This window comes from Hemibagrus wyckioides, linkage group LG01 (genome assembly GCF_019097595.1).
Source record: "Hemibagrus wyckioides isolate EC202008001 linkage group LG01, SWU_Hwy_1.0, whole genome shotgun sequence".
NCBI classification, from domain to species: domain Eukaryota; kingdom Metazoa; phylum Chordata; class Actinopteri; order Siluriformes; family Bagridae; genus Hemibagrus; species Hemibagrus wyckioides.
Genome location: NC_080710.1, coordinates 14,147,336 through 14,282,122, shown reverse-complemented (window position 1 = coordinate 14,282,122; position 134,787 = coordinate 14,147,336). Strand labels below are relative to the sequence as shown.

General features: G+C 38.0%; 8 protein-coding genes across 15 annotated transcripts; 3 read left to right on the top strand and 5 right to left on the bottom strand.

Annotated features, from left to right (window-relative positions):
* The first annotated feature begins 21,571 nt into the window (after positions 1-21,571).
* scxb (scleraxis bHLH transcription factor b) lies at positions 21,572-24,488 on the top strand. Its single transcript, XM_058398228.1, has 2 exons — positions 21,572-22,485; positions 24,069-24,488. The coding sequence occupies exons 1-2, from the start codon at positions 21,931-21,933 to the stop codon at positions 24,105-24,107; spliced, it is 594 nt and encodes a 197-aa protein (XP_058254211.1). The 5' UTR covers positions 21,572-21,930; the 3' UTR covers positions 24,108-24,488.
* A 7,548-nt stretch (positions 24,489-32,036) lies between these two features.
* zgc:194210 (uncharacterized protein LOC794982 homolog) lies at positions 32,037-37,114 on the bottom strand. Of its 2 annotated transcripts, XM_058396849.1 has the most exons (11): positions 37,053-37,114; positions 36,842-36,874; positions 36,578-36,619; positions 35,199-35,243; positions 35,024-35,059; positions 34,869-34,913; positions 34,725-34,775; positions 34,373-34,417; positions 34,237-34,266; positions 34,041-34,118; positions 32,037-33,822 (listed from the first exon to the last, which is right to left on the bottom strand). In XM_058396849.1, the coding sequence occupies exons 1-11, from the start codon at positions 37,093-37,095 to the stop codon at positions 33,323-33,325; spliced, it is 948 nt and encodes a 315-aa protein (XP_058252832.1). In that variant the 5' UTR covers positions 37,096-37,114; the 3' UTR covers positions 32,037-33,322. The 2 variants fall into 2 exon arrangements, with proteins under 2 accessions (XP_058252832.1, XP_058252841.1); XM_058396858.1 differs by lacking the exons at positions 34,237-34,266; positions 34,373-34,417.
* Positions 37,115-43,671: 6,557 nt separating this feature from the next.
* csnk2a1 (casein kinase 2, alpha 1 polypeptide) lies at positions 43,672-52,512 on the bottom strand. Its single transcript, XM_058397039.1, has 15 exons — positions 52,358-52,512; positions 51,099-51,196; positions 50,563-50,641; positions 50,036-50,164; positions 48,843-48,954; positions 48,621-48,722; positions 48,340-48,390; positions 47,890-47,949; positions 47,643-47,726; positions 47,391-47,501; positions 47,179-47,280; positions 46,401-46,501; positions 46,139-46,287; positions 44,430-44,519; positions 43,672-44,132 (listed from the first exon to the last, which is right to left on the bottom strand). The coding sequence occupies exons 4-15, from the start codon at positions 50,134-50,136 to the stop codon at positions 44,011-44,013; spliced, it is 1,185 nt and encodes a 394-aa protein (XP_058253022.1). The 5' UTR covers positions 50,137-50,164; positions 50,563-50,641; positions 51,099-51,196; positions 52,358-52,512; the 3' UTR covers positions 43,672-44,010.
* A 2,998-nt stretch (positions 52,513-55,510) lies between these two features.
* On the bottom strand, positions 55,511-79,228 carry ptp4a3b (protein tyrosine phosphatase 4A3b). 6 transcript variants are annotated; one of them, XM_058397944.1, is made up of 6 exons: positions 79,075-79,227; positions 62,975-63,524; positions 62,591-62,683; positions 57,770-57,900; positions 56,346-56,420; positions 55,511-56,190 (listed from the first exon to the last, which is right to left on the bottom strand). In XM_058397944.1, the coding sequence occupies exons 2-6, from the start codon at positions 63,077-63,079 to the stop codon at positions 56,073-56,075; spliced, it is 522 nt and encodes a 173-aa protein (XP_058253927.1). In that variant the 5' UTR covers positions 63,080-63,524; positions 79,075-79,227; the 3' UTR covers positions 55,511-56,072. The 6 variants fall into 6 exon arrangements, with proteins under 6 accessions (XP_058253927.1, XP_058253945.1, XP_058253954.1 ...); XM_058397962.1 differs by lacking the exon at positions 79,075-79,227 and adding an exon at positions 78,443-78,592; XM_058397971.1 differs by lacking the exon at positions 79,075-79,227 and adding an exon at positions 74,775-74,882.
* A 999-nt stretch (positions 79,229-80,227) lies between these two features.
* On the top strand, positions 80,228-85,487 carry ndrg1b (N-myc downstream regulated 1b). Its single transcript, XM_058399965.1, has 14 exons — positions 80,228-80,873; positions 81,681-81,786; positions 81,943-82,063; positions 82,465-82,527; positions 82,617-82,677; positions 82,931-83,017; positions 83,315-83,371; positions 83,536-83,639; positions 83,772-83,834; positions 83,934-83,985; positions 84,087-84,134; positions 84,394-84,429; positions 84,514-84,565; positions 84,808-85,487. Exons 1-14 carry the CDS (start codon positions 80,823-80,825, stop codon positions 85,014-85,016), a joined length of 1,110 nt encoding a protein of 369 aa, XP_058255948.1. The 5' UTR covers positions 80,228-80,822; the 3' UTR covers positions 85,017-85,487.
* Positions 85,488-86,255: 768 nt separating this feature from the next.
* ccn4b (cellular communication network factor 4b) lies at positions 86,256-90,950 on the bottom strand. The gene is made up of 5 exons (XM_058399952.1): positions 90,667-90,950; positions 88,488-88,764; positions 87,927-88,181; positions 87,557-87,750; positions 86,256-87,321 (listed from the first exon to the last, which is right to left on the bottom strand). Exons 1-5 carry the CDS (start codon positions 90,748-90,750, stop codon positions 87,022-87,024), a joined length of 1,110 nt encoding a protein of 369 aa, XP_058255935.1. The 5' UTR covers positions 90,751-90,950; the 3' UTR covers positions 86,256-87,021.
* Positions 90,951-94,111: 3,161 nt separating this feature from the next.
* Positions 94,112-133,796, bottom strand: tg (thyroglobulin). Of its 2 annotated transcripts, none has more exons than XM_058401964.1 (44): positions 133,663-133,796; positions 132,974-133,133; positions 131,693-131,799; positions 131,312-131,455; positions 130,987-131,169; positions 129,524-130,570; positions 124,426-125,022; positions 124,099-124,332; positions 123,707-123,844; positions 122,197-122,274; positions 121,901-121,998; positions 121,649-121,757; positions 120,297-120,497; positions 119,992-120,198; positions 119,746-119,891; positions 119,506-119,653; positions 118,747-118,911; positions 118,371-118,520; positions 118,069-118,233; positions 117,743-117,865; positions 117,287-117,402; positions 116,781-116,889; positions 116,296-116,493; positions 115,187-115,357; positions 114,904-114,990; positions 114,676-114,759; positions 114,376-114,513; positions 113,869-114,042; positions 111,782-111,893; positions 111,573-111,652; positions 111,310-111,447; positions 111,036-111,101; positions 108,872-109,006; positions 108,618-108,782; positions 108,186-108,390; positions 107,332-107,419; positions 106,983-107,121; positions 106,505-106,683; positions 101,734-101,898; positions 101,393-101,560; positions 101,080-101,267; positions 94,991-95,131; positions 94,683-94,876; positions 94,112-94,546 (listed from the first exon to the last, which is right to left on the bottom strand). In XM_058401964.1, the coding sequence occupies exons 1-44, from the start codon at positions 133,778-133,780 to the stop codon at positions 94,416-94,418; spliced, it is 7,689 nt and encodes a 2,562-aa protein (XP_058257947.1). In that variant the 5' UTR covers positions 133,781-133,796; the 3' UTR covers positions 94,112-94,415. The 2 variants fall into 2 exon arrangements, with proteins under 2 accessions (XP_058257947.1, XP_058257956.1); XM_058401973.1 differs by lacking the exon at positions 101,734-101,898 and adding an exon at positions 96,944-97,051 and having other exon boundaries at positions 94,113-94,546.
* On the top strand, positions 102,261-106,511 carry LOC131361088 (src-like-adapter). Its single transcript, XM_058401986.1, has 7 exons — positions 102,261-102,526; positions 102,859-102,958; positions 104,213-104,299; positions 105,244-105,341; positions 105,425-105,556; positions 105,649-105,775; positions 106,033-106,511. Exons 1-7 carry the CDS (start codon positions 102,457-102,459, stop codon positions 106,247-106,249), a joined length of 831 nt encoding a protein of 276 aa, XP_058257969.1. The 5' UTR covers positions 102,261-102,456; the 3' UTR covers positions 106,250-106,511.
* Positions 133,797-134,787: the final 991 nt, after the last annotated feature.

Genomic DNA, 134,787 nt, shown 5'->3' with positions numbered 1-134,787 from the left:
GTTGCTGTCGTTCCCAAACACTTCCACGTTCTTATAATACAGCTGACAGTTGACTGTGGAATATTTAGGAGCGAGGAAATTTCACGACTGGATTTGTTGCACAGGTGGCATCCTGCAATTCACTGAGCTCCTGAGAGCGACCCATTCTTTTACAAATGTTTGTAAAAACAGTCTGCATGCCTAGGTGCTTGATTTTATACACCTGTGGCCATGGAAGTGATTGGAACACCAGATTCTGATTATTTGGATGGGTGAGCGAATACTTTTGGCAATATAGTGTATATATATATATATATATATATATATATATATATATATATATATATATATATATATATATATATATATACACTGCTCACAAAAAGTTAAGGATATTTGGTTTTGGGTGAAGTTTATGGAAAATGTAAAAAGTTCACGCTACAGTGATATTATATCATGAAAGTAGGGCATTTAAGTAGAAGCATGCAATGGTGATTTCCTCATCTCAAACAATTTATTAATATATTTATATATATATATATATATATATATATATATATATATATATATATATATATATATATATATATATATATATACACTATATTGCCAAAAGTATTCACTCACCCATCCAAATAATCAGAATCAGGTGTTCCAATCACTTCCATGGCCACAGGTGTATAAAATCAAGCACCTAGGCATGCAGACTGTTTTTACAAACATTTGTGAAAGAATGGGTTGCTCTCAGGAGCTCAGTGAATTCCAGCGTGGAACTGTGATAGGATGCCACCTGTGCAACAAATCCAGTCGTGAAATTTCCTCGCTCCTAAATATTCCACAGTCAACTGTCAGCTGTATTATAAGAATGTGGAAGTGTTTGGGAACGACAGCAACTCAGCCACGAAGTGGTAGGCCACGTAAACTGACGGAGCGGGGTCAGCGGATGCTGAGGCGCATAGTGCGAAGAGGTCGCCAACTTTCTGCAGAGTCAATCGCTACAGACCTCCAAACTTCATGTGGCCTTCAGATGAGCTCAAGAACAGTGCGCAGAGAGCTTCATGGAATGGGTTTCCATGGCCGAGCAGCTGCATCCAAGCCATACATCACCAAGTGCAATGCAAAGCGTCGGATGCAGTGGTGTAAAGCACACCGCCACTGGACTCTAGAGCAGTGGAGACGCGTTCTCTGGAGTGACGAATCGCGCTTCTCCATCTGTTGACTCAGACTCAATCTGATGGACGAGTCTGGGTTTGGCGGTTGCCAGGAGAACGGTACTTGTCTGACTGCATTGTGCCAAGTGTAAAGTTTGGTGGAGGGGGGATTATGGTGTGGGGTTGTTTTTCAGGAGCTGGGCTTGGCCCCTTAGTTCCAGTGAAAGGAACTCTGAATGCTTCAGCATACCAAGACATTTTGGACAATTCCATGCTCCCAACTTTGTGGGAACAGTTTGGCGCTGGCCCCTTCCTCTTCCAACATGACTGTGCACCAGTGACCAAAGCAAGGTCCATAAAGACATGGATGACAGAGTCTGGTGTGGATGAACTTGACTGGCCTGCAAAGAGTCCTGACCTCAACCCGATAGAACACCTTTGGGATGAATTAGAGTCCAACATCAGTGTGTGACCTCACAAATGCGCTTCTGGAAGAATGGTCAAAAATTCCCATAAACACACTCCTAAACCTTGTGGACAGCCTTCCCAGAAGAGTTGAAGCTGTTATAGCTGCAAAGGGTGGACCGACGTCATATTGAACCCTATGGATTAGGAATGGGATGTCACTTAAGTTCATATGCGAGTCAAGGCAGGTGAGCGAATACTTTTGGCAATATAGTGTGTATATATATATATATATATATATATATATATATATATATATATATATATATATATATATATATATATATATATATATATATATATATATATATATAATCACTTACTTCAACTACCCCTCAAATATGCATATCGCCCCATAGAACCACCACTTATCTTGGTAAAATTGCTATATTACTTATGCTCTATACTGAGTTGAAACAGTTGCAAAAATATTCTATTTGTATTTATTTATTTACTTATTTATTTATTTATTTATTTATTTATTTTTAATTTGTAAACCATATTTTTGCACCTTGATCTTGATGGAATATAATTCAATAGTGGTCCCTTGGCACTAAATTTTGCTTCAGTCACATCACTTAGCTCAATCACTTTAGTTATGCCTTGAAGCAATAGGCAGATTTATATGATGTGGAGTGGAGAACTGGGGGGAAAATAGTAGACTTCACTTGAGAAGGAGCAAGTGACTAGTCTGATTCTAGTGTTTCGTGAATGGGTTTAAGTCAAAGATCCTGATGATTAAACACAGCGATCCAAACTGATAAAGTATTTGAGACAGAAATTTGAAGATCAGCAACTATCTTTCAGCTTCAGCTTGTTTGAGCAGTACACCTGGCTTAAATATTCCAGATCACTTATATAATCACAGTTATATATAGTTGTTCCCATACCAGTCTCTCTGTTTTCTCTCTTAAGGTTAACAGGACAAAAAACACTTGCTTGTCATGTTACAGAGAAACCAGATAAGGCAAGTCTTGTGGATGTTCCTATGAAACATAATTATAAATACATGAAAAAGTTTTATTGTTGTCGAATTGTTGTGGTGTTCGACTAATATTCTTTCTGACATACAGACTCAAAACACTGAGCATTAAGGTTCATTTATTCTATTATCTGTATTTGTTTATCTATATATTATTACCTCAGCATTTGTAGCTGCTTATGCAGTTAAAGGAAAAGCCAAGGGTGCTGCAGCATCCCCAGTACCCCTACTTCATCCATCCTTGGTTCTTAGACACATAAGATTGGTAGCGTTGGTTTGACTGACAGGAGAGAGAGTATGCAGTATGCCATCCCTTCCAGCATGGCTAATTTTGCTCCCTTTGTTCCTGGTAAAAGGTGAGTGTGTTCAGATTCGAACTGTCAGTCACATGCTCACTCAGGAGCAGAAAGGGCAATCTTATTATGCAGTAGATTATCAGCTCTTGCAGTTGATTGCAATTTATCCTGAAATGCTATATTGAAACACAACTTGAAACTTTAAGATCTTTATATAAAAGAACACACCCCAAAAAAGTTAAAATCCAAAACTAACAGTGTTAACTGAGGTACACTGAATTCCAAATTAGCCAGGGGTTCTCAAACCTTTTGCAGCCAGAGTCACTTTTGACAGTAAAATAAATGTCATGGATCCCGTCTGAACATAATCCAACTATTCAGATATTAGGCCTGTTATTGAAATGCGTACAATAATATATTGACATACGAAAAGCACAATTTATAGGAGCCAGAGAGGTTTTATTCCTGAGCTTTCCAGCATCCACGCTGACATTATTTATAGTCGTATGTGGTTTTTTTTTTCGTTATTAGGGTTTAATCTGAACCTATTCAGGTCAAGTAAAATAAACTATCAGACCTCAATAATACATACGACTTTGATGATTGTGGGATGTGATTTCCACAAATGGAACAAAATAACAAAAAATCAAGGCCCTCCGGGGATCTCCAGGTACCACTTTGAGAACCAGTGATATATACAAAATTCAGTACAAATTGTTGTTGCTGTTATTTGCTGTTGCTGCTATTTTAGAATTCAGCTGCATTTTGTTTGCAGTTCTCTACAATCTTATTGACAACCTAGAAAAGATGTTCCTCACAATGTAGTCAACTACTAAGCTCCTAACAGTAATACATAAGACCTATTCTCTGTATCTATATTACCCCAGAGGTTCAGATTTTCTGGTTTTGCTCACCAGTCCCGTCCCCCCCTCCCCCCAACCCGCCAACCCCCATCTACCCCAACAAACAATCATGGAACAATTGGAGTTAATTACACTAGAGGGAGCTAGAATGGCTCGGGTTTCGTCTACATGCACGTGAATCGTTAGAAAAACGATTTTTGTCTGTGTAGTAAAACCTTGGCTTGTACAGCGGTATAGAGTGTGCATGCCTTTATCACATAATGCACACAACCACATCATAAATAAACACGTCTTCTCCATGCTTCTTATTTCATACAGTTTGAGCCTACCCCACTGTCTTAGGTAGCTTTAGTGGCACTTAACAAGGCATGTTTTATTCTAGATAGGCAGCAGGACTGCAGTTTTTAAGGTTTATTTCCAGTGATGACATGAGTTAAGATCTAAAGCCAGACACTATTTATTCCTTTTTCCTCAACTAAACTTTTACTATGATGGATTGATGTGCAGTGCTGTTCTTCTTTCTGAAGTTATTTCTGAATTCACATTGAATAGTCATAGTGTTTGAATCAGATGCAAACTAAAATCTTTAACTGAATATTTAATTACATTTAAACAGATTTGTCTGTCTGGCAATTTACAGTATGTGATATTCTGTTCCAGAAAGTTTTATATATGTGAGCCTATAAGATCTCTTAGCCAGAGTCTTTGTATAGTCTATATCAAGGGCCTGTGACGCATAGCCTGAGGGTCAGTGATTTTTTATTTTTTATTTTTTACAGTGGCGGAAATCACAATCCACCATTATCACATTTGTTATATTTAATGGTGATTTTTTTTAGCCTGTTGAATTCCATGTGTTTAATCCAAACAGAAATAACTCAAAAACAAGTAGATCTATAAACAAGTTAAACCTGGAGCTAATTTGATTTGCTAGTGGAAAGTTCAGTAATAAAAAGTTCTATGGCTCCAATAAATAATCAAAATACTAGTGTACACATTTAACTAATATTCATGAAATAAATCTGTACTGAGTGGGCCTGTGGAATTTATTTTACAGTTGCAGTTCCTGGCTGAAGAAATTTAAGAATCCTTGCTCAATATAGCTCAATTTTATGAATATAATACACAATTTTAAACTGACATTTTAAAAGGTCTCACAGCGTAGTGAATAAACAAACAAGTAAAGCTTGAAGGCAAGTGATTTGAAATTTGTGCTTCACAGATGGTTATTTGGAATGGAGATTTTGTGAGACTGCATGAAATAACTCTGTAATAACAGGGCAAAGTGAGACATAGGAGAGGTGTGTGTGTGTGTGCATGTGTGTATGTGTGTGTTTCAGCATAACATAGCATTATGTGGTAGAGTAAAAGCAGAAATACTGAGACAAATGAAAACAGGAAACTTTGCTTCAGGGCAGGTTTGTGTTATTCTTTTTTTCTTTTTTTTCCCCTACTCTGCCACTTACTGTGGACAATTTGCTTTCTATTCATAGAACCGGGCATATTTTCAGAACATTGCCTAAATATATAGTGTATAACTTTTTTTCATTTAAAGCTGCAATAGGTAACTTGTGTTGTTTTAAATGTAAAAATAGTGCTGTGTGTGTGTATCTTGGGGGGTGGGGGAGGGCATACTCTGCTGTGACTCAGTGTGGAAAGCTTAAAAATGGTCAACCACAACATTAGGCATGAGAAAACGTGTACCTGCTATAACCTATGGCAAGTGTTATTGCTGTGATTGTAACGTATATAGATGTATATAGATGATGCTGGCACAGAGACAGAGCCATGTCTGAATTGGAGAGCAGCTACCTTGATGCCTTGATGTCTATGTTCACTAATGAGTCATAATGTTAAAGGGCAGCTCTCGAATTGTATGAAGCTACCCATGACATAATTGATTTGAGATGCAATTCAAAGACAGTCATGATGCTAATGACCCATAGCACATCTGTTTGGTTGGAGATAATAAAGCACATGGTGTCACTACAGAATTCTCTATCTATCCACCACCACTCATATTGAAAATGTTTCCTTTCCTATACAACCTGAGTAGCATTTTGTATTCTTCAGACAAAGAACTGGCTATTAAGTCAAAATGAAAATGAAAAACAAATGAGAAAAAAATGTAAGGAGAATAAAATATTGTTAAGAAAATGTTAAGATAAATAGTGATTTTTTTTTAGCATTTTGTTCTTTCTTCATAGGTCACACACCTTCCCCTAGCTAACTGGCCAGATTAATTACACTATCATCTGTCCGATTGACTTACCTTCTATAATCTTGGTTTTTTTCACTTGGTAAAGGGCAGCTATGACATATCTTTTGATGTACTTAAGCTTACCTTTTCATAATATATTGAAGAAAGGATAACAGGTAATTCTATCCAGTGTCTTGGATACTTAAAATCCAAAACACTAAATCTGAGTTCACCTAATAATCATCAGAAAAGAGCATCTCTACCAAATAAGTTTCATACTGTTTCGTTAATGAAATGTAAATGACAAAGTTTTAAAAAATCAAACAAATAAACAGACAAACAAAAAAAAAACTAAATGGGGGGAAAAAAATTAAACATGTTATGAAAATTCATTCTGGTGCTTTCAGGGTCCATTGGAATCCTGCATCAGAAAAGAAAATACTATCTCTAAATACTGTATATATCTTTGGTAGTCTGGGGAGGTCACAGAGGTTTGGGGTTAGGGGTTCAATTCCTGTTCTTCCTGTGCTTCAGGGGTTTCCTCCAGGTACTCCGGTTTCCTCCTCCAGCTCAAAGGCATGTGCAGTAGGCTGACTATCTTTCAATTTTCTGTAGTGCAATTGCTCCCTTTGATGGGTTGGCAAACAGTCCAGGGTTTCTTTGTTTCCTGGGATAGTCTCCAGGCTCCCTGTGACTCTCTGAAGATAAGCAGTACAGAAAATGGATAGATGGATATAGAATGGATAGATCTGGAACAGTTTGGGCAATGCTAGAATTTCCACTAAATATTTTACAAGGCAATAGAAACAAGTTTCATCTTCCATGTTGCTTTACATGGTTGTTTTACACTCTGTCCCAGGCATGACTTCAAGCTTAACTGCAAGGAGTGAGACAAAAACATTCCAGTTTTATTAAACAAAGATTAACTCACCAGCCTGAGCAGCACCTCAAACCATTTTAATACAGAAATTCAACGTCGCTAATACTGTGTCTTGGCTTGTGCTTTCACGTGTGTAAATGTGAAGGATTGGCAACCATAAAAGGCAGTCAGTTAGCAATGTTTTCAGGTCGAATTTTCAACTGGAAAGTCATTTTTAAAACAGACAAGTTAAACTGAAACTAAATAATTATGCCCCATAAAATGTAGTCACTCAGACAGTGAGTCAGTGGAAGCTTACACTCACTTGAATCTTTTTAATGGCATGACAAATCGTTCGCTCCAGCACAAACCTCAACCACATTTAACAAAACACGTTTTGAGTTGGAGTAATAAAAAGCTAGTGCTGAGATGATGGGAATAAGGAAAACAGGGGCCACATACAACATAGTACAGCTCTGTATGCGGATCAATTTTGTTAATCATAACAAAAAATAATGCACACAGAGGAAGTAGCTGACCCCGGATCAGTGCCTAATCTGCACATACAGGCTTGTGTCTGTTTGTACAGCTGAATGAGCTGAGACATTCTTCACACAGACACCTTGTCCCTATGGACCAGCGCGCGACTGTCTGAGGTACAGCTGATATCTAAGGGGAACTGTTCCGTTTGTTTTTGTTACATGCCTTGGATGGGATCGCTGAAAGTATCAGATCACAAAGTTGATTATATTTCTAATGTTTGAAAATAAAGCATGGGAGGCAGGTATTGATCACAAGAGACAGAGGATTATTTACTACTGTCTCTGTTGGAAACCAGAGTACTCTGAATGGTTGAACGTTCACTATCTCAGTGAGATTAAAATATCAAGGTTCGGTTCTGGCTGAGTTTAAACCCAAGCCATGAAAAAAAGGTTCTGTCTAAAGTGTGCATGTGTGTACAAGAGGGTATGGCTTTGAACGCAAACAAAGAAAATTGAAATAATAAATTATAAAGGCAATTTTTTTGCTATTTCATTATTTTGTCACACAGCTGCAATTTTATGATTCTAAGACCTACAACAAGATCTCTGTCCAAGAAAAGATAAGCCATAATGGCAAACTGAAAATATGACTATAGAGCTGCCCGTAATGTCCCATTGTGTATTTCCCTAGTCTCATAAGAAAAAAAATGAGATCAGAAGGTGATGTCATACTGAACATGTGAGCCCCTATTATACAAACTCTCTCTCTCTCTCTCTCTCTCTCTCTCTCTAATGATAGTAAAACTCGGTAGTCTAAAAACAACTATATCACCTTCTGAAAAAGATACTACATTTGTATTATGAATCAAACTCATATTTAATGTTTAGTACATCAGCAAACGCTGAACATTAAATTATGTGTTAAGTACATGCAGCTTCATGCAATATAAAAATACACATACTTATAAAACAAAATATTAAACCTTGTCTGTTATTTCTGTTCCTGCATTTAGCACTGTGCTCCATGTTTATAACAGATGTTTAATAAATCATTACATTCTGTGATTTAAGATTGACATTATTGCTATTTTCATGTCCACAAATACCATTATCATTTAGAAAGGAATAATTCATGATGGGAAGCACTGTTATAGGATACATTTTCAACAATCAATGTTCTATTCTTTTTCGCATTTTTAACTGTGTTAATTTTACTAAAGAGTGAAGCAATTTATTCACATATAGTTACGATTAACTTTGTGGGAACTTCCACAAAACAAAGTAGATCTTTTTCTATCTTGTCTTGCATTGCAACAGTTATAAACAGTTTCCTCACAAGATTTCGTTTTTTCTTTATCCTGAAATGAATATGCAAACAAAAATGCCTCATGACGTGTGACAAAGAAACTGTAAAGCTTTAAGTTTTGAAGACATTACAGCATTACCTCTGATGCTAACAAGGAGAGTCCTTCCAAAAATGATAAATAAACAATAAATAAATGTTCCAATGCTTTTGATCCTGGGCTCAGGTGTACTGTCTCTCTGGGGTTTCCATGCATGTGCATCACCATGTACATGTGGGTTTCCTTCAAGCTTTCTGGTTTCCTCCTGCCTAAAAACATGACAGTTGGTGGATTGCCTATTCCAGGTTTGGATGTGTGTGCATGGTGTATGTATAATAATTATTCATAAAAATTAATATAAAAATATTAACAATGAACACCGTTCGAAGGAATTTCAATACAATACTGGGATTTTGGAAGGTGTTGATTCATACAGTTTTGATCTTTAGTAAATTAAAACACACACAACTTTCATATATGTTTGTGTATGCATGTGAGTAATTTATTTATTTATTTATTTTGAGGTATCAAACATTTAAGATATATTTAGTGCCGTGTAAATAATATATGTATAACGCAAACTGATTAAAGACAGATAGAACACTAAAGTTTTTTTCAGACATTCAGAAATCTAACCAGATGTCATCGGTCCATAGCTGACTTCTACATCCATGTGGAAGTACATTTGACTGGGTACTCTGATTGATTATGTGGCAATGGGAAACACGGGTAGAGCTCAAATAAACATTTGTGGAGTTTTTCACCACATTCCCATAAACAAACTCATTGCACAGTCATTTTTCCTCTTTAGTTTGACAGGAATCACTTCAAATGTAAAGGTATATGCTGGACAAATCACATGATATACAATATGCTACTGTTGTACAATGGAATATATAATCATGGATGGATTACAGCTGCTATGGGGAGCCCTGTGGGCTTTCTGGGGCCTGATGTGTGACTGCATTTAGAGCTATAGTTCCCATGTAGCATCCAGAGAACATATATATAAGGACTATAGCAAAATAATACCTGCATTTGTATCCATTTAGAGCTCCAAACATCCGCATGCATCTGTTTTCAGATTAAATCCTGAAATACGGTATGCATGGCAAACTGGAAGAGGTGTTAATTTTTATATTACCTGTGAACACTAACACTATCCCTCTAAATTAAACTCAGCACTGTTAGTATGGTTTCTGATCCTGACAGTTCATCAACCTCAGCTACTTCACTTGAGTTCATAATTAGGCTCAACTAGAGATGTCCATGAGACGTTTTTTCAATTACAATTACACAGTTATTACATTTGTTTGTATCTGGTTGTGTTTTCTAACAAATTAGTTTGTTCTATTTTACAAAATAATGTGGGAACTTCTTCACTAATGTAAACATCTGTGACCCGGACCAGGCAGTTACAAATGCATCAGGCAATTTATGTTAAGGTTATAGTCAAAAAAATGTTATGCTTTATTTAAAGTAGCCAATCCACCATTTTGGACAAAAACTAAACACCTCAGAGGAAGCCCATGCTAAAATAGGGAGGGGGAGAACATACAAAATTCCACACAAACAGTAACCCAAGCTCAGGATCGAACCCTGAATCCTAGAGCTATGAGGCAGCAAACACATCCCTTTGCATCACCATCCTACCCTGTATGAATGACCATTATTCATCAGTATGTGTGTCTTGATCTTTTAAGGTTATTGTCTGTCCATTTCTGTTTAGAAACCTGTTTAAAATTCTGTTTTTATTTATTATGGTGAAAGATTTTGTATTTTCAACATTGATCTAATCTTGCTGTACACAAATGAACCACTTTTTTTTGTTTGTTTTGTTTTTTATTATAGGATACTGATATAATTAAAAATAAAATATGACCATTGTGTCCCTATTCTTATTATCCACACTAAAATGGTTTGTATTTGAACAGCTGTTCCCTACTACTATTAGACCTCTCCTGAGGACACTTAGCACTTGCAAAATATGAGCCCACCCCTTCTTTCTCAGCTTCTAGCCAAATTTCTCAGTTAGTAAATTTTAAATATATGCAATTGTTAAAAATTTAGTCCATGAGCGATCATCCACCACTTGGGTTGCACACCATTATGAGATTGTGTTTTTTCCAGGTTTTAGGTTACCTGATTCATATGTATTAGTTCTACATATCACATTCTTTCTTTATTGTGTTCTTAGCTACACAGCCGTACATAAATATCATCACTTACCCACTGCTATAAATTCTTTAAAAGTAGCATCGTTTATACAATTCTCACGTTCCCATGTAGTAATGAATATGGGAATTATAACCCTAGTGGACTCTACGGAATGTGTGGCTTTGGTTCATTGTTTTCTGTAAGATATATGTTTCCCGCCTGGATTCACAATAATGTGTGTACAGTACAGGAAACACAGGAGAGGGGGATTGACTTTTCTCTGTCATGAAATGATATTAACCGATATGTCATTCACAGGATGAGGTAAAAGCTAGTGTACATGAGAGAATGTGCATTAGCATAAATCTCATCACTTCTTCCCAAAAACTGCTTGCTGTATTGCGCAATAGTCATAAAATATCTGGGTTTACTACAGAACTCTGAGCAAACCAGTAAGGAAATTGGGAAGACTTTTCACATGGTCTCTTATCACATGGATCAAATCACAGAAAAGGGGAATTGTTTAATGGTCTATGCTATGAAAAGCAGACAGTTTAAATAGTATCCTCCATCAGGTGTTTGATGAAGTGTTTAACTGCTTTTGTGAGTGCATTTTTGGTTTATAAAACTGCCATAATTTACGGTGCCACAGAGTTTATGAGAATAAAAAGTCAACAAATGAGAGGACTTTATGGAAACACAGTATACCATAAGATTCAGAATCCAGCTTTGATGACCATGCACACCATATGATCCATAAGACAGCTTGCCTTTGGAGCATTTCATCTTGCTCATAACTTTTCTCCAGAGCCCAATGCGTTGCTAACAATAACTTGGAGCAGAAATGAAACCTCAGGGTTTGTGTTTTGAGGTAATGAACACATTTTTGCTGTTTAGTGCTCTATAAATGAACCTGAAATCCATGTAGTGTATTCAAAATCCGACATTTCCCTATAGACTCAATATTACAATTTTTTTTGTCCAATTTGGAATGGAGGAAGACTAATACATTTCGTGTGACCCTATCCATCTCAAGGCACTCTCAATTCGTATTATAACCACTGTGCATGAATGAAGGGAAGAGAATACTGCAATGTTAAATCTTGAAACCCATTCAGGTTCTTTAGTTGGTCCTCAGGGGGATCTCCTACTGCATCCTCCTACTGGAATAAACAATGCAAAACACTACAGCAATACAACTACTGTATAAACAGCTGACCTGTACAAATGCAAATTCATGCAGTTGTTATATCAGCAAATCATATGCAGCAACATAGCACATAAAATGATAGACACAGGTCAAGAGTTTCATTTAATTTTCAAACCAAACAGGAAAAATCTGCTTGGTTGTTGGTTACACCTGGTCTTTTACAAAAGATTCAGTTTCAGCCAACTGGAGTCTCAGATTCATGATCTGAACTGAGATAAGTGGAACTAGATGTTCGATGTAGCCTCCACTGAAAAATTTGCATTCAAAAATGCTTTTCTGCTCACCATGGAGTTGTTATTTAAGTTAAATAACAACTCCTTAAATAGTTAGCTTTTAGAATTCCCTAGCTTGAATCAGTCTGGCTGTTCTCGTCTGACCTCCCTCATCAATAACTTCTGCTCAAAGAATGTTTATTTTTTTTCTTTAACCATTTTGTGTAAATTCTAGGAACTGTTTTGTATGAAAATCCCTTGAGATCAGCAACAACCCAGCCACTGAGATCAAATTTTTCCTTTTCTTCCCCACTTATTTATATATTATGATGTGATGGTTTTGAACACTTTTAACAGTAGACACATTCGCTTTGATAATTGTCTGGTAGCAATCCAGTTGTATTTGAGTTACCAAATAACTGACCCATAAGGATTTGGATTTGGAAATAAATCAAAAAAGAAATGTGATAGAAGGAAACCACAGCAGGATAGAAGTAGATATAAATGAAGATAGAAGTAAATGTTAAAGCTATAGCTGTAGTTCTTAATCAGCTTGCAGATTCTGTACATTAGACACAGAGGTCAATTGGTAGGATATAAGAATATAATTAATGTAAAATGTAAATACTTTCATTGTAAACAATACATCTAGAGTTAAGTAGTGTGTGCTGCAATAAAAGTGAATTAAATGTACTTTTCTAAATCATTGTGACTATATGTGGTGTCATTTAAATATTTTATGAGAGGACACTGCATACCAAATTATTTCAGTTCATGTGAGCAGGACTCATGATTTTATTATATTGGCCTTTTTAACTTTGTTCATACATGAGCTACTAAAGTGGTTCTCATATTCCATTGACAGTTTTGGCAAGGAGGACAGGCAGTATTTTATTTCATAGTTATTGGGCTCTACTAAACAATAAAGGTCATGGATGAGTTGTACAATAGTCCTTTGGAAACCATTTTAAATATTTTTTTTAAGTTCAGTACTCCATCTGTAGCCTAAGAACCCTCAAATGATAGTTACGTTTTATCTGGAAAAAATCTTTTCTGTGCTTTGGATGCAAATTCAGAAACTCATCAACAAAAGGCAGTAACATCTTTGAACCAGGTGGCATATGCCATTATAGGTAAGTGAACTGTGGTCTGTGAGTACGTGACTTTAGTGGACATGACACTTTGGTTGTCATGTTTAAACTTAAAATAATCAATAGGTGTAAACTGAAATATAACCTATTACATTTATTGAAATAAACAATATAAACACCTAAACACCTAAAATTAAAATATTACAGTTAATCTTTTTTAGGCATGTAAAAGATTATTATTTCAGTTCATTGTACTACAAAAATCATTCGTAATGATTTCAAATAATTTGTTTAAATTGACTGCAAGTCTTCAGTTCTTGTACTATTCTTTTCAGATTTTTCTTTTTTACTCAATGCCTTAGAACAATTGTTGCGTTTGAGTTTTGGTTTGAGTCCATTATTTCAACAAGCTCTGCAGAAGGGCAAAGAGCATGAATCTTATCTGCTAACAAGTGGTGTACATCAAGGATCTGTGCTTGGCATTCTTGTCTTGTCATTCCAACTTATTAAGATCATCAATTTCTGTTTTCTCTTAGCATGCCTCATAAATGTCTTAATTGGAAGGAAACTTCAAACTTTAATGAGCTTTTAATCACAGAATTACCAACAACCCCAGCATGCCATTGTTATTACCACCATTATTATCCTGATCATGGATCAGTTTCACCAGATAACATTGAGAAGTTCAAATTATTCATATCTTAAAGGCCAACTCCTCATCTAGGCACCTTTCATGTAAAGAACAAAAGACTCCAGTATCTCTCAGCTAGTTAAAATAGCAGTATGCACCATTACACCCACCAAGCACTTTATTAGGAACACCTGTACACCTACACTTGAATGCAATTATATTACCAGCAAACTGCATGGCAGCAGTGCAATGCAAAAAATAGGTAATGTTCACATCATAAATCTAAACCTATAATAATGAAGTGGAAGGAAAAAGTTCAGAATGATGCTACCAGCACCATGCTTCACTGTAGGGATGGTGTTCTCAGGGTGATGACCAGTGTTGTGTCTCAGTTTGATATTACTGTTTGGGCCAAAGCATTCAAATCAGACCGTAGAGATTATTTCATGTGTTTGCTGAGTCTCCAGTATGTCCAAAGAGGATTTTATATGACTCTCCACTCTTCCATGAAGCCCTATGAAGTCACTGATTTTCATTTATGAATCGCCTCCTCTCTGTTGCTGTTATGTTATATTTAAAGTGGAATTTTTTTTTTTTAATTAAACCCTGACTCCAGAACTGATTCCAGAATATTCAGGATATATTTTGATAATTCCTGTGTTTTCATAATGCTGTTTTTTAGATATGTTCCTTACCAAACTCTGGAGTCTTTCATGAAAGTTGTGATCAAATGACACTTTAATTTTAAAATGGTGGACTCCATTCAACAATAATATGACTTCTGAAGTGAACTGCTTGCACTAGACTTAATTTACGGATGTGACTGAACCATATACAATTACAATTATTAAGTCGTTTTTCCCTTTCCACATCAATATTATCATCTATTTAGCATAAAGTCATCATTTAAGGTCCCAATTAATTCTATTTGAGTTCCAGGTTGCAACATTACAAAATGTGGAAATATTCAAGGGGGGGTGGATACTTATGCAAGCCAAATACAGGTTTTTGTAACCGGTATGTAAATAGAATCGTTATTGATGATGCTAAAACCATACACATGAGTTTTGCCAGACAAGCACCATATCAAGTGGGTAGAAAAAGACCATATCGAGTTTTGAGACAGGGGAAAAGGTTAAACAAATTTCCAAAACTCCAAAGCATTATCATATGCCATAATACATTGTTGACACAACCCATGTAGAACTCAGTAAATGATGGATTTGCCATGAACAGAAGAATGGCTTCCAGACTCACTCTTGGTTTTCTGTCTACTTATGTTTCCATTGGCAAGACTCTGTATGAACATCTTACTTTTCACAAGGAGCCTCATTGTCCATGCATGTGTGGTTGCACTTTATGAGCGCTGTAGACAAAAGAGGCAGTAGCACATTTCATGTGCTGGAATGGCCCCCATCTCCTCCTACTTCACGGTGTACAAAACTAGGCATCTCACATACCAAATGCACTGAGCTCTTCAACCACTTAGTTCATGACTCCTTAGTAAAACTGATTGTAGGAAATGAACACCAATCACTCAGTCGTTGTGTTGATCTTTTCTCTTGAATGGGGATGAATTTTTCTCTCACTACAGTGGTTTAATAACTAAGTGGCTCAGTAGCTAAAGTTCTGGTCCTCTGTTTTCAGCAGCACAACTGTACAACAATAAACTTGAACACGGCGTGTAGGAAAAGAAAATCTGATATATCCAAGTGACCAAAAATTGTAGAAAAAATCCGGTTCCGTTTTGGAAAGAAATGCAGAAATACAGGATAAGCTGTTTAGTCATCTCTACAATCTGCCATAACTGGAATATTGCATTGTAGTACATGTTACCCAACAAAGAAAGCAACAATAATATATGGAACATTCCTTATTCTGCCAAGTGATCCTTCCTTTGGGTAACATTTTAAAACTTGGATCCATGTGAACATATCAGTACAAATACAGATGGGAGGAAAATCATAGTATCATGCCACTTAGATATTTTTGAACTACATATCTATAAGCTATGTGATTTTTTTTTTAATCATACAGTTTCATAGAGTTCATATGGTCATTGTATGCTAGCCTTAAAGCTGTATCCCACTCCACTTAGAACTTGACAGTCACATAGAATACAATATAAATCTCAAGTCTCACCTCTGGAAAGAATAAAAATATTTCTCAAGTTCCAGTGAAGGAAAAAAAAAAATCCAGTTTTTTTGGAGAGTAATTTATTGCATTTCATCAAGCGTGCAAAGGATTTGAGCTGTAAACTGTTCATTCTGTGTGTTTATTTTCAGTTTTACAGCCATTACAAGCAGAATTGTATGATTTGTAGTGTCTGCAAGTTAACGTGAGGACGTTTCAGCCAGGATCATTCTCAATCCACTTGGAAGACAGAAAGAGAGTGAAGGTCAAAATAACATGATGTCACTCTATGTCATTTTTTATCAAGAAAATACCCTACTGATTAAGTAAAACTTCAATGCTACAATTTAGTAAGACAAGTCAAATGTGAAACATATTGTCAGGGTCTATTAATAGGTGTTTTTAAATGGCTCTTAGGGCTATATTAACATTTGGAGATTTAGTGTACCCACAACGCACAAGGTTTTTCCAGGTCGAAACTGGAAGACAACCCAGTGAGGGAATTCTTGTGAATCTGGAATCTGTTTAGCAAATAAAGATAACAAAATGACAAGCATGAGAACATGAAATCACATTATTTGCAAATAAATTGGAGACTTCAGGGGAATATACTTTACCTATAGAAATAACTGATTCAGCTAACGATTTATATAGGCTCTGCTTGTTGGATTTCTTCAGCACTCAGTCAAACATCTTGCTCTACTTTTAATGACAATCATATGCACCCAATCTGCTACCTCATTGCTACCCCCCCACACACACCCACACACATATATATGTGCATACACACCACCACCAATCCATCCACCCACACACACACATGCGTTCTCTCTCTCTCTCTCTCTCTCTCTCTCTCTCACACACTCTCTCTCTCTCTCACACACACACACACACACACACACACATTATTTGCTTTAAAGACAAAAAACAAATTGTGAATTTAACTAGTGACAATTCATTGTAATTCCACAATTCAAATTCACTTCAAACTCTTTTCAAAACCATTTGAACACTTTATAGCTTGCATTAAGGATTTTCATTTTATTTCAAGGCCTGGCAACCTGGCAATAAACTGTTTGCCAAAACCCATAAAGAAAATCAACTATAAAGCCAAAGCTTAAGCGGGACAGTCACAACTGCACATTGTATGGCTGAATGGTGGAAAGTGCCAGCAAATATTTGTCCTAAAACTACATGTACATGCACAACCCCCACACACAAAATGGATGACTGATTTCTGGGTCCTAATCTCTACTAACAGCCTCACAGCCAAAAACATGAGCTCATAGGTCTTGCTGTGGAGATGATATAAGCCACCAGTTAGCTACTGCTTACATTATAAATGACCACAAGTAGCAAACAGCAAAGCTTTAGTAGATAAATCAGCGCCGCTAAGAGGGAGGGACACAGTCATTATTTATATCTATTTACATTGTTCTATGATTTGAAAGCTAATGCAATTTTTGTGTTTGACCTGGGATAATGTTTGACCTACAGCTATTATTAGTGTTCCTTACCTAAGATAAAGTGCACTGTGATCTTTGTGCAAGGTTTCTTTAAAGGATTAGTATTGCACTTTATTCTAATGATAAAGCTCTAAAAGACCTGCTAAGGGATAAGTAGATATAGCCAAGCAGTTTTATTAAACTCACTCATAGCCATGTGCTTCCCAGAGCATTGAATTAATCACAATGCTTCACTCATCACAAAGCAAGATTTTTACTACAGGCAGTTAATATATTCCAAACCATGCGGCTGAATGTAATAAGGAACACTTATGTGACCCCCTGCCCTCTCCCTTTCGGCCTAAATGGAAACCGGGTAAGCCTGCTAATATCCATTAATAACAACAATCACTACAAATTTGAAATTTCCTGTCGCCTAGCAATACCACTGACAAGGAAATCTGACCCTAAATATGCCATATATGTCATTTCTTCTGGAGGTTTATTCAATTTAGTGCCCCTGTTTTTTCATACAAAATCCCCACAATGACCACACTCAACCTTAAAGAAGTTATAACTAAAGCATGCTATCAGGAAATAAGCACTGATATATATGTGTGAATGACGAAAAAAATATCAATGTGATATACAAATATAAACCAGATGCCTTTCTGAGAAGTGCTGATTTTAATTTTGATTTGTGTTACATTTGCAAATAAGAAAAATGTATCTGGAAAATATATTTGATGCTTTGGGTAGATTAGGTTTAAGTCATTAAAGTAATCTAAAAAAAAAAAAACCCTAGTTAATTTTAGTGGCTCTACTTCCCCTAGTGTTGGAGAGCTTTGACTTGATCTGGTGTTATGCAGCACAGCACCTGGTGCAGAAATACATAAGGAAGTTCTCATAAGGGAGAGTGGATAGAGAGAAGAATGCTTTGAATTTAAAGATCTGTTAAATTAGCAGAGAGGCATTGTTAGCAGAGCAGCAGGCTGGTCCCAAAGCTCTGCTTAAGAAGGCTTGAAATGGACTTTACAAGGCCAGGCTGAAAGGCCCCGTTGGTTTTGCCCTCACCAGCTGCCTCCTTTACAAGGCACACTTCAAAGATGAGGTCCTGACTCAGACCACACCTAGCATGGGTTATGGAGTTTCAGCAAAGCAGCAAGGTTCATGGGTCAGTAGTGATGACTTCTTTTGTATGGTATGAGGAAGAAAATAGAGGTTTAATAGTTTATAGTATTCAGGCTTTTCAAAATAAAATCCTTTAGTGCTTCTAAACCCTGATCACAGTGGCTAGCCTTAAGCATCCCTAACCAAAATGAATTTAAAATAGATTTAATTTTACAAAGTTGTAGATATAAATGAATTAGAACAAACTAATTTTGTTTAAACCTATTTTAAACGTATGAACCAAAGTCTAAACATTTTCATTTATTCTTCTTAATGATAAGTATGTTTTTTTTCAAAGGATCTTCACTGTTTTTTAAGAGGTTTGTTGTATAGACATATGTTATGCTTTTGAAGGGATTATAGGTTAGAACTTGAACATGACAGGAAAACATACTGCTGTATGGCACCAGGAGTTGAAGGATTCCAACAGAGGGGCAAGTCAACAAACCTTACTGGATGTACATTTCACCTTTTTCTAAGAGTGTACTGTGAAAATAATAGGAAAGTTAAGTAGATATGAGAGTGAGGAATATAAATCTTGACCTGGCAAAGGGCCCTGAGAATTTAAAGGGTTAACAATTTCTCTTAACTCATTTGCTGCCATTAGGTAGATCTGTCATCTGGAAGTTCTGAAAGTTCCATAAAGCTGAGAACCTGAATAACTAAAGAACTGAGATCCTGAGTATATTAAAATGTGGTCCATCTGGTTGTCTTTTCTTTTTTATATAATATAGACAGTATCAGAATCACAGCATTTGTTTAACTAAAGAGTAATATAAAGCTATGAGGACTGTCAGAGTGACTTTGATGGGCACTGGATTCCACAAGGTTCTGAGCGGTTCACTTTTTCCATCTTTCAGGCCCACTGACCTGCTTACTGTCTGAATTCTTTGGCTTCTGAGTAACGGGACAATTACAGCATGGAATTTCAGGGAGGACTGACTTCATTTGTGCTCCTGAAATAGAGGGACTGGTAGTCAAAAAACACGGCCACAGATAGGCAATTACCAGAAGGCATCAAAGCAGTGAGGTTTGGGTTGCCAAATTATTCCTAGTTACAAAGTTGACCTTATAAGTGCTTATTTCTGCTCCATTGCTCTATTCAAATTGCTTTGGTCTATTCATATATCTAATGAGATATAACATTTCACAACTATTTATGCCATTTTTGTGACATGTGAAATACGCTTACTCTCAGTCCCACTTCTCTGGTTTTAAATGGGCCAGATGCAGAGACTGTGTCCCATTAGGGTCGGGTGCTTGTGAGCTTGGCATATCCCCAGCACGGGCTAGACAACCCTGTCCCTCAGCATTCTGGCCGTCCACCCGTCCATTCGGCCGACTCCGTAATGAGCCAGTCGGTCTGTCTGCGGTGCTGTGCAAAGGATTAGTTCCGAGTTTTGACAGCTCTCTAACCTGTGCCAAAAGCAAGAGGGAGGGGGGTTCTCGGTGCATAGTTTTTAGATTTTAACAGTGGAAGGAAAGGAGGAAGTTGGAGAGGCAGAGGGAGTAATAGCAATCAGATGCTGACAGCACGGCTCTGCTACTGAACTCATTCAGAGATATTAAATATCACTTGTGACACTGAGAAATGGATAATGAAGAAAATCGGGTTTAGAGTGACAAAATTCAGAGGGCAGGTGATGTCAGTTAAGATGTACAAAACCCTGTAGAGAAATGGAATACTCTAAACCAAATTCAACACTCCACCTCCATCATTATTTGTGATTTTAGATGCTGCTAAGACATTGCTATTGTCTTAAAGTCATTCACTGTCTTTCCATTCACTAACCATCAGTGAGGTATCACTGCCTTCAGTGATCGACTCATCACTTTGCATATTTCTGAAACTGGTTTAAGCTCAGATTAGTTTGAGATCATTGGCCTCTGCTCTCTGTCACCTTTCAGGACCTGCATGAAGCACTCACTCCCTTTCAGTAACCACCTACAACCTGGTCAGGTTGTTTTTTGGGATCACTGGACAGGAGGCAGGACTGCACTCTGGATGGGATGCCAGTCCAGTCCACACACCTTTACCTCACATAATCCAGAGAGGTGGACCTGGAGGAAACCCACATGAGCATGCACAGAAACACCACACAGACAGTAACTTGAGCTCAGGACGGAACCAGAGACCCTGGAGCTATGAGGCAGCAAACCTAGCTACTGCACCACTGTGCCATGCTTTCCTGAAGCACTTCCTTTTTAATCAGCACTATGCACAAAGTCTCCAGTCTTAGCACTTTTAGCTAATGTTATGAATATATAATAAGAATAATATAGGATTGCCTGTAGCATTGACATTCAGCAAAGCATTTGTTTGATTTAACCCTTGAACACACAGTGTGCTACTCCTTACAAATATTACTCAGTTATTACTATGAATTATTCAGTGACTGCAGTGAGACTAACAGGAATATAATGAATCTTTGTTTGGAATCATTTGCAGCTTGTGGGAGTTGAGGGGTTAACCCAAACTGTAATCATTTCTGTTTATTATAACTGTATGTCTTTTAGGTGAGAAAGACTCAAGTATTTTTTTAGCAGTATACACTATTTATGCGGTGAAGAGAAGGATTTTTTTTGTGTTTAGATTTTAAGCAGTGATACAGAACACAATTTGTAGAAGACCATCAGGTTTCAATTTCTCACCATGTCAATGAAGGAGACATGTTTGAATCAATAAATGTGTGTGAGCTCCATTGCATTTTCACCCTGGATTTTGCGTTTACAGTGAAAGAGGGGGAGCAGTCCCCAGCCACTCCCCCACCACTACTATACTCTCTCTCTCACACACACACACACACACACACACGCACACACGCACACACGCACCCTATAAAGCCAAGGCATAAGGAAACACTCAGCCATAATAACATGTGGAACTGTTGAGGGATGAACGCTAGTGCAACACACTATATACTTTTCCACTTATTCACCCACTCAGACTGGTGCTTGACACACTGGTTCTCTTTAAGAGAAATCTTCAGAAGGAATATGAACTCATAATGATTAAATCATCATGAAGCGACTGAGTCTATCATCAAAGGATTGGTGTAAGACAACGCTGGATTTCCGCAGACAGAGTGCTGCTGTTCACTAAGTGAGGGACAACGGTTTGTCTCGTGTTGGTGAATAAGATTGAGGGGCAACAAGTTGTGTGAAGGTTTGTCCCTGTTGCAGTGTGAGGACTGGTTTAAAAGAGGAAGACTACAGTCCCCCTTGGTGGAAGGCTGTGAGTGTGAGACACAGCAGGTGACGATGTCCTTCGCCATGGTACACCCGTCTCCTGCCCGTTTCCTTTACTCTGAGATTAGCGCTCTCTCAGAGGATGATGAGAACGGCAGCGAAAGCTCAGGATCCGATGACAAATCCTTTCATCTTTCAACTCCTGGGTACAACGCTATCAAAGCAGACTCTCGCAAACGGAAGTATGGCTGCAGGCCATCAGTTGAAGCCACAGAACTTCACTTGCCAATTTCTGAGACTCGACAGCGTAATGTGGCGAATGCTCGAGAGCGGGACCGGACAAACAGCGTGAACATGGCTTTTACAGCTCTGAGGACACTCATACCCACTGAACCGGCTGACAGGAAGCTGTCCAAGATCGAGACGTTACGGCTGGCTTCCAGCTACATCTCTCACCTGGAAAATGTACTATTGGTGGGAGAAGCATGTGGAGATGGGCAGCCCTGCCATAAAAGCACAGGGGCTCTACACAACCATCTCCATAAGACCATAGATGCAAGTCCAGACTCAGAGAACTCCCAGCCCCGACAGATCTGCACTTTCTGCCTCAGTAACCAGAGAAGACTGGTGAGTATCACAAAGTACAACAGAGAAATTTGTTGATATTATATGAAGTAGTTTAGATCAAGCCACCTTGGCTTTTTTAAAGCATAGTTTATTAATGGAAGTTCTCATCCTAAAATTATTTTTTCTTTAAATTCTTTATATTCCAAAGTCTCTTTGTTCCCTAAGTTTAGCCTAATTTGTGACTTTTGTAGATTTAGTGGATTTAGGCTGAGTAATGGTGTATACATTTAAAAATGTGTTGACACACCATATTACTTATTTATTATTTATAAAATAGAAATTGACCAAAGGTTTTTAGAGTCTCACTACATGCTACAACCAACTTGATCTAAATGAATGTCACTGCATATGAATTTCAAGGTAACTGTCTAGACTTCAAAACACTCCCCCAGTTCAATGTCATGTACAGTGCATCTATTACTTTACAGTACATGTATACAGATCATGCGTTTGGCTTACATTTTCATCATATTCAGTCTAAAAAAAAACGTGACTAATTTAGATTTTGAAACATCATAGTTTTGTTTATATGTGTGAAGCAATTCCTGTGTAACAGAATGAACATGATAAATAGCCAATAAAAGTCAGGAATATGCTAGTGAGTGTGTGTCAGCACACACAGAAGGCTGTAGACAAATGACTGTGCATCCCACATGACTGTGTGCAGCTCTGGAAACATCTGGCTCACAAAATTCCTACAATTCCAGTTAGATCACTGGTCTACGATCGGTGGATGTCCCTCGGATCCTAATTAATGCCAGCTTCCCTGCAGAAGCTCTTAAATCATCACTTTATCAGAAGACTGAACCATATGACCAAAGTCTAGTACCTGTTTCAACAACTCTAAAAGAAAGACATGCAAATGGCTCAATAAATAAAACATACATTTAATTCTCTGACATCATTCAATGTTTAAAATCAAACATAAAATGGAATTATGTCAATTGGGTTAATGCAATAACACTGATTTTTTTTCATGTACACAAACACTCAGAAAACATACTGGTCTTTTTCAGTTCAGCTTAAGGAAGCTTGGTAATCTAATCAGTTTCTGCTTAAAAGCATGGCTGCAATGATGTGGTATTACTACATAACACATTCAACCTTTAAGAGCAGTTAGTTCGACTAGATTAATCCACAGTTGTATATCATTATATATCAGTTTACATATCATGCATTACACATCAGAATTCAGATACAAACGAATGGTTTACGTGTAGCGATGGCACTAACCTCAGGTTACCAACAGTGTGAACCAGATTAATTAATGCCAGCTGCCTCTCACAGCACATAAGTGTAATTGGAAAAAGTGAGGCATGCTGCCCCCTCAGCTGACGTTATGGCCAGACACCCTGTACCTCAAGGAGATCATGTTCCCTAAAAGCGCTCACTTTCAGATAAACCTCTAATTACTTCTCACGGCACTGAAGAAAGGCTGGCGGCTTATTTATGGATAGTTACGCCATTCAGAGTTGAAAAGTATTTTACTGTCTGTATTTTATGTGTTCATATCAAGATCTATTACAACAGAATCTTGAAAATTGCTATACAACTGACCGATTGTTATTGCTTTGGTGTTTCAGAACAAAGACAGAGAAAGAAAAACAGCTATAAGAAGTTAATGATGAAGAGGAACATACTGTGCATTCACCTGAACTCAATCTGTATATTTTTTCCTAATGTATTGTAAGTATGCTACTGCAGTATACATGAACTTTTATTTATCCTGTAATTGTACATTTATTAATGGACTGCATCACTGTGGATTAAAAGCGATCACTTTGCAACAGTTGCTTCATGCGACAGAGCTTTGAGGACTTTACTTTCCATCACTAGCACACAATGTTTGTGCTGAACTGGGCACATTGAGACTCTTTATAAATTTGAGCATTGAGAAGACAAAGGACTGCATATAATATTCATGATATCAAAAGAAGAACTCAGCACTGATTTGCTAAATGCTATACTATAATGGAGATGAATCAGTTCATCTTTGACCTGCTCCAGCCTTAACAGCAAGAGTGGAATAAAGTTCTTTCAGATTTTTGAACATCAGCCCTTACCTGTGTCTGCTTTGCTTATAATGTGACATGTGGTGATGCCAGTTATTATGTGAAGTAAATAATCTTCTGTAGGTCTGTGCCGCTTATTATGTTTGTCATCAGATTTTGGTATCAAAATAGTTTTCTATACACTTAACACTAGTGCTTCATTTGCTATTAAATCAACTCATTAATGACAAGAAAAAGGAAAATGATAACTGCTTAATGACAGAGAAGTCAAGATGTGTGTGTGTGTGTGTGTGTGAGAGAGAGTGAGAGAGAGAGAGAGAGAGAGAAAGAGAGAGAGAGAGAGACCATTGGATGTTTGTTTTCACAGGAGATGAGATCTGCAGGTTGCGTTCTGGCAAATTATCAGTCACAAACTGTCCTCTACTTTACCTGTAGATTCTGTTACACAACCACCCTTCCCCCGACCACACACACACACACACACACACACACACAGGTATTTACTTCTATCAGTACACATACTTTCAGTCTCCATGCCGTCCTTTTCTCACTCCGGCTCAGCTGATCAGCTGATGAGACTGATTGTCATTTTATTGCCTTTTAATACTTATGATAAATCTATGTTAAAATTTCAGCATGGCACAATGATCATATTGTCTATCATACTGACTCAACATTTCAAGTAGACATTGAAAAAAAAAAGATCCATGCGTTATATGTACAAAAGAAGATATTTGTGCATGTATTTTATATTTAAGGTCATGTCGTATTTATGCTGAAAAATGGTTTATTCTTATCAGACAAACATCTCGGAAGGTTTACTTCCTGTGTTAAGCACTGGGCTGATTGTAATTTGATAACAGAGACACTGTTCTAAAATAGAGGTAGTACAGGGGCACAGCTTTGTCCCCTCACAGCTCCAGATCTCCAGTTCAATCCTGAGCTCAGGTCACTCTCTGTGCTGAGTTTTGCATGCTTTCCCTGTATCCATGTGGATTTTCTCTGGCTTCTCCCCAAAAACATACTGGTAGGCAGATTGGTGATTCTAAAGGTGTGAATGAGTCTGGGAATGTGTGTATGCATGGTGATGCACAGGCAGCTCATTCAGGTTTGCCTAGTGCCCCAGGGATCTCTGTGACCCTAACCACGATAAAGCAGTTGTTGAAGATGAATAAATGAGTGAATGAATGGATGCATATTACTTTCAAAATTGAAAACAAATATTGAACAAATATCTTAGTGATTCTTCAGCCAGCTTCAGGCTGGTGCTGACTGACCCACTGTGAACTCTGAACTTTGTGACCTGCGTAGTTTGTTCAGATCATTTACTCCAACTTCCCCTGTCTGAATCCATTATCCGGCAGCAGCACAATCGTATTCTCAGAGCTGCAGAGCCATCCTAACTTCCTGTTACTACAGAGAGCATGCACTGACTGCTGGAGTTAAATAGATGTTTGCAGCATTTTTGTTTTGTTCGAAATGTATATTGCTCTGCTGCAGGGAAGTACACTGCCTGCTCTCTGTCATCTATGTGTGAGGTTACTCCTCCTGATCATTACACTATGTGATTGAGAGGCTCAATATCAAATGCAAAGTCAAGGCAAGAAGCCATAAACCACTCCCATCAGTCGGTTAGTTGATTAGTTGATTTTGGTTCTGAAGCCTGCATGTGATTGTACATGCTGATTATTCAGACAGTGTGAATTTGAGTGAATTATCTCATCTTCTAAGGTATGTGTTGACTAAAGCAGCCATCAGTATGAGAATCTGTCTGATTAATACTTTGCATGATGTAGAATATATTCCTGTTTTCATGCAGGAACAGAAATTCCTACACAATCTATAAAGAAATGTTTTCTAGAACTAAAATTTCTAGCAGCACCAAAATAGTGCATTGAAGTTCAGTCTATGTTTATTAGTGCATTATCTGACCGCAACTCTGTAAAGGATTTTACTTATTGTTTGCTTTCCAGTTTCATGAGCACGTCATTACATTAAAATCAACTTATTCCACAAAACATTTGAAAACATATTTCATTAATCAACAGTCCTGAAATTTTGTCAGTGATAGAAATATAAAATGATAGAAATAGAACATCTTGGATATTCCAGGCATTAGACAGACACTGATTTCTGATCATTTTAATTGAAATCTTTTACTTGGAGTGTCATCTGTGTTTTTGCAAGTAGATACTATGATATTGTTGAAACAAATATAACAGCTTATCACTGAATTCCCTGGTGGTCCAGTGACAGGATCCTGCACTCTCACTGCTGTGGTCATGGAACCAACCTATCCACTGAGTGGTTAACTCTCAGTGCTAGTCCCGATCCTGGATAATATGAGAAGAATGTCAGAAAGTGCAAGTGGTATAAATCCTGTGCTGAACTGGATGAATATGCAGACCGGATAATCTGCAGTTGCAACCCCAAAAACAGGGAGCAGTAAAAAGACTGAACAACATCACTGGGGCAGTGAACTGCAACACATACATATTTTCGACATTCTTCGGTGTAGAACAAAAAGACATCTTCTAGACTTGCAGAGATGACACACAAAAAGAAGTAAATTAGTGGTTGGTCAGATTTAAGATAATATTACATATGCTTCACTCTATATAAAAATATTAAGTTCCTTTAGTTCTCTAAAAAGGAATCTTGCAAATATACTCATTGTGCACTTTATAAGGAACACATACTTATACTGAGTAAAGCCTTACTTTGCTTTCAAAACTGCCTCAGTTCTTTTCAGCATGGATTCCATAAGATGGCATGTTCGGTCCATGGATTCATGCTGGTGGCTCCAAATTCTGACTCTACCGTAAGTATGCCTCAGCAGAAATGGAGATTCATCAGACCAGGCTACATTTTTTTAATCTTAAACTGTCCAGTTTAAGTGAGCCGGTTCCCACTGCAGCCTCAGCTTTCAGTTCTTGGCTCACAGAAGTAGAAGTTGATGAGGTCTTCTGCTGTTGTATCTCAACCGCCACAAGGTGTTGGGCATTTTGAGATGCTTTTCTGCTTACCACAATAGTACAGAGAGGTTATCTGAGTTTCTGCAGCCCTTCTGTCGGTTAAAACTAGTCTGGACATTCTCCGCTGACTTCAATCATCAATAAAGTGTTTCTGTCAGCAGAACTGCTGCTCTGTGAATGTTATTTCTTCATTTCACCATTCTGGGTAATCTCTAGAGACCATTGTGTGTCTCACTAAAATCCCAGTAGATCAGTTATACCAGAAATACTCAAACCAACCTGTCTGGCAAAAACAATCAGGCCATGGTCAAAATCACATCTTTATGCTGATGGTTGATATGAACATTACCTGAAGCTGCTTGCCTGTGTCTGCATGCCTTTATGGATTGCATTGCTGCTACAAAATTGGCTGATTAGATAATGAATGAATATGTGCACAAGTGTTCCCAATAAAATTCTAAGTGAGTGGAGAGGAATAATAAATGAACTACAGGTGGCAAATTCACATTCACCACAGCTCCTTTTCTCTCTTACACACACACTCAACTCTCTGCAGTTGCATGATCCTCGTCTGGACCTTGAGTTCCTGCCAACTAATCCTGTCATCATCCCAGCGGGCAAAAAACAACACTTCTCCATCTTTACTGGCTTTTGGACTATTGGATTAATTGTTTCCTGCTGGTATAACTTCCCATTTTCCACACTGAATTTAACAGATAAATATTTGCAACACATTGCAACAATATATTATACAATAATTTGCACAATACCCCACCTGATTAGTAGATAACGTTTGAATGTGTTATTTTATTCTGTGTGTAAATCTAAACCTCCACTTGGGATTAGTATTGCAGTTATATACATTTTATGTGGAAAGAAATTGAACAAAAGAGATGACACATGTCTTGGTAGGGATTATAATCCTTTTAAAGTAAGAATCAGAAGAAGTTAAATGTCCCTGGGGAGTAGTTTCACTTACTCATCTTTTTAAAGCTGTTCCAGATCTCTCTGGCTTTGTCAGCAAACTGCTCTTCCAATTTATTCTTAATGAGTCCAGTACTGGCAGTGTCTAACCTTCCCTATCACTGCTTTTATAGGTTTTGACTCTCACTGTGCACAGGTCTCTCATTTTTTTTAATGAACCATGGTTTTACTATTGTCTCATTTCTGGAATATTTTGTATGGCAATACAGATGGACTTACAAAAACTTGTCCCAGTCTGGCGAGTCCAAACAGTCTTAGAGTTTTAAAGTTTTTATAGGCATCAATGTATATGGCTATGCAAATAGCTCGTATTCATGTATTATTGGATGATTTATTGGGTCATGTGGATTTTATAGTTGCCTAATTGGATGCAGATTAGACATGGGGAGTGTTTCTGTAGTTCCAGCTACATTGAGCCTTTAGACCTTTCACTCTCTATCTGTTGAATTCAGAGGCAAAGTTAACATTTTTTTGATTGTAAAAGAATTCTCTGAGTGCTTTTGGGGAAGTCTGTCAGATCCCAGGGTTTCAGATACAGACACATACATGAAGAGAGAGAGAGAGAGAGAGAGAGAGAGAGTGAGTGTCCTGAAGAACCAGGACCAGCAGCTGAGAGCCAGATCCCAGTGCACTCTATTCCATCCAATTGGGCCTGGGTTTTAATGCTGGAAAAATCTTCCTTAGCTGTCAATCATGTGCTTTAATAAAAACATAATATAACATTGCGGTCTCGCTCACTCTCCCTCTGCCTCTTGGAGAGGCCAAATACAAGGGGTATCTGCAAAAATCCAGGCTTTTATTAGCCACAGCTTGCACTGGAAAATTGGGATTGTGGCAGCACTCATCTGGTGGACATTAACTAAGCACCTGGAGCTTTAGTCAATCATGAAATTAAACTTGGGTATTAAAGACAAATGAAAAAGCTCCCCTCCCAGACAAATGTGGTCGCCATCACTTTGACGCATTTAATCAAATTTCCTACAGGCGGCACAGACTTAACACACAGGGTGTCAACCAACACCTCCCTGGCAGGATGTGTTTGTTTTCTTTTGTGATAGGGCACATGAGTGATGGTTTATTCATTTTACTCCCCGGCTTTATTTTCAGAACAGAAGGAGCTTTTAAAGAGGCTGAAGCAACAACTGAGTGCTGATCAAAACCACACTGCAGCGCTTAGCTGCTAACTTCAACCAGCCAGAACATATACACATGAAAAATAACCAAACTTGTATTGTCTTTTACATTGCTTTCTAATAATTAAAATATCTATATGAGTGGGGCACTTACTGTCTGTGGCATTTCATATTATTACATATACTATTCTGATGAACTCTCTTTCCTGATTGGTTGAGGTGATCATTTAGGATGGTTCAGTCTTAAATTCTGGATGAAAAGCCAATCTGAGGTTTAATGTATATTAAAGTGCTTATTTTAATACACTATCATTTATATAGGAACAACTTTCAAAGTGACTTGTATGATGGACACTCCAAAATGAAAAAATTTTATAAAAGCATGTGCATGATGTGGAGTCTTTCTCCAGTCTTTGTAACAGTCGAAAGTAAACATGTTCCTTTAGGTTTTCTAAGGAAGGTGGCATTCTTTTGTCTTGTTAACTGTAAGAGAGAGAGAAAAGAAAAGCTGATGAAGGAATAAATGTTCATAACATTATAATGCAAGTGATAGAAAGACCTAACTTGTTTCATTTCTCAACAAGAAATTGCTAGCACTGGCAAATTAGTGCTGTAAATAATCAACCTGTTCATGGCATGACAGGCATGTTTTATCCCTTACATGAGCTTTGGCAACTCTTGAGGTTCATAGCAATCAGTAACAAGGCAAACTGTAAACCTGAGGGCCCATAAAATCAAACAGCTCTAAGCAGTGACTTATAGTTATTAGGAAATATTTCATCCTTAGACATGAGTGACAAAATGTAGCTGCCTTTGCATCACAGAATAGAAAACACTGGCAAGAAAAATCATGTTGGAATGAGCAACAAAATCATCAGGCTATGTTTGAAAAATATCAGCCGTAATGAAAAGACTGAGGAAAAGTGGAACAGAGAGATTCTGGCTTAAGGTCTCAACACATTAGAGCTGTCTGCTCGCTGTCAGGAGGACTGCACAGTGACTAATCTCACATCACTCCATTACTGGGCCTCATTTAAACACAGGCACCTTCGTAGTGCCAAGATGAAGTTGGTCACTATTCAAAAACTCACAAAATTGGCCTGTGTTTCATGACATTTATAAATTAATCATACACACACATCCATGCACTCACCAGCTCCTGTTTTTAGGAGTGAAATTGACGTATGTGATGGCACATTGACGCAGCCCTCCATCAATGAAAGCACACATGCACAAACAACTTTTTCCTCCTGAATGAAGTTCTTATAAGGAGAGGGTGGAGGCCTGTTCATGTTGAGGAAGCTGGACTTCAACAGAAGCCAAAGCCACATTGCCCCTCCTTCTATCCATTTGATTTAACCCCCACACATGGAAAAGCTATCGGGGAGTGAAACCCTCTTCCACAATGACTCGACATAGACACAGAGTGGTCACACGTGTACGTTACCAGTACACCAACCTGGAAAAAACTCTTTAATATCAGACACAGGCAGCTCGGAGCACTGGCTGTTTGGTTCCTTGCATCACTGGGGCTTTCACATTCTGACAAAATGAATCCACGGCAAAACAGAAACGTAAATACTGAGAATTAGAGCAATCGCTTTTGTGGATATATCAACAACATGTAGAAGCAGGACTGAAGTATAAGAAGGTGTAAATCATGGTGAAAACTTTTACAAGGGTTCATTGGGATCACACAGTCCAGCTCATTTTTTTAAACCTCTCTGTGGATTTGCTTTTTGATGTTGATTTTATTTAACAGTGATCTCTTATTATTTCAGTGATCTTAGGTCAGCTGAATGAAAATTAACCGTACAGGGCGTTAGGGAGTGCAGCACAGGAAAAAGAATTAATACTACTCGATACTTGATACCTAAAGTGTCAACATGTGATACTTGATATTTCTCCTTTTAGATTCAGGGGTTATGGGTTAGGGTGTGTCTCTGTGTCAATCAAGCTGTATGAAAATCTTATATGAGGGAAAGAGGGAGAAAAGAAAAGTGCCTTGCCTAGTATCCTACAGGAGAAGCTGGATTTTATTGAGACCTGGTAGACTATGAAATTGCTCCAGATATTCCCAAGCTTTAAGGAAAAATGAAGTGTGACTGATGCTAGTCATGTTGCAGTGAAGCAGAAAAGCAATATCTTTATACACATTGTGAAGCAACTAACTCAAAATCACTCAAAAGCACTTAAATCACTTCACATTACTTTCGCAGATAATTTGTTAAGAATGTATTCTGCCTGTAGAACTTTAAATGTTATACATGTGGCCTATATATCTTATACATCTTACATAAATGTATGTTCATTAGAATGACAATCACAATTAAACATAGTTCAATAACTTCGACAATGTCAAAAGTTTATTGGATCACTGCTGTCATTGTAGACACATTGCTTTTATATATAGGAGATATTTGTTTTATTTAGATACTAGTTTGGTTATTGGTTTCCCAAAAAAAAAACAGCCAAGTCAATCAGAATCAATATTTCTAGCACCCTAGGTTTGTATCTTCTATCTTCAATCTTGTGTTATTACATGTATATATATATATATACACACATCGCATGTTTTTAAAGGGTAAACCCTTTGTCATTAGCAATTAAAAAATCTTTAAACATTAGAGCTGATTCCTTCATCATTATAACATCATCATAACATTATTATCTCTGTAAAAACAACAACATAGGCATTGTGCATGTTAGCTAGTAAACAAAAGCATTTATAAAAAATAGAGTAGTCAAACTTTTCTACAGGCATAAAAAAAAAATTGTCTGTGGACCTGAATTCAGCTACAGTGATGTCCAACATGTTTTTCTGCAAGTGGCAACACATTATTTAGCAAAGATCACCCATTTAGTTCTCTCTGGCTTAACAAAAATAGACATCAGATGAATATTTAATCAGATATTCAGGGGACCAACAAAGACTTTATAACCTTTGAAATGTTCATGTTTCCGGAATATTTGAACCATGTCTTTGACTTGCAAGATCTAACTCTTCAGCACTATAGTAACAAGCAACTAATACTAAAGACGTGGTGTTCTGAATTGGTCCATTATAATAAAATAACAGGCTTGCAGGGAATGTATGCATGTATGTATTTATTCGTGTGCTTTTAATAGTGAGTTATATATTTTTTTCTCTGGAGTGTTATTTTGATTACGTCATATAGTCCAGTCTCCCTACATGAGTTTCCTCTTTTACCCTGCAGCATCAGCGTGATCGGAATGATAATCACGCAGCACAGCTGCAAGTAGAGAGCACATTTCACAATCTCCACGAGTGAGAATCAGCTGTAAATCTTCTCTAACACGTTGACATCTCTGTCATGATTACGAGATGGCGAAAGACTCTCTGAGGTCCATTAGAGCACATGAATCCTGCAACAGACGTGCCGAGCTATGTAATTTATGGCCCCAAGCAGACATGGACGAGCCAGCTGTACCTGGAAGGTCTGCGTGATGCCGCTTTGCTTGTTGGATGACCCATAGACAAAATCTGATGATCAAAAAGTCATGATCAGGCAGCCACCATGAGGGCTGTCTGACTAAGAAGTTAGCAAGGGGTTAGGTATTCAGAGAAACTTGGTGTTATATCTGCAGAGAGAGCTGTCAGGGATAGATGCAAGAATAAGACACAAAGCAATCATAGGAAGAAAGGTTTGGACACTTTTTAACAAGGATCATAACAAGATAAAAATAAAACAGAGTTATAAAATGAAAATGCTCACAGGGTTTGAGCAGGAATACTCTCATTGCTGTTATCTCGGTCCAGAAGCTCACTATTCACTCTTTCTGTTTCCAGCTGCTCTCTCTGAGCTCTTGGTGTCCTCAGTCTCTTTCTAGCATCACACAATTTCCTTGGCTGGTGCTCATACTTTGCGACTCCCTCTTTACTCTGTGGCTCTACACCTGCACCACCTACACTAGTGTTTTCCCCATCTGGATATCCCATCATCCAGCTGGACACCTCCACACACTCCTGACTCTGATCAATAATATTCTGGCTATCACTCAGGGGGATAGAGTCTTTAGAAGATAGATAGACATTTCTGTTTCTCTCTTTAGCCTGGGGTTGATCAGGTACGTCCATTATAGTGGCCTCAGTCTCAGTGATTTGAGACAATCTCTGTTCCTCCCTTCCTCTCTCAGTGTCAATTCTCCTCTTCCTCTTTTGGTCTGTCACAGAATCCCAAGGTCCATACATCTCCTGGCTGCCACTGTTCTCTGTCATGGGACCATACAATAAAAAACCAGTTCATACTGTATATACATGTAATGATGCATTTATATTAGGAAGTAGATGAAGTATTGATTAAATCAGTTTAATGGCACTGTTCACAGTTGTCTAACAGAAAACACAACCTGTAGTCTTTCTGTTACCCTGAAATGAATTAAGCCATAACACCAGAGCCCTGAAAATTGCCACATCATTTAGAATATACCGCGTGTTTTGCTGGGTTGCTTCTCAGTCTCCGTCTTAACATGCTTGTCCATGTATGTCCTTTCTGCACTTTTACTGTCTGCAGCAAGAGGGAGCCACAAATGTATTTTAAATGACTATATGCATCATATCTATTTATTCATTTCATATAAATAAAAATATATGTAGAATCATATATTGTTTACAGAATGCCTTACCAGCAGAATCATTGTCTAATCCTAAGGTTTCTGACATAAAGCAAATAACCAAGACAGTTTTATTCTAATCACTCTTCAAATGTGAATTTTGCAGAAAAGATTTTTCACTGATTTTTTATGAAAAAATATGGCATACCAGGTAGTTTGTTTCTTTTCTTTGAACTGTGGTGGTCATAATCATCTGAAACAAATGTGTGTGTGTGTGTAATATTATATGGCATAGCTCAATTCTATAATAGTTGTCCTTTAATATAAAAGTGTGTGATTTCAGGCTGGATTATGGTTAATGGTGTGTTAGAAGACAATTTATCAACTAATCAGCTCACATCAAGATATCAGATATTATAATTTAATGAATGTCGATAAAACATGTATCTATTTCATGAATGGAACAAAAGCACATGCATCTATCTATTATTAATGCCGGTATTTGATAGTGTGTTCTACTGCACTGGAACAGTTAATAATACTATATCAATTTCATTTACCTGTTTGATCAGCAGATTTGCTGTTCTCTTTAGATTTTTCATCAGCAGTGTCTGAAAGAAGAGAGACGGGGAACGTGTATTTAATTTTATGTTTATTATAATACCTTAATTATTATGTATTATCTTTTATCTTCTGTGACTGACCTGGATATTCCACTGAATCAGACTCTGGAGTCGCATTGAATAATTCTAATGAGAAAATTGAATAATTACTGTATCACTAGGAACTCAACTAACATGGAACTTGGCATAACAATACATTATGGACATAATGTCTGGACATAATGATACAAACCCACCTGTAGGGTTATCCACTGGAGTGGAAGTCGAGCACACTGTAGAAAATGAGAGCATTAAACATTGCAGAGCATTCATTTAAACATCTAAACTAATAAAATGTAACGTCTCTCAGATTGGCCTGTATGTTTTATTCCTCTGCATGGCTTTAATCCACTCTACTGCCTTGAGACGCACCTCCTATAGGGTCTGGAACACCAACAGCATTTGATGGACCTGAGACTAAACAACAGAAACAGAACAACTCACTGTCAAACATTATGAAATGTGTGATTTGTAAACATTTCAGACATGCACCATATGTCAATAAGCATCAAAACGACTGTTTATCTAAACCAGAGCTGTCCAACATACGCCTCATGGATCTGGCCTGGTTCAGTAACGGTTGTAGTCTAACTGACCAAATGAATTTAGAATTCTGTTCTGAAATAAAATTTTGTGGACTGTAATTGAATTGGAAGTCTGTTATTTCTGTAGGAGGCAAAATAGACCAATAACCTCAGGGCCATAACCTATATATATAGCAATATATATATATACTGACCAGGCATAACATTATGACCACCTGCCTCATATTGTGTTGATCACCCTTTTGCTGCCAAGACAGCTCTGACCCTTCGGGACATGTACTTCATCTAGATCCTGGAAGGTGTGGAAGGTCTGCTTCTAACACATCAACTTTGAGGACAAAATGTTCACTTGCTGCCTAATAATCCTAATATATCCCACCCACTAACAGGTGCCATGATGAGGAGATAATCAGTGTTATTCACTTTACCTGTCAATGATCTGTATATATATATATATATATATATATATATATATAGAGAGAGAGAGAGAGAGAGAGAGAGAGAGAGAGAGAGAGAGAGCCATAACAGGCAGTACATGTCAAAGTAACAATTTGCTCAGAGCATCACACTGCCTCTACTGCTATACTGACAAGACTTCTACCCATAATGCATTCTCCTGCCACATTTCTTCCTCGGGTAAGCGACAAATAATATGCACCTGGCTGTCCACATAATGTAAAAGAAAATGTGATTGATTCAGACCAGGCCACCTCCTTCCACTGCTTCACAGTCCAGTTCTGATCTCACTGGCCATTGTAGTTGCTTTCAGCAACATTAATATATCATATCACATACTACCCCTTGATGGGTGCCACTGTACAAGATAATCACCTCTTAGAGGTTTTAATGGTATGGCTGGTGTGTGTGTGTGTGTGCGTGTGTGCGTGCGTGTGTGTGTGTGCGTGTGTGCGTGCGTGTGTGTGTGTGTGTGTGTGCGTGCGTGTGTGAATATATATAAATCTTGTAGGGTTTTATATATTTGCATCATTTTTTTGTACTGTAGGTGATATACTGCAGGTTCAGTCTGTTTCTATATTCAGAATGTACTTGTCAGATAAATGTGGTTACATAAAATCAGTCTAACACTCCTGGTCTCAACACTATAACAGGAACATTGTATTTGTAGCCATTTCTGTATAGCATGTGTTATATAAAAAAGTATATATTTTGTTCTGATCAGGGAAATTTCTGCATTAGTTTACATACCAGTTACCACTGCTGGCTCAGGGCTGTAACTATTAAAGGCTTCTGGAAAGAGATGAGAGTACATATACATACATACACACATAATGCATACACACACACAAAGACACAGACACACACACACACACACACACACACACATATATATATATATATATATATATATATAATTATATTATTAATATATAATTAAATAAAACTGTAAAAAAACTGCTATAATGTTTCATTCAGAGAGAGAGAGAGAGAGAGAGAGAGAAAGAGACCTACCATTTAAAAAATTTAGAAAGTCTTCATTCTGTCCTGGAGATAGCAGAAAAAGAAAATACTGACATGAGTACATTATTTACAGCAACAGCAGCCAAAATAAAGGATTACAACAATCATTAATAGGTATTGACTGATAACTGCATGCTGTAATGCAAGAAGTAAATTGAATCAAATACAAGTGAAAAATACTGAAACAGACAATAATGATTACCTTTCAGAGCTGCTGAATGCACAAATGCTATAAACAGCAGCATCGACAGAACAGGGCTGATACAAGAACTAAACCAGAGAAAGAGAGAAAATGAGAAATTCTAACATATAGTAAACTTATAATAACATATAATAAACTTAACAATGGCATGTGATAGAAGTACATCACACACACCGTCTATACGAAAAATATATAAAGCAGAGAAAATAATTTTTCAGAAATTACTCACAGTCTCATCTTGAGCAGTAGGCTCCATAAAGAACTCAGAACTCATCATTCCCGTCTGCTTATATACCTGCACAGATCACTGCACAGCTCACTGAGCTCTAAACAGCAATGAATGGGGCAGTGTTGCCACAGGTGACCTGCTCTGCAGTGGGGGCATTCATTCACCTGCAATTTACTATTTTTGTTTAGAACAAGAAAAGAAGTTGGATCAAGGCTCTAGTGTTAGCCACACAAAGGAAGGGGCCCCACACAAGGGGGAAGGTCTATAGATTTTACACTAGCTCTATTTAAACTTGAACATTTATAGCATGTGGTTATATAAATAGCTTGCACTGAATATTACACTATTTTAATATTTAGTAGTAACTATTCATTACCTGTTTAAGGCAAATATACTTTTCAGCATGTATATTATTATTATCATTATTAGTGTTATATATACACTGTTTTTGCACCCAATTACATTGCTGGGTGGGATTCTCAATTTATCACAAAAAATGTTTATGACTCAAACAGGAAACCAACCAATACAGTTGAACTTATTACATCTAATTTCAGTGTAATTTAAAATAAATAAATACATAAATTTCACCACCTGGAGTAATAAAACACCACAGGAAAGGTTTAGATCTTTTGATCTCTGGCCAGATTCGACCACCAGAACAGGAGATCCCCAGGAACAAAAGCCTGCATTTAGTCTAGTTTTAATGGTATTGTATTGGCTGTGGGGACTGATGCATGGGAACATTTACCCTGTAGCACTTCCTGCCTGGGTGGAAAATTTTATGCCATTTTGTTGCAGGAATCAGAAACAATGAGAGCACACAAATAGGCACCGAGTAACTGTGTGGATTAGTGCATGAATATGCCCATTGAATGCATCTAAAAAAAAATTACAAGCATATTAAAAGCAAGGGTGTAACAAAAGTAACATTACTACACTATTACACACTTTCTCATGATCATTAGGCCTTTTGGTACAGTGTCCTATAGATGCATGTCTCAACTGAATGATGCTTCTTGTCTTCTATTTCTCTACTATCGTATAGATATAAACGTGACGTTGGAGTCTATCTGATTCACATTATTTGGCAGACACCGTTATCCAGAGTGACTTACATTTATCTCATTCATACAACTGGGCAATTGAGAGTTAAGGGCCTTGCTTAGCGGAGCTAAGCTTTCAGATCAGTAGTCCTAACCAACCTAACCTAACCTAACTTGATGAGTCTATTTTAATGACTCTTATCAAATCAGTTCCTAATAAATACCAACAAATACCCTAAAAACTTATGAAACTACTGTTTTATGTACAGTTTTACTGATTTGAACAGCTATAAAGTTGCTGTACACTCACTTTATCATTTTTTGTACCTGTTGGTTGTGTTTCTATGTTTTAAAGACCTCTGCTGCTACAGAAATATATAGAAACAGTCAAAAGACTCTTTACTTTAGCCATTTTCCTTAAAATATATCAGTGCTCTTACATGTACAATGAACAAAGACTAGCTTTACTGAAATATTCTATTCAACCTAACTCATTCATCCATTAATATAGTTGCATGTGTCCATTGAGCCAATAGGTGGCAGTCAAGGACAATAAAGAAAGCGTATTTGTGTGGGGGTTTTTTTTTCCTTATAATGGAAAAGATTTTGAGTTTTGTGTATAGTTGTAGCTATTAAGGGACATTTCATAATCACCTCCTCACAGTTTACACTATTATTTTACCCTTATTGCAGCTACAATGAATTTATGTGGCTAAAAATGCTCACAAGTAATATGTATAATAATCAGGATAATAAACAGGATTTGCATGTGGTCAGTTTAAACAATTGCCAGGAACAAGAGTGAAAGGGATTTTTCTTAGTGTCCAGTGATTCCAAATTTCCCATCTGCTGTAACATAATGAAGTTAGATCTAATGAGCAGAAACCTCACTGATTAGATCAAGTAAATATGTAGCTGGTATCTGCAAAACCAGCAGCAACAGACATCATGGCTCACCTGATCAACAGAAACTGAGCCATGATAGCAACACCATACCCTGCTTGATCACACATACTTAAAAATCTCAATCTGCTGGCTAAATAGTTTGCTAATTCTCTTAAAAAAACTAGTGTATGCCAGGAGAAACCTTTCAAAAACCAAAATATGAGACAATAATCATGACCATAGCATTATAAGGATCTATCTCCTATTCATACATTCTAGATAGAGACTTGTTATACTGAAATCATGACATGACAAACATTTTTCTTTTTTCCCCCCTTTTTGCAGTTTCAAGTCCAAATTTTACATTTTTATAAATGCATATGTACGCTTTTACTTTGTTGTGAACCACAGAGTTGAATTTCACCCCTCCTAACCACCAGAGGTGGCTAGAATCATAGATGTGCCTGTGCACACATATGCTGAAAGCTTCCAACAAAATCACAAAATAACATATGAAGCAATATTTTACATTTAATCCACACTGCCATCTTTCTCTTTGTTGTTCTTGCCTTGTTAGACCACATGTACGCTGCATACTATGATAACAAGCCTGGTCTAACATTCTTAAAGCCACAAAGGCTGTCAGTTTCACATGAGCACTACACAGGGAGAGTCATCCCTTTAGATGGCTTTGCACCTCCACTCATCCAGAGGGTCTATCCAATGTACTTTCTTGTTCTGAAGGAGAACACTAGGTTCCAGATTAGAGGGCTGAATTTGTCCTTCCCTTTCATATAGTAATGGACGGGATTTATTATTATAAAATGTACTCTTTGGCCTCTCCTTAGTATTATGGTTGTTTTCGAGATGTAAGCAGATAGATTCTGCTGTATTTGAATAACAAATACATTAATGCACCAACCAATCAGATTCAGCCAGGCCACTGCTTGCAAAAGCAGCTCCTGCTGTGGATACAAGGATTGATGATGGCAGCCATAGCTGAAGTTTCCTTGAGGCTCTTGGAATTAAGGACATTTCAGAAATGGAAGACCTCAGAGAGAAGGCACAGGCTCTACTTTAATAGCGGCACAAAGCCATCCTAACAAAAGGGTCTGCGCTGTCAGCTGTGTCCCGTTAGAGACTATGGCACCTCACTCCCTGGTTGGGGGAAGTGTGGCCCCTCAGTGTAAGAACAGAACACATTAAATAGCTATAACTGAGGGCAGTTCATCATATGGCAATAAAATTATATTTACCAGTTCTGAAATTTCATCATCTGCTACTCTGCTTAGATGACACTGTGACAGTCAGATATCTGAATAATCATGTGGCTCTTTTTGCAGATGGGCTCAGCCATGGTTAGATATATGACACACCTATCAGCAGTGTGCTAAGGTATACCTCTGGGAGTGGAATTTTCCTCCAGAAATGGTGTCCTAATTCTGGGCCAAGTTGGAGCATTTCAACAATGCTCTTGCAAGTTGTAGTTAGTGAAGTAGGACAGCCCACTTGAACTGGATGCATTGGCAACCAAATGACACTGCCATATTCCAAATTTCTTCCCACACAACATTCAGCTACTAGGCCTACTTTCACTTTTGGGCAGAAGACACTGTCAAGTTCCTTCCCTAAGTGGGAATGCTATCACATAAGGGCTGAAACATTTGGCAGCCACAGCCAAGCCAACCATACTAGTGCTTTTAGCCCCTCAGGATGAAACACCTTACTGTCCAGGAAACACTGGACACACAAGCCCTTAATACACAGGCCTTTTAAGCTTCTTCTACACTAAACTTAATACTACCTTGAAAAGTGGCAGAGCAACTTCTGGATTTCACAAGAGCCCAGCATGGGTTCTCCCCTTATGCTGGGGCCCCTGAAGACCCTTTCATACAAGTTTAAGCAAGATGCTGAATTGAAATAGCTTATAAAAGAAGTGCTTTTTTGATACTGATCAAATAGATCATGCAGCTGAACCTGCAGAGTGGCCAGTGTGTGTCCTGTGGTAATACTTAACCAGCCACTAGGGTAGCTGTTGCCCAACTGTTAGTCATGGAGGACAGATACAAGGAGCTCCCTTGTCTAAACAGCACTGGCATTCAGACCCAGTACTGGCAAGAAAGTTCAAAGGAAAGCTGGCTCTATGACAGAAGTATTTGTAAATAATGTGTAAGAGGTCACTTTCTGGTCTTATGCAAGCACACATACAGAAGAAGGTATCCAGGTGACTCTCACAGAATTAGATTTAGCTATGCACCCCTCACTGTACTGCTGTTAATGCATAATGAATGAACGTTTTCCTATTTAGAGTTTAAATGAATGCTAAAATATGTATTTGTGTGTATATACATATATCTCAAAAGTTTGGGATCATTTGCATATTTCAGCTTGATTTCAGCTACAGAGGAAGACTCCATCTTGTGGGAGATGCTCCAGGAAGCATGGGGTGAAATCTCATCAGATTATCTTGAAAAATTGACAGCTAGAATGCCCAGGCTGTAATTGCTGCAAAAGGTGTTTTTTTGATGAAGGCAAAGTTTGAAGAAAACATTCATTTCCATCAAAATCAAAATCAAACTGTAACATGTCAGCATGTCCTGTTCTTTTGCTTTTTTTTCTATTCAGACTAATTTCATGTATGTTTCCTTGGAAAACAATACAATTTTTAAGTGATCCCAAACTTTTGAGTTACATTTGAGTTGAGTATATATATATATATATATATACACACACACACACATACAGTAGGAAATACTTATGTTAGCATTTATTTTATTCATATTTGTTAATTTCATTTAAATTTTATAATTTGGAAAACATATCACATTGTTTTTCTTTTCAGATTTAGTAAGGTATTTATGAATTGCTGTTTATCCTGCACTTTCCATTTATCTCATCTCACGACATGCCTGGGCTTGTGCAGCACATTGTCATGCGATGTAGCTGAAAGCATGCTTTTAATCTCAGCTCACGCATCAAAACTTCCCCAGTTTCTCACAAATATGTGCAAGGCTCAGAATGGCTGGGTTTGTTACCTGGTCCAATTTTACAATAAGCGTAAAGCCGTATTTCATAAGCGTAAAGCCGACTTAAACACTAGCATGTGTCTGTAAGTAAATGTAGCATGCAGATATTAATTGAAGTACTATAGGTTTTTACCTCTATCCTCTAAGGCACAGTGTGCTGGCTATACTGGTTTTTATTATGAGCATACACAACACATATAGCAGATCTACTAAATATTGGACTGTTTACAGCTACAAACAAGAGAAAAACTGGTGGAACTTTAACATGGTTAGTATTGGAACTGGTACCACTGAGGTCTGGTATGAATAGGTTAAGAAATATCAACAGCCTATACGTCAAACATATCAATATGCTTTAACATTGTAATTTTTATTTCAAAAATTCATGTTTATCATAAAAGTCATGCTTATCATAATAAGGGCATGGTAAAAATCCTTTTACCCAACCTGCACCAGTTTCTTCTTTTTTTAACAATATATCTTGCATAAATGAGCTTAAAAATAGCACAAAGGTTTGAGATTTAATTTACCATACACAATGCTACTTTAATAGATTTGAACTATCCACATTTAATACAGACAGTGGATGTTTTCAGTCTCGTCACACCTTTAACATAACAAGCACTTCACTAAGAAACAAGATCGGCCTGTCTAAGCAAACATTTGGGGGTTAATGGGAAACAAAAATGTAATGGTTTGTCCTTTTCAGACTCTTCAGTCAGCCATATCAAAGTAAAAACAACATGCATTGCTAAAGAGATCTTTAGCCTCTTTTAATTGGTTTAATCATGGAATTGAGACACATTTCACTGGATAATCAAGGGGGAGCAAAAAAAAAACTTACAAAATTCTTCATGGTATTAAACAAATGTGTCAGAAGCTTCATTTAAAAGAAAAAAAAGAGAAAAAAAAAAAGACAATTTCAGTTTTGTGAGCAACACACATTGGCATACTATTAAATCTGTGGTACTCAGCATTGGCCACTTGTCCTAAAAGTATCTACTGAGTATCTATTAAGTCCACGGCCAAATCCAATCAACCTGCTACCAAATCCCCAAGTAATCAATAAAGTAACATGTAACAATAGCATCTACATACTGATCAGTAAAATCTGTATACACACATTGACTGAATACACACCGCCAGTCATGTTTGTTTAAGCAGTTTTGATTGAATTTGGCTCCCGGTCTAAGAATGTAAAAGTCCACATGAACAGCACAACTGAAGCTCCAGCACGGTACAGCAGAACGGGTGCAACCATGAACCCAGCGAACACCGAACACGAGTCTGCATTCCGCTCAAGTTTGTAATCAAGTTTCACAGTGTAATAACACCCAAAGGTGAAGAAATAAAATGCTGTGTTGTCCCCACCCCACAGACGCACAACCAAATGGGACCACGGTCAAAGAACTGGTATTCAAAAACAAGAATACTTGAGGGACATATAAAATAAATTTTATTTTCCTTCTTCAGTTCTACATGTGTATTTGTGTTTCAAGACAGCCACGGTGAGAAGAGAGAAAACGCACCCGCATGCCTATCTTCACTTTCCCAGGCAGGTGCTAAAACATAATGTGAGTCCATATCCCTACAGAACGGAACTGAAGAGGAGAGGAAAAAGGGTAACTCTGTATTAGTTCTGTTACTTTTCAACATAATAACAACAAAAAGTCAATGGCTGTCACTGTCCACACTGCCAATAGAACAAATAGAGGATGGAGGGTAGGGAGGGTAGGAGAAAGAGAGAGAGAGAGTGAAAGAAAGGGAGGGCTTTATGGTTGGGCTCCCGTGGCGGCAGGTACTTGTGTAGCCAGCGTGTTGGGGGCAGAGATGACAGGAGAGCCAGCTGCAATGCTGCCTATGGGCTGTGTGCTGGTTACCATTGAGGTGATGCCTGCAGGAAAATGACAGAGTGGTCACATGCATTAACGCTAACGTCGTCTCACATTGGACTTGAGGCATTTCTATAGTTCACTGCAGCAGTTGCTGAAGCCCAACTTAGTCAGGGAGCCAGCTGCCACGTTCGTGACACTGACCAAGTCTACATAGGCAGTCAGTGATTAAGCATTTTCTATGAAAAAGCCGTTTTATTTATTTTGTTGCTGTACAAAGCATATGCAGGACAATACAGATTATTTCCTAAAACATGCTAATCAGCACTTCCAGAAATCTTGAATGCTGTAGATTTTACCTGCCATCATGCTAGAGGAGCTGACTGGAGTGGAGCTAGCAGTCATTCCAGTAGCAGTAGCTCCTCTACCCTGGTCCTTCACAATGGGGTCTGAAAAAACACACACAAAGCACGCATGCATTGATTAACCAAGGAACCAATTATTCAAAATATTAATGCCATTTGTATAAAATTGTACTGTCTGTAACTTTTAGATAATTATTGTGACACCTCAGGCCAACCATGAATCTTCTTTTTCATGTGGTACTATTAAACCTCTCTCTTTTTCAAACAAACAATTTTACAGCAAAAAGCCAAACACATAATGGAGAAGACAATTCCATGATAACAGTCAGCATAATGACAAAAAATGTTTGGTAAACTGCAATTTGCACAAATGTGTGTCCCACAGTGCTACAGGGAGGGGCAAAAATTGTAAAAGCTACAATCTTTAACAGTTTTAACTTTTACTTCATTAAAACAGTTTAATGCTAAATAAACAGCAGGAAAAATAAAAAAAAAAATCCATCAATGAGTTACAAGTTTAGAACGCCTGGGGTAACTGGGACTGACTCATTCCTCTTTAGTAACAGCTCCATCCTTATTGACTTATATTTTTGGAAATACAAAGTCTGTGAACAGGCAGATGTCCCATTCCATCCCTCCCCTCAAATTTAGAAGACAAATTAAAATGCATCCTCATTAGATTGGTACTGTGAAATACGCATTACACCAAACACTGTTCTGACCAGGTTTCACAAAGACAGTTTTAAAAAAATGTTACCTTTCATCATTTATTTCAAAATGCATGAAACTTACACACCCACCATCATCCATTTTAAAAGTTGAACTCTTGACAAAGTGTACTGTTACATAACTGCATCAGGCAATAGTAGGCTTCAGTCATGCATGTCAATTTTGAGCAAGATGTGGGAGAAACAGCTCATATCCAAAGCCGTTCAGTCCAACAGTAAAAGCATACAGCAAGCTTAGTCTTGGCACAGTCACTGTGTGCAACGAACACACAATCCAACTTCAGCAGAAGGAAACCTATTATCCTAGCTTGATAACAGGCCAACAATCAATGATAAACGACTTTTCACAATTTGCACTAGTATATTGTGTTAGCAAAAAATAGAGATTTAGATAAAGATAGGCCAGAATAAACTGCGGTAATGCAACAACATTCAAAGATCCATGGTTCTGAACTATTTTTCTTTTATGTAGACTCCAACCATTTGAGAACAAAAGATGGGCCATTAGAGGACAAATCAGTTTTTTTGTTTTGTTTTGCATATACATCATTAAGGTTTACTGAGCTGAAGAACCAGGTTCATTTTTATTTGTCATGTTTAAAGCAATTTTTCAGATTTAAAACAACAATTTCTCCACCTAACAACTTTCTTCTTGCCTTTAGGATCAATAAGTTAGGATCATATAATAGTCAGTGCTAGACCATTTACAAATTATTGTACGTTGTTTCATTCCCAGACTCTGAGGGACTTTGAGGAACCAGGACTCTCTGTGGTTCACATGTTGTTTGAGAAATTAAACAGGACACACATTACTGTCAGGAGCACTATAGTGTTCACAACGGCATAGTTGCAGATTTCTGAGTTGCTTCTGATGTGACTGAATAGTTTGGAATCTGTTTAGTACTGAACACTCACACCAGCTAGCTGTATTTACACACTAAATGAATGAATGAAGTCGTCTGAAATAATTCTTACAGAAGTAGGGGTGATCCATGGCTTCGCGTGCAGTCAGGCGAGCCTGGTGGTCATAACGCAGCAGCTTGTCCAGGAAGTCCAGAGCCTCGGTGCTCACGAGGTGCTGGTTCTCACTATGCACGAAACGCTCCCATCGCTTACGTGAATGCCTGCTCGCAAACACACAGCACTCATTAACAGACTACACAAATAGTACAAAACCCTCGTTAAACTTATTTTTTTATTATTTATTTTTAAACAAACATTTAATGGTCACAGTTACCTTCCCAGAATGTCATTAAAGCGTGGGTCCAGTTCAATGTTGTATTTGTCGATATAATCATACAGGTCTTCTGTGCCTAGGACTTTTGCGATCCGTACAAGCTGTTTAAGGACAAATGTCAAAATTTAGCATTAGCAAAACAAACAATGAAGCATTCTGTAGTGCATGATAATTATACAGCCAAGTCATATGGCACCAGCATAAGATTTTAATGATTAAATATTTATTTATCTTTTTTAAAAAAATTATTTGCTAATTAGCATACTCAAACTATTGGCAAAAAAACAGCAAGTCACTGTCAATGTGGTGTTCTTTCTGTGCATTTTACATATCTAGCAGCTGATGTTACTATTATGTACAAGATTGTCTGTCCAACACGTGCAAAAATTAATTTATCCTACTATAAATAAATCAATCGTCAAGCAGATTGCATGATATAGACAGTGGGGGTATTCAGTTTATGGTTACAGCAACAAAGCACATCACCACTGTATTATGTTTAAACAAATTTTGTCTGATGACTGCTTTATAAGCACCCAACTGAACTAATATTTATATATTTCCACAAAAACAAACAGCATGGATACTCATCACATGAACTTCTTTGCAGCACTTCCATTAGACTGCACTAAAAGATATTCAGGCTAGAATTCATGTTCATACGTGATCAGAAAAAATTTACTTCTACAGCCTGATACTTTTACTGGATATCAGATCGATCCCATCTCTAACGTAAATAAATAGATTTTTTCTTCAGTTTTATAAATAGAAGTAGTACCTGATCGTAGTTGTCATGTCCATGGAAAAAAGGTTCTTTTCTGAAGATCATACTGGCCAGCATGCAACCCAAACTCCACATGTCCAGACTGTAGTCATACATCTAAAAACGATCAAAACTCATTTGCTTAAAATAATGATCAATGAACGAAGCACCGTTATGCAAAGCATTCAAATAATGACATTTAACCCAGGTTCAAAAACTGTCTTTACCTGATAGTCAACAAGCAGCTCAGGACCTTTGAAGTACCTAGAAGCAACTCGCACATTGTATTCCTGGTTGGGATGGTAAAATTCAGCCAAGCCCCAGTCTATCAGACGAAGCTTTTTAAGACAAAGAACAGCTAATTATTAATGTATGAAGAACAATCTGTTTAAGAGCCACTGATTCCAAAATGAGAATAACATTACAATATCATGAATATATTGAAAGCTAACTGAAAATGACAAAAAGGTATTGCTTACCTTTCTGTGCTCATGGTCAATCATGACATTGTGTGGTTTGACATCCCTGTGCATAATTCCCATGCTGTGACAGTAGTCTAGAGCCTAGGAAAAATAAAGATGCACAGACAAAGCTTATGGCTTCAGGTCCATTTTCTTAAAATCCTCAGTTAACATTTCACCACTATTTTTGGGTTTCTGACTTGAGTTAACATTCTGTAGTTAAACATTTGTAAAATATTTAGCTTTTAAGAAATAAATCTCTTACCTTTAGAATTTCGTACATGTAGAAGCGAATGTCATAATCCGATAATGTCTGATACAATTGCTGTAGAGAGAGAGAGAGAGAGAGAGAGAGAGAGAGAGAAACATAACGTTAATCCAGGACTGATTATGGAGGGAGGTTTAACTGCTTCAAGAAACTATAGATGTCTACAAAAATTTTAATGAACAAGAACACAGCATGCAATCAGTCTTCCAATGATAAAGTTACTAATTTAAATCAAAGCTATGTACCAGAGACAAAAGCAACCAAAAGCCAAGAGCTGTCAAATTAACCTAGAGGTCAGATGCTATTTGGGATTATTTCACTGAATCTTGCATTTCAGGATATAAGAAATAAACGGTGTTCCACCCTGATGAAATACTTCCTCCAATGCACATCAAATGATCAGTAAATATCATCTTGTTTTTCTACCTTCAGCGGCCATTATCTTACCTTGAAATCTGTGTTGTTTACATGCTCAAAAACCAGGGCTGGTGTCCGAGACTGTAGGGAAACAGTAGGATTAGACAGATTTTAATGCTACAAAACACGCACATGGCACTATCCAAACTCGGGTGTCGGACTTCGTTCAAGCTAAGCCGAAATTAACCAGCTTGAGTCTGACTGTAAATACAAATATCAACGAAATGTACACTCATTACGTTAAACACTGGTGATTTTTTTTTTAACTACCAGCAGTATGAAACATGTTAAATCAGCACAAAAACACTTACCACAGGGTCCTTGACGATGTCTAAAAGGCTTATGATATTGGGGCCTCCTCTCAGGTTCTCAAGAATTTTAATTTCTCGCTTGATTTTCTTCTTTTTCACAGGCTGTTTTTAACACAACACAATTATAATGTGAAAAGCTTCTTTCAGGGAATAACACATTTTAACACAACATGCTGATGAACATACTAAAGTAAAAGCAGCATGCAAAAACTGAAAAAGTACCTTCAGTATTTTCACCACGACTTTCTCATTGTTTGTAATGTTTATGGCTTCAAATACTTCGCTGTACTTTCCTCGGCCCAGCTTTCGCACAAGCTGGTAGTCATCCTGATTTCTGAAGCACAAAAACAAAAAATTATTTCAATTTATCGTCACTCCAATACAACCAGAATTTAAGGATTTGTTATACATCTCTTTAAGCCTTAACAATGTGGACATTATATTAGGTGTGAATAAAACTAAATCATGAGTTGCATGCTAAATAAGGTAGCAACAAAGCATGCTTTCAGCAAGGAGAAGTGTAGTTGCCTACACATTATGAGCATGTTTGATGTTTGTGCTGCAACATCCTCATAGTGGATTAGCTGCATTTCGTTTTCTTTTTCTGCTTCTCGAACTCTTCTCAATTTAAGACAAAAGGTACAAGACCATACTCATAAGAATATCATGGCTGTCTATCTTACTATTCATAGTGTTGTCTGTGATCAAGCTATAAAAGATAAGCAGCAAATCTGAACCATCTGAGTTTGATTTAAATTGAATTACAGCTGCACAGCATAAATATCCAAAGAAGGACCGCTCGCTTACTCCATGTGAAAACAGTGGTTTAGCCAGGAAGAAGCAACTTCATCACTCAACTGTATGGAGACACCCAACTGTGGGGCACTACCTTAAACGATGGTTAATTTAGATAGATAAATACGCTACCTTGCCAGAACATTGTGAAAAAAGGCAATATTGATTTATCTTTATTTTATTTTTTTTATAGGCCTATTTAATATTTTAGGTCAAAATTATGTTTTTACATTTTTTTTATTGATTTAACCGATTTTAACAATATAATTTATAATACTTGCCAATACTGGAAATACTGAAAGATTGTATTTAACATTAACTTAACTCATGGTGCACATTCTATCCAGGTAAATCGAAAATGTTTTAAACAAAAGCACAAGATGGGGAGAAAGGGGCAGTAATTTTGTCCAGAATGCCTATCCCTGATACTAGTTGGTTTTCTTCTACATTAACAAAACACTTCAAGCTAGTTATCTATATAGCACTGACAAATAACTTTAGAACTAAACATATTTCATCATTATTAGAACACCACAGGTACAAAGTGCATTATACTCACTCAATTTTTTTTTAAAACTGCATTTCAATTTTGATGCTTATTATGTGAAGGCTGTACTCACCCCCACTCTACCACATGGGACTCATAATCCCAGTACTCTCTGGGTCTCTGTGTGTTTACATCAGGGTAAACTCGAGAGCGGCTTGAGACAGGACCGGACATATTCTACTCGGGATATTCCCAGAAGCACCTGGGAAACAGGAAAAGAAGCAGGTACAGGACAGCTGCTACGCAATTTCAACCAAAACACTAGCGTCAACAGTAGAGGTTGAACTAAAAGTCTTAGGCACAGAGAAATTCTTGACAATATGAAATTTTAGAGGAGCGGATTTAATTATGGCAGAAAACTACAAGGGTCAGAAGCAATCCTATTAAAAAACTGAATGAATGAACCAGGAGCTTTAAAATTCTACAAAATACAGTGCAAAAATCTAATTTAGCGTATGCGTTATGATAAAAACAATACGAGACCGATCGTTTGATTTCTGCCTGTCTCTTCAGAGTGGATTAACTTCCTAAACCCTGCAGGAAGCATAATCACTCTTCAAAAAAACTTCTATTACACTCATTTTTTTGTTGAAAAATTACCTTGGAGGTTTCCTCCAAGCAGTAGATGAGAGGTGGAGCTGATGAAAGCAGATGTGATTGCTTTATGGAGGAGCATAAGCTGCAAAAAAAACAAGCAATGATTTAAAAACAAACAATAGTACAAGAACAGCTATTCACCGGCAAATCGTCACTTTAAAAGGTTCGCCCTTTAAACTAAGATTATAAGAGCCAAAGCCTAAAACTATACCATGAGCTGATTGAGTATACTTCAACCTTTCTGATGTAAAAAATGTAGCTTCATAAATTCTTTTCAAATGTTAGAGAAAACCCCCATGATGTCCAAACAAAATACACATGCTGTTAGTAATAAACAAGTGAGTAATGGGTATGAAACAAACTTATAATTAATATATATTTTCAAATAGAGATCCATCAAGATTTTTATTAATATTTAAACTTCTAATATTTTAAGTCTCTTTATTAGCAAGGCCCTTTCCCCTCAAAATTAATTCCCCTCCTTCTAGTAAGGTTAAATTCAGGTGAATGGAGAGCTCAGTACAGTAGGTTTAACTCACCTGGTTGGAGCTGCTATGAGAGGACATCCAGCATTTTATTCAGGAGGCACAGCACTCCAAAATGTCATTCCTCAAGGCTTACTGAATACTGAAATGACCTGTGCAACACAATCAAATATTAAGCAACGCAGTGATATATTAACAGGACAGAGATTTTACTCAATGGAGCCTTTCGCACTGCGTCTCATTCAGTAATGACCGACACAACACAGCTAGTTACCACTAACTAGCCCAGTACCAGCTTTCAGCTAATATCTCACTGGGGGGAATCATCCTTAATTTTTATAGTTATAGTCTCCAGTTCATATCTTAGTATAATTTTTTTAATATGCATTCAAATCACCGAACTGATGAACGTCCCCCACTTCTCTCTCTCTCACACACACACAGGCCTGCCTGCTCAAACCTGCTAACCAGCCATGCTAGCTCTTCGCTTCGAAGCTGGATATTTTTTTTGTCTGATGAATTGTGTTTAAATATAATTACCCTGCTACTTAAAAATAAACGTTTCCCTTATAAAACTAACACCCTACATGAAGATAAAAAAAAACGATTATAAGCCATAGCCCATAAATAGCTCCGTAGAGTTGTTCCGAAGATAGACCGTGGACGGGTTACATAGCCAGCGAGCTAACACCAGCACTAATGTTGCCGTTAACATTTGCCACGCCTAAAATATATAGCCTGTTAGCTCCCTTTCAATCCCAGTGCATTAGCTTTATACTAAGCTTCATCGATTTATCCTAAACACAGCCTCGCATTTTAACAGCGTGTCGAATAAGGCGCCATCAAAGCTGTATAGCTAACAGATAAAATAGCTAGCGTTCGGTAAGAGTTCTGTCGCTAATCTGTCGCTAGCTAGCGAGGCACGCCACATCAAAGCCGGGTGGGTGATGGAGGAGAGCTAGCAAGCAAGCGGCAAATATTCTATCAAAGACCGCACTGCCTTACAAATCTCTTATAGTAAATAAAGAAATACACGTTTAATTATCAGTCCAGTCATATGGACACGGACGAAGGAACAATGCTATTTAGACCTATTAGACGAACAGCAATAAACACTGAAGCTACTAAAGAGAGGGTGAGCTAGTAAGCTAAGCTAGGTAACTTTGCCACCGATAATTAGCAGGATTGTGAGCTCAAGGCAAGTACAGATATTCGATTTTCAAAATGCGATATATTACAAGGCTGTGTATGGTTTAAGATTGTGACATAGTGCAATTCGTGGAGAATTACGTTTAAAAAACGTGTTATATTACCTCTCGGGGTCTCCTAGTGGAAAATATGGCGGATCCAGTAAAAGTAGAAATCGACGCTAGTAGTAGCAGCAGTCACGTTAGCTATAGCTAGACACAGAGAGAGAAGCGCCTCGGGGGGGACACTTCCGGTGTGGAGCCCAGCGCCGGGTACAGTCCGGGATCATACAACACCAATCACACTCACTGCTTCTTACACTCAGTTGTCTTATAGATATTTCCCACTACAGTACAATATCATAAATTTCACATTAAATACACGTAATGTGCATGTTTACTTGGGTAAAGTTTACCGCGGAAATTTCTTATCTATTTCTCAGCAAGTCCTGAAAACATGTTGCATTTTGTTCTTATCCTTATCCAACTTGTTTGCAAGATGATCTCCAAGGTGCTCTAATTAGATCTCTTTATTTATTCTTATACTCCTGAGATTTTCATTCATTCATTCATTCATTCATTCATTCATTCATTCATTCATTCATTCATCAGTAACCGCTTTATCCTGGTCAGTGTTGCAGTGGATCCAGTGCCAGTTCCAGTAACACTGGGGGGGAAAAAGGCAGGAGAATTCGCTCCTGGACTGGTCACAAGTCTATTCCATTCACATACCTATTCACACACTCACTCCCAATTACAGGCAATTATGTATAACCAGTCTGCCTGGGGAGAGCATGTAAAACTCTGTACAGACAATCAGATCCAGTAGATCTTGGAGCTGTGCAGCAGTAAAGCCACCTACTGTTCCAGCATGCCCCAGGAGAAATTTTAATATAGGTCTACTGCTGATGGATCCTGTGTAAATCATTCTTGTAGGTTGTTTATTCATTCTTTCCATTCATGTTTTGTAATCGGTGAATCTGGAGTCTATCACAAAAAGGGGATCGGTGTCTGGCATTTTCTGAGGCAATTTCAGTCTGTCAGCTATTTATGGTTATCCTCGTATACTACAGATTTTTTTTTTATTTGCATGCACCTCCATTTTAGTGAACCAAATATTATTTGGCAAATGCTCACATTTCTTGGTCACCTCTGTGTTGCTGCATCATACACCTGAGAGGTAACAAGAGTTCAAGGTCTCAGAGTTGATGTTTTTTGTGATATTTGCATCTGTAGTAGTATTTGAATCTCAGCAAAAAGACGAGCTTTGGCCACAGTGAGGCTAAATAGTAGCAGGAGCATAAACCATACAACCAAAACATCAATCCAGTCTAGGTCAAAAGTTTGGTACCCTGCTAGAAATATAAGAACATACTGTGTGAAAGTTGACAGAATTATTTCAAAAATCTTATAGACAAATGTTAGCCATTGCCAGAGTCAGAATGAGGACAGGGTCAAGTAAAAACCCAACTGTAACTTACCCATGGTGGTATGTATTGCTGCCAGTGGAAGTGACCATTGTATTCATCAATGTTCTGTTTATGGTAGCAACAAGATAAATGGTCTAAGGGTACAGAATCTGCTGAGAAACCCAGTATAAACACTTACTCCACTTTATTATATATTCACACAGTTATCTAATAAGCCAATCATGTGGCACCAGCACAATACAATGTTAAGAACTTCTGTTATTGTTTACAGCAAACATCACAACAGAGAAATGGCACGGATGGCTGGTTTGCGTATTTCAGAAACTGCTGATCTCCTGGGAATTTCAAAGGCAACAGTCTCTAGTTTACTCAGAATGCTGCAAATGAAATTCTGTGTACAGAGGGTTTGCAGGCTGAAACACCTTGTCTATGAGAGACATCAGAGGAAAATGACTAGAATATGTATATAGCAACTCAAATAAGCATTCTTCTATGCATGGTGAGCAGAAAAAGCATCTCAGAACACACAACACATCAAAACTTGAGGTGAATGGGTTACAACAGCAGAAGATCATATCAAGTTCCATTTCTGTCAGCCAAAAAGAAGAAGAACCTGAGACTACAGTGGGCTTAGGCTCACCAAACCAATACAATACTGAAAGGGAGGAAAAAAGTTATTTTGTTTTCTAAACTTTGATTGTGCATCTTGAGTGTGTTTGTGGTCATGATAGCCTCAGTCTCTTGTTCTAGACTGACAGAAGTGAAACCTGATGTGGTCTCCTACTACTGTAGCCTAACCGCCTCAAGTTCTGATTTTTTTGGTACATGCTGCAATGTTTTCAGTTCACTACAATTATAAAGAGTGATTATGCAAGTTACTATGTCCTCCCTGGCCATTCTTGCATACCATTCTGTGTGAACTCGAGAGACTGTTATGAATGTAATTCCCAGGAGATCAGCAAATTTCTGAAACACTCAAAACAGTCCATCTGGTGTCAACCTCCATGCCATGATCCAAGATCACACTTTTCCCCTAGACTGATGTTTGATATGAACATTAGCAGACGTTCTTACCCTGTATCTGCACGATTTTTCACATTGTTTTGCTGCAATACAACTGGCTGATTAGGTTGTATGAATGTTATTAAAGTGAACATCCTAGGCTTTGTCATAATACCACGTGTCTGTTTAAAGAATGTCAACAGAGTTCCTCCTTTCTAAACATATATAGCATGCAATGTGCATGTCTGCTTTAATTCCTTTCCTAAAACATTTCCCCACATCAAGACCCCAAAACAGTAAAAAGCAGAATAAATCACATTTTTAAAAAATTACTTTATTACTTCAATGTCATAGACCATGAACAAAATTGGATGTGCTTCTGGTTTAGATGACAGAAAAATGTATTAATTCATTTATTTTAAATCTTATATTCCAGAGCCTGACGTTTCAGTACCTGGATCATTCATATGTGTATATATATACACATATATATATACATATATATATATATTATATATATATATACACACACATATACATATATATATATATATATGCATGCATGCTTCCTATGTCCTTGGTAGCACAATTAATAAAGCAGTATGCTGAAAGAAAAAAAAAACACCATGGGAGGGTTGCATTGCAACCACAAGCAGGGTTGAATTGGAGGTTTTAACTGTTTGACAACCAGCTTTAATTGGTCTAATTTTAACAAAGGTGTGCTCATGTAAACAACCCAAAAAAGTGTGCTTCTTATCATCTATCCAGCTCACTCTCATACACAGTCCTAATGGTGCAGTGTTCTAATCCCAGAGAAGTTCACATCACATGTAAAATATAGCTATAGTTTAAAAAAAAAAAAAAAAAAAAAAAAAAGCCACCACCCACCACAACGAAATCATTCTCTGCCAAACCCATCTGTGATGTTCAGAAAAGTGGGACTAATAAGCAAAGCCTTGAAATAAAATTACATAAATGAAATCAAAAGAGGAGAAAACTGTACATGATTAATAAGATATAAACAAGCAATTTTGTTCAAAAAGTGAATTAATGTTTTCCTGCCAAAGGGAGCAGTAGATTATCTTTGGAGTGTGTGCTGCAGATCTTGCTGGTTGTTTATATACTGCATGTATTGTGTGTGTTAGTGAGTGTGTGTGTATTTGAAAATATACATGTAACACCATTTGTGAGACACTTAGGATCAAGACAAATAGCAAGAGGCTTGTCTTTCACAGCCCTGAGTTCACGAAGCCCTTACACTTAGGGGTCTCACACAGATTAAGGAAGGGTCAAGTCCTCCCATGTAGTAAAAGTTAAACAATCCAAATGCATTGGGTTTGTGGCATCAGTCCTGTTTAGTCCACACATTATAAATTCATTCCTTCAGTGGCAGATGGGCAGAGACTCGCTCACATGAGGCAGCACTTGTTCTTGTGGTTGTGTGGGTCTTTAAAGCGCAGTCTTTGCTTAGGCCTGTACTTCTCTAGATAGGTCAGCTGCTTGCTGTTTATGGCACCCCGACGTTTTCTGTTCAAAATATAAATAAAAGCCAAAAAAAAAATAAAAATTTTTTTTTTAAATAATTTAAACAATTCTGTACTTGGATTTTAGGTTTATCCATTTTAAAATGTTCTTCTAAGGTCAATTACAAATGTGGCATGCAATGCTTAATGTGCACTTACTGTCTGATGAATTGAATGGCATCTTCATACTTCATTCCACTTTCTATCAGTGCCAGCGCCACCAGAACTGGAGCTCTGCAACACAGAAATACATCACAAAAAGCTTGATGTCCTGCTAATGAGACACAAAATTTATAGTAAAAGAATCTCTCTTTCACCTAGTTGTTTAGAGGACAGTTATCACCTGGTGAATATCAAAAGAGGTTCTTCGGTCTGACAGCATTGCCAGTGATCAAGTAAGTGGACAGAAGTTATCAGAAAAACAACACATTCAATTTCAAAATAAAAATAAACCTGATAGTAAAAGAAAGTAAGATATTGGTGACAAATATGGTTAAAAAAAAAAAAAAAGTATGGACAGGGCAGAAGTCATCTTTAGTAGCTTTTTATAATATTTCTTCAAAAACATAGAATCGTTCTAGTCTGAGAACTCTACTTTTACCACTTGGCTCAAACCCCCTGATGATCCAGTGTATCCAGTGAATACCAACCCAAACAGGCCTCCTACAGATCAGCAGCATAACAAACTTGCCCGTGTAAAGCAAACATTGGCACTCTGTCAAGATGTGAAGAGGGCTCCCACAGGGCCATCAAACTACGTCAAAAAGCCTGGTGCCTCAGAGAGTGAGTGAGAGAGAGAATGAGGGGGGGGGAGAGAGAGAGAGAGAGGGAGAGACAGGGTGAGAGAGAGAGGGAGGAGAGGGGGATGCACAGGTTCTATGAGCTTTGATTATTTGAATGACCAAAGTCAACAGTCACTTATTCCCACTTAGTATTATTTGTTTTTCATTAATTAATTAATTTTATTATTATTTTTTAAATCACTAGGTCTACAGAAAAGCCTTTCACCAATTTAAAGAGATACTTAACAACTTCTTGTTTGATTAGATGATTAGATGTCAACCCCTGTGCCTCCAATAATAAACTAGACTTAATATCAGTTGAGTGAATTTCAGTGAGCGGTTGATTTTGTCAAGGTTTAATAAAGCTCACTGAATGAACTTGACCTGATCCTGAGCAGTATTGGTACTTGACAGGGCCTTGGACCTCTGCTTTGTGGTATCTGGTTAGAAACTATAAACTATATTATGAGAACAAGTCACAGTATACCACTGGAACTCTGGATCCCCACACACCAGGTTTTCTGCTAATGGAACTTTAGATCAAATGGCTTTTAGCTTTAAGCGACAAGAGATTTAAAGCTTAAGATTTACCTAGATAAAACCTCACATCGAATGTTGATGTTATTTATTTAAAACTAGAATTACACTCTCCTGCAAATGCTATGGATAAATTATTTCTAAAATCTATTTCTACAATCTAAAATATTCAGTCAAACATTCGTGTTTGATCAGTGAAGACTGGGTTTTTATACTTATTTTATACTTATAAAACAAAAGCTATGTTGACCAGAATCTACTAACCGACCAAGTCCAGCTACACAGTGCACAGCCACACAGCTCCCGGGGTCCTCACAAAACTTATGCTTCAGCAGTGAAAGCCAGTCGTCCACAATCTTTGTGGGAGGAGGGGCTCCATCATCAAATGGCCAGTCCTGCAGAAAAAAATGGCAGTGTCAAACAATCATTGCTTAGAATAGGCAACTGACAAGCTGTGGCTTTTGTTTAATGTGAATATACTGTATAGTATATATAAGATATTTCTGCAGGGAACAGAATGGCTGAATATGTGTCAGAGAACATAACTAGGCAGTATAGAAAAAAGCATAACAGCCAATATCACAGTCTATACTGTGGGAATATTATCTGCAGAAGGAGACCTATCTCATGTCTTTGACTGAACAGACTCTCTACTGTATCTAAATCACACCAACCAGTGAAAAGACTTTGATGACTCCAGTGCGATTCTCACAAGCTGTGCCATGGCAAACATGGCATGTACTGTACCACACATGCATGCTGCTGTCTCTCCCACTTCGGGCAGTACCAGCAGGAACAAGGACACCACAGTGTTTTGCAGCAAATCTGAGAACTGAATCAGATATGGCAGGATAATGCCATGCGAGCATGCTAAACAGAAAAATCTGACTGAAGTAGAACATTATAAAACCTGCATAAACCAATGAAATGAGCACAGATACATTACAAATGCACACTTGAGTCTATTACTGGGAGAGTTGTGTGTGTAATGTGAATGAAAAGGCAACACAAGTGGACACCAGAATTATTTCCATTTCTATGTCAATGCCTTCAACAGAATGGTAAACTGACTTGCATTCCTATTTAAGACCATTGCTATCATCTAGCTGTTAAAACACTTTAACACACAATTTAAAGCAATGAGGCATAGAAATATTTTGTTCAAAACAATAAAAACATGATTATTGAGTTAGGGGAGAAAAGAACACATTTTAATCTGATGTTTCTGAGCTGCTGAGTCACTCTGACAACCACGTAACAGTAATTCAGTCAGTGCTATGTCACAGGTATCGGCTCAAAGGTGGCAGGATAACTGTATATATCTAAACTCTGTATGGCAGTTTACATATGCCAAAATTCATCATGTCCAAACTCTAGGAAACAACAGCTATTTATGCTTTTATCGGTTTTAAAAAACGTATTTGTTCTAGGCAAGAGTGAAGGATTCAAGCTATCTGCCTACCTGATCTGAGTCTTCTTAACCTGCTAACAGTATCTCGTTTATGCCAAATGCCTTTGACAGGCTGAAGAACAAAATATATGAATGTCATTTGCAAGCGTAGTAACCAAACAATGATGCAGTAGGAAGATGCAATATAAAAAAAAAAATAAAAATGACTTCCTCTCATGTAACATGTACACTATTAAGTGTGAGGTCTGGGACACAGAATTGAATTCTTAAAGTGTGCACTTGCAGTTGTGAGATTAATGAATGTGGTTCTTCCATGAGTAGTTTCCAAAGGTATATTTCAGTAAGAGAACAATTACAAAATGGTACATGCTGCACCTTCAAAAGAAGTAGTATTTTAGACTTGTGGGAGAAAACCTCCTGTAACAAATGTAAACAGTTACCAGTAACTCCAACTCTGCTCTTGAGTTAAAAATAACAGTTAAATCCTGTAAGCAGTTAATAGCTCCCCGCACTTGTCTGGTTTGTCCACAGTAAGCTATTAATTCCAAGAGGCCATGTTGTGCTTGCTATATGCTCTGGGAAAGCAGGTTGGTCTCCAGTCCAAACCCTGCAGGCTAATTGTAGCAAATGCTTTGGCATTTTCCTTGAATCACATACCTGCTATTTCTCCAGCAACCAGATTCTCCTGTTACAAGAAAGGGAGAAGCCTTGGGCACCTGTTTCCCATCAGCAAACGTTTCCATTTTCAAACACTCCAAGTCTCACTGTTACACTTCCCTTCAAAAAGGACTCAAAGAAATGCTGACTGAAAGATCTAAGGAAATCGTTAGATGTTAACACTATTGCCTATTGCAGGCATAGTCATAAATTATAAAATAACTTACTTAAGAGTGGGAAGGGCGAGAAAAGCTAACATGCTGCCAAGAAAATGTGCACTTCAACACTAAGGGTCAAGTTCCATTTTTATCTTTACACTAAGAGATTAGCTCTGGTGTATTTTTAAGGGTTTCTCTATTTACTAAGGCTTGCTGTAGTGTTTTCCATTCTCCATTACCTGTCTGCAAATAGAAGCTGGCAGCCCGTCAGACACAAATCCACAGATCATAGGGCTATTCAGAGAACACTATGCCTCTTGTTAAACCAAAACAATCAGTATGCCAACACGTTTGACCCAGGTAACCTCAGTTTAGACACAACTACCAAAACACTGATGCGCTCTACAATATATAATGAGCAAAATGATACTTGTAACAGTGTAAATCCCAGGACTGATTTTTTTAATCAAAGCTGTTAGCTATAATGAATTGTGGAGAACTACTGCATTCGAAAGTAATATGTGAGAGGATACAAAGAGCAAGAGGAAGGCAGCATGAATGCTAGGTCACAGTGAACACAGTGAGTATTCTAAGATAATACAGCAGGACAGCATTCAAAGTAGTGAAATGCTCTAGTTTGTGCAACGTTATTTGATGAGGTGATTGGCCATAGGCTACATGATGATGAACCGCTAGAGATGCCAAAAAACCCTTAACAGGAGCGAAAACAAAATTTTAACCTTTAATCATATTTACATCTGTTTAGAAAGTTCATAACATTCAGCAACATTCAGTTCAGCTTTTCTAACAGTCCCTATGAAAAATATTTCTTGACTTTGTGTTCTACTAACAGCACTGAGGAGGAGGCAGTTTTATATAACTTTGCTGTGCCACACATGCACTGTTTTTATTTCCTTTTTTATGGGATAAAAGTAAAGCCTGGAGTATAGCCAAATGGGGAAAATCCATCCAGAATCAAGTTAACTGCAGTTGCGTAATTCTCATCCAGGAATGGGAGGGACTGAGAGCAAGAGATAAAGTAGATAGAGTAAGGGAGAAAAAAGGAGAGGGAGGAGCGAGTGAACGCTCTGACGTTACCGGGAAAAGCATGAAGGGAATCCCCTTTTAGACCAGCTGAGAAGTTACTTCTACTTCAGCTTTTAACTATACCCAAGATGGCTGCCGCTTGGGTTCTGTGTTCATTTATCACACTGACTGAGCATGTCAGAAAATGTCTGCATTGTGCAGTACCTGTGTAAATAGTGTGGGAAACGTACAGAGTGGGCGTAAAATTTACAACAAACTGAAGGTATGAGAGTTGGAATCTCAACAGTTTTTAAGAATTAATACTGGGGAAGTGGTAGCTCAGTGGTAAGACATTGGACTCTTGATCAGAATTCAAAACCCAGGACCACCAAGCTGCCACTGTTGGGCCCTTAGGCCCTTAACCCTCAAATGCTCAGTTGTATAAAAGCATGGGATAAAGTGTAACTCGCTCTGGATAAAGGCGTTGGCCAAATGGCATAATATGTAAATACTAATTGATTTCCCTTTTACAGTTAGTTGCGTCTCATGTAGCCCTCAAAGGGTTTGATTTGCACACTTTAGGATAATCTTTAGGATCATCTAGATTAATAAATACTAAAATGTAAGGTCACAGCTTGGTCAGCAACTACTGACAACATTCAGAATTACAGTGGAGAAACTATCAAAGCTCATTAGTGTGTTCGTTCTGCAGCAACATATGTTTCCTAGAATAATTGACAAGGAATAGCTAATCATTTTACAGCCTGATATAAAAACCTATAGAATAGGGATGTTTTGGATCTGATGTGCCATTTTAATGCATGTCACATTTAGTGCTCCAAACATACATAAAGTGGGAAGGCAAGGCTTTGAACAATGCTGCTGTTGTGTCCACTTATTTATAAGTTAAGAATAAAACCTTACTAAATGCACTTGTTTTGACAAAATAACTTGGGCTCATATCTGTGTAATCAACAGGGGAAATCTGGAACTGATTTGGGCATCTACAGCCTGACAGGCTTTTAATAAGGCTTATTTTACTGTTTAAGCTGCTGCCAAAACTATATACATATAGCAAAGCGCTCTGATGCAAACAAACTAAAAGGAAATAAGTAGTTCTCTGTCAGAGTAAGCAAAACAGTAAGCAGATGAAGCTATCCCAGGGTGCTACAGGAGACCAAAAAAGCAACAACCAGAAATAGTCTAGCAATAGTAGAAGTTTACTATATGGCCAAAGGTATGTGGACACCTGATCATCACATACATATGTGCTTATCAAAATTCCTTTCCAGATTTATTCCATCCTTAGCTGTTATAATATCCCCCACTCCCCTCAGAAAGGCTTCCTCTAGATTTTGGAGCATGGCTGTTTTTTTGTGTGGCTGAATGGGCTGAGAATTGCCTATTCAGACAACAGAGCATGGCTGAGATCAGATACCGAAGTCTGGGGTGCAATCGGTGTTCCAGTTCATTCTGAAGGTGTGGTGAGGGCTCTGTGCAGGACATTCAATTTCTTTCACTTTAACCTTGACAAACTGTCAAGCTGGAACACATTTGGTCTTTATATTTCCAGCAAGGGAAAACGATAATGTTAAAGCATACAAAACCTCCTATACAATTGTGCACTTCAACATTTGTGACCACAGTTTGTGGAAGAACCACATATGAGTGTGATGGTCAAGTGTCCACAAACTTTTGCCTTTAGTGCGTAGTTAGCCATTTTATCTGTGATGTTAATGGAGTAGATACAAAGGACATGCATCATGTTCAGGGTTAGTTTGCATAGGGCAGCTATCTACAGCACACAATTAGTAAGCCCAGCATAGTCCTTACCATGACCGTGATGCCATCTTTCTCCAGTGGTGTCTTGTCATATGTTACTTCACACACTCGCACCACTGTGGTCGCACCATACTTCTTCAGATCCTACAAAATTAAGACACAGTTACAGCAGGACACATTGTAAGGATTAAGGTAATGATATTTTTTTTCTTATATACAATTTGTATTGTAATTGATAATTAAACATAATTAGCATTATATTATTTATTCACTATGCATCAGCAGAAACCCTCTTCTGGGAAAGTCTTGATAAGAGACTTTTTAGAGCACTGTAACATAATAGTTAAACATTTCTTGGTACTTAAACATCCTCAGAATTGCCTTTATATGATTTTTCTTTTTCATATTCCAGCCCAATATTTACCAATCTCTCACCTCTATGAAGGAGCTCAGAGTGGCATTGGTGGGATTGTGTGTGATCAGAAAGCGCATGTTTTTGTAGCTGACTTCAACAGGGGCCGGTCGGTTCATCCTGGCCATGTCTGAGAGCCGGCCAAACTGTGGGCTAAGCCAGCGTCCTGTGGGTAAAACACACCCACTAGCAGCCGTACACTATCTGTTTGATTGACAGTGCTACTCTTCCTCTACTGTCACACAGGAACACCTCAGGAGGTTCCTGCTATCTATCAGTATAAATGAAAACAGTTGCCTGTTTCTCTGAAACGTTTCTAGAATCAGACATGGGCAGGAGCAGGGTGGAGCACTGTCCAAGAGCCCTGAGCCACAGCTCTCCTTAACCCATCTGGTGCTTGGTGAAATCAGGAGTCAGCAGGGCCAGAGTGAGCCAGGCAGTGAAGGAGTTTCTGTTCAGCAGGCAGAAGCAGGACCGTGTCACCTGGGTTCAGGCTTTATAATGTTGGGCGTGGCAGTAGTCACCGCTGCCCTGCAGGAACTCCATCAACATTTAATGGGACAAGGAAAAAAGCTGCAGGAAAAAAAAAAGAAAAAGAAAGGGATCCATGTCAGTGATCTGGATTTATACAATATATGATTCTGTATACAATTGTATGTGTATGCAAGTAAGTACATACATATATATATATATACATATATATATACATATATATACACATATATATATATACATATATATATATATATATATACATATATATATATATATATATACATATATATACATATATATATATACATATATACATATACATATATACATATACATACATATATACATATATATATACATATATACATATACATACATATATATACATATATATATATATATATATATATATATATATATATATATATATATATATATATATATATATACATATATATATATATATGAGTGTGTGTATATATATATATATATATATATATATATATACACACACATATATACATATATACACATACATACATATTATATATATGTACTTATATATACTTTATATATATATAAGTAATATAAATTATATAGACACATAAGGTATACAAAAACTTTATGTATATAATATAATATATATAAATATATAAAAACTCATAATAGCACTTCACATTATGTCCTTATGTCCAGCTCCAGAGTTGAAACATTTTCTCCATTCAATAACAATGCAAGACCTGGAGCACAAAAACCATCAACTTTTCAAAGGCATTTGAGTTTCTTTTCTACACAAATCGCATTATAGGACAGTGTCAGCAGTTTACAGATTGCACTGGTTTCTCCCATCTAAAACACTTTCTGTTGTATGCTTAGCATGCACTGTGCTGTTTATTTGTTGCCCTGTGTATTTATTCTAACATTTCTGCACAAGTCATTGAACTTGCTGTAGTCCCGTGCACTGTGCTGCTGTGTAAAGGCTTGCATCATGGTCCTGAAGAAACATTTCGTTACAATGCAATTGTGCACCCGATTTACAGAGTAACAGTTATATGTGACAATAAAAAAACTTGGCCTAACTTGTGGGAAATAAATCTTAATATTTCTCGTAAAGTAGCACTGGTACCTGCTGTTGAATGCTCTCAACAAAATAAGACCCACAGGTTGTAGATGTTTCGAAGAGCACAATGAAATGTGGGGAAATCCCACTCACCTGTATTAGCTTCTCGATACAGAAAACGGAGAAAACGCTCCAAAAGAGTGGCGATCCGAGTGGCGCCAGCACAGGTGTCTTTATAAGGAATTCCCACGTCAAAGGAAAGTGCTAAAGCGAAATGTCAGAGTAAAATCAGCTCGTGTTTCCCCTCAGCGCCAGCGCGTTTACCTTCTTGTCAGCTGCAGTGAGGAATGAGCGGGTGCGCGCGCGCGCTTCTGCCCTGAACCGGTCCGAGCTGCCCTATTCGCGCATATGACACTGACAGCGCGCGCTGCTAATGTCACCACCAAGTGCACTCTAATGCTCTTAGTCCGAGTGGCTGGTCTTCACCCCCCCCCCCTCCCTTTCTCTTCATCTCCGGCTATGACCGCCGATATAACTGATAAGCGCTGAAGAAGCGACAGGTGTTAAATCACAGCGTTTTTACACGCAAACTGTTCACAAAACATGCACGTGCTCACTCTCACCCCCTCCTCCCCCTATCTTCCACACTAAATATCTGGGGGTCTAAAACTTTCTTTTGTCAGAGACCTCTTCAGCACGCTCAACAAACAAGCTACACAATCTTTTGAATTAGAAATCGGCACACAAGTTAGATGTGTTTTTATTTTCAATCATAGAACCCATTTCCAGCTGTGCAATAAAATGAGAAAAATGCCAGATGCCCTGGTTATGCTTCACAGACCCCTGGGGATAATCACTGAGCCCTGTCTAAGGCTCTGTATATTCAGAAATAAAAAGGAGGAGATTGTCCATTTGAACGTTAAGCATTTTGAATGTCAGACATGCAGAAACGAATATAGTGTTAAAGTGCTGGAAAATGTCTCCAAGACCTCAATTTTTTTTTTATTATAAATTTATATTATTCAAGTACAGTTTCTGATAAAGGGTAACAGTATGTTAAGAGTAATATAATAGTCCGTGCCATTTTCCTTACTTCAACAGCAACACCTCTGCTGAAAGCAAAACATACTTTTGTAATCTTAACCCTAGTCCTGATTCCAGCTGTTGAGTTTCACAATGATGTTGGATGCGGGACAACTTGCTAGTAAATAGAATGACTGGGTGATTCCGTGTGACCTCGATATCGCCCGCTTTTCCTCAGTTTTGCACTTGCTCTTCCCTTGAAAGTATCTAAAGCATGCCTATCCTTCTCTTGATCCCAAGCTGAAGCTCCCATTCCCAATAGGGGAGAAAAGGAAAAAGCTCTTGGTACAGAGGACCCAGAGGACACACCTGCAAATCATGAAAACCTTCATTGTGAAATCATTTCACATCGTTAAACCAATCCTGCTGCTAAGCTCCCCTTGTTGTAAACAAGTTTATACACAAGATTACCTGCAATGCTTTTCCCAGAAGCCATGAATGGGGTTCAGGCAACAAATTTAAGTCTAGCATGCCAGTGGCATAATGAAGGGCAAGGAGGTTTACAAAAGTTATCAAAGAGAGAGCAACATGGCACATTCAAAACAGAATTATAAACATATAATGGAGAAAAATTTAGCTTTGGCATGAAGTGATAATTTTTTGGATTCAGATCAACCATCTGTCTCAGAAAAAAAAACTAAATTTGGCATTTTACAAGTGATACAACTCTGAATACCCCCCCCCACACACACAAATATTACATTTATATGATTGCTAGGCAGTAATGTTTAGAGACATACAAGTAAGGCAAAATATAATCCAAACACATTTGTACTGTTAAATATGCACCCAGATACAACTGGAAGAAGTCTAACATTAACAAAAGGCAAAAATAAACTCTACAAAGAGCTATGTGAGGCGTGGTGTGAAGAGGCTTTCAGAGTTAAGTGGGACAGGAAGACACGAGCTTGGAGAAGGTTTTAATCAGGAACGTGAGGCAGATAAGAAGCTCAATAAGCTTCCAGAGCCAAACCAATCCATGTACGCATTGAGATATGCTTCGAAATAAATGCATCATGCTCTGAATACTCACATAGCATACAGGCTAAGGTCTATATTTCAAAAGGCATTCAAATATAGACCGAACTCTCAGGTCAGTAGGTGACAGTTGTTTAGAATAGGGGTTCACAGAAGGAACACTTATAAACCAGCACGTATTCAGCATGACAAGAGTTTCCTTCACAACTTAGATCACATGACAATTATTCAAGTGGTCACTCATGCCATTTGAATATCATGGCCAGCAAATGCCATCAAATCACACTTAATAAATAGCACCTAATTGAAATGCATGCCAGCTCTTCCAAAAATACCAAAACCACACACTTCATTCCACACAGCATTAGAATATATCACAGCTTCCATTGGCAGCTGGCTACAGTCGAAGAAAAACAAAGAACCCTAACCACTACTTGAATACACTCAAAAAAAAAGAGAGCAAGCTGTTGAAGTGTTGAACAGGCCTGCAGGTGTGAACCTGCGTTTGACAGGATGAGAGCTGAGGCCTGGGCCTGCATTGTTCTTTCACATTTCTCCAGGCCACTTGATTGTAGAGCTGGTCTACAGGCCATCACGGCTTTCATGGCCACCTGTGTTCTAAATTTAACCCTACCAGCTGCCACCTAATAAATTTAGCCAGGGCTGAAATGAAGAAAGCATCTACGTTTTAGATAACCCAGGGACATGGGGACGACTTGTTTTGAAATAGGAGTATCCTTTAAGATGTAGAGGCTGCGCTGGATGACTGCCATTTTCATGACAGGATTAAATAATTGCCTGTGTGAAAATGTAGATGTAGTCTATGTCAGTGTAACTCAGTATGGTTTGGCATTTGAAAATGAATTCCCACAAAGTCCACAGAGAGTCGTTCCCTGAAAAATATGTCCTCAGTCTTGAAAGGCCCTTCTATGCTTGGAGGCATTTCAAATAACTTGCAAAGGTGTACATTTAAATCTAAGAGTTCGTACCATGCCTACCATGTACTTTATTTTAAAAAGCAGTTGTTTATGCACGAAACAAAAATATCTGCAATCAACAAGACCTTATACACCAGACGTTAAAGGGTTAACAGACATACCTGCTTTAATCTTCCTCTTCAACTCCTCCAGGCATGTGAAATTGACATTTTCATGTTTTATCTGGATGTTTTTATCTGCAAGTATTTTTTGTTTTGTTTTTTTTAAACTTGTTTAACACAAACGATAAGGATACCCTTTAAAAATATGCATATTGCTGAAGCACAAGCATAAAATAAGAAATCCAGAGCACAAGCAGTGAGATCACCACAATGTTAAATCTCTCGGTATGAGCACATGCAAATTTATGTACACAAAAAAGTCAGATCACGTTTATTCATAAAGCTTCAAATCAGTTCATAATGGGCTTTATATTTCTTAAGACCCTTCTAAACTGGCAAAAGCTTTGTTGAGACCCATCCAGCCTCAGAGACAAAACCAAGTCCAATGTTTTCAGTAACATGAATAACATTTAAAACCACACTAAAAATTCAGTTTTGCCACAAACACCAAAGCTGGTGCTGAATGACTTCCCACTGCTTCCCAGTAGAGTGATATCAAGGAAATGAAGAATACCAGCAGAATAATTTCATAGTTTTGTGACTGAATCATAATTGCCTGTCTGTTGGCTTGCCCTTAAATAGCTGTACGAGTCTGTAATGACACAATAGCTTTATCTTTACCCCTTTAAACCTGCTGTACCTGACAGAGCACAAAGAATGGAATCAATGAATGAATTAAGAATTGGATTAATGTAATCCATATGGAAACAGTGATATCATCCTGTCAGCTCTGTGATTGTCTGACGCAGCTAAACACCACTCACCACGTTCATTACTAAACACGATCGTCTTTGAGCAGCATAACATTAGAAGTATGACCAATAAGGTCAACCATCTCTAATGCAAATGGTACAAAGCAAGAAGAACTACAAAACTAGTGTGTAGGAATTAGTTAGAAACATATTTTTGTCAGTTTTACTATTCACATAGGCAAAATTTTATTTTGTTATGATCTGTAACTCATGCTGCATTCGACTAAAAATTCGACCTTATTTCCAACCTCCAGCTAGGAGAAAACAGCCCTTAACCTTGGAATTCCTACTCAGGAACTCCAGCATCAAATGAACATGGTTGCTCACAGTATGTACAGAAAACAAAGCAGCATTTCTTGAAATTTTCGAATGCTGACCTTTCGAATGCTGAACTTTAAGAAATCACAAATGTATATGTCACTGAAACAACAATGTAGAAATGTTTGTACTGTATTTGCTTTCTAACACTGCTTAGGTTATGTTCCTGTAATCATCATGTTGGGTAAGAAATCAGCTTAACACACATGGTGGTAAAACGTCACTCTGCCTACAGATGTCTAAACCTTTGCAAGTGTGATTTCCTCACAGTGTAAGTGCCAGATGTTTATGAAGTTGGAAAGTTACGTGGCACATCAAAATGGACAGTCATGAGCTCAATTCAGTTTATGATTAGATACCAGCCATCAAAGTGTCTGTGATGCTCCTGGGCCAATGTCAGAATGAAATTTTCTGTTGTTTTTTACACTTTTGGAGGTAACTGGATTTTGAAATGCTGTACCTTTATTTGACCTACATGCAAACTAGAATCGTATTTCAGCTCAGGAAAGTTTGTTAGCAGAACTGTATGTGGTTGGAAATGTCAAACTTTCACCATGTAAAGATTTGGAACAAATCTAAAGAATTAGGCTTTAACCTTGCTACTCATATCTACGTTTCCCTGTGTGTCTCGGCTCGTTTCAGTGTATTTCATTTTTTGTGTGGCTCACTGCAAAATCAATTCAATGAATATATACATGTTAATCACTCTCAGGTTTTGTGGGTTCTATTCAGACAAGGAGTCACTATGAGACACTGTAGAAGCTGTATCTGAACAATTTTTGGCTTCAGCAGCATTATATTCAAAACAGTGTAAACTATAATAACCCACAAGTGGCCCAAAGACTTAATATTATATTCATACTGATCAGCACAAGACTTAAACCACAAAAAGTGTTGAGAATTTGTGAGAAAGACGCTGCCAAAATTCATAGTTATGGACTACACAGTTATTATTCTAAACAAGAACTCACACCATCCTTAGCTTTTTCTATAGTTCATGCTGATGTTATAGTCCAGGCAAATAAGAGGCTGATCATTTCTAGCTCTGATAACCATGTGTTCAGTTGAGCCTACTCTAAAGGTGAAGGTCACAAACAGAGTCAGTTCACTACATAGAGCAGAAAGATTTTGCCTTGTAAAACAATATGAGGCAGATAGGCAAGAAGCAGAGCCGAATTTGCATGCTTCGTTTGGAGTCACAAAAGCAGTAAAGGCACTTCTATATAAAAGACAGAAGAGATATCTGATGGGTGAAATGAAAACACTGATCTCTAAATGAGTTTGAATTGTGAAGAGTTAGGGTGAAAGCCATGTAGTTCAAATGATCTATACGCATGATTCAGTTTGTATTTCAGGGAGCCATCAATTGAGATGAATGTCTCCTGTTGTCATTAATGATGCCTTCGAGGCAATATTGCACTTAGTAATTCCCCACCTACAATTTAACTAGTCAGCTTAGGGTAGTCTACTCGACTAAACATTTCTATCTGCATGTTAAAGGAAACCAGAGAACCCAAACAAGCAACAACACAGGGTGTACATGTAAAACTCAGCAAAGACTTTGCTAGGGTTATGAGCCAGCAATGCTACCTGTTGTGCTACTGTGCCACCCATTAACTCGTCAGTCAAAGGTATTTGTACTTTGTAAATCAAGCTCTATGTTTGAATAAATATTTTTTAATTTTATTTATTTTTTCAGAAATGAACTCTTTAAGAGAGTGTTTATATATGTTGGTATGTTGCTATTTTTCCGAAAACAGCTGAAAGTAAACCCAGTAGTACAAAACGGGAAGATATGAAACTGCTGCAGATATAGCGTATAGGTTCCTCAAACAGTATGAACAGCCTTGTCCGAATGAGCCAATTTAATTATAATTTTTAGATGGTAAATTAAAAATTCACAAACCACTGCAACCATTTCACGTCAACCCAGCTAAAAAAAACTTAAACTGATAAGTATGTTAGGCAGGATAATATATGAAAGGTTATTTTGCTATAAAATAAAATAATGTAAAATATTAAAACCCAATGGTGAGCACTTTAGTTGGGACCATTAAAGACCGACCTGTAATAATGCCGCTATGATAAATAACCTACAAATTCTAAATGTAACCAGAAAAAAAACATATTGCAGAACAAAATGATCATATAATAAATATATCCAAAACAAGTTCCTTTCTACTGCAAAAAATTACCAAAATTATCAACATTGTCATGCTCCTCATTGTCACCTGTATGAGGACTACACTCATGACTATGACTATTTTCTCCCGCTAGCAAACCAAGAATTAGAAGCATCCCAGAGTCGTTCATGAGAGAGGTCTACGTGCATGTGCACACACGAGCTGCGTAAAAATAAACAGCCTTTTTCAGGAGTCCCCCAGTGAGTCCTTTTTGGACCCTGCATTTGGTGTACAATCAAAGCTATTTGTTTTGACTTCAAACTGATTCATAAACTGTTTGGATATATATGCACGCTTCTAGAACGGCAGTCATTTTCTGCATATTAATCTGAAGTCAATTCTTCCCCACATAAATCCCAAAAGGACGACCTTATCCTGTCCCGGCATGACCCGAGATGAAAAACAACAAGGAATAAAACCACACACCTAATAAGATGTTTCAGCAGCTCCCTTTAGTTGTGAGAGATCTAATGTGAACTGGGGCTCTGGGGTTTCTCAATGCCCCTGTGAATCCCTGTGTTTATCTTTAGGACAGAGCTTGGAGTCCTGCTCTAAGATAAATGCAAATGATGCTTGGAGAACGCAATTCCCACAATAAGACTGGCTCGCTGGTGGCGGAACTTGGCAGAATCCCCACAGGAAGCATTTCCTTTCATTGTGTGTCTGTGTGCTGGCCAGTGGGATCGCTGAGGAGCGTGTGCACTGCACTTTCTCTCTCGCATGCCGGAACTATTTTCCCTATCTATCTAACTTTTGTCTATTAAAAAAAGAGCTAAAATGTCACTTGTTCGGACGTCTTTGGTCTCCTTTTAATACAGCGAACTACTTCTTTCAGTGTGATGTGATGTGTTTACGCTTAAGAATACTTGACAGATGCGAACTCTCATGCAAATAAATGCAAAGCCAGCTTTTACTGCTGTTGAAACATGACCTCAGTTACCTTTCCACAAGCAAAGTTTCCCATCCAAAGGACTGAAAACAACAACAAATGTTCTAAATGTTACTAAGCCTTTATTTTGTTATTATTTCTATATTATTGCTTCTTGCTCAGTACCTCCTGTCATGTGTTGTATGAACTACAATCCAATTCGCTTGTATTTCAGGATCAGAACATTGCAAGTGAAAGTGGAAAGACACAGAGTCCTCCAAGTATGCTCACAAGTACAAGAGTGATTCATCATAACATTCACAGATTATTATTATTCAATTATTTTTGTGACTCATTAGGAAACCCATTTTCGAGTCTACAATGTCAAGAATATTTCATTAAGAAGGCAAACTGTAGAATTTTTTCTAAGGCAATGCATTTACAATTTAATGGAAAGAAAGAAAGAAAGAAAGAAAGAAAGAAAGAAAGAAAGAAAGAAAGAAAGAAAGAAAGAAAGAAAGAAAGAAAGAAAGAAAGAAAGAAAGAAAGAAAGAAAGAAAGAAAGAAAGAAAGAAAGAAAGAAAGAAAGAAAGAACATATCCACGCCTTTCTATAAATAATTCAGTCACCAAGCTGTATGATTGTGCCCAAGCTCAAATACTAATCTGTAGACTTACCCTGTGTACCATCCATCAAAAAGACTCATCAGTGTTTATTCATGTACAGCATCAGAAGTTTTGGAATGCAGACAAGAGTACAGTGCAGCTCAATGAAGGCAACTAATGGATCAAATACCTCATCATACACCAGTAAAAAAAAAAAAAAAAAAAAAATAACCCTCCCATTCAATACAATATTCTTCCTGCCCCCTGTGTGTGTGTGTGTGTGTGTGTGTGTGTGTACACCAGCCTGGCTGTTTTTATACTGTAGCACATATGCTGTCTTAGGCAATTTTACACTTTCTAAACAGAGGGGTGCAAGAGCCAAAGGAAAAAGGGATCTGACGTAGCCTGGCCTACACACATCACTGTATAAACTAGCTATGTAAAGCACCTCAAAAGCACTGACAACACAACATACCACAGCCAATCTCATTAAGATCTCATTATCGGTGTACAGTAATAAAATAGTACAAGTCAATTTATGTACGACATAATTCAGGATGATTTTAATGATGTCAACCCGGGTTTAAAAAAATGAAAAGGCCCAATAAACAGCCTGCTTTTCCTTTTTAACTGTAGCCCACTAGGGAGCATCCTGTACAATAATCGACCAAATCTCAAACAAAAAAAACAGGAAAATGAAAACACATCCCCAAACAGATTTGGTGTTATCACGGAAACAGATTTTTTGCGTGCCTCAGCCATTAACTTGTGTGGAGCCAGTTTTCCCGAGCTGTTTCAGACAAGTGCACAAAGGATTTTGAAAGGCCAAATGAACCCCACGCTTTCCTTGAAACTTTCAGCGAATTCTATAACGATGAAAAGCCTACTAGTTTATAAATGCATGGACAACATGAAAGCAACATTTAAATGGTGAAAAAATTTTAATCCCAAAACGAGATTGAAAACTGTATATATATACTAGTAAGGACAACTGTATTTATCAGCTTTCTTCCGACCTAGCTTGAGAAAACAGTGAAAATGTTCTTTGGTATCTTTTATCACTAAGGTAAAAGTGTTTATCAGGATCCCACGAGACACAACAAAAAGTTGCAGGCATTCAAATATGATATTTGCAGGACAATGAAGGGTCACTTTGGTTAACATGGAAGCATACAGGAGGAAGCGCACTGCAGTGCATTGCTGTGTGAAATAGGGACTTGTTTTAAATGTTTTAACCTGATAGGGGAATCATGTGGTTTAAATGATATATTTCTTTATATTTTAGCTAAATGAAAACATTGTGATAATGGAAGTTCATTCAAAGACGGTTATCTGGCCAAAAGTATGTGGACTCCTTTCAATTACACATTAAAAAACCTTGTTGAACATCAACCTTCCTGTTTTAGTGCCCCATTTTTGTTACTTTCAAGTATAACTGTCCATGTGCAAGGGTGCTGTGTGTCCTGCATTAATTTGCTGTGGTCAACTGTACAAAAAAATGTAACTAGTAAACCATGTAATCATGGTGTAGTACTAAAATAATTAGAGGGACAGTTCAGCAACAGAACACACTAACACACTACAAAATCAACCAACAAACTGGAGCTGGGTCTAAAATTGCATTATAACATTCAAACCCACAGAAAAGTCTGTATCTTCTGGATTGTCCAGATTTTTAAGTACTTTTAAATGTCAGCCAGTTTTATATGTGAGACTGCCTCATGACAACAAGATGGAATCCTGTCAGACAGGGATGTTTTGTCTCTGACGTATGAATTAATGGATGCCGATTTTAATCCTCCAAAGTAAGTAATATATGCAGGCACGTTTGTAAACAATACCATTCATGTTTTCACTGCTCTACATGACCTAAACTATTCTCAATCTTCTCTTCTGTCCACAACCTTTCTATTTTTTCGTGGGAAACAAACAGAACCTGCCTGACGAGGTGAAATCTTACGAGACACCATGTGACTGACAGCTACAATTATAGTTTCTTACACCTGCTTCTGATATGAAGCTCATGTTATTATGTGGGACATAGTAGCAGGTTTACACCTTCGGAAATGACTCTGCTTTGTTATCATGAACCAGAAGTGTTTACAATACACAGTATTCAGGAGTATTCAACTATACTATATAATCCTTAACACAGCATAAAGTTAATCAAGGACCTTCAACGCACAATTTCTCTTACTCTTTGGTGGTTTCCAAACATACAAAGAATATTGTGTTATGTGATATACAGCGCATCGGAGGACAAGCAGGAAGTTTTTTAACAAATGATAAAATCAATTTCCACTTGCTTTAAAAGATTTCAAACAGCATTTGTTTTTTGTTTCAGCATTCTTAATTAGGTTAAACCTTCTCATCACAGCTCACCTTTCATATAGCCTACAGCACAGCAACAGCCTGTAATGGAAAAAGGTCCAGAACAATATTTTGTGCCAGCATTGCAATGCTACACCTCCTCCAATCCATATTCTACCTCTATTTACGTTAAAATGTTCAGCTGTCCAGCTCATATTTTCCTAATAAAGGCAGAGTTTTTTGCCTATCAATGGAGGAAGCCACCCCTTGCCCCATAGTGGCAGCTAACGTCATGGGTTATGCTTTACCGTCATGTGCCAAGACTAATGCTTTCCAACATTCCAATGCTCAGGGAGCACAAAGCGCTAGTGGCAGGTAGGAGGAAACCTGTCCTTTCCTGCTTCACACACCTTCCTGGCTTGCAGCTGAGAAGTAATCAGCTGGGGTGCTGCCATTAAAACAGAAACCAGGGCAAATATAACAACAAAGGTTGCACATATTCCACAGAAGGGAGGCTCATGAGCTAAATGCAGCATCATCGTCAACAGATTAAGGCTTGTGTCATGACATTGGCTGGACCTGCAGGATTTTCTTTTGACTGGTGTACATGCAGGCATGATCTTATTACATACACATCATGGCATTATATGACCTTAAAAAGGGCAAATGCTTCAACAAAGCACACAAAACTATTTTATGATTGTTTTTTTCTCCCTTACTAAAATACACTTAGTTCAGTTAAAGAAGACAGTGTTAACTGTATCATATAGTAACCGTAACATAAGGATTTTATTTATAACAAATGACCAAACTTTGTTTTTTCTTTTACTCAGGAATTAATCTACTGAAATCACTTCAAGTTTGTTCGTTTGTAAGTAACTTCTCTTGGCCGCTAAACCTTATTTCTACAATAAGAGAGAAGAATATAGACTAAATCAATACCATATACATTAAACGGGTTTTGGTTAGGAATTTAACCTGAAGCACGAATCGACCTTACACTATACATCAGGTCTGTAGTAGTGTGCTATAATTAACCTAATCCACAATGACAAGACAAAGCAAATACACAATAGTAAACACATGGGGAAAAAAAAATGCTAACCTGTTGTGTTTGACTCACACGGATGATGTTCACAAAAGTGAACAAAGATACATGAAGTGGATAAACTAGTTTTAATTAAACCAGTTCAACACAACTTTAAAATGTCCGAAACGTTGCCACCCTACAACACTTACATCCTTTCAAGTTTACCTAAACCATAACACTGTAATCTGGTGCTCTAATTTTGTCATGTTATTACAACCTTTACTGTTATCAGAGAACAGAAGTCAGAGTCAGTTAAATATCAGCTAATTATTACAGACTATTGGCCTAGTGCAGTTTCTTCATTTAAATTCTCCAATTTTTACACAGCGTAGAAAATGCGAGATGTACTTGTGTACTGAAAAGCTAAAGGCACCTCACATCCAACACTAACTTTTAACAAGCAGAAAGAGACCAGAAAAGTAGAATTCACTGGCTGATACTTTTATTTTTTTCCCCCAAAAGGCAAAAGTCTAAAATGAATGAGTAAAGTTTGTTTTTAGGCTTCCTCAAACTCCTTTTCTCAGCTGTCCACAGCGTATTTCTCTCAGGACAGTGATTAGAGTTAGACAATTTCCTTTCATTGAGTATGCTATTAGCTAGCTGATTTGCTACAGTAAGCTAACCTTACCTCATTGACTCTTAAGTACTACAATTGGATAATAATAATCATTTGATCATTTTGAACCTTTGGTCACCCTCACAGAGTTTCATGCTTCTTTTTTTAACTAATTTCTTCATTTTGCAACTCATATTTTATTACTTGAGTATGTCAGTTAATGAAAATTGAGGGTCTGCTTAGGATCCAGGCTAAGCGTTAATAGCTAGTGGGTGGGCTGCAGTGTAGTGAAAGGCATATTGCAACAATTTACTGAAAATAAATAGAGACATTATTTTAGTATTAAAATACATGAAGATGATTTATTTGACAAAACAAATTTTTGAAAGTAATATAATAAATAATATTTGTCAATATGGTTCCAGTTCTGTCAAGGGGTTCATCAAGCTTCATCAAGCATGCAGAACAAAATGAGGAAAACCCGAAACATTTCCATATAACTAGAGTTTTTTTTTGTTCTGTGTTTGGTTTCACTGCTTTGGGTAAATTTTTCTTTAATGGTAGGTTTCAGTACTGTCAGCTCTGATGTAGCCTACACCCTGTCATTTGTGCCATTTGTATTTTTCTTTCAGTGTTGATTCAGTGTGGATTGATAGCTGAATGTAGCTTACGCTCACTCATAATAGTATTATAATCTTTTTTTTATTTAAGCATAATCAAAGTAAGGTGATATATGATGCAATATAAACACCATACTTTAATTTCTTTTAAAATCTTTCTGAATCTAATAATAATAATAATAATAATAATAATAAGTACTTGTGTACACTTAACATGAAATATTTTTCTCTATATCTGCACTGATATATCTGTTTATGAATGTACAGAAGCAGTAAACAGTAGACTTAATAGCCTGAAATAGAACTGCATTACGCAAAATTCACAACAATAGCAACCACCAAATGTTACCCACAAAAAGCACCGAACTTTAACAAAACATCAACACAAAAAATTTGTACTTATGAAATCCTGTAAGCTTGAAAAATCATAGCTACCCTATTTGTGCCCAGAGCTTGTGTAAATTTATGCATAATAGGACTAACTATTATAGACCTCACCTTGATCAGCTTTAAATAATATAATTTGCATGGATTCCTGCACTTTTATATATGAGTTTTATTTATGGTATATACTGTTGAGTTTACACTGCTAATGTTATTATCCAGAGCGATTTACAGAAGTGCTTTGTAATCTATAAGAGAAATACGTCCTCATACGTGTTCACATTTACTAGGTTAAAAATACCATTAGGAACCTTCAGAAAACCAGTAGTTTAGTTTAAATGGCATTACTTAAATACTATAAGAGTGGGCCAGCACAAACTTACCACTTAAGAAAATAAAAGTAATAATGTGACAAAAGAAGTGCCACCAATGTAAAGAGAGGACGTGCCGGTCTGTCTGCACATAGCCATAAGCCGTAAACAAACGCTTCGGCTGATGGAACATTTAGTGCTTTCTTATTATTATTATTATCATTTACGTATATTACATATTATTAAACATTTTTATTGGCCGAGACCTGGGTCAAAATGACTTATGTTTTTCAGGCTTTACCCTGATGATTCATTTAATGCTCCAAGCTGTCTGTTCGCTTTAACTTTAATATAGTTTTGTAGGCTTTACTACATGCAAATGGCAGGAACACACTCCAGGTGATCAACACACGATTAACAAAGAATATCAACGTTTCCAAAAAACCTTTGTAAATCTCTCAGAAAAAATGTAGTTTGGTTCGGCTTATGCAAATATTTACACGCAACTTTACTAAACATTGATAAATGAGACCCATTGTGTATTTAGAAATAATTGCAGACTTGTATGTATGTATATATGACTCATACATGACCATTGGCATTTTACGCAAGTGTGTGCAAATACACTTGAATTATTTCCTAAATCTGATAAAACTTTACTTTTTGGTTCAGTGGACACTAAATTTATAACATTTAATTAGCTGCATAAACTGCAGCTAAAACAAAATCCACAACACATACAAATCAACAACACTTTCAAGTCCTAAGTGCAGTCTTACCAGCTCAGTGCAGGCAAAACCTCTCCTGAACACATTTTCAAGTTATTCAACACCCTAAGTGCAATATTTCCTGATTTCAGTATAGAAATCGAATCCTGAATTCACAGCAACGCAGTAGTACTGAATGCACCGTGTGTGTGTGTGTGTGTGTGTGTGTGTGTGTGTGTGTGTGTATGTGTGTGTGTGAGAGAGACTGAGGCACAGATTTAAAGCGGACACAAGCCGCCTGCTATCTTTACCCGCGGTGGTGACTTGGCGCTAGCTGCTCCGCCTGCTTTGTTTGCGACAACCGACCGCAGATCTACACCGTATTAAAGTAGAAACACAGTTCTGTCCCGCGTTCACCTGAACAAATATTTACACTCGTGTTGCAGTGATTAACATAGTCTACATACATTTAGGTTGAGATCAACATATAGGCTGATTTCATCAACCCGATTAGCGCCGAGAGTCGGCTAACGTGGAACTCTACTAAACTCCCATAGCCACACTGCAACAGCACCGACCGCCGACGTATTCTCATAAAGCGCGCTACAAAGAGTGCACACTTACTACTCCTGTTACACACTGTGTGATGTGAACATCCTGCAGTGTAATAAGTTAGTTAAAATACTTTTCCCCCTTATACTCACATCTCCAGCGTTACCGAACTTGTTCCATGTGATTCACGAGCGTTGTCATTTTCTTCCTCCTACTGTATCCATGGCGACGCAGCGTCACGCTGAGCTTCACCTCGAACGCAAGAGTGGGCGGGGCCGACGTGTACACTGTACAAAGTATACAAGACACAAAGTACTCAAGAGCATGGGGTTAGAATAGTGACATGCAAAAGAAGGACATTAATATGAAATCTCTGTAATTCTGGCCCCTTTTTTTAACAGGAAAGGTGTTGCACTAAATTTCCAACAGTGAGCTGGGATTCAGTCATTAACATTAACGCTGTTAAACTACTGTGTGAAACTAAATACCCTATATAGTGCACTGATTAGGATGTCTTCGTCATTTTCATGACTGTTATACTGCGTTTTATTCATTTTATTTTGGGAACGATGAAGGAAAAAGAGAAGAGCTACAGAGGGATAGAGTGTGTGTGTGTGTGTGTAAATGAGAGAGAGAGAGAGAGCGAGAGAGAGAGAGAGAGAGAGGTGGCTGCGACGCCATCTAGGGTGGAAAAGTTTTATTGTAATTAAACATGTCTGTCTTAACAGATGTACTTTAACTCTAAATTAAACAGGACTTGTATGGTATTTACACAGATGTTGTATTACATTGCATAATATTCTTTTTCAAAGATTTTTTGGCTTTTAGAATTTTTGGTGATTTTTCCTTAAAAAGTACCCTACTTCCATCCTCAAATATATCCTGTGTTTTGTCTGATTTTTCTTTGTTGTGTCTGAATGCATTTAGGCCTTATGGCTCGTGGGTTTGTGGTTAGGGATTCTGTAACAAGGCACATTGGGGTTTTTTTAGAATTACTGTAGAAACAGTGCATAGTTATTTAGAATGAGTGCATAGTAGTGAATCACGTTATTAAACGCGTACCAAGATTTTAAAAATCATTAAGAAATGTTGACAAATGCAGATTCACGCTTAATATTTGAGTTCGGGATATGTGAAATACATTTATTAAGTCACTTATACAGGAAATAAAACAAATTTCCAGGTTTTTTTTTAACAGACCAAATGAGTGAATCAAGGAGTCGAATGATTTTCAGAACGAATCGATTCTTTAAACAGACCGGTTTTGATCTGCACTGGTTTAAGGTTCTGCAGAAGTCTGACGTGAGGACTTGAGGAACGCCATTTGCTTTTCCTGCTTCTCCACATGCAGCACGTAGAGCTCGTCTTCCCTCCGATAAAAATCCGCCTACTGCCGCTTATCTTTAATGGAATCAAGCTGATCACAACTGATTACCACGATACTGTCGGCGTTTATACTGGGAACTTCAAAGCTCAGATCTCACCTTTCCAGTCACGTGTAAAATGCACGTTTCCGTTTTGCTTTAAAGGAAATATATATTTTTTTAATTTAATCAATAGTCACATCCTGGGAAAGTTGAGTACTGTATAAGTTTAGCATTGTATCTTTATTGACTAATTTTTGCACCAATTAGTGTTCTTGCTAATACAAAATGAAATCATTGAGCAATATTAACAATACTGAAAAAAAATTCCCAACTACTTTGTGTTAGTACTCCTAATTTGAATACATCTGCATGAGAATTACTCGTCTGTCTTCTGGTCCACATGCAAAGCATCCTGGGAGAAGGGACCACACTGTAAACAAAGGGGTTTAAAATCCAGCTCAATACACATTCCACCATTACAGCAGAGTGGACAATACTGAATTTATTCATTTACCATTACAACAGCAGCAAGCATGGTGCTAGAGAACTCTGAGCACGGCTCTGTCTTTGAGGCTAAAGTTTCTGTGAGTGCTAAGTATTTATTCAACTTTTACATTTTTTTTTTCATTTATTTCAACCATTTCATTCAGTTTTTTTTGTGTGTCTATCCAGTGCTTAAAATTTCTTACTAAGATCATTTCTTTATTTTTAGCTTTCTGTTTATATTCTTATCTTGAGTCTTAACATTTTGTTATAGTTTTGATTGATCTGTTTCTACGATCATAAATTTGTAATTTCTTACCATTTCTTGTAAGAGATACTAGGGAGTATCTGGAAATCTGTGTGAACTGAGGGAGGAACTTTCTAATTGTGATCTATTGCATTCATCTGAAAGTGAGAGCTAACAGTTTATAAAGCTCTTTTTTTTACCCCACAGCTCCGTATTAAATGCAGTAATATATTTATCTATGATTGATCAAACATTACAAAATAAAACGTAAATGTTTGTGTATAATTGAGTCAAAATGTATAATCATCTTATTATGAGAGATAGATAAGAGAACATCTTAGATTAATTCTTGAAACTAGACACATTGGTATTTGCAAGGTAGTTCAGTTACAACAAACCATTTAATTAGGAAATGACAATAGTCTTAATTTGTCAGTTGGTGTAGCATGCAAATTAGCTTAGCTTGTAGTCTGTGGCAGCCTGTTTCTTGCCCTTAACTTTTACAACCTCATATATGCCACATTCCACAATGTAAACCTGTGTAGCTAACCAGAATATGAAGAAGCCCTCCTTTTTATGTATTTATTAATTTTTTTTACAAGAGATTTATATCTAGCCTTAATACAATAGTATTGTTAAACACTAGCATTTGCTTCTATAGGAAGATAATGTGGAGACCCCATACGGCATAGTGCACTGCACTATGCAAGGTATTGCTAAGGGCAACCGACCTGTCATCCTGACTTACCATGACATCGGACTAAACCGTAAGATTCTCTCTTTCTCTCTCTCCCTCCAACCCCCACCCCCCCGCCCCCCACGCTCGTCTGTCATCTCTGACTTTTTCAGCATTGTGTAGCTCAATAAGGTCGTTAATGATATGTATATAAAATGATGTAATATCTCCGTGTGATCCTGTGCAGATAAGACCTGCTTCAGCAATCTGTTCACCCATGAGGACATGCAGGAAATCACACAATATTTCTCTGTGTGCCACATCAATGCACCTGGACAACAGCAAGATGCTAGCACTATCCCCACAGGGTGATTAAATGCTATGTTTAAGCTTAAACTTAACACATGTCACTAAACTACACTGCAAAATATGGCATCTTTGCAAGTGAAAATATTTTGAATAGACTTTATCGCATTCCTAGACATTTGCATTTTTAGTCTTGTTCTGTTGGCATTTATTCAACTACAAATAGTATACAAAGTATTAGAAGTTGAAATGAGTAAAAGCATGTGAACAGTGTGAATATTTTTTACAGCTCATGAACAAATTGGCTGATGTTTTAAGTCGGCTAAAATGAAGTTAAAAAATTAATTTAGAAAAATTATACACCTTTGTGACAACAATGCAAAAAAAACCCATATGGTATTCACTTGAGTCATCTTTATGAAAATGCAAACCTTTATTAACCTGTGCATTTATCCTTTTGTAGATCCACCTACCCTTCTATGGACCAGCTCTCTGAGACCATCCCTGTTGTGCTCCAACATTATAAGTGGGTTTTAAATAATATTAGATCCATTTTATAATATCTGACATTGTCACACCTAATGGTTAAAAGTGAGCTGCATTTTCTTTCTATAGTATTAAGAGCATTATTGGAATGGCGGTTGGAGCTGGAGCCTACATCCTTGCACAGTTTGCTGTAAGTTGCACCACTAAATTGTAACAGAATTGTAACCCAGTCAGATTCTTGATACATAACATAATCCTTTTCATTATGATAAGCATGCTGGCCATATATAAACAATAATGTTCCTCTTACTATAATACATTCTAAGTCAATCTATTATTTATTACATTTTATTGCATTACAAAGTAGTATGTAGAAAACCTCAGTTGAAATGATGATTGATGAAATGATTGATGTCTGGGGGTCCATTTACCATTTCTCACAGCTGAACCACCCTGAACTGGTTGAGGGTCTTGTTCTGATTAACATTGATGCTCAGGCAGAGGACTGGATGGACTGGGCAGCACATAAGGTACCACGGTTCATACAGGCTACAACCAGTCTTAAAACGCTAACATACAATCAGCACCTAAAACAATTTATTTAGACTAGTTTTACAGTTCTGGAACATCAATGAACTGTCAAAATATCTTGCAAAAAGAAATGCGTTTAAAAAGTGTTTGTGCCAAGCTATACAGACAATCTTTGCTAATGATGCTTATGGTGGCACACATTTAAAATAGATTTTCATTTCAAGGGTACAAGATATGTGTCTTTTTCAAACCTACATGTACTTCAGTGATTTATAGCAAGCTGATACTTTCCACAGATCTCTGGCTGGACACATAATGTTCCTAATATGATCATCTCCCACCTGTTCGGAAATGTAAGACAGAACACTCATGTCATTAAATAGTCGTTTTTATAAATATTCTTTTCAAAGTAGCCATTCAAACAATGGAAGAGAAGCAATAACTTCTTTTAAAAGCATGTTCACATATACAGTCATTTGAAGCATCTATATGACTATTCTATATGAAACTATGACAGGAGGAAATTCACAACAACCATGACCTGATTGCAACCTTTCGCCATCACATCCTGAACAACATTAACCAGAGAAACTTGGAGCTGTTTGTCAAGTCCTATAACAGGTACCACAGAAATCTGGTACATATTTGCCATTTGTTGACGTGTCCTGTTTTGTCCACTCTTTGAATCAGTTTACTGTGTAACAAAGGTTTACAGGAAACTTTGACTTCTCTTGATTCTGATCTGCTTCTTAGTCGAAGGAATCTGGATGTCGAGAGACCTCCTCCAGGTGGAAATCTCAATGTGAGGACCCTGAAGTAAGTCGAATGTTTTCAATGTTACTGTTTTAGCCACAATCGTATTTTATTATTTTCTTCTTTTTCCTGCTCTTTCACTAAAGTTCTTCGTTCATCTAGGTGCCCAACTCTTCTGGTTGTAGGAGATAGCTCTCCCGCTGTTGATGCTGTGGTATGTGCTTATTATGTCTTATATACACATTGTTAGGAATGAACATCATTCAGTAAATATATTTTCATATACACATAAATATTGGGCATCTTTCTCTGCAGGTTGACTTCAATTCAAGAATGAATCCAACAAAAACCACCCTACTTAAGGTCAGGGATTGCCTTTTATGACTTTCGTCTTTATGTGCAGCAAAAAATATACTACACATTTAACTTCTATCTTAATCCATTTGGATTTTAAATGTAACTGATCGTTTTCTTTTCTGTTCATTTGGTATTGCTGTATTATGTATATATATATGTATATATATATATATATATATATATATATATATATATATATATATATATAATATAATGTATTTATACATTTTTTTTCTTATTATATTTTTTGCTCTCACTGATGTAGATGGCTGACTGTGGAGGCCTTCCTCAGGTTGATCAGGTTTGTATCCACTTATATAAATGTCCTGCTTTAGATTTCGGATACCTGTATTTACTTTATCCACTGTTTCCTTTTTCCTTATAGCCCGCCAAGCTGGCAGAGGCCTTTAAGTACTTCATTCAGGGACTGGGATATAGTAAGTAAAGTTGGCATCTATAAGTAGACTTTTAAAAGGTTAATGCTATTAATCAACATTTGCAGATTTCCTTTTAGTGTGGCCCATGTTCTAGCTTATTTATCTGGAAGCAGTATCTAAATGGGAAGACTTGAACAATTCATATCGCATCATGTCTGCATGTAAACTTTATTTGTATGTTATAAATGGTTCATCTGAACAAGAACCTTACATTAAGGTGTATTATTTTTATTCTGTATCAGTGCCTGCAGTCAGCATGACCCGCCTGTCACGCTTCCGCACTGTCTCTGGCAGCAGCATCTCCTCTCTGGAGGCGGTTCAGAGTCAGAGTTCCACTGGAGAGGAGCAGCATGGACACTCTCACACAGGAATCTCCAAGGACAATGACTCTGACAGTAACACAGAGCTGAGCCTATTGGGAACAACACAACCCAGCCAGGTGTCTTGCTGAAGGCGCCACAGTTTTTACATACATCCTTTATGGAGAAGCAGACGCTATTAACTGCTTCATTTGATTCTTCAGTCTCACTTTCACTCTGTTTCATATTAACTCAAGCTTTAAATTATGTGATGATTACTGTGTTGTAAGAAGAGACTGTGCATTGTTCAAGCAGTTTAGATTATTTTGCAAAATGTTTATAGATTCTAACTATTTTAAATGGATCAATGTGGGGGTTTTTTGTTAGCCATGTATTATAATTTTATGAAGGCTAAAGCAGGAGAACCAATCCTTTTACAATTTGAAAGAACAAACCTAATGGACTGTTTTAGAAATGCAGTTCTATTTATAAACAAATAGTCAACACTGGCAGTTAGAGAATTAGCACATGGAGGTTACATAAAGCCTAATTACATAAAGCCTGTATTTCAAATAAAAACTTTTCAATGTTGTATAAATATCTTTCTCCCAAACATTTTAAAGAAAATAAAGCCTGATCAATTTTGTTTCAAAATTGAAACATTTACTGTAATATTAGAACAACAGAACTTAAATGCAATAGTGTAATGAAAAATAGTTTAACGAAAAAGACATTTCTGAAGCCCACAAGCTGAAAACTAATCACCTAGTAGGATGTGTTGAGGAAAGCACTGCATACAGTATGTCTTCATAAACATATGTGCTTATTACAGCCAAGGGTTATGCTGTAGTGCTGTAGAGTATTTCTATACATGTGAAAGTGAGTTTCTATTTTGTATTGTGGTATAGCACAGACAACGAAAAAGGGCAAAAGGTTCCCAGTGAGGAAAAGGAATATGTACACCTAACATTAGTACCAGTTTTAAAACAGTCTTCTAGAAATCTAATGTCATATATCAAGATATCCATATATCCTTGTTCTGTACCATGTATGTATCATACATAGGGTCATAGGCAGCCTGGAACCTATCCCATGGGACTACAAAGAGGCACAACGGTGGGGGACACCCTGGACAGGGTGCCAACCCATCACAGAGCTAAAATCACACACTACAGGAAATTTAGAGATACCAGTTAGTTTACAATGAACTGTGGAAGGAAACCAGAGTACATAGAGGAAACCCAAAGCACAGGGAGAGCATGCACATGCCATGCAGAGGCAGGAATCAAAACTCCAACTCTGGAGTTGCAAGGCAACTGTTCAGACCACTAAGCCAGCATGTCATGCCACCATAGCATGAGGGACGTTGGACACAAAACTCATGATTTTGCTGTTCTGCCTCTTTAATCAGTGGATATTAAAACAGATTTTTTTCCACATAGTTCTTGATTTGAATATAGAAAATAAGTTATGTGACATCTACCTGTATAAGTAACATAGTAAGATATGTGGGAAACATATACTTGGCCTTACTTAAAAATATACATATATCAAAGACATTTCAGGTCTGAATAACTTGTTCAAATATAATCCTTCAGAAAGTGCCACTCCATAGAAACAACATAGGAAGATAATTTATACATTTTGTAAAAACAAAACACATATGTCCTCATAAAAATTGTGTGCTTAAAACCTGTGAATGTTTCAAAATATTATAGAATATAAAAATCACATACTATTTCATTTTATACAGTATTTCCATTACATAAGCCCTTCGGTGCCTCTGTGAGACTTTGGAATATATGAAAGGAATCATTTTCCAACCAAAGTACACTCCAAATGAGTGGGAAAAAATCCTCCCAAAGTGTATGCCATTTGGAAATTTGAAATACTTTCTTGCACCATATAATGTGGTTTTGTTGACGCAAAATCAAATACTACGCATACCAGTTTTCTCCAACACACAGAATTTCAATGTGGTACAGTAATACCCACCCAGAATCTACACGTGTATTATCTGAACACACATGAGTGAGAGATTCTGGCTTTGACCGGTTAAATTGCCTTATAATCAAGGATTCTGTCAGGCAGCAGTGATTCTAGTGGAGCACACTGTAATATAAAGTGGAAAATCTGTGGTCATCACTTCTCTCAGTCTCAGTTTATGATCTCATTGTGCTCATAGTAAGGCTCCAGGTCAGCAAAAATATCATTGGGATTTCTGCAGGAGAGGTTGCAGAAGCATGCGTTGATCCACATGTACTTCCAGGTGAGCACTGCGCCATTGGGACACTTAAACTCCACCTCAATAGTCTTCGATTTGTATGGGATGCAGCAGCGTTCATCTGAACACACACCACAGTATTTGGGCCAGTAAGGCTTCTTACTGATGCAGCCGGAGATGGTGAAGTTCTGAAATTCATGCTCACGATAGATGTTCAGGCATTTCTTCCCTGGCTGCATGACAGAAATGATGATTGAGGAAGTGTGTGAGTGCTTCTTTATATTGTATTTTGTCACATCAATCAGCCAGTCAGTAATAGCTAAACAACTTCTGTTATAGATGAGGACTTCATCAGTTATTTTAAACAACAAAGGAAAGTGCACTACTAGGCTTGTAATAGACATTAAGAATGAATAACTGAAAACAACAAACTTTGGGAATGACAAAACAGACAAAGTTTGTGTTTACCCGAAAATGTTTGGTTATATCCACGTCGCAGGGCCTGAGGTTACACAGACGGCTTTCCTGCTCCATCACGCACTGGTCGTTGTCATTGGAGAGTCGCAAGGATACACCCCGCCCACAGGTCTTTGAGCATGGGCTCCAAGGGCTAGTCTGGGTAATACAGTTGTTGTGCCAGATCTCATTGGTGTTTAGAGACACTGAAAGCAATATGAAATACCTCAGTCATTTGAAGTCTAGAGACATCTAAGGCAAGACACAAAACCAGAAAATGTACAACCCCAATACAGAGGCTTTATCTCTTTACATAACAAAGTGCTTAAATCCTTGAAATGATTCATGTCTGTGGCCACTGTAGATAATTAAAAATCCTTACCCTCCACGGCATGTCTAGGGCTCGTCCTGCGTGTTTTCCGAGGCTCATTACAGATCCACTGCTCACAGCAACGGCCTGGAATCTTCACCAGCTTGGGTAACTGACACCACCCCCGAGGCGGCAGGGACTCGGTGCACAGTGGCACACATCCGATAGCCCCATTTACACACAAGCAGCGGTACTTACAGCTTGGCTGAAAGCTCTGTCCATTACGGTAGATCACACCATTATACTCACAGCCTGTCCCGACCAGATCTAAAATAGAAATATGCAAACAACAGCAAAGATTTACTCCACATGAAATTGTAAAAGTAGCAAGAATGTGGCTGCATTATGTACGGGTCTAATGTGCTTTAAACAAGGTAGACATTTAAGCTCTAATTTTATTTCAATGGCCCTGTAAGTGACCAATCAGGGCTGGAATACGCAAAATTAAGTCTCACAGTGCTTGCTCTTTTATGTTATTTTCACGTTTTACCAACAATATTTTTAAAAATCTTGTATTAAAGTGAACAGTGGGTTGCTAAAGCAGAAAGTTAATTAGTATGGGAAGTCACTTACATGCACACACGCCTTTTTCGTACCTAGGCTTGTCAGCACTGTAGTCACAGTAGAGCCCCTTATGGTAGTCACATGTGTCTCTCTCGTTGCACGTTTCTCCCAGCTGTTTAGCACAAGCCTTACAGCAGTCACAGCCGTCTGTGAGCAGACTGACCCCCAGAGGGCACACGGGGGCTACCTTAGGACATTTGCAGGGCCACTTACAGTACTGTGTCCTGTTATACAGGTCCAGGTCTGTATTAACAACCGGAAAGACTGTGGGACTTTGGGATAAGACCTTTACATGAGAGAGAGAGAGAGAGAGAGTGAGAGAGAGAGAGAGAGTTAGAGAGAGAGAGGGGGGGGAGGAAAATCATGTCTAATGCCACTCTGTTCCACCTGATGGCACTATTGGACTACATTCACACAGAAGGAACAAGGGCTATGATGTACTTTAAAATTGTCAAAAGGTATGAGGAAATCAAAAACTGAGGTACTTTGCTGCTTAAATTCTGCTTATAAATATGTGGGATCTCCCAGAAATGAGCTTCATCATACACATGCACATCTAAATCTCCAGTTGTTTTAGTGTTTTAGGCAACAGATAAATTAATTATACCATTGCTCTGTTGATTCTCAAATCTGTTTAGACAGCAAATATTGATTACTTATCTATAAAGTCAGACAATAGCAGCAGCTGATTTATGTATTAATTACAAATTATATACAGATTAATAGAGTATATTTATTTAACATTTAACATGTAAATTTGTCTATTATCTTATACCAACATGTCATTACAGTGTTTTTAAGTTTCAGTAGCAAAATTGCATATGAAATGAAATTATTTCCTCCTAAGCATGAATATTACGATGTGATTACAATGTGATGGCATCTTTCCTGGAGACATGGGATGTCCCTGCTTGTTCTGTGTCCCTCCTGATCTGGAAGCTGTCCCAACTGCAGGATGATGAACACCACCAGGGTCCAGTGCATGGGATCACATCAGAGTGTGTATGTGGCATTAGTATGAAATGAAATACACTCAGCAAAATTGGTGTCTCTTTAGGTCTTTTGATAGTTTGGGGTTCTTAAAGAGATACAACACAGAGTAATACTATGTCACAATGTTTAAATAGTGTAAAAGTCCCCCCTGAGGGACAGATAAACATTTTATCTAATTAATATATGTATATATATATATATATATATATATATATATATATATATATATATATATAAAAGAAAGTGCCTGATGTAACACAGCATGAGCCAGAGATAGACTACACCACCAACCACAGAAATGAGTAAAATAAAATCTTAACTTCATTCTTATTCATCTAACCACTTTATCCTGGTCAGGTTCATGGTGGATCTTAGAGCTTAAACTGGCATATGGCAGGAGATTTCAGTGCATCACAAGTCATCCTGCAAACATACCTTAACATAAGGGGCAATTTAGTATAGCTCATGAAAATGCAAGTAGAGGGCATACAAAACTTAGTGACCCAAGCTGAGGATCAAACCCAGGACCCTGGAGCTGTGAGGTGGCAACACTACATGTTACCCTAAAACCTTAAAGTAACTTCCTGTTTTTAATCTGCTTCTCCAGTGGGCACTGAATAACTCCTTCACTGCCAGCTAGGAAGAAATGGCATTCTGTTAGACATGAGCTAAAATTTCTGAGCTGAAGTTTCTAGCCTCAACCCTAGACACATGGGCAACAGTGTGTATATGAAAGTTTGAACTGTATTAAAGTGAATCTGAATTATTTAGTTTAGAAAACACATTCAGTAAAATATTACTACCAAACTACTGAACGTTTTAATCACAGATTTCTTTGATAAGACAGACTCACTTAATCTTTTATTCTTCCTAAATTATTTCTAAACATTTCCATATGATAATATGTTCCCAGTCATCATGTGCTTAAATCAGGATCAGCCTGAGAGAGATCCAGAGTTGATCCAGAGTTGATTCAGAGTTGATCTCCCTTCATCATCCAAATCCTGCACTGTTCAGAAACCTCTGTCTCTTGTTATGTTGTGTCGTGTTGACTCAACCCAGATTTAAGTTTCAGCTTTTTTTTTGGACTTCCTATTTAGTGCAGCACATGTGTGCATTCAAATTTCTGTCTGAGGTTAACACAAACTGAACTGGCTTAAGAGCTGACTAAGCATTTGCTAAACAAATTCCTCACCTGATTAAGTCCACCGGTTACCAACAGGATCCACGACAGGAGCCACCTCATCACTGAAATCCAGCGCGAGACGCATCCAGACATCAAAATTCATTCTCCGTTGTAATTAAACTCCATGGTGCTCTGTGTGCTCGGGTCTTTCTTCCATCAGAAGAACACACACACACACACACACACACACACAGCTGTGGCAGCGGTGCTGACGTGAGCTCCCAGTCCTGGTCATTCGTTAAGCTCGCTGTTTCTCCTCCTGCTTTCATCTCCTTTAGCTAAAACAGCGCTGTCTGCTAAGCGTTTAAGGAAAAATCCTTCCTCAACGACTTACATATTGAGCTTTATAAGTAACATGTGATCTTCCCTAGCGTCCAATGGTTTATTTTGGACTGAAATTTCGAGCTGAATTAAAACTTTTTTTTCATTAGCAGATTGGTCTTACATTAGCATAATGGATTTACATTACCCACAGTGGTATACCTACTTATAGTTGAGTTAGTGGTAGTTTAACCCGTGCTTCCTTTCTGAATATTCAGAGCTACAGTTGCCATTGTGCGTGGGATCTTGTAGATTGTGTGTGGGATCTTGTAGGCTGTGATATTGTAGATTGTGCTTGGGATCTTGTAGATTGTTATCTTGTATATTGTGCTTGGGATCATGTAGATTGTGATCTTGTAGATTGTGCTTGGGATCTTGTAGATTGTGATCTTGTAGATTGTGCGTGGGATCTTGTAGATTGTGCTTGGGATCTTGTAGATTGTTATCTTGTATATTGTGCGTGGGGTCTTGTAGATTTTGATTGGGATCTTGATTGTGCTTGGGATCTTGTAGATTGTGATCCTGTAGATTGTGCGTGGGATCTTGTAACTTGTGATCTTGTAGATTGTGCGTGGGATCTTGTAGATATTGATTGGGATCTTGATTGTGCTTGGAATCTTGTAGATTATGATCCTGTAGATTGTGCGTGGGATCTTGTAGATTGTGATCTTGTAGATTGTGTGTGGGGTCTTGTAGATTTTGATTGGTATCTTGATTGTGCTTGGGATCTTGTAGATTGTTAACTAGCCAAATCTTTGCTCTGTATTCCAGAGCTTTAGACAAACACATGTGCACTTTTTTTTGAGCTAACAGCAAAATCTGACCATTATTTTTTGAGATTAGTTTCTTTAAATCTCTTTTAAGCATGGTTGTAACTCCACCAGCCATGTTCTCCTGTAACATCTTGTTTGAACTTCTAACAGGACAAAAACGCAGCACAGAACAACAAATTAGCCCCAGAATCACAAAGCACATAACAAATAGTTCAAAATAAACAGATATGTTTCTGAGGCGATTTTAATCTTCTGAACAGCTGTTCCTGAATGTTAGAATTATCCTTAATATTAACATTGGGTTGGTATAAATTCTATAACCCTTAACATAGGCTGTGTACAGATATGAGAAATAACATTAAAACCCACTGATGGTTGACATGAATAATACTGATTGTCTTGTTCCATGTGCCACTGTAAAAAGATGGGATATATCAGGCAGCAAGTGACAAGTAGCAGTTCCTGAATTTGATGTATTGGAAGACAGAGAATTGGGCAAATGTAAGGATCTGAGTGACTCTCACAAGGAGCCAATTGTGATGGCTTGACTGCTGGGTTGAAGCATCTCCAAAAACAGCAGATATAAGGCATCTTGCTGCATATTGAACTGCGTAGACCAATGCCAATTTGATCAAGCTTCTGTGAGATGTGCAGGACAAACAAGTCTGATCCATGGATGATCCTTGCGACTTACAGGCCTTAAAGGATCTGCTGCTTGTGTCTTGGTGCCAGCTAGCACAAAAAAACTTCAGTGTGTGCACTCCTTGTCGAGGGCCAGATCTGTTTTAGTGGCACACAGGGCAACCATATTTGGCAGATGATTTTACTGTTATAGCTGATCAATGATTTGTGCATGGCCTCTTCTCAAAAACCCAGGAACTCTCAGACTAGTGGATGTAAACACGGATTATTAACCGTAATTAAAATGTAACTAACTTTCTACTGAAAGAGACTTTTTTTCTGTTTTGACACTATTATTTCCTACACTATTAAAGTAAGATTTGGGCTTCTGTGTCACCACATCATGTTTAAAGGAAAACTACAGACAAACTACATTATCTTGACTGTGGAAGTTTAGAATAGTTTCTAATTATTTGAAAATGTCAAACTGGAAGCCAAAACAAACTTATTCCAGTGTTTTAGTAAAAGGCATTGGGCATATCTGTGGTATTTCTGCCAACAACCTAATACTTTGTACTATAATGACAAATGAGTGCAAAGAATCAGGACCAGAGGTGGTTAGAGAGGATTTAGGTTTTTATTACACCCCGGGGGTACCCCCCCCCCTTAACATAGACTACATTTTTGTTTAGTCAGTGGCTAAACATGTTGTTAAAGGAATTAACAACAAAATAATTTCAGGATTTATCTGGTACAATAAAGTTAAGCTACAGTGCATGTTATCCAAAATGTGCTTCATTAGTTATGTATTTGAACAAACACACACACACACACACAGTCATGTACTCTCAGATTAGTTAGAGTATGTGATTTCAGACAATGTATAGCCTACTGTTTTCTATACAAGTGGGTGAAGCTACATAGCAGAACTATTTTAAAGCCAGAACTGAATATCTTGACACAGTTTATTACTCCACACACAGAAAAAAAAATTCAGATAGGCGGTGTGTGTGGAAGCAAGGACATGGCTAAGCACTGGCTGTGAATGGGAGGTGGAGTGGCAGAGAAGGAAAAGGCAATAAATGAACACAGACACCTGTGTGTGATTAGCAATGGCTTGCTTACTGTATATGCAACGTGTCTTGCATTTTGTTGTTGAAACAAGAGCTGAGCTAATGAGAGCTTCCCTGACAGTTACTGCCATGAATAAATAAAATGCAGCAAATTTATACAACACAGTTGTTTCTCATGCCTGCCTTCTCCTCAGTTCTCTCACATACACAGGGGTATCACAATGTGGCTTTCAGATTTTGAAAATATGAAACTTTTGAAAGTTTGACAGAATTGTATGTTAGACGTGATATGAATGTTTTTTACAATTTGATTTGCATCTATGATTTGTGAGCAGTTTTTTTTTTGATGCTTTGATCAACATGTACTGAAGATGACTAAATGATATCTGGTAGGCTAAAACAATCTGAATTGTTTTTGGAGCAAATTTATATGCACAAATTTGCACCATTAAAATGTCATATCCTAGCATTCCATTATATAAAAAAGTGCATGCAGGTGGTCTGGTTTCAATGTCAAATGATAGCATGCAGATGGTTTAACCAGAAAAGCCAACAGACTTCAAATAATGTCTAAGATTGGAGCAATAATTCATAGGATAAATTTTGTTCAGTAGCACTGGACCATGATGAAACAGCTGGAAATTTCCACTTGCACAATTATCTCCCTTAAATGTGACAAAGTAATGATTTAATTTATTTGGATGTTTTGTTCCCGGCTATCATAATTTAAACTGATTACAGCATCTGTTTCAGTTTTACAGCTTTTATAATTTGTTGATGGTGATTATAAAATGCATCTGTAAATGTAGTAAAGGGAAACACTGAGATTGGTTGGTTTTTTGAATGCAGGTTTATTGTTTAGCCCAAAAAAGGATAAAGCTATGACATCTCTAACATATTCACAGAACTACAGAAAGTATGCAATCATGGCTGACCAAGTATGTGATCAAACTTACATATTTTAAACAATTTAACTGTAAGCATCTTTCTCGGGCTTGGGTTTGGTTTGTGTCACCAAAGAGCTGAAATCAGGCAAAGGTTCAGGTTTAGGAGATTCAGATGGTTTATTCTCTCCATCTGAATTTGTGGACAAGAATTTTCCTGAAAGAGAACGAGATATAAGGATACTAAACACCTATCAAAATGGTTAAGATTAAGATTTGAATCTGACAGGATGTCACAAGCCCTGCTGGTATTTTAGGTAAAGTTGACACACCCTGTACAGAGAGTCACTGACCTGTAGACGAGCTTAGAACTGGCACGTATTGGGACCAGAAGGAACACTCGTTTGCCTGGAGGCTCTTGTGGTTACTGAGGGTAGGAGACAGCTCCTTATAGTTTTGTCCATTTGGGTGGGGCAGGAACTGAGGCCAGGGAGGCAAAAGCTCACTAAAAGACGCTCCGGACACAGAGAGAGGCAGGTTGGGGTTTCTGCACAGAGAATTAGGGAAAGAAAGAGAAGCATAAAGTAATGTGTATATGAAAATACCAAATGGTCACCACTGCATAACAATAAGGCACATAAATAGATGTTATTTGATGTACCCAGATTTAATGAAGTTAGCTATGTAGCTCATGATCTGCCGAGAAAGAGTTCTCTCTGTCGAAGTAAACAGTTGTTGCAATTCTGGGACATGCGGCAATCCAAACACATACTGCACATCCAGAGGAGATGAAGAATCAACACTGTTTTGGGGGGAAAAGAGAATAAAATAAATTCAGTTTATAATATATAAAAAAAAGATTAATTTTTTTTTTGGTTCCTACAGCAGGGCAGCACGGTGGCTTAGTGGTTAGCACTAAGCAAGCAAGAAGGTCCTGGGTTCGAATCCTGGGTTTGAACAGGTAGGGGCCTTTCTGTGTGGAGTTTGCATGTCCTTCCCATGCCTGCATGGGTATTCTGGTTTCCTCCCACAGTCCAAAAACATGTACATTAGGTTGATTGGTAATTCTAAATTGCCTGTGTGTGGTTGTCTGTCTGTATGTGGCCCTGTGATGGACTGGTGACCTGTCCAGGGTGTACCCCTGCCTTTCACCTGATGTGTGCTGGGATAGGCTCCAGCAGATCCCAGTGACCCTAATTAGGAATAAATTAATTTGTTATAATTAATTAATTGTTTTCTAGGGAATAGAAAATGGATATAGATGGATGGATGGTTCCTACAGCTATTTTTCTGGGATACAAGCCTAATTTTCCTAGATAATTAATCAAGATTCCTAGAAAGAAGATATTTACCCCTAAATTAGTAAAACCAGGGCCTTATATGCTGACTTATTGTTACTATCTGTGAATTGTTTAACTTTTACAGATTTATTTGAATCCTTTTGTAACAGTATACCTGCTCTTGTCTGAACTCTTGTAGAATCAAGAGTAGTTTTCTCTTTTATTGAAAGTGTGGCATTATGTGCGAAACCTTTGGAAGTCACAAATTCAACATGGGGTTGCAAATAACACACTTTGGCATCTCTAGTTTAATAAAGCATAAATATATTTAACCTAAAAAACCTGGTACTGCTTTTATGCTGGCTAATTTCTAATCATGCCTTGGTGTTTACCTGCAAAGATCATTTTGGCCTAACGATGATGGTTTACTAAGAAGAAATGTAGTCAGTAAAACAGAATTGAATTAACCAGTGATCTTTTCCCCACCCGTATGGGCAAGAAGTGATCACTTGAAGGAAAGATGATGTTCATCTTTAAATGCTAAGACTGAGTTTTACCTCAGGTATAGAGACAGACTGATGTGGATGTTGCTTGTAATCAACATGATAATTCACATGCCACTGTAAGTGTATAATTTGGTAATGGAAATGCTGTTTTTACATATCTAGATTAGGCTATAAATGTAAAAGTAGACTGTGATGGACTGGTGACCTGTCCAGGGTGTACCCCTACCTTTCGCCCTATGTGCGCTGGGATAGGCTCCAGCAGACCCCCGTGACCCTAATTAGGAATAAGCGGGTATGGACAATAGATGGATGGATGTAAAAGTAGATGGGATGTCTTCCAGGAAAATTACTAATCTTTAGGGTTCACATGTAAGAGTGTATGAGAAAAGTGGAGAACATATTCAGGTGGAATGAAATTTTTTTTATATACTTTCACAGATTTATACAAAGTTATAGACACATACAAATGTGTGAGATCCCTAAAGGTAGACATTAGGAAATGAATGTGTAAAATGGCCGTCTGTTAGGTACAGCTATAGAACGTATTACCTTGGTGTCTACTAAAAAAAAAGAGAAAAATGTAGCATCATACAGACTTATCTCTTGGCAGTGACTAGCGCAAAATTTCCCAGAGTATGTCTAGCATTACAGACTTAAAATATCAGAGATATCTGAGTGTGTGTGATTTCTTGTCCATCAAAAATCTCCGCCATCCCACTACTCACTGACGCTTCGGCTCCAAATCCTAAATACATAATTTGTTTTTAAAATCTAGAAATCTCTACTGAGATTACTATACAATTATAATAGTATTTGGTAATGGTATACCTTGTGTGCACCATATCTTGAGGCAGGTGGTACATGTAAACAGCAGAGCGAGTGCTGGAGGCCCAGAAGCTAGCCATCTCAACAGAGGGGCAGGTGATGAATAAATCTCTGTGGTGGAAAATACTAGTCATGAGTGTACATATTCGAGTCTCTAATTCCATCATACCTGTGACAAATATGTAATATACTAAATAAACACTAAATAATAATGCTCAAATAAGAGACAATGATGATTATGACTTTTCTCCTCACTCCTGGTGTACTTGGCATGCAGGGAACTACTTGAGTGATTAATAAAGAAAATGTTCCACATTAAGCACTAGTAAAGGATTGGGTTCTTCATGCTGTGGCTTTTCTTAACTATACCCCCTGTCATGTATTTACGTGTTTGTCTCTCTTTCTCACTCTGTTTGACTGTGTGCAAAGACGAACACAAAGCGTAAAGCGAGTGGTTTTTTTTTTTCTGTCTGTGCAAATACACCAAGAAGGAGCTGCTGGGTAAAGTCAAATTTGTACGTGTGTAAAAAAGAATATGTAATAGATCCCAATGGACTAATTATTAAAACAACATTTATTTGTTTCCTCACCAGTAAACTTGACTGATAGTTTCCAAAAGACGGTAGCAGTGGCTTCTCTAGCATGTAGTAAAGGGGATAAATCAGATTAAATAAACTTTTCACCAGATCAGGCAAAACTATGTATAAAAGATGATAATTTAAACACTTTCCAAAGCTGTTAAAAATGTGTAAAGAATATACACAGCTCCTCCCCACCTTTTTATTTTATTTTATTTTATTTTATTTTATTTTATTTTATTTTATTTTATTTTATTTTATTTTATTTTATTTTATTTTATTTTATTTTATTTTATTTATTTATTTTTATAAAAATAGAGTTGGTTCTCTCAGACACATTAAAACATTCGGTTTGCAAAGGTTCTGCTAACCTTATGTCAGAGAAGTATTACAGTTTTCTATAGTACACATAAAAATATCAGCTCATAGCTGTTTGTACCACCTGTTAAAATAGCAAGAGCAAAAAAACACTGCACTGTGGTGCTGCTCGTTGTGACACTGTGCACTTCTTTATGTGTGGTTTAGCCATCGTCCATGCTATATCTGACACTAGTCATTATGTAGGTGGGATAAGGCAACAATGTTACGCCCTGTCATTCTCTCACAAAACAATCGTTTTTAGGTCAGAGAATTAAAAGAGAAATTGAATGTATGAGCAGTTACTGAAGTCTATGTAACAAAGGGTTTGTGGTGCAGTACTATTTACATACTAATACTCTATATGACATGCTATCAGCAAAATCTCATTAAACTACACATAAACTGGTGCTCAGTTTGGCACTGTGTAATAAACTGCATGTTTTAACTTGTCATATTGTTTTGTTTGTTTGTTTTTTTTGCCTCAAAACATTCCAGATTCCCAATGATCCCAACAAAGTGATCATAAATGTCCATGAGTAGAAATTAGGGAGATTTAATATCTTGTGTTTAAGGCATTGGACTACTGATCCCTGAGCAAGGCCCTTAACTCTCAGTTGCTCAGTTGTATAAAATGACAAAGTGTAAGTCACCCTGTATAAGTGCGTCTGCCAAATGCCGTAAAATTAAAGTTATTCTTTATGAGAAAAAAGCAGCTTCAAAACCAAAATTTCATCATAGTGTTAATCCTCTGTCAACAGCACATACAGACACGTAACCATACATACATGCCCACAGTACCAGCCTTTATTAAGGTCAAATTTTGCTCACACTTGGTTTATTTTAGGCATATTCAGCGAAGCCATTTCCTTCAGCTAGACCATAAAGTTACACCCTTTACACTGAAGTATGTGTTGGCATCTCAGCAAGTTCTCACAATCTCCAGAGAGCTAATTGTACAAACATATTTGAAGTAATTAGTTTGCGCTAAACATGCTTTAGAGATCTTTTACAGAAAGACAGGAAGAGGTACATAAGTAATGCAGAAAGTAGAGCTCAAAAGTTGTTTCTTTAACTAAATAACAGTAACTAAAAATACTTCAGGGTGCACTGTACTGAAAAGCCAGACAAGGTAACTCAAGACCAACAGCAGTACATTTTACAGACACCCTTATCCAAAGCATACTTGTATTTTTATCTCATTTTGTACAACTGAGGGTTAAGGATCTTGCTCAGGGACCCAGCAGTGGCAGATTGGTGGACCTGGGATTCAAGCTCACAACCTTCTGCTCAGCAAGCCAATGCCTTAGCCACTGAGCTACCACATCCTCTAGTATCATTTTTCCCATGCCAAAAATGCTGCAGTACAGGAGACTATTTTTGTTAAAATTTCCTAAAACTGAAGAGGGGAAATTTTTCTGCTAAAAGTTGCAGTGGTAATCCATTAATACTATTTAAATTCAATTAAATTCACTTTTATCTGATTAGCACTTTTAACAGTCATCACTGTCAGCTCCGAGCTGTTGAGTCTTGTCAGGCTTGTTGGGATTTTTTTGGTATGTATACATTGTACATCATCTGAGACACTCAATTCTGTAATATTGAGGATATTAAGATACACTATATTGCCAAAAGTATTCGCTCACCTGCCTTGACTCGCATATGAACTTAAGTGACATCCCATTCCTAATCCATAGGGTTCAATATGACGTCGGTCCACCCTTTGCAGCTATAACAGCTTCAACTCTTCTGGGAAGGCTGTCCACAAGGTTTAGGAGTGTGTTTATGGGAATTTTTGACCATTCTTCCAGAAGCGCATTTGTGAGGTCACACACTGATGTGGGACGAGAAGGCCTGGCTCTCAGTCTCCGCTCTAATTCATCCCAAAGGTGTTCTATCGGGTTGAGGTCAGGACTCTGTGCAGGCCAGTCAAGTTCATCCACACCAGGCTCTGTCATCCATGTCTTTATGGACCTTGCTTTGTGCACTGGTGCACAGTCATGTTGGAAGAGGAAGGGGCCAGCTCCAAACTGTTCCCACAAAGTTGGGAGCATGGAATTGTCCAAAATGTCTTGGTATGCTGAAGCATTCAGAGTTCCTTTCACTGGAACTAAGGGGCCAAGCCCAGCTCCTGAAAAACAACCCCACACCATAATCCCCCCTCCACCAAACTTTACACTTGGCACAATGCAGTCAGACAAGTACCGTTCTCCTGGCAACCGCCAAACCCAGACTCGTCCATCAGATTGCCAGATGGAGAAGCGCGATTCATCACTCCAGAGAACGCGTCTCCACTGCTCTAGAGTCCAGTGGCGGCGTGCTTTACACCACTGCATCCGACGCTTTGGATTGCACTTGGTGATGTATGGCTTGGATGCAGCTGCTCGGCCATGGAAACCCATTCCATGAAGCTCTCTGCGCACTGTTCTTGAGCTAATCTGAAGGCCACATGAAGTTTGGAGGTCTGTAGCGATTGACTCTGCAGAAAGTTGGCGACCTCTTCGCACTATGCGCCTCAGCATCCGCTGACCCCGCTCCGTCAGTTTACGTGGCCTACCACTTCGTGGCTGAGTTGCTGTCGTTCCCAAACACTTCCACGTTCTTATAATACAGCTGACAGTTGACTGTGGAATATTTAGGAGCGAGGAAATTTCACGACTGGATTTGTTGCACAGGTGGCATCCTATCACAGTTCCACGCTGGAATTCACTGAGCTCCTGAGAGCGACCCATTCTTTCACAAATGTTTGTAAAAACAGTCTGCATGCCTAGGTGCTTGATTTTATACACCTGTGGCCATGGAAGTGATTGGAACACCTGATTCTGATTATTTGGATGGGTGAGCGAATACTTTTGGCAATATAGTGTACCTGTAGCTGATAATATCATTCTCAGTATGTGTCCTAAACCAGATACAACAGCACTAAATAGTATGTAAGTGCACCATTAGGCATGCTATGTAGTGCAGGTAAAAATCGTCAATCCTCTTTGGATGTGTATTGACTTGCCATTCACAACAGGGCTTCTAACCTCAAAAGTAATAACCTGAAGCTTTAAGATTTTTATTTTTTTACATTTTTAACAATTTATGATAATTCACTGCACTATCATGCTCCATTTTAAATTATGTTCAAATGTCACTGTGACAGTTTCTGGAAATCTGACCAGCCCTTGATTTAAAGCAGTTGACTGTGCTCTTTCTCACCTTGTGGCATTCTCCAGAGCACGGGAGAAGACACTGTAGCCAGAGGGAGTTGGAGAGTGTTGCAGAGAATAGAACCAAGTAGCTGCTTCCTTCACAAACATGTTTGCATCATCTCCTCCCAGAGAATTGGACAATGCTTCATAGAAAGCAGTTTTACTGTCTGCTCTTCCCTGAAGCTGCTCAAAGTTCTATTCATATGACAGACGGCAAAAGAGTTTTTGTAAATGCAATACTTTTACGTAAAAAAAACTTTTATAAAAGCATTTCTGACCATGTGATCCATCAATCTGGTTAATATTCTGCCTGATCTGACCTTGATATTTTTAGCTCTGCTGATTAGACCATCCTCAGCAGAAGAGCCCAGCATCAGCGGCACACTGTGGAAGCGTCCAGATCTCAAGGCTGCTGATGGCTGTTCCCTAACCACCACACCATCTACCACTGGAGACCAGGCCTGCAGGGGACCACTGACTGCCAACAACTGTACACACACACACACACACACACACGCCTTTATCAGTAGGTCATTTTACAAATTCAGCAAGAAAAGAAAAATGATAAGTGTAATTCAAATGCATAGTAACACATTCAATGTATCCAGGAGCTGTAGCTTAGTAAACTCTGTAGTAAGTGTTGTTATGACAGGAAAGTGACCTTAGTCTGTGCAGCATTGATGCTCTCAGCAGATTTTTGTCTCAGGCAGATAAGTAGCTGTTCCGGATCTAATGACAAGCAGCCTAGTTCTAAACCCAAAGACACAGCCTGCTCCTGGGCTTTCTGTTTGCTCATTACGGTAGCTGGAGAGAAGACTGAGCCACCCTGAAAGAAAATATGCACCATTTTGAGACTTAAAAATTCTAGTAAAAGTATTGTTTCAATGTTTTAATCAAACAACTAAAATCAGCAAAATGTGTTAAGAGACAAAACAAATAACCCCAGGAGAAAAAAAAACTGTTAATGCAGATATATTTTATTATTTTTTCAGGATAAGAAATGTTCTCATTTATATCACTTATGATAAGGCAGAAAAATGTTCACAAAAAGCTGTTTGTTCTGGTTAGTAACCACCATATTATCACCTATTTATAGTCCCTTTTTACCAGCAGTGCATGTGTAAATTTGCATACTGCTGACAGCTTTCTCACCCCTTCCTATTTTGTTCATTGCTAGAGTGGAAAATGTGGTGAGAAAAGCTTCCCTATTCTGACAGCCTACAGTCAAGTTCAACTCTTTGCTTATCTTTAGGAACTTAAAAACAGCCAAGCAGCAACAGTAAATGAATGTGCTGTACTATAAACATGGTAGCGGAGTCTATTATTAAATGCTGAGTTAAAGATATCAATTGTATGAATATACTGAACACTCGTAAACTTGGAAATGGGCAATGTGCAGACGACTTTTAAATCTAGAGAGGACTTCATACAAACTGCCAACCTTCCATCAAGAGGTGAGACGATTAGTAATTGATATCAAATGCTACATGATTATAGTTAAAGTTATATTTAAAAAATATCAGCTTATTGAAAACGTAGATTCTTTTGGTAGAGTTATATAGTAGGGATTTTCAAGCGCATCTAGTGTCACATATGAATTTGATAGATTATGTGTAGGAAAACCTTCGTTACTATTCCAAATTAAAAGTGTATGTCAGTAAGAAAAAAACATCACTGCTTACTGACAATAACGCAACTAGTAAATAACCTAACGTACACAGTTTTTATTTAATATAAAATATTGCTGTCTTCACTAATTTGTTGCAACTGGGTTATTTTCTAACAGTAAGTGAAAAGGAACCCGCAGTGGTCTTGAGTGATTATCCTCCCCCTGAAATTTGTGAGCCTCTGTTTAGGACAGGAGACTGGCTGAGACTCATATCTGAGTGAGTACTCTCACGTTTATCAACTGCTCATATATTGAGAAATACAGAAAAGTGTGCTTCATTAAAATGTTCTTACAACAGCGTGCATGTTTTACTGACTGAGGACGTTTTTATATATATATATATATATATATATATATATATATATATATATATATATATATATATATATATATATATATATATATATATATGGCAACTTTTAGGATGAAAAAGGAAAACAAATGATTGTTTAACATTACATTTCATATTTTCTATGATGTGTATTTACAATTTAAGATGCTAAACTGATACCGGTTAAATTTTATTATTTTTATTTTTTGCATATTTATTTCTAATTTTTTCCCATGCTTTCACTTGTCAGTAAATGTCAATTTTTGTTTATTTTTCTTGGAAGTGTAATTGAACACAAATGCAATCTGTGGGAAATCTATCTACTTCCTAGGTCCTCACAGAAAAATGCAGATAAAATCAGTTCATAAAATCAATTAAACATTTAAGGCTGGTGATGGGATGGGTCAAAGGTTATTACTATTATTTATATTTTAATATTAGCTATTTTAAGCAAATGCTAAGCCATAGTTAGTTAGAGGGGATGTTAGTAGTTGTAAATAATCCAACTTGCTTTTAACATAAAGCTTGTTTTATGTGGATTTTTCAGCTAAGATCAATGTTTGAAACTGCTTGCCACATCAGTTATGCAGGAAGTTTATCCATATCATACCACAGCCGATTTCACTTCATTTTCCATTTCCTTTTATTTATTTTCCCATGTTTGTTGCCATTATTTGTTTCCTTTTGTTTCTTTTTGCCAACCATCTGTTTGTTGATCTAATTTAATGGCATTTAATATGCATGCCCATAAAGCAAACTGAAAGCATTCCACTGGGAACATTGGGAACTGCCCAAATATTCCCAATGCAGTTCCCAATGTTCACAGCCAGTTTCTTGTGGAAGCTGTCTTAACTGTTGTAGTAATCAATCATGGGCAGGTACATTAAGAGGCTTCACATATAATTTTTTATAAAAACATGGTTCTATTTTATTTTAGTATTCAACTCTTTGTTTTCACCTGACTGTCAGGATGAAGAGTTAACAGGTTTCTTTAATGTAATTAATATGCAGGATTATTTAGAGGAGGGTTGATGAGAAAGGATTGAACTTTTTTTTTGTTTCTAATAAAACGTTTTAAATTGAGATTTTAAGTGTGCATCAAGGAAGACAAGACTTTCATTCTCCCCCTTCTTCTCCTAGTGAGGGCTACTGGGTGAAGGTTTACTCTCTCCAGACAAGAGAGGAAAACTTCATCCCACGCTGCCATGTAGCTAAGGTTTATCATGGGTGAGTCAACTTTACTGAAACATAATGATGAAGAAGTTTAGATATATATATTTTATATATTTTTATATTAGATATATATTTTTTAGTCAGTTACACTATATCAAATCACTGCATAACCATTAGCCATTATATAAAACTAACATCTAGATTTTATTATTTTCTTTAGATAGTAAAATAAAATATACTGAAACTTAAAATTAGACATTTCTTACATCTGTTTTTGTTCTTTCTTCACTTAAGATTTTAGAATCTGTTTTTACTGTATTGGATTTTTTTTTTTTTACATTTACAACTTATTTTGATTTATTATATAAATCTAGATCTAGATTTTTCAAATTTTAGCTTATGCATGCATTACTATATCTTGCCTTATTCTATTATTTTCCAGTCTAATGTTTTTACAGTCCTTCTACTCAATATACAGAACTCCACGCTACACTACACTGTCCATTTTATTAAGAACACCTGTACATTGATGCAGTTATCAAATCAGCTAATCATGTAGCGACAACAGAGTGCATAAAATCATGCAGATACAGATCAAGAGCTTCAGTAAATGTTCGCATCAAACGTCAGAATGGGGGAAAATATTGTGATTTCTGTGACATCAATCGTGACATGGTTGATGGACTGGTTTGAGTATTTTAGAAACTCTGTGTAAACTCTAGAGACTGTTGTGTGTGAAATTCCCAGGGGATCGGCAGTTTCTGAAACAAAGCAGATACCAACAACATCTGATACCAACAACCACGCCACAGTCACAGAGATCACAATGTTTGATGTAAACATTAACTGAATTAACTAATATTAACTAAACTGCCACATGGTTTGGCTGATTAAAAAAGGACAGTGAGTGTAGATTTCCCTAATAAAAAAAATGAAAATAAATATATAAAAAATACAATGTAGGCTAAATACTAATGCTTCCTCAATGTTATATTCAGGTGGTTGTTTGAAGGGGTTGCAAGACAAAAAGCTGAGGAGCTTCTACAGCTTCCTGGGAATAGAGTCGGTTCTTTCATGATCAGAGAGAGCAGAAGAGGTGAAAGGATTTTACATGGTAAATTGTCTTTAGATTGTTATTTAAGCTTCTGAGCATGTATGCATGTTTGTTTGGTCCTACAGGTGTGTATAGCCTGTCTGTGCGCCACAGATCTATAATGCATTACCGGATACTCCGTCTACCAAACAACTGGTACTTCATCTCTCCACGCCTAACATTCCAGTGCCTAGAGGACCTGGTCAACCACTACTCTGGTAATGCTGACAAAATAATAAAACCATGGAGAGAACTAATGTAAAATCCTGAATTTGCATTTCAATCTGGATGTTGCTTTTCTCACATGTAGACATAGCAGATGGTCTGTGTTGTATGCTCACTGGTCCTTGCCTGGCAGCCCCTGATTCTGTACAGCCCCTGTCTCAGTCTACTCCTATAGTTAGAGCTCACACCTCTAACTGGACTGCAATGGACAGGTAACACAACTCACTTTGAATGCTGCCTAAGTTGGGCTGTTGTAGGAAAGTACAAATATTGGCAAATGGCTTTATTCACTAGAGCTATGGACAAAGGATCCATAGCTCTAGTGAGATATCTAGATATATTGTTCTCTCGTCTAGCTTCAGAGCTAACTGTGGTTAAGCAGTGAATCAATCATATCACAACCAACCTTCACTAAAATACATGCCAGTGAGTTTTTGGTAACTGTGCTAAAGTATTAATCCCTCCTCAGGACGGACCTTGACCAACAGAACACCAGTGCCGCCTCCGCACAAGAATCTGACTTCAGTAGCGGACTGCAGGACAGTGTATCGTCCTATCTCTTTCTGGCAGGAGTGGAAGAGAAAAAAAGGCATAGCTGGAAGAGGAAAAAGTGGAGATCTATCTACTCATTTCCAAGCCATAGGTACAATGCTGTCACAGAAGAGGACCAAGAAGAGGAATACTAAACAAAAAGAACAAAACAAAAATAATTCAAATCTATACCCCACATGGACAAAAGCTAAGAAATAAGGTTCTTAGCTTAGTTTAGAAGGACAACTTACCACAGACATGTGAATGTAGAGAACTTGGCAAGTTAACTATTTTATCAAACTAGTGCACTATTTTCATACTGCCTGCTCCTTAGTACCAAAGATGGACACAGTATCTTTGTTCTTGTACTTTGTCTTTATACTTGTACCTCTTATGATTCAAACATTTACCATAAGCAAAGCCTGATGGAACAGAGACGGCGATAAAGATGAGGACAGATGAAGGCTGGCAATGTCGGCACCGTTTCTGTCCGCTCCCACTGTCACTCTATTGGGATCTCCTCCGAAAAGAGCAATGTTCTCCTGGACCCACCCCAGGGCCGCTGCCTGGTCCTGGAGCCCATAGTTACCTGTAATCATGTAGCTATGTAAACTTTTTTGAGTTTTTGCAACCCACAATCCAGCAATCTGCAACTAATGGATAACATATTTAAGAGAGCCACCTCATATCTGGATATCCTTAATATCATCCATTCCTGAAGTATTACCACATAAAAATTCACACTAAAATCTGAACTTAAAGCGTAGCATTCTTTAACGGATAGAAAGTTAGTATTGTCTGGAACAGACTAGCTATTCTTACTATGTAAATAATAAAGCTATATAATAAAAACAGTGTGTTTCTATATGTTTATGGAGTATGTTGTACCCGTGCTAAGGAATCCAAAAGCAGCCACTCTGAAGTTTGCTGTCACAACGATGATGTTTCCTACAGCAGCGAGGTAAGAGCCATCAAGCAAACCGGAGCCAGCATTGTGGAAGAATACTAGGACTGGAGAAGTCTGCTTCTATAACACACACACACACACAAACACAAAAACACAAAAAACACAACTCAAAATTGCACCACAGAAATGAGGGTTTATAGACATATAATTTACACAGAATATGTGCAAAAACAGTGCTGTAGTTTTGTGTGTGTGTGTGTGTGCATGTGTGTGCGTGAGAGAGAGAGAGAGAGAGAGAGAGAGAGAGAGAGAAAGCTTATTGGGTCCTACCACACTGCTAGGTACAAATATGTTGAGGTAGAGACAGTCCTCACTGGAGCCAGAGTTATCAGTGTCACCAGGCTGAAGACAAGTGGGTCTGAAACATTTAAGTCCAAATATCCACACAATAAGCAAATGCAAAACAGCACATTCAGGGCCATATTTGGAACTGGCAACTTAAGTCCAAATGTGGTTAAGTTGATTTTCTAGATGCACCGTTCAGATTATGCAAATCACATAGTTCATGCCTCGGTGATTGCCAGATTTTTCTTCAGTAGCATTGTACAGACTACAAACCACCACCTTTAAACATAAGCACTTGGCTTTAAGCATGAAAAATTTGGGGAAGAGAAAATGCAGAAGAAAGAAGCAGCTTTTACTGTCAATGTTAACATAATATAAAAGCAAAGGGAGAATTTTAAAACAAAAAAAAAAACCCACATTGATCTATAAATGAGAAGATGGCATGATTAAAATAAAAATCTAAAAGAAGCAGTATATTGCAGCATGAACAGTTCTAGTTGCACGGTTTGCATTATTTTGCACTGACATAGTATACAGTATATAAATATCACTATATTTTACATCAATGTTATGAAATCATAATTTATACCTGGGAGTAGCCATGCTTATAAAATAATGCCACTGTTCTAATTAAATCAAGGCGCCCTCCTGCAGGTGATATGTGTAAGAAAATATGTAGATGATTTAAATGCTAAACTGACCAAGCACTGATCTGTTACAGGTATAGCTCACATTATATTTGAGGTCTGAATTCTGATGCATTTTCAGTCTTAACACCTCATTATGTGCATGTAACTCAACTCTGAATATGATATGAAGAAATCGAAGTAAACACACACCGAGCAAAAGTGGCATTCCAGGTGCCTGTCCAATCAGCTGGCTTTGGGGGCTTGAAACGCATGTCACTAGTTGGTGGACTTGCATAAGGAACACCCAGGAAATAGGTCACACTCTTGCTGTAAGGCCCAATCAGCTTCATCTCACTTTTACCAATGAGTGTTCCGTGCCCAGGGATGGACACCGAGGTTGGCTGTTGCCTATAACCTTAAACATAAAATTTCCATAACACTAACATTAGACAGTGAGATGTTATTTATAAGAATGTTACAAAGCCCAACAGGTCAGAATGAGGATTCTGACTCTATTGAGGTCCCTTCCCTGAGCTTTTCTTGAAAGTGCCTGCACTATTTTCCGGATAAATCCATTATAGGACGACTGTAGAGTTGTCTATTCTCAACTGTTAGGAAAATTTCCCAGATCATTATACTCACCAGTTCTGATGTAGACATACTGGGCAGGTTCCTTAGTGAGGAGGACACAGCGCACACCACTGTAGGTCGGTAGGCAGACATGACTGTCTGGGTACATGACACACCTCACTGCTGACTCTTTACTGGCCACTGACACAGCTGTACAGGAGTCTTTCTCTTCACAGGCTGCAGAGAAACACACACACACGCACATCTGTAGGTGTCCTTCACTGATTAACAGAGTTGTTATTATGTGTGCTATGAAGAAATCTCACCAGCCAGACACCAGTCACGGACTCTATCCGGATCATCAGCAATATCTCTGCTTATATGAACTACATCAAATGCAGAGATAGAGGAGTCCACCAGAACATATGAGGCATCCAGTAGTCTCCAGTTTTTCATATTAACTGTAAATAATACTGAACATTAGTGCATTTTCACAGCACACATGCACTATATTGCCAAAAGTATTTGCTCACCCATCCAAATAATCAGAATCTGGTGTTCCAATCACTTCCATGGCCACAGGTGTATAAAATCAAGCACCTAGGCATGCAGACTGTTTTTACAAACATTTGTGAAAGAATGGGTCGCTCTCAGGAGCTCAGTGAATTCCAGCGTGGAACTGTGATAGGATGCCACCTGTGCAACAAATCCAGTCGTGAAATTTCCTCACTCCTAAATATTCCACAGTCAACTGTCAGCTGTATTATAAGAACGTGGAAGTGTTTGGGAACGACAGCAACTCAGCCACGAAGTGGTAGGCCACGTAAACTGACGGAGCGGGGTCAGCGGATGCTGAGGCGCATAGTGCAAAGAGGTCGCCAACTTTCTGCAGAGTCAATCGCTACAGACCTCCAAACTTCATGTGGCCTTCAGATTAGCTCAAGAACAGTGCGCAGAGAGCTTCATGGAATGGGTTTCCATGGCCGAGCAGCTGCATCCAAGCCATACATCACCAAGTGCAATGCAAAGCGTCGGATGCAGTGGTGTAAAGCACGCCGCCACTGGACTCTAGAGCAGTGGAGACGCGTTCTCTGGAGTGACGAATCGCGCTTCTCCATCTGGCAATCTGATGGACGAGTCTGGGTTTGGTGGTTGCCAGGAGAACGGTACTTGTCTGACTGCATTGTGCCAAGTGTAAAGTTTGGTGGAGGGGGGATTATGGTGTGGGGTTGTTTTTCAGGAGCTGGGCTTGGCCCCTTAGTTCCAGTGAAAGGAACTCTGAATGCTTCAGCATACCAAGACATTTTGGACAATTCCATGCTCCCAACTTTGTGGGAACAGTTTGGAGCTGGCCCCTTCCTCTTCCAACATGACTGTGCACCAGTGCACAAAGCAAGGTCCATAAAGACATGGATGACAGAGTCTGGTGTGGATGAATTTGACTGGCCTGCACAGAGTCCTGACCTCAACCCGATAGAACACCTTTGGGATGAATTAGAGCGGAGACTGAGAGCCAGGCCTTCTCGTCCAACATCAGTGTGTGACCTCACAAATGCGCTTCTGGAAGAATGGTCAAAAATTCCCATAAACACACTCCTAAACCTTGTGGACAGCCTTCCCAGAAGAGTTGAAGCTGTTATAGCTGCAAAGGGTGGACCGACGTCATATTGAACCCTATAGATTAGGAATGGGATGTCACTTAAGTTCATATGCGAGTCAAGGCAGGTGAGCGAATACTTTTGGCAATATAGTGTATATACCACAGATTACAGTAGTATATCCGAGTGTACTACAAATGCCCAAGTGTATTCTGACAGGCCATGAGTAAACATATAAGCATAATTTAAGTTAATTCTACTCTGAAAGTCACAGAAATGTCAACTGATCTAACAAAACATCTGACTTTATAGCAATCCATAACTTTTCAGATTGCTGCAGAAAGTGGACATTTATGTTACGTGTAATTTCTATGAAGTTACTGTACAATGCAACATTATCACCTAACAAAATAAATGGAAAAACAGCGTTTGAATGAATCGAATGTACTTGACCGTAGGGTCAATGTGATGGCACGGGAGCTTATTTATATTCCTGTGTACTCTTTATAAGAACCATCAATTGTGCATTTAATTATGTGCTAAGATTGATATGCAAGAGACCTATATGAGATACAAATACCCCTGTCATCCATTGACAGTAGAGACCCTTGATATAATTTGGGACTCTATACTTGTGAACTGATGGAGGTCAGATGCAGCTGCAGGGTATGAAATGGAGAAAGATGGTATCTATATTCATTTTAGCATAAATATGACCAAAGCTAATTAGTAGTGATTAGTATTCATTTCACATGAATAAAATCCTGTTATAGGTTTACTCTAACCGGAGATCAAGACATTGTGTAGTGTAATTAACACATAGTGCACTTGTTTTTAACCAATTATCATTTCTACCAAACACATTTAAAATAAAAATGCATGAGATTCTCACCAACTTTTGCGGGAGAGCGAAGTTTGAAGGATGGACAAATACCGGGACTTTCTGTCCACTGATTCACTAGAAACACAGAGGTTTAGTAATGTGTGTTATCTGTTTGTTTGTTCTACATGTAAATTTCACAATAATAATATAGAGGTTTTGAGCCAACACACTACTTTAAATTGCTTTTATACTGTATGCTTGCATTGTAGGAGTATGGAACAAGCAAAAACATACTGTATGTCTGCATATATCAACATTCCTGGAGTGCCTAACACATACATACCTGGTTTCTCATACCAGCCATAGGGGTAGACTTCAGTCTGTACTTTAGACGGAGAGCAGTCCTGTACTCTCCAATTAGTTCTTTCATTTTCTCCACATGTCTGAATCCCCAGACTATTCAGAGTCAGACACTGAATATCTGAGCCAGGAAAGAGAGAGAGAAAAAAAGATAGAGATATAGTTGTAGTCTGTCCATTATCAACACGCTGTATGCATTAATAGCACGGGACAAAACACACTGTAAAAACTGTAACATACTCATACCAGATGCTCCAGTGTCTTGAACATAGCCGATTCCTCTACAGCAAGGATCCTCATCACAGTGCCTCTCACATTCAAAGAACCTGATCATAGCAGTGACATAAAAAACATTAACCATAGACAAAGACTTGCTTTTCAGAGAGCAATGTTTCTGATGCTCAGCTTTCTTAATTAGAAACCCTGCCAGAGCTGAAGTCATAATGATGTCTTACCCTTCAGTGATAGACTTGTTGATCATACTGACACGGTAACGGACAGAATAAGACACCATCTTTCTAAAAGGCACACGCTTGTAGAAGCTTTTCACACTGCCAGTTAGATTGACTAGAAAGAGAAGAAGTGAGAATCAGCTTTATGTGTATTTGTTTAAATAAATAAATGTATAATTAGCAGATATAGTTATTAACTTCAATACAATAGACTGCTTTCTGATTAATGACTTTAATAAACATTGAATTCAATGAAGGAGATTGTGTACGAAAAGACTTGAAATATATTATGGAAAACGTCAGCTAATCAGAATAAAGTGTAAAAGGTTTGCATGATATTTACTGTAAAAAGTTTATATTATCATATGAAATATGTTTATTTGTATAAGTAGCTCTAGAATGGTTTTAGATGGAATAGTGCTCAGGGCAAAATAATCCTAGTCTGGAAACTATTTTCCTATATTATTCCTATATTAAGAATATTTATTGTACCTTTAAAAGCACTTAGTTAACTGATAATCTGGGGTTTTATGCCGAGGGAAACGTAAAGAAGTCAAGTCAAACCTTATAACTACAGAATACAGAAACAATATATAGATACATAGAAATATATGCAATCATATTATGCACAGATTATTCCAAAGAAAACATCCAAACATGACCTAATAAAATAAAGCTCTCTGTCCTAGCAGTTCAGTTCTGATCCTCACTAAACCAAACCTTTTCATATTACCCATGTTCTGAAAAAGAAAGCAAATGTGTCTATGTTTATCTTGATATAAAGGCAGAGCATAGCATAGACACTAGGAGATACCAGACCAAATAGCCTGAAGAAGCTTAACAGTCTACTGCAGATGCCAGAAATCAGGTCTGTTACCACATGGTCTCAATATGCTTGCTGTTTGAAAGCACTCCACATGTGAAGGAAAACTCCATTACTGTGTGGCTGCCAGTAAAAAAATTACATACTGATTTTTCTCCTTGGAGACAAAATAAAGACATCCTACAAATGTAAGGGAACAATTATGTACTAGGCAGAAGCCTATTCAAATAATCTAGTTAACTTAAAGCTATAACAAAACCTAAACATATGACATACATGACAACGCTGAATATACTGATAAGAGATTAGCAGTTTGCTTGAAAATCCCTGCAGTTTTGAACAATCTTTACTTTTGTAAATTAGTTCAGAAAATGACATTCTAACTACCAAAACCATTCTAAAATCATTCAAAGTCATCATGAAATAATAAATAATTTTATATATATATATGAACATTCCATGTTTTTCATGTGTAACATTGTAGATGGCAGAGAGGCAATTCGGTCTACCTTGGTGCAAACTAAATGCTATATGAGTTAATCAGATTTGACAAGAATTCTCTCTATACATTGATAGATTGTTATATTCAAAGATAAGTTTATTGTGTATATAAAACATGACTATACCTGAGGAAATGAAGAATACATTTGATGTATACTAGTGCACATTTGATGTCATCTATAATAATTAATCATCTATAATAAAAAGGGGCTTTTCTTAAATAAGTTTCCTTTGGAAAGTTTTCCTAAATAAACATTAGGCTTTAATGGCTTTGCCATGATTAAGTAGGCCGAAAGAAATTTTGTTTAAACATCAGCCCAGAAGCCCATAATCCTCAGCTCCTGCATTCACCAGGGCTCATTACTACAGGTTGTCCATTAAGAACTCAGATAACATCACCTGATCATGCTCTCTTAGTTTACTTACTTCTGAGGCCAGGAGCAATACGAACACAGCTGTATAAACCTAGAAGTTATTTAAATGCTGGAACAGTTGCTAAGATCAACAGGCAACAAAACAAACTATTAAGTATAAAAGATAGGTCTCATGTGGATTCTGCTAAAACAGTGCTGTGGGAAGAACTAATATGAGAGCCATGTGAAATAATTAATGAACTGAACTTAAACACAGTGGGAAAGGGGTCTGTAAGGGCACTGTTTAAATAACGTACATAAAATTCTCTCTCATTCTGCAGAGAGCACTGATGTTGTGTAGCTTACTGATGCAGTGTTGCTCAGTGCAGCAGGTAAGAGTGTATTGAGCTCACCCTTCTTCTGGTACGCAGTCTGAGGGTCCTGTGGCAGTACCAGACTGCAGGGCTGTCTCAGAGGTTTATCATAAGCTCCACACACCCGTGTGTCAGGATACAGCAGGCATGTAAAGTACACAGGGTCTTCATCTCGAAGGTCTGACACATGACAAAACTCCTCTTCCATGCAGCCTGCATTATGAACACCCACAGAAAAACAGACACACAACACACAAAGTACAATCTCAGAAATAAAGGTACCAAACTTTTCCTTGTCACTGTCATGGCACCATCCAGATAATAACATTTAATAAGACCCTATAAAAGTATTCTACAGTACATAAATGGAGCTTAAAGAGCACTGAAGTATCTTGGATTTATTCTAAACGTTCATTAAAGATACAGCACAGTAGTCTTGATGGTACCACACCAGCAACAAGGAAAATAACAGTTATAAGAACTTCACACTCTTCAAAACTTGCAACTGCATTTAATTTAATTGCATTAAGTAAGTTTATAGCTCACGTTTGATACACCAGAGCTGGGCCTCTGCTGCAGTGAACTGGTGTTTGAAGACCCAGTACCTCTGGCTTGGTGTTTCTTTTGTCGAGTCAGTCTTAAAGTCACTGGTATCAAGCGCCTCAAAATTCTCCTTCACTGAGTCTACAAAGCCATATAACAAATGTAAACAAACTGACCAACATTGTCTTTCTTTTCAAGAGTACTATAAAATACAGTAAAAATGCCCCATATTGCCTGGTCAGTCATGATTATATCAACTTTAAAGGTTCAGTTATTGTACAAGGGTCTTTAAAAGTTTCATACCAGACAGAGTAAGTCTGGAAACTTCTAGAGGTGCCGATCCTCCACAGGCTCCCTCGGTCTTTGGTCGTGTGCTCATATCTGACTCTGCACACAACCACAACACAACAATGTTGTACCATTAAAGCAAACATGACAGTAAGATGTCCATTGCTCTGTTAACTGTCTAAACTGTGTACTTTGTTATATAGATAAGAGCATTAAGTATGATGAGGCATGTTAGGTCTGTACCTGTCCAGAGGAAGACCTGCTGGAAGCTGATGATAGTGGCTTGGTAATCAGTTTTGTTTTTGCTTGATGCTGGCAAAGCTGAATCAGCTGGAAGCATGACAACAGTTCTACTCAAATAAATGTAAAAAGTGTAAAATCTACAATCTTACCAAAAAATGTTCTCATAAGGGTTTCCATCGAGTTGTTGATAGATTTAACCTTATTTAATATTTTAAAAACTCAATATCCACATATTTCCTAAAAGCCTTTACATAAATTTTGCAGTGAGCTTCAGGTGTCTTACTGATGATGAAATTCTGTCCACCAAATTCGAAGGTAAAGCGTTTCTGCTGTTTATTATATTTGAGTCCAGCTCCACAGGTTCGGCTGGATGAAGCTATGCCTTTTACGTCCCAGTCGTCCTCACTGCACTGCAGCACACCAGGAAAACTCAGCAGACCGCACATTACTGATCCTGCCAAGTCCAACACAGAAAGACACACTTCTTCAACTTTTTACCGATATTACAGAGTGTTTCAAAGGGAAGTTTACCTTATTTCACATTTGAGCAGTTTTAAATGTTCAGGAAATTCTAGTCACCTCAGACACTTTTTATGTCAATTGCTTGAATAATACACAAATTCCTTAGCTGATACAGACAAAAATATCCAGAATTTGATGCATAGTAATTAACAATGAAGTGGGGTGAAGTGGGGTGCTGGTGGCTCAAGTTGTTAAGGTTCTGGGTCAGTGAATGACCACATATCACTGGGATATGTGAAGAAAGAATTTCACTGTGCTGTAATGTATATGTGACAAATAAAGGCCATTTCTTTTTCATGCTCTCAATGGAGTATCTACTACGTACCTCATGATACTATTACCAATATAGATAACCAGCTAATGTAACCAAAATAAAATTGGCTTTCAGCATGTTTGAGCACCCCAAAACTATGAACCATGAAGCAGAGAATAGATCATATCATCACAGGTATACACTGACCATCACAAAGAAAGGATCTTTGATTTGTTGTTGTTGGTAGTGGTGGGTTTTTTTTGTTTGTTTTCCTGTTTACGTCTTTAAAAAATGTTTTGAGGAAGTTAATAATAACTGCATTTGGATACTTAGAATCAGAAATCCATTCAATTATTTATTTCACAAAACACTATATTAAAACTACATGTACTGACATAAAAATGTTCTGAGGTGAGTAGAAAATGTGAATAAATATTTAAAACCTCTCAAATGTGACAAACCTTCCGTTTAAGAAAAATAGCATCTTTTTTTGTAGAGGAAAATTCTTTAAGGACATTATTAAGAGCCCAACATTCTGGCAGCTATATAACCTGATGGTGGTTATCAACACAATTTCTTAAAACTGCTTAATTTAGAGAGGTAAAAGCAAAACTGACCTCCATTGAGGACATTCTGATTGAGAATGAAGCCATCACAGCAGCTTTCCTGACTGCAGGTGTCCACACAGAACTGGTGTACATCATCTAGAGATGCTTCAGGTGCTTCAAATACAAGTGTGCGATATGCTCCAGAACTCACTTTGTGAAAACTCAATCTCTTAAAGCTCTTGCTGCCAGCAGTATTGAATTCATGTCCTTTGGTATGAAAAAAGATGAATGGGGTGAAGAGAAAGAGAAAAAATTCAGTTGTCTTTTTTTTGGTGTGTGTGTGGGTGTTGGGGTGGGGGTGTTTGGGGGGGTTGGCAGTTAAGATTTAAGGTAACATTACAAAACACAGTTTATTTTGCTACAGATACTATGGCCCAGTTTATAGATATAGTTAAATACTGCATCATACCATAAAGAATCTATATACTATATTATTATACTTATTAGGCAAAAATATAATAGTCTAGAACAACTGCCCAGATTTATTACCATACCTTTCTTTCTAAGCACTGTGAGATTAGGCTTGTCTCCAACCTTGACTTTCAACAAGCAGCTCAGAGCTTGGAATGCATCAGCTGCTTCATTTCCCAGAAACCCCTTTGTCTGCAATGCCAAATGAAACAGTCATTGCAGATTACTTAACTTGTATGTGATGTTACCCATCACTATAAAAAAAATCACTCAAGAATGTCTGTCAAAAGGGGGAAATACGCACATGCAAATATTTGGTTTTAAAAAACTAAAAATAACAGCCTGAAAGCTTGCAGAAATGGTCCTTAAAAATAGAGGAGAATTTCCTGACCCTGAATTCAGAAAGATCCATCTTCTCTAATAGATTTTCCAGTAAAAGCATGAAACAGTAGTACAAGTGCAGATTAAATGTGTTTACTGTGTGTTGGGTGGAGATATTGGTGTTTTGAGTGAAAGAGCTTGATATACCGCAGCCTGTTAGTGAGAAATACATCACAATTAGTGAGAATGATGTGTGTGAACTTATTACTTCCTGGGAAGTCTTGCATTCAACATTAGTTGTGTGTGTGCTGTAGAGGTCACAGAAGGTTTGTGCTCCCTCACGGAAAACAGCAACATACTGGCACAAGTCGTCTTTTGCACAATCTAGAAAGAAGAAAGTAAAAAAAACAAATGGTCCTTTGTGGTTGTTATAATAGTTTTTAAAATGTTAGTGTGTGATTTATGTATTTTGCTGCAATTAAGATTTAGAGCTTTTAAAACTAATTTAAATCATGACGGTTAATGTGCCTTAATGCTCCATAATAATATACACTATTGTATATAGTGTATATACACTATAATAATATAATAAAATACACTATAACGTGCCTTAATGCTCCATAATAATATACACTATAGTACTGCACACTATAAGTTCGAAAAATAAATTTCATTGTATGTTTTATCTCTACATTCACACACACACACACACACACACACTCACCAAGCACACATTTTCTAATCTGGGTTTCCAGTGGCTCTGAGGAGGGAATAGACTGCAGCACCACAGCATCCACAGAATCCAGCAACAGTGATGACATTGAAACAGCCTTGAATTTCTCCAAAACTGTTCATATAGACACACACAAACACACACACGCACGCACACACACAGATACGCATGCACTTAATTGGCGATATTAGGGAAAAGGACATAAATATGACATAAAATGTATGCATCTTCATTCAAAATGTATTATATATACTGTTAAATAATATACCTTTTTATAATTTAACTTTTGAGATTAGCTGCATGATGTACATCGTTACCTTTGCATTGCTCTGCAGTGATTGGCTTATCTGCAGATGTCCAGGACAATTCCTTCCCTGCTATGGTAACACACAGCCACTTGCCAGTCAAAAAGTTTGTTTGGGCTGAAAGGAAGTCCCCTTTTTCAGTACAGTTGAGCTTACTCTGCTGACACTCTGAAACACCTTCACACCAGAGAGAAAAATGAAATGTCTGAACATCAAAGAAACATTGATATCGCTAATAAATAAAGGTTCTGACAACCATGTCCCAGTTGGTTCCAATTAATTCTACTCGGTCACAAAGAATGGGTCTCACTCACAGTGTGAGGCACTGAAGGCTCCCACTGCTGTTGTGGAGGTTCCTGAGGCACAGGGGAAGCACAGGTCCTTACCTGCCTCAGACTGATATGTGCCATGTGGACATTCAGTACATTTACCTTCACTGGAGAATGAGCCAGCTGGACATAGCACTGAAAGTGACAGAGGATGTATAAAATTCAAAAAGACGCATTAGTAGTAACTATAAATTAAACCTAACAATTTAATAAGGTCTTCCAGGGCCCTTATATAAACATGTAAAAAGTACCCTGATAAATATATAAAAACTGGCAGTATTGGACCAGATCTCTCCTTTCCCATTCATTATCTAGAGCAGGCCTATGATTAGCAGAGAAGCGGGCAGTAGAGTCAGCTTACCACACCCAGAGGAGTCTGGGAGCAGCTGAAATCCTGCAGAGCAGCTAAAAGAAGCAGGCGAGGAGAAGGCTGTAGTACGCTCCAAGACGAAGATTGACTGGTACGGCTTGTTTCTGATCAACGCCATCACCCCATCCAGCTTCATCTGGCTGCTGAGCACCGTGTCTAAACAGAAACACACATGGTTAGCTTAGCTTAACAAGGGCTTAAAATGTGTTTCGATTTAATTTTACAGTTTGATTCATGTAAAGGAGCAGCTGTGATTTTAAGAAGTTCATGTGATGTGCCTTGGAACTGTAGTGAAAACTTTATGTCAAAATTTGACATAACTGTATCCGAAACTCACTCCATCGACTCTGTTAAAATATCATATACCTTTCGGATTGGCTTTTTTTAAGAAAAAACAAGCAGAGCTGAGCAGCTGTGTTTTGGTTGGGGTGGAGCTAATTCCCAGGTTGGGAAAATATAAATAAAAGCCTGAAAAAAAGAAACTGCCCAGATCCTGTGCATGGTATTAGTGCAGATGACAGTTTTGCTAAGATATCTTTGGAATTATATAATCATTTTGAGTCTAAAAACATATTTTCAAAAAAGACAACCCCATCTTTAACAAATTTCAATTGCTTTCAAATCATCTTTCCTTAAAACAGAATGGAAGTTTTAAAATCAAAATTTATATAATGCACATTTCAGAGTGACTCAGTGGTATATATTGTGCATGAGTAGTGTATGTTGTGCATCAGTTGCAGTTGCTTTTACCAATGTCATGGAGATCAGGCAGGATATTGACTGGCAGATCAGCGAGGCGAGCTTTAAAAGTGATGTAAGCTGTGAGGTTTTGCTGGCTTATACACTCCAAGGAGATGGACGACTCTTCGCAAATTGAGATGTACTGACCAGAAGATAGCTAAGCCACAAACAAGCACACAAAATATATGCTTCAGAAACTGGACAGCTGCATCGGATATCAAAGTGGATGGATATAGCTGAGTAGGATACCTGTAGGCTACATAGTCCTGCTGCTCTCATGTTAAACAGTAAAGAAGCTTGGAGCACAGGGCGCTGAACACTGCAGCTTTGCTGATTTTCAGCCAGAGACAGGTGCAACACTGTGGATACCTGCACAGTCTGCAGAGGCTGAACTCCTGAGAACAACACAGCTTTTCAGACAAATGGATTCTAGGTATTTTTAAGTGTAAACAAAATGTATTTACATAGATTATGTTTATGAGTGTTTTCAGATACTTTGGCAGGAGTAGGCCAGAGGAGCTTCACTCAACCAGTTTCTGGTCACTGGATCACACAGGAATGTTTCTGCAGACAGGGCGTTGATATAACCTTGGTCACAGAAAACTTCACAGCGCTGCCTTTGTTTCCCAGCCACACTGTCATTACCACAGAGAATAGAACCATGGGATAGAGAGATGCCAAAACCAAGAGGGCACTGAGGATCTAAAACAAAACACAGGGAAAAGGGCCATTTTACTGATGCAACTCTTCACTAATATTCAAAGTAAGTGGGCTAAAAAAGAGAAGTGGAAAATGCGTACTGTCACAGAACGGTGTTTTCACTAAACGGAGACTGCGTGTAAAGGGGATCTCCCGGCCACTTTCCGAAACACACCAGCAATAAACGTCATCACACTGCCTAGACGTGAACATCTGACTATTTTCCACACACTCTGGATCATAGCCAATTCCTTCCTCATGCTCAGATGCCAGCTTCTTCTGAAGAGCACACCAACTGGGGCCTGTATAGCCACACACAACACATGACCAAGAAAGAAAAAGATGTTAAAGAAAGAATAAGTCATATTTTGCAACCCTGTGTAGAATAGAATAGATTCTATTAAAACATATACACTCACTGAGCACTTTATTAGGAACGCTTGTATATCTACTCATTCTGGTACAATAAAGAAACACATCCAGTAAGCAGACAAAAACGCCTTGTTGATGAAAGAGATCAGAAGAGAATGGCCAGACTGGTTCATGCTGACAGGAAGTAACTCAGATGACTACTCTGTACAACAGTGGTGAGCAGAAAAGCATCTCAGAACAAATATGTTTATCTTTGAGGCAGATGGGCTACAACAGCAGAACACAGGTCAGGCCATTTTTCACTTTTCTGAACCAAGAACAGAAATGTGAGGCTGCAGTGTGCGCTGACTCACTTAAACTGAAGAGCTGAAGACTGGAAAAATGTAGCCTGGTCTGATGAATCTAAATTTCTGCTAAAGCACATGATGGCAGGGTCAGAAATTGGCATCAATAGCATGAATCCATGGACCAACCTGCCATGTGCTTTGTGGTGTGGGGAGTTTTTTCTCGGCACAGTTTGGGCACATTCATACCAATCAATCATTGCATGAATCCTAAAGTCTACTTGAGTATTGTTGCTGACCACATACATCACTTTTTGTCCACAATTTCCCATCTCCTAACAGCTACTTCCAGCATTATAATGCACCGTGTCACAAAAAAGTTCATCAGCAAAAGGTTTCATGCACATGACAATGAGTTCATTGTTCTTCAATAAGCTTCTCAGTCACTGGATCTAATTCAGCAGAACACCTTTGGGATGTGGTAGGAGGGGATGAAAGTGCACATGAAAAATCCGCGGGAAATGTGTGATGCAATCACATCGACATGGACCAGAATCTCAAAAGAATGTTTCAGACATCTTGTGGAAATGCCACACAAAATTGAGACTTTTCTGAGAGAAAAGTGAGGTCCCACCCAGTATTTGCTTTGGGCTCCTAATAAAGTGGTTAGTGAGTGTAAACAGAAATAGAAATATTACAGAATATTTAAAATGTAAATATGAAACAAGTCAAGTCATATTAGCGTTTTTTTTAAAAAAATATTTTGTTGAAGAAAAGACCAACAAAATGATTTTTACACTGTGGCTCTCCTGTAAGGCTGAGCGTGGCTGCTTGGATGAACTTTCCCGTAGCAGGACTGACACACAAAGCAACATCATTCTTCTGGAGCACAGAAAAATCACCATCCTACACAGACATACACACACAAAAAGATACACACACACACACACACACACACTCATCACTCATAGGTATAAAACTGGTTTAGAAAAATAAATGGATGACTTATACATGTTGGAAAGAATATGTCCAAGTAAAAATAAACAAACCTCCTCACAAGATGGTCTGTAGGAAACAGTCATGTCAGTTGCCTTACTCCAAACAGACATACTGAACTGAGATTGCGACCTCTGGCATGTAGTTTGGCCTGAAAACAACGTGACAAAATCATCATTATACAGCCATAGCGATGATTATAAGATTAATGATATGTATAAACATCCTTCAAGTGCAAAGCCAAGTCAAACTAAGTAAATTTGAATCAGATAACAGCAGGAAATTCAGCAGTGGAAATGTGTAAATCTTGTAAAAATCTTTAACCACAAAAGTAGTAAGACATATTTACACTGTAGGGGCTGTATGGAGCGTGCAGTAAGAGATCCAGTAATGTAACTTCCATCTTCATCCACACACCAACAATGACCTGCAGGGAACAGATGACAACGACTCCTATCAAAAGTTCATATGTGATTCCTACAGCTGATACAAGCAAAATATCCAGCCAGGAATATCATACACTGCTGAAGCATCCATTAATCCAGATTTAGACTGCTTTTTATTAAATAATATATGCTTTTACAGGTTTTTTTTCAATTGCTAACAACTATCAGTAAATACTGAAGCCACTGTTTCAAAACTCTTCATACGGTCTGTATTAGCAACATGAATCAGGGCCAAACAGTTATTCTCTTCTCCAAAATTCGTCTAAAACTCCATAACATTTCAAACATCTTAAAATAATCTCATTCAACCATATTGCTGGAAACAGTTCTCACTCAGAAAGCACACACTGTCATGTATATCACACTGAATTAAAAACACTAACAACAGAGAACATTTCATACAGTAAATGATGAACTTTTGAGTTCTTTGAATGATTTTTCATATAAATTTAATAGGAATTACACATTTTAACTTTATGTACTGTACTAAAGTTTATATACTGTAACAAGAACAAATAAGAAGTGGTCCATCGGCAGGATCCTATGCTCTCACCACTGTGGCCCAGGTTCACTTCCTGGGTAGAGAACCAACCCAATCATTGAGGAGTTAACTCACAGTGTCGGGTCAATGCCGAGATAAAATGAGAGGTTGTGTGAGGAAGGGCATCCGGAGTAAAACGTGCCAAAATCAAATATCTGGATCGGATGCTCTGATGTTGCGACCCCAAAAAGGGAGCAGCCAAAGGACAACAAGAAGAATGAATAAAAAAAAATAACCTGCAACTTGCTTCAATAGCCACAATTTTTTCTATATCTTAATAGAAATATATCATTATCCATCTCTCTGCCATTCTTTTTCCCTACCAACCTGCCATCTTTGATCCATGTTTCCAAACAAGATCCTTCTGAAGCAAGATTACAAACAGGACACCTTCATGTGCTTTCAGCTAAAATTGCAAACAGCTATATTTCAATATGGTTACTACCAAACTGCACAAAATTTGCCATCATGCTCTTTTGGATGTGTTTTTAACACATTAGTATTTGAAAAATGTGCTGCAAATGTATAGTGTTTTGCAGGTGGTGGAGTATGAATGCCAAATGAGTTATGGATTTTGGAAGATGTGGTCACTGAATGCATTTTGTGTGAAATCAGTGGAGGCTAAGAAAAGCATTGGGTTCTATTTTACTGACTGTGTGAAGAGTTTTGATAATGTGACTTCAGTTTTAAACAGTGCATTTTAGCAATTCAAAAAAATCTGTCATTGATGTCTTAATAGCAGATTACAGGAATATTGTATTCTCCCGTTAGGAAGATTAGAAATCACATAAAGAGAATGATTGTGAATAATAACAACTTGCACAGCAATAATTGATAAACTTGATAAATAATAAATAATAAACTTGTCTTACCAGTGCTTGGATAACATTGACTGGGCAACCACTGACCAAAAGCATCACACTGTGGGCTATATGGCTGATATCCAAACAGTAGACTTTGCCTGTCCCTTATACTGGTCAATAGGCTGCTCTGCCAGTAAAACTGTAGAGCTGTAGTGAAGGGAAATGATTGAACATACTCAAATGCCATGTATATTTCCTTCAAACTTGGCAGTGTTCATAAATACAGTGTTATTATGGTGCTACTAATCAATTTTATTACTAAATAAGGCACTAAATGGGAGAATTTAGATTTCTCTTAATATATTCTTTAATGTAATATGCATAAAGTATCATATAATAATTTTACTGATTTAAATTGGTTTAGAATATGGATAGAGATGGAACCAAGCCAAGTTACATACTAGAGTATGCTGCAAGGCGCAGGGCAGAGTTTGTGTTACTCAACAGTATGTCAGAAATCTGAAATCCAGAAGTGATTGCCTGCTGCAGCTCTTCAGGGCTTAGCTTTACACTCTCTGCCAAGAGGAAGCTATAACCCACAGGCAGATGAGAGCTATTAGAGAGAGAGATCAGTCTCTCTACCTCTGCTAAGAACTTTTCACTTTGACCCTGCACCAAAGAGCATGGCCCTGGACCTGCAAAATATTAAAGCATGAAGATTTTAGTTGCACTTGTAAAGAAAAATATGAATTTGTGCTTGGTTGTATCTACTTATGTTTGATGCTTACATTTTGGAACCTGGTTCACTGGAGCTTTGGAGCCAGGTATCATGACTCCTTTCTGGTCAACGCACCAGCATTGGCGCAAGTTAAAGTGACCCAAAGGAGCACTGAAGTCTGACAGTGGGCCTGGATACTGGCGAGTATCCCCTCTGAGAAGTCTCCATAGGGACAGAGGGTTCAGGAAAATAGATTGTCCAAAAATAGTTTGATCATTCCCATCTAGATATTCAGATGGAAGTTCTGAAAAGGTGTCAAATCTGGCCAAAGAAGGAAATACTTTCTGATGTCTTGCCTGGAATAATGCAAAGAGGAAGCCCTTGAATGATACCATTGCTTCTGTATTTCTTCTGTATTCTTGCAGAATATTAAGGAGTTCAGACAGAGGGAGCTGCTTTCCAGCATTGTTGACTTGACTCCACTCACTGTAGAAGAGAAAGGCTTGTTCAGGAGGACCATCACACTGAATCTGGTGCCAGCTGCCATCTGACGTGCAGCGAGGGATGTAGACATCCGAAAGTTGTGATATTGAAGCAGGACTGGCTAGAATGGAATTGACTGTGTTCAGGAAATACTGGGCTGCAGTAATCTGGCAGATTGTTGGACCTGGAAATAAAAGAAAATGACAAAATAAGAGAAATTTGGGGCTATCCCAGTGTTCTTAGCTACTTGGAGGATTTATACTATACTATCTGCAACCCTTTCTGATAGGAAAATATTTCCCAACTTTACCATTGGAAAAGGTTTATAATAATAAAAATAATAATAATAATAATAATAAGAAGAAGAAGAAGAAGAAGAAGAAGAAGAAGAATTATTATTATTATTAGTAGTAGTAGTAGTAGTAGTAGTAGTAATAGGAGTAGTAATGAAACAGTGTATAGCAGTAGCACGAACCATATCAGCTAGTTAAGCAGTATATTAGTTAGTAGTAGTAGTTAAGTAGTAGTAGCTAGCAACAGGAGTAGTGGCAGTTGTTATGTTGTTAACCAGGATCATGATTAAGTTGTTGTTGCGCTAATCAGGACATATTAAGTTATTAGTAACTGCATGCGTTGCTCAACATGATTGTTGCACAAATCAGCCAAATATTATTATTAAACATTGACAGCGCGTTGCTAAACATTGTTAGCCGTAAATTATATTAGTGCCAAATGGCATGGTTACAGCTAAACATGCTTGCCGCTGAGCAACAGCACGGTTAAGAGCAAACCAGCGCTGGCATGCAAATCGGCGGATTGCTACAGCTGCTATTGCTTACAACCATTGGCAGCTGAAGCAATCGCGCTGTTAAACAGTGACAGCTTGACCAGCTGTTGCCGTTGCGCCAAACATGAGATTGCGCGTTGCTGCTGTTCTGCTGCCAAATCAGTTCAGCTGTTGCTGAACATTGCGCTGCTGGCACAACAGCGCTATAAACAGACAAGCGTTGCTGCTAGTTACCCGGCGGATGCTGTTGCAACATGTTGCTGTTGCTGCAGATGCAGCATTGCTGCCAGCGCCAGCAACAGAATTAAGCTACGTTGCTTGCTAAATCAGCATGCTGCTGCTAATCGTTGCATTAGCGCAAACTATGTTGATTCGCAGCAACCATGACCGCCGCGCGATTGGCACCATGACTGCTGCCAACATGATTGCCAATTATAGCGTTGCTAACAGTTATAAGGTTAAGCTCAACAGTGAGCAGCGCATGGTTTGTTTGGTTGTTATGCTGCTAACATTATTACGCTGTTTTAAACTAGATACGCTGCATGTTATTGTTAAACTGCGTTGGTTAACAAGGCCAGCCGTAAATCAGATATGTTTACAGCCATAGCAGCAAGCAGATAGATTGTTGCTGTTGTTAAACAGGATACATGGGCATTACATTTGTTTATTGCTAAACAGGATATTGCTAGCTGTAACAGCGATGATGCTGGTTTGCTGTTAGTTAGCAGCAGTAACAACATATTGTTGCCAACAGCAGCCAACAGATTGATGCTTAACTCATTATGAGTTGTTGCTGTTAAGCAACAGTGGTTATGCCAAACGTTATGTTATTATTACGTTGTTGCTAAATCATATTGATTATATGTTATTTTTGTTATTGCTCAACATGATTGCTACTGTTATGTTGCCAACATTGGTTATTAGTTGCCGTTGTTAAGTTGTTGCTTGCTGATACCATACTTGTTATGACAACTACGTTACATGATTAAGAGCTGGCTAAATTGTTGTTAGTTGCTAAATCATGTTCGTTGCCGTTACATTATTGCTAAACAGCAGAAGCAACATGACAAGGCTACAGTTGTTGCCAAATCATGATTGTTAGTTGCTGTTGCTTACTAACTATGACAGTTGCTGCTGCTGGCGATTATTTATTACAGCAGCGTCACACATTGCGGTTGTTGCCAAACGCACTACAGCGTTACTATGATTGTCTAGCCAACGGTTTATTGTTGTTGCCAAACAGGTTGTTGTTGTTGTTAAACATATGCCAACATGATGCAGCTGATTGCTATGCCAAGGTTGCTAAATCATGCTGTTGTTACAAATCATGACAGTTGACAGGTTGTTGCTGCTGGGTTGTTTATCAGATCATGATTAAGGTTGCTTGGGTTAGTTGTTGGTTGTTGCTGGTGTTAAATCATTACAGTTAGCATAAGATTGTTGTTGCGCACTATTGACGATTGTTGCTAAGCAGCAACAGTTGTTAGTCTGTTTAGCTAACATATTATTCAGCTAACCAGCTGTTGTTGCTGCCGCTAAATATGACATAAGGATTGTTAAGTTAAATAGCTGCTGTTAACAGGACATGATATTGCTTGTTTGTTTACAGCAACAGATTATATATCAGCAGCAGCAGAGATTAGTTGTTGTTATAGCGTTGTTGCTAGCAACATGATTGTTTACACATGATTGTTATATGTTAACATATATGGCTAACAGGCATAGCTAGAGATTGCTGTTAGCTGTTAGCCGCTAACATAGCAAAGTTATATGTTGAGCAGCAACACCAGCAGCAGCAGTTGAGTAGCAATATGCCAAACGAGCGATATGCTTGTTTGTTAACAGTTATTTGTTATTGCAGCGTTATTAATAGGTGAGAGATATTGTTGATTGGTTTTGCTACATATGTTGTTATTTGAACCGCGATTAGTTGTTTACAGCCAATCATATTGGTTACAGAAGAAACAGCGGCTTGCTCGGTCGGGCAAATTATGACAACATGACAACCAGCGCTGTTGTTAATACAAATCGAGTATTGCTGGTTATTAAACATAATGCTAAGACTGCAAACGCTGGTTATGTTGTTAAGGCTAAACAGATGCTGCTGTTGTCAGAACGCATTGTCGCCGAAACAACAGCATTGAAGATGCTGTTGTCGCTCCAGTCATGATTTGCTATTGTTGCATGACAATCATGACGGCTGTTTGCTGTTGTTACAACTGTTGCATTGCTCGGCAGCTACAACCAGTGTTGGGTGCCAACACAGCAGCTTCAACAGCGTGTTAGTTGCAAGGGTTGCTGTTATAACGGACAATGGTCATAGCATGCCGTTAACAACATGGTTGCTAGCTGCTGCTAGTTATTTCACAATGCAAGCGTTGCTGTGTTGAACAGCAGCTTGTTTGCAGCTGCAGCATATATGATTGCTGTTAGTTGTTAGCCAACAGCAAGGCTGCTGCATTTAAGGCGCATAGGCAACATGCAGATGCTGCTCATAGGAGCAGCAACATATACAGCCGCCAACATGACAAACAGCTAAGCAGCTGCTACGCTGTTCATGCACGCCAACAGCAGTTGGATAAGGCAACATGATTAATGCTGGCATACAAATCAGCAGGCCAGCACATGCATACAGTTTGTTGCCATGCTACAACCATGACATATTAGTTAGTTGCCAACAGGATTAGTTGTTGCTGCTACAAACGTTGCTGCCGTTGTTTGCCTTGCAGTGGCAACCAGCATGAGATTAAGGCTTGCAGCCAGCAATCAGGCAGCGTTATTTAAGCCAACAGGATTTAGTTGTTGCTACAACGTTGTTGCTTGCTGCTGCTGGAGCCTGTCCATATGGTTAAGCTGTTGCTATGCATAGCTTGTTAAGCAGCTTAGCAACAGGATAGCAGTTAGTGGCAACCAGCAATTTATGCTTGTTTGTTAACATGTCGCGCCGCATATATTAGCTTAGCAGCAGCTATATTTTGCTTGATTGTTGCAGCAGCAGCAGCAGCAACAGGAGCAGCAGTAGTGGCAACAGCAGCAGCAGCAGTACAGTGAGCAGCAGCAGGTGTCACCAGCAGCTGTTATTGCTGCCAACAGGAGCAGCAGCAGCAACAGCAGCAGCATATTTGTTGCTAACAGCAGCACAGTAGCAGCAGCAGTAGATAGGAGCAGTGCAGTGGCAGCAAGGAGCAGTAGTACAGTAGGCAATAGCAGCAATAGCAGTAGCAGCAGTAGCAGTAGCAGGTACAACAGTAGCAGTAGCAGCAGCACAGAGTAGCAGTAGTGGCAATAGTAGCAGCACAGCAGTACAGGAGCAGTAGCAGTAGTAACAGTAGCAGTAGGCAATAGCAGAGCAGCAGAATTAGGGAGCAGTATGTAGTGGTGAGCTAGTAGTAGTAGAGCAGTAGTAGCAGTAGTACACAGCAGCAGTAGTAGTAATTAGAGTACAGTAGCAGTGACCAGCAGTAGCAGTATAACAGGAGTAGTAATATATAGTGGCACAGCAGTAGCAGTAGTGCAACAGGAGTAGTAGTAGTGGTAATAGTAGTAGTAGTAGTAGTAGTAATAGTAGTAGTAGGAGTACATTCACATTTCAAAGCATTTCAGTATTTAAGTAGCTGTTCTTTTATGGTCTAAAATTCAGTTTAAGCTTGTGAGAGTAAGAGTGGTGATTGACCTAAGTAATAATTATGCCTTTTCACCTCATAGCAGTCTGTGAAAAGAGCTGCCTGCATGCAAAATGTACTCCAACAGCACCACTTTGTGCACAGATGTCTACAATGTCTATGAAAGCTTCTCTCTTGGGTTTACCCTTAAAGCTACCACACATGAAATGCCCTGTTCTGTTATGCCTGCCCTATAATCAAATATGTCATGGCTTTCATTCAGAGTAACTACTCACACTGCAGAGAGCCTCCAGAGCTCAGTATGTTGTGTCTAGCTCCAGTGTGGTCCATACAAAAGCAGCTCTTCCCAAGGCACTGCAATGGCACATACTCTCCGTCTTTCTCGCATTTAGGAATGAACACCTCCGAACCTGCTGACTTGCTGGATTTCACTTCTATGGCCATTCTGCGCTCCTTCTCACACTGAGATGGGCATCTCGGTCTGGACCCAGTAGATCTCGAATCCATAACCTCCAGCCCAGAAGAGTCAACACACCAACATTCAGCACCCCGGCACTGGATCTCTTGATACTGGCCATCTTCTGTGCACTGGGGCACATACAGAGATGCTGGGGTAGCAGTTACATTGCAAATGTCATCCTGAAAAACTGCCTGGAAAATTGGTCCTAGCTGGGTGTTATCTTCTGCTTTGAGTAAGGTAATTGTCTGCTGTACTGTTGTAAAGAACTGTTCATTTTCCAGGACTGTGCCAATTAGCTTGATCAAGTTTCTATTGCGCTTAAGGTTTACAAATCGGCCATACGAATCTGAGATCTCCTGATCCAGATTTACATTTACAGAGTCATCTGAGAAGAACGTGGCTAGCTGCAGCAAGTCCTCACCATTTTGGATCAAGCCAATCTGACTGAAGATCTGACTAAATCTCAAAGTGCCTCTACCACCAACTGTACCAGTAAAGTTAAAATTGCCCGCATTCCTTAAGATCTTGCCCCCAAAAAGGTTCTCCTGAAGTCTCTTTGGGTTTGTGGCAAGGGACAGGGCCTTTAAAGCAAGAGCTCCTGTGGGAAACAATCCTTGAACAATCTCAGCTAGAATTTCCCCAACATCCAAATTCTCTGACTCAGGCAAGGATCCGGAAAGACCGGATTTGGCAAGGAGCTCTTGGAATTCCAGGCTGCATGGTACAAGAGGAGAGAAGGTTTTCTGTGGGTTCACCAGAGAGACTGAAAATACATTATTCTGGCTGAAGTATCCAGCTGGACCATAAAAGAGCCTGGAGAGTGCTTGTCTCCTTTCAGAGCGACAGTCTTTTGCTCCTGCGCCTACATAAACATGCAAGAAAACAGCTCAGATCCAAAACATCCAGCATGTGGGAAGAATAAAGCTTTTTAAACATACTATGATCACAAGCAAAAACTCTTGGGCCATGCTAATGTGACTGCAGTTGCTCTTTCTTTATTCATTATGCAGCTCATGATTTAAACATCTGTTGCTTTGACTAAGAACAAAAAAGAGCTTTAGCTGCTGGCCAAGTTTTTACTGCTCCACTATCACAGTGCCATGATGACTTTAAAGGGCAAGTTCTTTTAAACATTAATATTAAACATTGCCAAGGATTCAACAGTGAGTAAAGACTGATTAATCAAATGTCCCATTTATAGCTTGCTACAGTCACAAAAATTACAACTGCTAAAATCTCAGCATTGTTACAACTGGCTATTTATTATTTAAAACTCACCACAGTTGGGAACTCCGTGCTGTCGAGTCCCAAAGATCTCCTTGCCATCAGAGTCCACACACCAGCACTGCCCACCAGACTGGCACTGGGTTGGTAAGTAGTTTCCTCGGGCATCACATGAAGGCACAAAGACACTACCAGCTTGGGAAGTTGCAGATCGTTCACTTTCACATGGAGTTGGACCTACATCATCATACATTACTGTTATTAAAAAGCTATTCATGTACAATCCGACACAAATTTCAACTTTAAATTAAATATTACATACTAACCTCACTCTGGAATTTCAATTCATTAACATACTGTCTGATATATTTGAACTCACATCTAAATTGTCCAGTCAAGGCCAGCTGGACAGCAAGATATCTCCTCTGTAGAATTCGATACATGTTGGACTGAGAGAAGGAGCGTCCAACATCCATGCTTGAGAAAGCTGTACCATATACATCACTCAGGAGTAGCTCCAGTCCTGCACAGTGGAAAAATACAACAAATTAGGGAAAATATATTGACATAAAATACCTTTAACCGCACAACGGGACCAAAGGTCAAACATTAAAACAAAACAAAAAAAAAGAAAAAAAAGAATGATGATCTGCTATTTGCCCACATATTGAGGCCACATTTGTCACAAACATACAGTATCAATAATTTGCAGCTGATTCAGTGTTGTGCCACTGCATTGATGTATACAGATTTGCCTCACCAGTGCTGGGAAGCTCTCTGCCTCGAGAATCAGCACAGTAACAGTAGCTGGACAGTTCAGGGAAAGCCTTTCTAAAACCACTGAATGTCTGGAAGAGCTCTGGAAATCTAAGACATACAGGTACCAAATAAATATTCAGTAAAAAAAAAAAAGTAAAAACTATAATTACTCTTATTAGAAAGTTCACATCAACATGGAAGAACTTAAAAAAGTGTGCTATATTTAAATGACAGATAATGACATGTTTAGTAAAGTAAAGGTGTGAGCAAAACAAAATAAAACAAGAAGCAGACTGACATCTAAATATCTAGCCTCCCAATGTCCCTACGCCAATCACAGAACCACAGTCTGACATGCATAACTGCAGCAATATTAAGAGTAGCTCATCATAAAATATGCGATTGATTTAAAACAAAGAATGCTTCTCTACCAGGGGTGTCCAACCCTAAGGCCAAATACAGCAAGTGGACAGATGTTAAGTGACCAGCAGTTTCTCTAATCTCTGAATGAGCCGACACGCTGCAATTTTGCCTTGACGTTTGGATCAGACTGTGTTAATACAGTTAGTTAAATAACAACAGTATTTTTTTCTCTGCCTACATCTGCAAATGAATTTACTCAGTGATATTTAGTCCTGGCTACAGACCAAAAGAAGCAAAGTTAACAATGAGAAAGAAAATTTTAAAACAACTGGAAACAAAAAAATAATAATTAGGGATGTTGATATCATGAGGCAAGTCAAGGTCATCATGATTGGCATGAAGCATGGAAATTGCTGAAAGAGTCCTTAACCTAAGTTGCCAATGCTATTTGTCCTGAAAAAAAAAAAAAGCTTGATACCCTTCTGTATTTATTCCACTAAAATGAACTTCACTGTATTTTTTTAGCTCTAAAAAATATTTTGGTGACCAGCTGGAAGTGTATAATTTTTGTGTAATTTGTCACTCTTCGAAAAAAGCCCTGTTCTATATGATCTCAGACAAATAGGGATTCATTACACTAACACCACAAGCCAACTTATCTAATTAAAATGAACTGTACTTGAAAATATAGAAAGAAAACTCCAGTCCACTCACTCTGCTCTGGCAAATTATATCCCTAGATTACCATGGATGTGTAAATTAGACTCACTTAACTCAAGTAACTATTTTATTTACATCCTCGACTGCCTTTAAAATTTTCCTCATCATCCATTTTTAAGGTGTTTTGATGTCTAATAAATGGAGGATGTGGTGAAATTGAACACTACTGATTGTGTACCATTGCAGCATGGTGACTCACCTGTTGAAGGTATGTAACAGGTCAAAGACCATCATATCAGTGGTGTTAATCAACTTGCACTGCACAGGAAGAAAAGTCCCATCATCTGAGCACTGTGGAGGAGATGGCTCTCCAACACCATGGAGAAGCCTACGCTCCCTCACCTGACACACACCTGGGCCTGAAATGAATGGACAAATACAAATATTGTATAATTTATAACGATCAGATCACAGGCGCAGAAAGGGATACATGAGTAGTGTTGGCTACATAGGAACTATTAAAAGACAAGAGTTGGGTTGTGCAGCTCTTCGTTGTGTAAAACTGAGGAAATGTATAATCAGATTGGTGATTCACAGAATCTTGTAGTAATGTGTCTAAAGCAGGGATGCCACACATCTGATAAGCTAAAATGTCAAAAAAATTTTTTTTCTTTTACTTTAGATTTCAGAGAAAGCTAAAATGAATACCACTAAACTAATCAGTATGGTTGACAGGGCACACATGTGAAGAGTGGATGCAGTTCCGCCATCTGTGAAATTATCATTATTTTCTTAGCTCTTAGCTAAAAGTCTAAAATGAACATATTACACAACACTTTAAAAATAAGTACATTATAATGCAAATGCATCCTGTAGCTTCCTTTCACTTTGGCTAGTGAAAGGCAGTTGTATAGAAATATACTGGAACTGCATTAACAATCAACTCACACTCTAAAGGTCTGCCATTCTGCCTTGTGCCATAGATCTCCATGCCCTCCAGGTCCACACACCAGCACTGGCCCAGAGTTCCGTCACACTGAACACTCTGGTACTCCCCTGACTCCATACACTGAGGCACCAGATCAGTGTCTTGGCTCAGTAGTGCCCTCTGTCTCTGCAGCTGGCATGATGTCAGACCTGAGGCACAATAGTGTCATTTGGTGATGTTCACTTGGGCACAGCAGTGAGATGAGAAACTGAAAATGTGAATCTAATACACTTGGCCTGACTCCATGATGAGCCAAATTCCACTTGAGTAATCACCTCTGTCTAAGAACTATCACAGAGGCTTAAAAAGTAATACACCTAAGAATATTTAAGATTTTTATCACTTACAATGCACCACAGATGTGTTCTGTCGGCTCCCAGGAATTTCAATTCCATCCCCATTAACACACCAACACTCCCCAAGATGATTACACTGCACATGTCTACAGACACACAAGTTCTTCAGGTCATGTTTAATACACCTTAAATGGGTTTAGTCATTTGTAGCACATCAGTACTCTTAGTTCACCTGTAGCGACCATCCTCTGAGCACTGGGGAATGTGGACCTGCTGCTGTGCTGCTCTAATAGCTCTCATCTGTTCACATTGACTCCCAGTCTGTGACTCCAGCTGGTACTCTAGAGCAGAGATATTCACAAATGCTCACAATGCCCTGAAATATACTATATGGCCAAAAGTTCGTGTACATCTGATCATCACGCACATTTGTGGTTCTTCCCCAAACCTTTTCCACATTTTTACAAGCATTTGATTGTGTAGGATGTCTTTGGACGCTCTCTTAGCTATTAAGATTAAATATTCCAGCATAACAAAGAAAACTCCATGAAGACATAGTTTGCCAAGAGTGGAGTGGAAGAAATTGAGTGACCTGCTCAGAGCCCTGACCTCAACCCAGGTGAACACCTTTGGGATGAATTGGAATGATGGCTATTCACCAGGCCCCCTCTCTCTACAACATGAGTGGCTGAATGGGCAAATTCCCTACAGTCACACTCCAGAATCTAAAGGAAAGCCTTCCCAAAAGAGTATTGATAGTATTGATGGTCAGGTGTGCACAAACATTTG

Coding starts and splice junctions, on each gene's coding strand:
- scxb (XM_058398228.1), top strand. CDS start 21,931: ATGTCCTTCGCCATGGTACACCCGTCTCCTGCCCGTTTCCTTTACTCT. Junction 22,486..24,068: donor TCAGTAACCAGAGAAGACTG/GTGAGTATCACA, acceptor TTGGTGTTTCAG/AACAAAGACAGAGAAAGAAA.
- zgc:194210 (XM_058396849.1), bottom strand. CDS start 37,095: ATGCTGCTGTTTATAGCATTTGTGCATTCAGCAGCTCTGAAAG. Junction 35,060..35,198: donor TGTTCCAGACCCTATAGGAG/GTGCGTCTCAAG, acceptor CATTTTCTACAG/TGTGCTCGACTTCCACTCCA. Junction 34,418..34,724: donor CAAATCTGCTGATCAAACAG/GTAAATGAAATT, acceptor CATTTGTTTCAG/ATGATTATGACCACCACAGT.
- csnk2a1 (XM_058397039.1), bottom strand. CDS start 50,136: ATGTCCGGTCCTGTCTCAAGCCGCTCTCGAGTTTACCCTGATGTAAAC. Junction 47,502..47,642: donor TTGACCATGAGCACAGAAAG/GTAAGCAATACC, acceptor TGTCTTAAAAAG/CTTCGTCTGATAGACTGGGG. Junction 46,288..46,400: donor TTTAATGACATTCTGGGAAG/GTAACTGTGACC, acceptor GTTTGCGAGCAG/GCATTCACGTAAGCGATGGG.
- ptp4a3b (XM_058397944.1), bottom strand. CDS start 63,079: ATGGCCAGGATGAACCGACCGGCCCCTGTTGAAGTCAGCTACAAAAAC. Junction 62,684..62,974: donor CTCTGAGCTCCTTCATAGAG/GTGAGAGATTGG, acceptor TTAATTTTGTAG/GATCTGAAGAAGTATGGTGC. Junction 57,901..62,590: donor AAGATGGCATCACGGTCATG/GTAAGGACTATG, acceptor TTTTTTCTGCAG/GACTGGCCATTTGATGATGG.
- ndrg1b (XM_058399965.1), top strand. CDS start 80,823: ATGGTGCTAGAGAACTCTGAGCACGGCTCTGTCTTTGAGGCTAAAGTT. Junction 82,064..82,464: donor GCTAGCACTATCCCCACAGG/GTGATTAAATGC, acceptor ATCCTTTTGTAG/ATCCACCTACCCTTCTATGG. Junction 84,135..84,393: donor CAAAAACCACCCTACTTAAG/GTCAGGGATTGC, acceptor TCACTGATGTAG/ATGGCTGACTGTGGAGGCCT.
- ccn4b (XM_058399952.1), bottom strand. CDS start 90,750: ATGTCTGGATGCGTCTCGCGCTGGATTTCAGTGATGAGGTGGCTCCTG. Junction 88,182..88,487: donor CGAAAAAGGCGTGTGTGCAT/GTAAGTGACTTC, acceptor TTTCTATTTTAG/ATCTGGTCGGGACAGGCTGT. Junction 87,751..87,926: donor CCCTAGACATGCCGTGGAGG/GTAAGGATTTTT, acceptor TATTGCTTTCAG/TGTCTCTAAACACCAATGAG.
- LOC131361088 (XM_058401986.1), top strand. CDS start 102,457: ATGGGCAATGTGCAGACGACTTTTAAATCTAGAGAGGACTTCATACAA. Junction 102,527..102,858: donor TGCCAACCTTCCATCAAGAG/GTGAGACGATTA, acceptor ATTTTCTAACAG/TAAGTGAAAAGGAACCCGCA. Junction 105,342..105,424: donor GATCAGAGAGAGCAGAAGAG/GTGAAAGGATTT, acceptor TTGGTCCTACAG/GTGTGTATAGCCTGTCTGTG.
- tg (XM_058401964.1), bottom strand. CDS start 133,780: ATGGAGTCAGGGGAGTACCAGAGTGTTCAGTGTGACGGAACTCTGGGC. Junction 124,333..124,425: donor AGTGAACCAGGTTCCAAAAT/GTAAGCATCAAA, acceptor AATATTTTGCAG/GTCCAGGGCCATGCTCTTTG. Junction 114,760..114,903: donor GCAGGTCTTCCTCTGGACAG/GTACAGACCTAA, acceptor GGTTGTGTGCAG/AGTCAGATATGAGCACACGA.